General features: G+C 33.8%; 1 protein-coding gene across 3 annotated transcripts; it reads left to right on the top strand.

Annotated features, from left to right (window-relative positions):
- Positions 1-7,347: 7,347 nt before the first annotated feature.
- On the top strand, positions 7,348-86,408 carry LOC126830236 (dachshund homolog 2). 3 transcript variants are annotated; one of them, XM_050560587.2, is made up of 10 exons: positions 7,348-8,106; positions 41,552-41,673; positions 54,630-54,819; positions 58,343-58,476; positions 60,885-61,007; positions 67,218-67,433; positions 81,468-81,551; positions 81,867-82,019; positions 82,667-82,738; positions 83,706-86,384. In XM_050560587.2, exons 1-10 carry the CDS (start codon positions 7,658-7,660, stop codon positions 83,819-83,821), a joined length of 1,659 nt encoding a protein of 552 aa, XP_050416544.1. In that variant the 5' UTR covers positions 7,348-7,657; the 3' UTR covers positions 83,822-86,384. The 3 variants fall into 3 exon arrangements, with proteins under 3 accessions (XP_050416544.1, XP_050416545.1, XP_050416546.1); XM_050560588.2 differs by having other exon boundaries at positions 7,351-8,106; positions 58,343-58,446; XM_050560589.2 differs by lacking the exon at positions 7,348-8,106 and adding an exon at positions 31,095-31,198 and having other exon boundaries at positions 83,706-86,408.
- The last annotated feature ends 24,872 nt before the right edge of the window (positions 86,409-111,280 follow it).

The raw sequence follows: 111,280 nt of genomic DNA on the forward strand, positions 1-111,280 counted from the left end.
AACTACAAACTAGTGCTAGCCAGATCATCCGCCCTGCACCACTGACAAGGGGAAACCACATTGAAAACCATCTTAAAACAGTAATTTAATTATAGCATCGCCGATTTTTCAAAAAAAATATTTTTCACTAAATTAAATCATGATATGACTCATGTAGAACACTACCAGTGGTATTCATGAACTAAAGTGGTTATATTCTTAGACGGGGGGGGGGGGGGGGTAGATGGTTGAATGGTTAGCGCGTGCACGTTGTATCATAAGGTCTGTCATTGAGTCAATTGGTGTGGTTTCGATTCCTCGGTTGTACGTGACAAGGAGTAGGGTCACCTGTCCAACCTCGTGGTTTATTGAAATAAAATGACCTAGTTTGTGTCGAGTGGACGTTAATCCCCACCCCCTCTCTCTCTCTCTCTCTCTCTCTCTCTCTCTCGCTCTCTTCTTAGACATAACATATTTAATACAAGAGCTATATGAACCTTGCGATACACGAGAAGTCGTTTCCTCTTGTCTGTGGTGCAGGAGGGAGGGCCTGACAAGGACACGTAAAAGAACTCTTGACAGTTGGAATTCGATATAAGATTATGTCGTAGTGCCGCTGTCCAGGCAAAATTTTCCTCATAGCACACTGATGGCGTATGCCCGTCTTCATTAGCCCAGTCGGAGTAGAACACTAAGGTGTTAAACCCCATTTCATTTCATTTCATTTCATTTCATTTATATGTTAAGCTTACCATACCTAGTACATGACACCATTCACTACATCACTATAGTTATAAAGATAAAAGTACAAAAATATAACAGTATTGGCATACTCCGCCCCGTGCACGGTATAAATGTTTAAATTGGTCGTCTTTAAATTTGGAAAAAAGGCAATGAATGAACCGTTAATTGTCTAACGAGGGGCAAAATTGAGAAACCCTTTTTAATCCGAGACTGATTAAACATGCATTATGCAAGAGGTAAATCTGCCTATTGCAGGTCTTTCTTTAGGCCTGAAATGTTATCTACATTATTAATTAGACATTAATTAACTTATCCAGGCCATAATCAACTCTCGATGGTGGATTTCTCCGATACTAAATAGATTAGAACAGTTCAGCCATATTTTGATTTAAGCTAAAAATGGAGGAGCGAGACTTAGCTTCGGACAACCAGTACGGTGGTTGAAATTATTGCGCACGTCTTGTCAAACCTTCAAAGGCTAATATCGTCGCTCGCAATAGAGTAATTTGAATGAAATTTTCAAATTATTCATTTTACATTATCTTTTTTCGAACTATTATAGCAAGAATGGCTAGTTCTTTATCTAAATCTTACATAATGTATCTTTAATTCCATTGCGTAAACTTTTAAAGAAAAGAACTGGGATCAGTAAACTGTTGTGTTAAAGTTGACCGTTCGTTCTTTATGTGATTCATATTACATTAGGAAAATAATGTTTACCATATTTCAATTTCATTTCCTAAAAGAAAAAAAAATCATTTTATATAAATTTAAATCCAAATGCACCGTTGATGTGAAAAATATGTATCTAAATAAACAGGTCAAACGTAATTACATAAAAACATTGAATACATTTGGTGGATTCCACGCTCGTTTATATAAATATTATTTAGTTATGCTTTAAGAAATTTCTTCTTTGGTGTGTTGCGAGTTATTTATATGTAAACAAATTTCTTCTTCGGGCCATTGATGTTATCAATCATTATTTTTAATATAATATTATATACACTCTAAGCTGTGCTTATTCTTTATTATTTACAAATTAACTCTCTGTATTAAATTTATTATAATTAGAAAAACTTGACGGCTGTTTACATGGAGCGGAACACGACGAAATAAACATTTATAGTAGAAGATGTACACGATATAAGATATCTGTTACAGATGGATATATACTATCATCAAAACTTAAACAATCTCAAGTTTAGGCACTTTATTTATATCCTAAGTATATCTATATAATAAACCACAGTTAATATAACATATGTTCTGTCTTGTGTGTGTGTATTTTAAGTACACAATTAATATTCTATATATTTTACTCTTCGTTAATTTTACAAAACTATACGGTCTTTAGTCGGTGAGAAAGAGAATTGCTATTTTAATAGGACCAACATCTCGGTATAAAAACAAATTTGCCTAGGCTTTTAATTTGTCTAAAGACCCAATATTCCAGTGTGACGACAACTATACAGATTTGCACACTGTACACAATAAAAAAAAACCAGTCTTCCACGCAAAAAAAAAAAGTTTATTTTAATTTATACTGATATCACGTCGCCATATTTATTTCTCTTAGAATCATGAGTCAACGCCTAAATGATAAGTCATTTATATCGACGAACATCGAGGCCAAAATGGCATCTATTTAACCTACGTCTTTTGTTTTAATCGTTCAAATTATTATCTGAACAACATCTTTGAGCTCTCAATTTTGTCAGACTTACATTAGGATATATTTACGGGATTTTATCCACAGTGGCACTTTTAATTGAAATTTTGTTATCCCTGCTTATATATATAGTACCGGGAAAAACCGGGTTGCATTCTGAATCAAATTGTTTGAATGTTCGGTTGTAAAATAAGAGCAACGGATTGTTGATTTCATCTGATATCACGACCAGTTTTTACATTGTAAGACGTCAAAATTGAACAGTTTGATTGAGAAAGAATAAAACAACCATAATTTTTTTGTTTGTCTTTTGTCATACTTTTAAGTGGGCTATTGTCGTCAATGTATCCTTGTTATGGTAAATTCCGAGGGAGGGAGGGAGGGAGGTGTACATACCTAATAATATGTGCTCACATGGGCATAAGAGGCTTGACATCCTAGCCCCAACTATGGGGCAGCACTGACCGTATACATGGTCGTCAGGTATCTTCTGGGGAGCGAGGCGGGTCATTTTACACTAACGCAGTGAAGTACTATTAAAGTAGCTAAGTCTTTAACTCAATATCATCCAAAGTCTTTGACATTGAAAACACGAATTATTTGTCAATTTAAATCAACATTGATGTTGTGGTCTTACCGGGGAAAGATGGGCTTCTGATATCCAATATTTAAGACAAAAATAAACATTTTACCATTGGTACATGAATCGTGTACCATAATGCGTTTCAGCGCCATTTGTAACAAGGGGCTCAAAGAACGAGGCTAGACATATTCCACAAGTCATGTCAAACGGTGACCCCATATTATTATCTGGAGAGCATGCACAATAAATACTATCGGTGTAGACTGGAATAACCAAAAGCTAGAGACATTTATATACATTCATATTACATTATTATATGTGTTGCAACCCATTTGTGTCAATTTCTAGGTCCCAAATATTGGTGATTTAGCTCCTATAAAACATAAATATACCTCGATAATAATCGGATCAAGGGATATTGAACTACAGCCCTTACCCAACTGCTGCTGTCCACAGCTGTAGTATTACCCCAATGAACTTTGAAGTACGGTATTAATTACTGTCAAAAACTCTCATCAGAAGATGAAATGTACATGATGTCAATATTGTCAAAAACAGCTTACGATGTATGTGGCCATGGTAAGTCAATGTAAATAATATAAACTGGCGATAAACACAAAATAAACGCCAAGAAAATAACATATCATTAACTATTATTTATGATGATTCCATGTCTCGGGAATCTCGTGAGAATAAAGAAAGGATATTTATGATAAATTATTGGATATTATATGATATTTCTGTGTTATCATTTTACTGGTGTATGTCTGTTTTATCCATATTATCATCGGCTATAAATTCTTGTCTTCAGTATAAAAGTAATGAAATCAAAACTTATACATTCTTACGGTTGATGGTACATCTATTTGTTTATGTATGAATTTTTATCACACATGTCCGAGAAATATTATTTTTTATGAGCGTATTTTTATATCGATGTTTATGAGAAGGCTGAAATCTTTATATTTGGGTGTTCAGAAAAAAAATTATAGTTTTTGGCGTGCAGGGTTATTTTGACCATTATTTATTTGTTACTATAATGCTCTGAAGTTAAGGGGGGGGGGGGTGAATGTTTAGCGCGTGTGCGTTGTATCATAAGGTCTGTCATAGCGTCAACTGGTATGTTTTCGATTCCCCGGTTGTACGCGACAATTAGCCGGGTCGCCCGTCCAACCTCGTGGGTTTTATCCGGGTCCTCCGACTGCTAAAGACACCTACGCGCAACCGAAACCTTATTTTCTAAATCTATGTCTAAATTACTATCTAAAGAATACCACTTTTGGTCTGATATGCGTTTTTAATACTACGAAACCGAAACCTAACATGTAATGGACCCTTATTTTTTCACAGTTTAATACTACGAAACCGAAAGCTAAAATGTAATGGGCCCTTATTTTTCCGCAGTTTACTGAGCGGGGGAGGGGGGTGTAATGTTGTAATCCTTTCTTCTGCCGATTACGATTACTCACGTGTAGCATTATTAGATAAAACAGCCGTTAATTATTCTTAAATTATGACAATGATATGGGTAAATTGTTAAAGACTTTCCGTTCCATGCAGCAAACCGAAATTTAAACCAGGAACGAGAATAGATTTTTCATTCTTTAATTACAAAGTTACTCAATTACATCACAGTTACCGACTGAATTAGATAGACAAAGTTGGTTTCGATAATTACTGATTTATTTTAGAAACATATTACACGAGGCAGGATATGCTTAGTCTTTTAGAACACTAGATACCACTACTCATTTATCAGGTTCACATACCCATGCATATTCTTTAATGCATGTTTGTATTCAAAAGGATATGAACGTCAACTACTACCCATATAACAAACCTACAAAAAGCACGGTATAAGTAATAAATTATTAAAGAGATCTCCGGTCAATAATATTTCTAAACCTCCTGTAAAATATAACATATGTCGGATAAACAATACATATTGAGACACGCCTGTTTGAACAATTGTAACCAAATGCTAATAGAAATAATACACTACAATAGGCATAATAAACATCCTATTGCCAGTCTATTTATTTTAATAATAACCATATCGCCTGACACATCTTTCGCTATTCATCGGGCCATTATGGAATGAAGTGTTCGATATAGGCAATAGTCTGCAGAACACAACAAGGCACCCCATATTTCAGTCAGAATATTAAAAAAAACTAAGTCAGTTAAGATAAGAATCATCTAATATTGATAGCTAATCATTCTATTGCCATGAATTATCGGCTGAGTGATAAAAGTGGACGACCCGCCGTCCCGACCACATGACACGACCGTAATGCGATAAACGGACGTCGTTGACATTCTATTAAACTGTCTTTTGACAACATCGTGATGCTTCGCTTATTTTCCTTGTCTTCGCGAAGATGAATTGTATTCAGCAGCTAAAAAGATAAAGAATGGGGTGCACTTGATTCATGCAATTAAAAATTATTATGGTGCAGCTTTTTATTTGTATTCATAAGTGAATGACCTGGGAACTGCCCGTGTGTGCCGATCAGTTCCAAACATCCGGCTTGTGTATGCAAGAGAGAGAGAGAGAGAGAGAGAGAGAAATGGGGTGTAACGTCCACTCGAGAGAGAGAGAGAGAGAGAGAGAGAGAGATTAACGTCCAATTTTATTTCAATTATTCGCTTGTGCGTAATAAGGGTCTTTAGCAGTGGGAGGAAACCGGAGGACACTGAGAAAACCCATGAGTTTGGAGTTCGTGTATGCAGTGTGTGTGTGTGTGGGTGGGGGGGGGATTTGTCAATTTCTTCATTCTACAATAATGATGGAGAACCAACGGTACAAGTGTTATAAAAAATGAGAATAAGACGTCAACCAACTATTGTCCCTTTTATAATGAATTAAGAAACAAATATAAGAAAATCAACTTCAGCAATCCCTTGTTAATTGAGCCACTAATATTGTAAGAGTTTTAAAATCATTAGACGTTCAAGATTTAGAATCAAGAATTTATAGACGAAGGACCGTGTGAATCGGTATTTTTTTGTTGTTTATTTAGTTAATCGTTAAAACAATGTGCCGTTAATCAGGTAGGAAGGCACCTTCAACCTGACATCTAATCAAGTGTTTAATACCTATTAAAATGTCATTTACTTGATGCAATAGTAGGGCTCTTCTTATCTGTTCAAGTACAACTTCACTTCAATGATGGTGTCTTTAAACACCATTTCAAGTATATTTTGTGTTAAATGAAAAAGAAACGTTGATGTCCTTACTTGATTACAACATTACGACTCTTCCATTTCTCATCAAGCACAGGTTGTGGGGAAAACAAGACAAGAGTTAATATAAACGGATCGATTGATCTGACAGAAAAAAAAGTCGTATAAACAAGTGGATGTCAAAATCTTCACGTTTGTATAATGTTGCTTTAATTTCATGTACATGGGTTTTTACCATTATTGAAATAAGGGAAATTAACAAACCTACGTGAGGATTCGACTATTGAACTAACCGGAGTTGATGCGAATAGGCTCTTGTATATTTTAGTAGTGTTTTTTAATACAAAAATTATTGTGTCCAACTTGATTCTAAAGTGTAGACTAAAGCATAGCCCCCATGCCATTATATATAGATGGGTTGAAGGGAAATTCCGGATTGTTACAATTTCCGAAATCGAAATTGATAAATCTGTAACGGTATTATAGAATTTATTGCCTACACTCCAATGACAAATCTTGCGGCTTCTATACGCCTGGAAAATCACCATAAATAACAATCAAAAAGGTTAAATAATCTACCAAACATTTATACGTCCCACGGATGTGAGAAAATGCTCCAAAGAGTTAAACATTCAAATAGAATTTCGTGTCCTTTTCTGTTGAGTTCTTATATTTAGAAAGAAACGGCAATAAAAAAAAATCTTCCGCGAAAGCTTTTATTAACTTATAAAATCTTAATGTTTATAACATAAAACTAATTAAAGATATATTTTTTCGCTGTTTCACGTAATCTGACAATTACTTAATGTCTTGTCGGCTAAATGTGATTGTCATACGGTAAATAAAAAAATACCAACTCTAACTTGATCACGAAATACAAATTGAAATAGTAGAATCACGCGAAGCTAGCAAGGTGAGAAGAAAATACAATCAAAACCTATCTTATATTTATCATATTTTGAAATTGATTGAAGGAAACGAACAACGTGTTAAAATAACCAGATTTGTAACGGATTGAATCGAACGCTAACATTTATAAGCTGTAATTGGTTTAGAGCACGCCATTATTGATCATTCTCCCCACCCTTTCCCTTCACCTGCTGAGCTAACTAAAGCAAAAGAAATCTCTAAATAACTTGTCAAACAGTCAGACGGACTGACAGACAGTCAGTCACACGTTTATTCGGGGGACGGACAGGTCGCTACATTATTACTATCAACCATATCAAACTACAGTATACATGCGTAAACCGCGAATCCGTGTTATCTTCTAAAGTCAATGTGTTCGAGTTGTTAAGCCAGTCGCTGTGACTGGTTCGCTATTTACAATATTTGTGAGTAGCTTTAGAAAATAGTTCCGGTGCGGATTGGCTAAGCGCGTGAACGGCGCGAGCTCGGGCCCGGGAACAAGCATAAGTACGAGTGTATTTATCTTTGTGTGTAACCAGCATTGCTCATTCCAGTACGGTTGACAAGACATATATATCCGAGTTATGGAGTCACCCACAGGACAGCAGATGAGAGAGATGCACCACCCCAGCCCATCCCCCGGGCTGACACCCGCGACGCACCCTCTCAACCTAATGAATAAGCTACAGAAGCCGATGAGTTACAGTTCCCCGCCACCGGTGCCATGCAATCCAGAAAATAATGTGTGTAAATTAATTGAATATCGAGGTGCAAAAATTGCAGCTTTTGTTGTGGACTGTCGTGAGCTTATATGTTTACCCCAAGTTTTTGAACTATTTTTGAAACATCTTGTTGGAGGACTTCATACAGTGTATACTAAACTTAAACGACTTGATGTTACACCGACGGTTTGTAATGTGGAACAAGTGAGAATTTTACGAGGTTTGGGGGCAATTCAACCAGGGGTCAACAGATGTAAGCTCATCTCATGTAAAGAATTTGACCTCCTCTACGAAGATTGTACAAACTCGAGGTAAGAACTAATTACTTATATAGCATGTTATATATATATCTATGTATATCCGTGTTTACCTGTCTACAGTTTACTATAACAATATCTAACACATAGGTAAAATGGAAACTCACATTCATCTAGATATAGTATTGATGTGTAATGATTTCTTCATGCAGTATTTAACAGAATGGTGTGGTTCAGATATCTATCTATTCGTAAATGGGAATTGTATAATTAATACCGCCTAATGATAACGTTTCAAAATAATCACCACCATTTCCGTAGTTGAAAAAATAGGATGTCAAAGAGACATTACATTGAGATATTTTGTCTCAATTACCGCTCAGTGTTAATAAACATTAATGAATTGTAAAAATAATTTTGTTTTTTGTGTATATAAGTTTATAAATACTGATAAGGATGTAAACAGAAAAATACAACTTTAAACAAAAAACGCGTCTTTATAACAACATCAATATTTCGTTCGATGTAATGTCTCTTTGAAGAGATAATTCGGAAACTAATTTGTGTGCGGAATTTATTTAAGATATTCATTTAAGCTTATATTCATCAAAATATTTTTTCAATGTCATGGGATAAAATGTCAACTTCTCAAATTTATTGCATCAAAATCAGGGGGAATATATCATCTATTTTTTTAAAGTTTTCTGAACATATAATGTAGTTAATAATTTGTATTTGCGTGATGTATTTGTAATTTTGAAATTATTTAAACACGAGACTAAACATGAAGACACCATGTCATAGAAGTTTTACAGGGGTAATATATTAGGAGGATCCTTGATGCGTTATTATGTAAATGAATCATGTGATGTCATGCATATTCATATTGAAATTTACCCCAGTCTTCTTTAGACAAAGAAATTTATTATGAATATTCAATTAATTACATTCGAAACTGGGCATTAATTTCAAACTCAAATAAATGTTGTCTTTTTTATTATTACAACAAAGATAGGTCATTTTCTGATATGGTTTTTAGAAATATATAAATAAATCGCTGAAATTGATAAAATTAAAAATATATTGTAGTAAGTCACCCATGGGTAATATCACAAATTCACAGATATTGAAATTGATAAAACAATTACACCATTAAAAGTTTTGTTTGGATTTCTATCTGGAATTTTAAGAATATACTTCTCAGGTAGACAAGATCTCTCCAGACCACATCTTGAGTTATTGTTATACATCTTAGCATACTTACATATACTCAACTATTTATTTAAGAGATTGCGATCTTAAACATGCAAAGTGAAAGGAAACGAACACTTAATAAATGTTTAAAATGTTCAATAGAAAATATCCGTACAGAGGTCAGATATCACAGTCAACAGTGAATAAAATAGTTATAGAGACTAAATCCTTGTCTAACTAGATTCCCCCTTCACTAAAAAGCCACACTTGAGATTATTATACAATGTGCTATTTGCTCTAACTGTGGGCTTTTAAAGGGGAATATGGTGGGTGTAATTTCAATTATAGACCAGTTTTATTTTTTCTATCGAGTACAAATCAAAATTTGTAAAGAAGAGATAAATATGAGAATAATATGGCGAGTGTTTCAATGGAAAGCGGTGTTTTCAAATAAAAGGGCTTTAACCACTGCAGTTGTAAAAACAATATACCCATACACATTTTTTCACTCCATCCTTTAACGTAAAAATTTAAAATATGTGACAGATTTTAACCACGTCTTAATCCAAACATTGATAAATGGGTTTTAAAACCGAGAAAAATGATGTTCTCTCGAGCTTCCATCATATTTATTTATATATATTTATTCCTTATAATAATGAAATATTATATTTACCCATGATTCGATACTAAAAACAAGTTCCCCATAAATTATACCTTTATATCGTGACTACATTATTTTAAATCATAAATCAGCGAATAAGGTCATGACCTGTTTGTTTTGGCAAAGTTACATCACATTTGTGAACGCTAACATGTAGATAGTCGATCTTTTTTTAGGGAAATAAGGGACAATGTAGGAAAATCTACACATGTACTCCAAGACATGCGAAAACAATAACATGTAATTGACAATGGAAACAAATGCCTTATCTGGTTCTGTTGCCAAAGTGCTGTAAGGAAATTGTCCATTGCGGTATAATGAATAGCGGCTTGATGGAATACAATAATATTGCATAGTACGCATTACATTAATAAATATCCCGGCAAAAATTGACGTTGGTAATCTTGTAGATATCAAATCAATTGTCATGGGAAAAATATGACATCCTAAATGTATTACTGTTAGAATTATTTTATTGTTACCGGCTGTGTGATTAATGTGGATATAATACAAGATACTGAGGAATTCTTTTCACCAGAATAAATATATCACATTAAGAAAAATGAAGATTAAAATATTGTATTTATATGTATAGGTCTGTAGGTTTAGAATTTCAATAAAAGCTCAATAATAAAATAGAAACTTCTTTAGTATTCTTTCTAGCAAATATTTTTCTTATTCTTTTTGTATTGAATTTTCGATTTTCTGCTATCGTCTGCTACTGCGACACGACGTACCAACAGAAGGCTGTATTGACGCTTATCCTCCAAAACTAACAACATTCAAATTGTGTATGATGAACCCATGTTTTCATTTATGAAAATCAAAACAGTGAAAACACGCATAATATACTTTAAAAGAGATAGATCCCAAGACAATGTCACGAAAGGATGACGGCTATGTTGCGTCTACCTCAGCGTTCTGTGTCGCACATCTGCCGAAAGCCCCAAGCAATAAGTAAAATAAAGGGAACAGTGACGAGTTTTACAGGACATAAGCACGTAAATATAAGAATACAAAAACATCGTCAATTCTAAAAAGTGAAACTTGTTTGAATTGTCATGCGTGTTATTAGTTGTTTGTTATAACAATATTCGTTTGGACTTGGTGTATCTTTCTTCTATTCTCTTCGTTGGTCAACAGCGTGTTCCACTGTAAGACTATGAATGTGTGTTAGAAACATGTTAAATATTGACAGGTGGGGTGATGTAGATTACATAAACACTTGTATATTTATATCTATACTTACTGACTTCATGCCCAATGCCTTTAAAATATATTATATTCAACAATGCCATTTTCACGAGTTCAAAATTATCCTGAACAATTACTCAGAGACGGTTGACGTGCAAACTAAGGAATAACGTTGAAATATTATTTGTAATGCGTTAAAAACTAAGGAGTAGCTTCGTAATGTCATTTGTAATGCCTAAGGAAGGATGTAATGTTATTTGTAATGCGTTAGAAAACTAAGGAATGATGTAATGTTATTTGTTATGCGTTAGAAAACTAAGGAATGATATAATGTTATTTGTAATGTAGTGCGTTAGAAAACTAAGGAATGGTGTAATGTTATTTGTAATGCGTTAGAAAACTAAGGAATGGTGTAATGTTATTTGTAATGCGTTAGAAAACTAAGGAATAACATTGTAATATTTTGATGCGTTAGGAAATTAAGAAATAATGTTGAAATAATATTTGTAATGCGTTAGAAATCTAAGGAATAGCGTTGTAATGATATTTGTAATGCATTAGAAAAATTAGAAATTTGTTTATAATTTTGTTAAATTTCTGTTCAATATATAATCGCAAATGGAGTTCGTCTCCTGTATAAATTGTCACAATTTGAGATTTTTTCTTTTTACAATTTTAGCGCCATTATTGTGTAATCATGTTGACATTGCCAATTTATCTTAATTCGTAAATTTCGAAGATTTGAACGGGACGTGGAGGTTTGGTCAGATAGCTTTATGTCGTAATAAGCCCCTTATTATGGATAATTTTTTTTTGCTTCTGAAGATGTCAAAATGTCGATGTTGTGAAAGAAGAAAGATAACAATGAGCCTGATGTTATGAGTTAGCCTATTAAATATATTATCTTTCCTTGATGCCAATACCCCTAACTAATGTCAGTTATATCATTGAGCCCTTGAGTCAATCCACAGATGCGGGAGTTGATCATTTTGGGATTATCGGGGATTAACTGGGTCCTCGGAGTCAGGGGATAATGGAAGGGGATTAGCAGTAAACACGGGATGTAGATTAAACAGTAAAGCAGATACTTTGTTTTTTTGGTGTTATCGTATTTAGAAGGATAGAATTGCTACATATATAAATAAACCTTAGATATTACACGTGCATTTACGGGGATAAAACTATGGATCACCAAATATTAATAAAGCAGTTTTTATGATCTTAACAGATTACCTTATCCACTATTATACTTAATGTGATAAAAGGATGGGACTCAGCTTTTTATTTACAAACGATAACCGTTGCCGTTTACAGAACCGTTTGTTCCTTCGCCAACCAGTGTACAATGAAATTGTAAAGTGGCATCAGATGTTCTGGAATTAGTATCTATACACTGCATCCACTACCGTACCTTTAATCTGCAATATTAAATCTAAGATCACACAATTTCTTAAGGATAATACATTTCGATTCTTGGTCTTCGTTACTCCATTAATGTAATCTTTAATTTGTGTTACCTTAGGTCGCTAATTGAACGGAGTTTCCCTTTAAAAGATCCGTAAACACGATAAAAAATAATGTGTACATATAACGTAATTAGGATAAAAAGAAGTAATTGTTCGGTAATAGTGACATAAGACCTACTATTACAAGGTAATGCGATGCTACGTTTTACATTGTGCGTATATCATAATATTCCTTGTAAAATCTAATGCTTTCTTAAGATTATCTTTCACGATAAATACATTATCTACATGCTAACTAGATGTTAATTCTAAATAATGTTAACTTGTGGCTTATCTAGCCGCAACTCTCTTAAATATTGGTGATTTGTAGATGGCGCTAATGTGACAAAGAAGCAGTAGGCGATAATATGGGTTTTTGCGTTGAAATCTTCTGCATCTATGAAATGATTTGCGAATAGAAAACGTTGTGAATAATTATTACATGTGATTCTATAGGCATCGGTTTATAAAATATAAGTACAAAACATTTATGAATAATAAAAAAAATCAGGGCAATGACCAACAGGTACAAGAAAGTAGTTTGGCCCCGGGACTTGATTTTCTGTGGTAATTCGAGTTAATGCGATGGCGATCTCTAAAGCTTTCTGGTTCGCAACAGACAAAAATAAAACAATTTTCAGTTAGGAAACACAACAAAACATGAAGCTTGAATCACAAATTAGATTTCTAAGCATCCATTAGCCGATTTTTTTTTACCCATTCTAATGTATCCATTCTTCCGGATAGAGATTGTAGAATTAGCTCGAGTCGGTACACATCTTAGTATTTTTTAGGCGAAAATTCTTTTTTTATACCACCCCGATTACTAGCGATATTATTATATACCTTGATATCATAACGTATCCATATTCAATATTATTTTGTAATACTTACTGCATTTTTATCATTCATATTTTGAGTTACGTTTACTAACTATAAACTTATTAGAAACCTGACCAGTTGTTCCTATTTTTAGTTCCTGTCCCCGTATACATGTATAGAGACTGATTATTAGTCAGAGATCGTCCTGATATTAATAGTGTTGAATATGTGTACCCGTTTCTTGTTTACTAGCAGATTCTGGGCACAATGTCATGACATTTGTTCAAAACTTTGTCTTTATATAATTCCAAAGACCCATTTTGTAAATTCTATTCAATTTGACATCAAACTCACCCCATATATGAGCAGTATCTGTAATACGGCATATAGCGGACCTTGTGTGGGTGCTCTTCAAAATTAAGAGGTTGACGTTATTCATTAATATCAGGATTCCTATAGATTCAACACCAGTTCAACAACTGCGACAAGATTTCATGTATTTGAAGACGACAAGGGCCTTCTGTATACCCCATAAAGCAATTCTTGCGATCATTTTCTAGCGGCTAAATATTTAGAGCTGACACTTTATGCAAGTATACGTTCACGACGTCTTTATATTTAGGTGTTTGACTTGCATGTTTAAACCCAAGTGTATGAAAGGATCCCATGTGAAATCATTAAATAAACTTCTCGATGAGATTTTGTCAGCCCAATTTCGCTACCAATTTAAATCCTTTCACCCTAGATTTTTTAAAAACAGATATCTTTGAATTGTTTATGGTTTTTTTTCTCCCCGCACAGGTTGATATTTTGAAAAAAAAAGTCAATGAATAATTTGAATACTGTTGAATGATTCTTATCAAAATGTCGCACCGCTATCTTAAGACATTTCAAATGATCAGATTTCTCTGTATGTAAAATCTTGGTGTGGTATAAGTACTTATATAGATGGAGTCATATGATATTAAATTGTTATCTCGATATCTTCTGTAATATTAGATGAGAATTACATCAAAACATTTATATGACGAGTGAACTATGCATAATTTTCACATTAGCCAACTTTTTTTTTCTTATATAGATTTGTAATATACGTCTTTAAATACGACCAGCCTAATTTTTTAAAAATGAAATGAAATGGGTTTTAACGTCCTACTGTTCTGCTCCGACTGGGATAATGAAGACGGGCATACGCCATACATTGTGCTATGAGGGAAATTTTGCCCGGACAGCGGCACTACGGCCTACTCTTATATCGAATTCCAACTGTCAAGGGATCTTTTACGTGCACACCAATATGTACACTGCACCTCGGTTTTTCGTCGCATCCGAATGACTAGATAGCTGCTGTCCTTGTCAGTCCCTCCGTCACTGACAAGGGGGAACCACGTCGGAAAATCACGATGAACTTTCTCGGCCAATGCAGGGATGGAACATTTAGATATGTTAATGATTCATATGTCATATCCCAAGACGTATAGCCCGATCGGAATTTAATCATCAATCACATGGAGGCCTTTATTCCCAAAGAAAAGAAAATAACAAAAATGATTTAATTCAATTTGTAGAATAAAAGCGAAGGATAATCAGCTGAAAATATTTATATACTGAGCTTAACAACGATTTTCGTTTTTTAAAATATGTTGCAAAATATCAAAAAAATAAATTATACTTCCTTTTTCAATTTCCTTCGATAAAATTTGTCCCCAGGTAAAAATTGATCGCCGATTTATTTCAAATTTAAACAATTGTTCATATGGTGTTAGATCTATTTGTTGAAATATTGTTGAATCAAGCTGGGTTTTATTGCGTTTTAGTTTTATTAATTAAAAGTGCGTTGATGGTTCAAATATTGATTGTATAATAGAATCTTGAGTATATTTGTTTGTGTATATATTTACTTACCACTTACCTTGTTCAAATCGAGGAATTGACGTCTCTAGCGACATTGTCAATAAGACTCCATATATTACATAAGTATGTTATATAACGTCGGAATATAAATTTGATATAAATGTTAGATAATATATAAATTGACATATTTATAAAATTTATAATGCAAACTAACATTATGATAGGCTACACTGTATATTATATGATTTAATAACGAACACTGCATATATAATATATAAATTTACATATTATTAAATTTATAACGCAAACAAACATTATCGTAGGCTATACTTTATATTATATAATTTACTATGGAACACTGCATATATAATTAAGTATGTCTGGATACAATCTTCAATTATTGTATTTACAAATGGCGAATTCTAATTTAAATTATTTAATGCGCTAAACAAACTATATATACAAATATAATTTTAACTTTCACAATAAAAATAAATTGCATTTATTGTTTGCTATCAGGATTCTAAATAGGCGTCTGTATTCCTATATTTGAAAATTGAAACTCTATGTTATTACTGATGTCAATAAACCGGTTCTATAAATGTATGTTCTGAAATATTAAACTTTATTATAAATGATATTCTTAAGGTCAAAGATTGAAGTCTATTACTTTATCTACGAGCAAACACCATAAATAAACCTCACTTAATAATTGCTTTTCTTTCAGTTTTATGTGCCATCTTATCCCAATGTTAACGAAAGAAATCACCAATAGAAATGAATAAATATGTATGGATATAAAGGAGTTTTAACGGACATAAAAATGAAGTGTGTGTTCAAATAAATAAATATGTATCCTATATATTTACTGCTTATATGAACATTGATACTTCCATCCACTTGACTAAAGACAAACTCCCTTTGATGTGAATCTTTGAACTTTAACCCTGGACAATAAGAAAGCGGTAGATCTATTCATCAAGCTAGCACCTGAAATTGTCACCCGTACGCCCAACCATAGTAGTCAATTTCGCCTATTCATTGATTAGCTTGAACGTGCCAAAAGAATCTATTTTACGCTCTATTGGCGAGAAATTTGCACCATAGAGTCTCACTAAACCGTTTCAAATATTTCAAAAGAATCATGTAATTTTGTTTCCTTTTTTTTAAAAAAAAACAAAAAAAAACACCTTTAAACTAATCTGTAAATCTACAAAAAAAGAGAGAAAGATTTTTAATGAAAATCCACAAATCTAGGATTTATTTAACTGACAGAGAGGACTATATCAAATATTAACATATAAACGAGTTTTACATAAATACATTGTTTATTAGAAATAAATAACACCCGCTTATTTATTATTTATAATATCTAACGAAATTATATTTAATTTGACGTATATTAAATCTTATTCTGAAATCAAATCAATTTATAAATCCATAAATAAAATTCCTCACATCATCTGAAATCGGATTACACTTAATCCACTTGCATCCATTAGTGAAATTCTTACTTGGATCGATGTTGATAATTTAACGCTAGTATATGGTCACTTTCCCTCACCGTGCTGTCAACAGAAAACGGTTTTAATTGTACTAATTAACCTGGCGAAGTTAATTATCATATGCTTTTGTAATTATTTCATTAATCTGTCCACCAGGACTAAACATTTTGTCAAGAAGATGATGTGTTTTTCTCTCGCGGGTTGTTGAGATTTGACAGGTTACAGCCGTTATGGCCTCGGGTCTGGAAAGACCTAAAACGCTGGACAATTTTCATCGATCCGTTACACTTGATGACTACGTGAAATGTATTTCTAGCCCTGTCAATTATCTTTCTTTTCATTTTCTATTGGTTGATTAATTGATTTCTTTTGTTGTTCTTTTCACTTCACGGGATTCCGACCTCCAGTGTCCATTTCCATTAATACGTTCTTTTTTGCCACTAGTGTTCATTGTATTAAGAGACATGTCAACCATGTTCTAACTGACCACGTCTCCACAGTTTCTTCTATTTGTCATTGACACAAGAGACGTTAAAAAACATCATCTGCCTTAATCTGCAACCCTTTATAAAAGATTAAGGACTGCTGATTTCAATTTATTATTATCATTTTGTTCGGTTCGTCGTTGGTTTCTTTTTTGGCAGTAGATTATGATGAGGGATATAGCAAAAACATGGTCGAGGGGAGGCTGTGGCATTTCTTTGTTCCAGATGGGATGAATTCAATTTCCATTTATCATATCTTTCATCGCCTATTATACGTCTTTGGCTACCTCAATCATTTCGCTACACAATCTCATTTATTTCCTTTTTTCAATTATTAATTCAGCATGATGGAGTATAATTGTCATCTTTTATAGCTGCCGGTTTTCTCAGCCCATTTCACCTTTATATAGTTCTATTCTGCTGTGAGCTTTAATTCAATTCAAATATATTCATGAAATAAATGCTCGGTTGATTCCGGCGCATTATATTTAGATACAACTCCGTATCGCGAGTGTCAGCGATACGAAATAAGTCTATCTTTTCATATCTTTATAGTAAGGTACGGCCGTTTTGTACCTGTGGTCGGTGTCGCTGGTGAACGGTTTTATCATAACTTCACGGCGAATTAACCTTGTTTTTTGTAAACATCCTTTGCGCGATGAATAAGTCATTTGGCCATTTTTTGTCCAGTATACATAAAACTAAAGTGTCAAACCTCCATTGTTTGTAGTTTAATCGTCGAGGATGTAGGTCTTATAAGTAAAATATAGACATAGTGATTAGGAAATTGATAAATATCTGCCCACCTATCATATACTATAATGATCTATTGACATAGAAAACAACTATGTTTATTATTATATCTACTATTATATATGACGTTACCAGCGAACCCAACTATGCACGAGGGCTATTTTCTCCTAGCTCCCATTGATTCCGGATACATTCTTACTCTACCCATATACGGTGAAATGTTTAAGGCGATTATTGAAAGTCTCACCATTTACCCCACTGGTTAACTTACGATTAATTAAGCACTGAACAAATAATGGGAATTACGAATAAATTGATTTAAAATGAATGAATATACACATGCAGTTCTAATCTTATCAAGGATAAATAAATCAAATTTCAATCATACTATCTATCATACAGTTTTAAACATACCACAGTAGCTTATCTTTTTTAAATTTTAAACATATCTTTATTTAAAGTGGTAATTCATCTAAATGTTACATTCCAATTTCCCATAAATTAAAGGGGCATAATGGAACATGAGTTGACAGTTCTCACTATAATAGTTAAACATAAATAACGTAAATGGTATAATATGCTGAAAATTTCAGTCGAATTGCTCCACTCCGAACCGAGATATTAGCTTTTGAATTTTAGGCTAGCCTCGATCATCATTACTAAAGTAGGTACGATAAAAAAAACCCAATGTCTCGATTATCCATTTTTACGTTTAATCATCCTTCACAAAATGTATTCCAATCTTAGGCTAGCGATGACACCGAGAGTTGATTATGACCTGGATAAGTTAATAAATGTCTAATGAATAATTTAGATAACATTTCAGGCCCAAAGAAAGACCTGCAGTAGACAGATTTAGCTCTTGCATAATGTATGTTTAAGATGTTTGTCTATTATCAATCCGTTAATTAAATGGGGAATCCCTCATAAATGGGGAATCCTAGCAACGTGATCATGATGTTGTCACTGGCCATCACGGTCTACAATATTCTACCAAATAATCACAGGATCACTATTTGTATATTTGAAAAGTTTTGATTTTGATTAAACAGGTTAACTCAGCAAATGTGTATATTTCCTAAGGTTCGGCATGTAGCAATATTTTATTTACTTGGCTATGACAGGTCAGCATGTTTTTGAACAATCTGATTACAACTCAGATCCAATTTCGTTTCGTTTTTTATAGTTCAAAATTTCGTTTTACGTGTCTTTACTACACTAGGATACGGAAGAGTTGTTATATAATACGCGCTCTGGATGAGATGGGGGATTAGCCAATGACACGGCCTGTTACGGTGAGATTTTGGCGTGAGGTGCACGGAACTGTGGGTAACCTACTAGAAACATCAACACTGATTGGTTAATCAAATGTCTGACGTCATGTGGTCAAAAGCCGCTCGTATGATCTCTGATGCGACCTTCCACTACAACCGGCCAGATCTTCATGTAGTGTAGACAAGAAATAATTATAATCAAAGTCCGAAAGTGTCTTAACGCGTGTGCGTGTGCGTGAAATCACAAGATCTGTCATTGACTCAAATGGCGTGGTTTCGATTTCCCGCTTGAACGTGACAAGGAGTAGGGTCATCCGGTTTTCTCCCACTGCTAAAGACCCGTACGCGCAAGCGAATTATTGAAATAAAATTGAACTATATGTTAGTCCCGAAATGACCTAGTTTGTGTCGAGTGGACGTTAAACCCCATCTCTCTCTGTCTCTTGTCTGAAAGTGGCTTGTCTACCTTTCACGACTTTAATTTCTCGACAAAACCATGTTCCTCATACCTTTTTAAATGTATTTTTATGTGTTACATATTTGTGCTTATTGTCTATTAAAAGTCATGATCTCAATATACATGTGCATGTATTTCGATATTGTTGTGTGTGACTTGAAATCGTCCAGGGATTGTAGTTAGTGACATGTGAGCTGGTTGGTTTACACCTGCGATAGGCTTGTTCTTAATTCACCCTAAAACCTATCTCACAAACGTGATGAAACCTCTAGGATTTTCCAGCTTACGTTTCGTCAGCGTGTAATATGTAGCCAATTTCTTGTAATGACTGCTGTGGTAAAGAATGTCTTAAGACAGAATTTGGATAAGTTTGTTCATTTATTCAAATAAACTTTGAATAGACTTGTTGCAAAATACTTACACGATCTAACAAAGACATTATTTGTTCGGGACAACATAACTAGATATGTCATTCTTTTCTCCCCCACTGATTCGAGTGATTTTCGTACAAATAATTATATTTTAGTTGCGTATTCGGATATTACCTGCGGGGTTATATTTCAGAACAAACATGTTTATTTAATTGGATATTTACATTGGTATGAAACAAAGGAATTGGAATAGACATGTTATTGAATTTAACACTGGTAATACGACAATAAGCTTACTGTATTGTTTATATAAAGAGATAAGACGAAATACAAACCACATCCATTGAAACCAGGCTTAACGCTATGATAATAATATAAGAATTAATATCTTCATAAGTATTTTAACGACACGACACACTGAGAAATGATATTTTAGTAGTAACATCTTTGTATGGAGGATGTTTTTAAATATTTTTATGAATTAACCGAAAGTATCATACCAAGGCTATTTTACGAATCGAGATGTTTGTATAGTGTTTTCTTGCTGAAATATGGTACATTTACCCAGCTTGAGTAACATTATCCTTAATTTGAAATGAATAATATTTCAGAAAAACAAAATACACAAAAATTGATACTTATTGCGATACAGCAGACGCCACAACACTCACGGTATCTTAAATAGAGGCTTATCTAAGAAGGTCAATTCATTTATATTACCTGCCCTTAGCAAAACATGCAGTTGGTTATGACACCGAGGCGAGAATACAAACCAAGACAAAGGGCACAATATCCAAAAGTACAAAAAAGTTTGTTAGCAACCTGAACTCTTCAAATGATGTACAACATGTTGGAAAGGGTATGGTGCACATGTCAATCCAAACGGTACGGCCCTGGAAATTTAATACCCCGTTCTCATTGCAAAACTATAATAATTTGTTCTTTACACGGTGGTGATTAATATGATTGTGTCCATTTTCTAGTTGTACGTTGCTTAGTTGCTGTGAACTTGGTAACAGGGAAAAAAACCGGCTTAGTTCTCTATAAATATTTAGATTTCTATTCTTTTAAAACACAAATCGAAGAAAGATAAACAATACGATTGTTGGATCTGTGGTGTTTGTCCAGTCAAGTTCTCCAGAAAATTGTTCCGTTTAATGCTTGAATTGGAGAAACTATTTTTTATACAGAACATAAAAAAAAGATTTACATGCATTGTAATTATGCGGCAAAAAGAAGTATTATAAAACTTCTCACATTATTTAGTTTTGAACTTTGTTTTTGTGTGGGTTGCTTTATATAAACACCCGGAACCAAAACATGTAAATGGTAAAAAGTACATAAAATTTCCAAGCAATTTGAGGGTTTGTGCAGAGAAATAATTTTTTTTTTAAATCACGAAAAAGATGTCAGCCATCACCACTCTCACGGGGTGCCCTCTTTTTCCAACGACCCGGTCAGTGTTTCGCCTGTACCATTTAAGGTTGAGATTTTGCCGCTCTCAGAAATAATATTTTAACTTAATTACTCAAGAATTCCTGCCCATCGTTAAATGATTTAGCTGTTTATCCTTTGATAAAACAATAAATTAATTGATGGATATTGTCTTAAAATCAACAGTTGTACAGGGGATAGGAAAATCAGTTCTTTAGAGTATATATATATATCAACCATTTCATGAATGTGGGACACATCGCAACTTTTATTTGTTCGATTCACACCCTTATTCTATTTACCACCATTTAAAAAAGACTGCGAATTGATTTACCGATGCATATGACTTTTAAATGACTTTCAACAAATCCAGTCACTGCTAAAATGATTTCTATACTACTTTCACGTGCATTTATTTATTTTTTTAGTATTAGAAAAAAATAAATTCAACTGTGCCAAGAATATGGTGAATGGAATGAGCGAGCGATGGTAACCGTGACTAAATTGCAGTCTGGTCTGTTTCTCAATACTCGTTCCAGATTTATAGTTATAAATTGTACGTCTTTGGTAGTTGATTTATAATATTTAATTTCATCTTAAATGGGAATAAAAGATATGATATTATCAATATGTTATATTTGTATTTGAATAGAGTCATATATTTTGTTGTGCTTCGACCGTAAATCATTATTATCATAATCTTCGCCATAACATAAAGGTATGAATCGTTGTATACAACATGCTGCGATTCGTTTAATAAACCTTCGCACAATTCTGTATAATGAGAACTTAGCGCTCTGTCTGTCAAAATTGTTGACTATTACTTTATATATTTAATAAAAGAATGAATGCTGGGTTCTATAATGGCTAGAATAACCAACGCTCCTAAATATCACAAACTCAATGAAATAAATAATGAAGCCAGATCGACAATAGTTGCAAGATAAATACCTTCAACATCTTTTTAGAAACATAATTTGGCTATACTGGCTCGCGGTTCAGGTTACTTATTTTATGGACTTCCAAATAGACGGGATGCTAAGATTTCAATACGTGTGTATAAGAGACAGTAATAGGATAGGTATTCACTTGTAATAAATACAGCTCGATTATTTCTTAAGGGGAGGTGAAATCAAATTACAAAATAGTTGGAAACGCGGGAAGAAATAATTCCAGAGTCTAAGAGCGGTGAGGTATCCAGCTGCTTCAGGGAGCGATAATTATCGCCCATTGTTAGTTTTTACTTAATAAAATACTGCCCCAAGTTTTTCTACTTCTCGGCAGTAGGGCTAACCAAGGCTGTCAAAACCACTTTAATGAGACGACGGGGTGCGATAGAAAACAAAATCATCGTCCATGAATATAATTTAAAACACTAGACTGGTACACGAAAACCTCCCCGGTTCCTCCGGACCGTGGTTTCCGATTTCTAAATCAACTGGCTTGTGAGGTGTCGGTGACAGTTCATTATAGAGCGTATTATCGGTTCGTCCCCCTCACTCTTCATAACATCACCCCCCCAACAAAACATTTGTTAGACAGGCAATATAACAAAATGCTCCATTAAATCTGGAAACACAGTCTACATTTTCTTGTTCCTTCCATTTCAATTTCGACAGCTGTTTCGTTTCAAGCGTGAAAAAATATAGCTTTTGATTTCAAAAGATGAAGCCCGTAGGTGATTTCATTTTTTGGTCACTCGGCGTGATTTCAACTTGAATGGCAACGGACGGACTCGCTTCAAATTTGAATCGACGGAGAATGCCTTCAGATTATTCTGTCGTGATGTAGTCCTACTGTTACACACTGAGCCGTGTAACATTTCTTAAAGCCTCTAATCTACTCGCCTATTGTGCACCCCGATCTCATTTGTCAGTAATACCATTTAAAAGTGACAAGTTACCAATCTGGGTTTCTTTTTTTATTTTATCAAATATATATTTTATGTCAAAATATTTTACTTCACAATAGAAGAACAACTTAATGTCATTTGCCAAACTGAAATATGGTGACGATTTTCAATGGACCCGTATGAGAACCGCGTTTAATGGTTTCAATTATTATGATAAAGCCATTTTTTGCAAAGGTGAAAGAATGTGTAGAGCTATAAGTTTGTCGTGATTTATGCTGGTACACTGCGACACAGCAGGAAAAACACGTGTTTCATGCAATTAAATTTCTTCGTCAAAGTATAAAAGGAAAAAGTGGAAACGTATAATCCAAATGACACCATTAAGTTTTAGATCAGAAACTTAATTTGACTTTTTTTCCGAGGGTCAGCTGATGATTCCCTGAAGTTTTCAAACATGAGTTCTAACAGTGCAATTAATGCAAAAAATGATTCTTCCTAGATCTTTAAACATACATTATGCAAGAGCTAAATCTGCCTATTGCAGTTCTTTCTTTAGGCCTAAAATGTTATATAAACTATTAATTAGACATTTATTAACATGAAAAAACCTTAGTGAACACTCGATGTCATCTTATGTGTCGGATTTTCACTGGATTTGAATCTGATCTGCTGCTCAACGCTCTTTGATGATTAAATCAAAAATTGAATAATCGAGACTATGTTTTTTTTATCTGAAGGGCACGTAAATCCCCCCATACCACTAAATCATAATATAATTTTGTACGATACTATTTACAAATACAAAATATTGGTTAAATTTTTTGTTTCGCTCCGAAATCACATGACTGCGGTCCAGCCAGGCGCTTATGTTAAGCTGACTTCAAAAAACACCAAACCTGAATTGTGAGGCAAATAAACCAGTTTAAAATCAAAATACAGCTTGAAAGGACTATGTTAGAGCATGCACATTTCATTACATTCTGTTAAAATTTGCGGTTTCTAGTTGGGTATATACGCATGCGTAATTAACTATAACCTGCAGTTGTCGTTCGTGCGGCTTAACTTCCGGTTCTACCCGAGTGGCGGCCCGGGGTCTTTAATCTAGCTTATATGGCCGACTAAACGACATATTAGTCAACCCGATCTATCTTTATTATTGGACTCTTGATTTTGTTGACGTGAAATTCGATCATCACGAATGAATTGTATACTTTCTGTCACAATGGTGCACTAAATAGAAGATCACGTGACTCTTTGTTTAGTGGAGGACAAAATGGTTGCCCGTCTTCCCAGCTCACGTCTGACTCTATAGTAAAAGTTCTAGAACTAGAAGAGATCATTTCCTGAAACACAAGTGCTATAAAACACAGAGGTACTTGAGGCGAAATAAAACGAAATAATTCAATACTCGTGGTCAACGACATCGAACAATATCATATCGACATTGCAATCATCAACCATAGCGTTAATAGCTCCTTCACCATTAGTTCCTACAACTTCTATATCAGGAATGACCATTGTAAAAAGCAGACCTATAAATTCACGATTGGCTAAGAAACGAAACGAACTGTTGTTTAATAATGATTAGTTTTCATGATACACTAAACATAAAAATCAACCACAATACGAGATCGATATAGATATAATAATGGAATCGACAAGAAAGCATCAAAATCGAAATGTTGTCTTATACAGGAAAATAGGAAACAAAACGGATTCCGGCAAGAATCAATTAATGCTGTTACCTAGCCGGTCGAGTGGAGAGTTGATCAAGGTGTCATCAAAGGTGGTATTCTTGAAATGCAATTCAATAATCCCAGAGATTCTTTAAGCGTTTTATTTTTATACTTTTTCTTTATTTCTTTTGGCTTCTGAAAGCTTTTGAGAATGCATATGATGAAAACCAGAGTATTGCAATTATATAGTTTAATAGAATGTGGCTAGAGCGCCTCCGGGTAGAACACTACGTCAACAAGAAACGTAAAAGCTACCTTTTCAATAGAAAACAAAGCGTCCAGATTGCCATTAGAAAGTGTTTTATTATTTTTGAAATAAAATGTATCACCGTACAACCCTTTCGTCCTACAGAAACCAAGTTGTAACATAAAAGTGGAATGAGATCAGGACAAAAGGGTTATATTTTACTTTCATTTAGCACTGGATAATAAAACATAACACGGTCACCAAACGTATATTGGATTTGTAAATAAACAAAACTTGCGACTGCGCATACGTTCGCCTTTCAACCCTCTGTCAGTTGATTTTTTTAAATTTTTGTTTGAAGTTGTGTCTAAGCGTGTGTTGTATTTAAGCAAGAGAAATAGTACTTGAGAGGAATCGCAGAATAGATATTCCATGATAAATGGAAAAAGGATTAATAACATAGACACGGTCTGCGCGGATGTGTTTGATTCTTATGTTCGATACACACGACCGCGTTTCTTGTTCAAACATTTGGGTGATTCTTACAACATAGTTCCCTGTCTTGTCAAAGGGACACAAATCAATCCAGCGGGTCCTTTTAATCTTGTAATTATTTTGTGATCTCACATTTTATAATTTTATGGAATGGGAAATCAAACACGCTTATTGTTCAACTGTAACAGGAAATTTAATCATTTCTATTGCTTGAGTAAATGTTGTGTTTTTAATTTCAATTACCCGAATTTCGCGTAATTTCAAATATTCGAAAGGACATTCGTTCTTATTAAAGAAAAATTATTTCCACCGGGCAAGACACCAATACGGCTATATTTTTTTTTCTAAAAGACGAGTTATATTTTCAGATAGGTTGATTTTGTTCCCTCAAAACTTAAAGGTTACATTTCCAATTTCCGAAATTTTCAGATGGCAATTGGTTAACAAGGGCCGTAGTATGCCAATGTTATTGTGATGTTGTTATTTTAAAATTAAACATACATTATGTAAGATTTGGACAAAGAGCTAGCCATTCCTGCTATAACAGTTCGAAAATAGATAATGCAAAATGAATAATTTGAAAATTTCATTTGAATTACTCTATTGCGAGCGAAGATATTAGCCTTTGAAGGTTTGACAAGACGTGTGCAACAATTTCAACCACCATACTGGTTTTTCGAAGCTAAGTCTCCTCGATTTTTAGATTAAATCAAAATATGGCTGAACCTTTCTAATCTATTTAATATCGGAAAAATCCGATGCCATCGAGAGTTGATTATGGCCTGGATCAGTTAATTAATGTCTAATTAATAATTTAGAAAACATTTCAGGCCTAAAGAAAGACCCGCAATAGGCAGATTTAGCTCTTGCATATTGTATGTTTAAGACCTACTTCGAGTTTCTCACACTATACATATTGTTATTCTCTGTTCAAATACTCGAAATTAGTTGAAAAGGGCAAGATACTTTAGTTCGTAATTAATACGTATTTCTGTTGATCCTCTAACACTATACATGTACTGTAAATACTCGTCTTTATACGAAATCAAAACAAAAACAAATCACAAACAGGATTTTAGGGAAAATACAAGTAAACAAGTTAAACTATGAACTGATAAACAAAGCTTCGTGTGTATATTGTAATATAGTGATACATAGATTTGCACCTAGCAACCCCGTGGAAAAGTAATTCCTCTTTTTAATATATAAACGTCTTTAAATCTCTGTTCTCGGTCCAACCTGTCATTATAGTTGACAAGCAGTAGTCCAGCGACCGTGTACTGTCATTCGACAACAGTGTCAACCAAAGTCAGTTGTTTGGGTATGTATATAAGCTACCAATGATAACGTTAATCCGTCAGAATTGTAGATTGGAGATATAAACTACCAATGATAACGTTAATCCGTCAGAATTGTAGATAAACATACGAGGTTAATCCCTTTGGTGAAAACTCGTAGTATTAGCAAACGTATTCGCGCCTTGTCGGCTTATAGATGTCCCCATTCTAAATTCAAATTAATATACCGGATAGGATATGAATACCTCTATATAGTGGAATAACTTTAATTAAATTCATGTGATTCAAGCTCCTTTGTATGATTTGTAGTTGGTGGTGTAGTTAGGTTAGATAAGGTTTAATAACAATTGGTAACTTGCTAAATAAAGATATTCATTTTAAAAGTTGATAATGAGAGAGGTTCACTCACTTATTAATGTATCGCTTCTGATGATCCTTAGTTATTCTGTTATGAAGTCCCGTGTATACATTGGCGTGCACGTAAAAGATCCCTTGGCAGTTGGAATTCGATAAGAGTAGGCCGTAGTGCCGCTGCCCGGGCAAACTTACCTCCCCCATAAACCGAAACCCTTAGAATCCGGATTTTGGATGAATTCCAAATTAGCTTATCATGTAAATAGTTCATTATTTTCTCATTTTCGATATACGCTATAACATATAATTATTTTCCCGAACTATATTTAGACAAATATGTTAAACAAATTCATTGCATTCGTGACAGAAATATTTTTATTTCAACTCAAACTGAAGAACAGTGAACAGTATACATAAATGTCGAATGACAAAATATCGGTTTGATTTGTGACACTAACTGCGAAATAAATCATGAAATTCTGGATTTTTACAACTGGATTTTACGGTTATATCAGTTTTGATCGTGCAAAAAAGGTCTCAGATATGATCTAATTGCCTATATATAGTAATTTATTTCGAAACTGTGGCAATGTGTCGAAATAAAAAGGCACAATTAATATTAATAGACATTTCTTTGTTTCATAAATACTTGGACACTTACTTATTATAAGACCGACGTTCTCACTTCATATGACAAACTATGATTTTATGGAAATCCGTATATAGTATTCTAATTCTTATACAATCATATGATATTTTGTCGGTTATAGGGTTAGGCGTAACTCAACCCCTAACCCATACAATAATAAGTGACGGGGCCCATTCTACCAACAGAGCATTTCAAAAATGGAAACGAGAGAAGACCGAGTTTTTGGATAGTCGAAAATTATGAGATAATTTCAAATCCATCAATAACTGTAACGTTTGAAATTAATTTTGTTTATTAAAAAATTTTTGTTGTTGCTGATAATGTCCAAATTGGTACGAGCCTTCAATATTTATGTGATTGATAAAAGTAGAGTCTTTCGAGTCATATACGATAGAGTAACGTCCCTTGGTCACCACCATTAGAGAATTCTGTGCAGCTGCCCTTGTTAAGATTAGAATCCCAATAAATTAGATTTGACCCTCCATAAATCGTAATTATTTCACCGCGTCTGCGATAAACGGGATATCAATTCAATATTTACTTATGGTAACTATTTCAAATGAATTGGTTATCACAAAACTATAGTGACAACACGGGAACCAAATTTTAATTAAGGGATTTTATTTGGCATAGACATTTACTTTCTTATCTTTATGGTTTGTTGTTCCGTTTATTTTACTCGTTTAGTAAGTGGTGAATGTTTTATTTTATGGAGAACACCTCCATTCCAAGTATTTAACATTATTACTACAAACAAATCGGCAAATCACGGTTTTGTTGCCGTCAGGGGGCCTAGCAGACGAGTATAAACCACTCAGCGGTAATCCGTGCCTTGATCTGTCTGTCAGTCAATTAATGGTCGTGTAGTAATTCCCATAAGCTAATTTACACCATTTATCGCTACGCGAGTTCATAATAGTCCCCTTATCTCCATTTCCTTCCAGATTCTGTTAGAAAAGCATATGAAAGAATATTGGAAATGTTACCATGTCATGGAGAAAGCTTTAGAAAAATAAATAGCAATCAAAAAAAAAAAACCCGCCATTTGAGGGATTTTTAGTAGGCATATTTACAAAGATACGATGAATTGTAAATTTTTCAATATGTGGGCAAAACAATCCAGCTTCACCCATAATCTGTGCTAAAATCTTTTGACGGGCCTTTGTTTAATCCGATTGAGACGCGTGAGATTTTGTTTTCTTAATTTAGGTAATCAATCCGTGTGGATGAAGTATGCCAATGAAGATCTACGGCTTTAAGCAAAACAAAATGGTTTGCGAAGAGGTGCCAAATTCAAAAGTGACAAAAATGCATGATTTCCCCGCCCCCTCCAATTTTCTTATTTAAATTTCTTGTAGTGGAGTTCAGTTCAATCGTAGACAGAAACATCGCCAATTATATGTTTTTGTCTGCGATATATCATTATTCTGGAAGCGGACATTAAACCACCAAGAGAAAGCTAAACGATACAAAGGAATAAATCTAAGAAACGACGTGGAATGCGTTTGCATGCAATCTTACAAGTTTCGAATTTATTTTATTAAAATATTGTTTAATCCATTAAACCGTACGAGCGGCTCAATCTATTTGTTATGGCCAGCTCAATTTTTGTCGTAAATATGGTTAGGGTACGTGATTGTTGGCGAGATTGTAGGTTAGGGTAAGCATTGGGGCTAGATCCAGAGTTAGGGTTAAGGTTGGGATTAGCGCTAGCCCTGTTTACATCTCGTGATTTATGACGAAAACTTGAGCTGGCCTTATCATTTAGCACTATCCCTGCACGGGCCCATTTCAGGCTAGATGAATACAACGCTTTATATTGGTAAAAGCTTCACATGACAACTTAAAAAAAAATTGTTTATTGATATTATGAATGTTCAACTCGAATACTGTATTTGTTTTATCATATCTGATGTGGATATCACAACACAAAACATAAACCAAATCAATTTTATGAACATCAGCACCATTTTATCATTTTACGAACGCCATGAAACGAAACGAAATACAACCATTACATTTTCTCATTGTCAATTGAAAATTATACAATTTCTGCTGACACGTTATCAATAAAGGAAAAAGCGAACAGGGTTTTAATTTCTACTGCGAATCTAATTTTATATCGATTTTCGTTTATTTAAATATATGAAGACCTTTTTTTTTTTAGTTATTGGTTAAGTGGCCGCATATTTACGTTGCCATTCAATTCCATGTATCTATTTATTTCATTTTGATCTCGAGGCGGGGTCTTTAAAATAATATACTACTTTATTAGATTGATGTAGTTCAATTTGACGCTATATTATATGTGAATGGAATTATTCGGATAAGTCGACTATTTAAGATAATTGAATGAGAGTGTATAATAATACGTTAATATTGGCAGTTCTGTTTTGGCGCTTTGAGAGCATTTAATCTCGCTTAATTCGACTGTTGCTTCTAAATTTGTCACAAACAGTCGGCGGTATCAAAGACAAACAATGAAATGTTATCTAATTGTACTGAGGCCTTTTCACTTGACCAGCTGTTTAAAAACCCAAGCTTTCTCAAGCAAATTTTTCCTAAAAAGGATTTCATTTCATCTTGATTAGTTAGCACACACTGAGTTTGGATGGTTTTGGAATATTAATTTGTATTTCGATTGTTCCTGCGTCGTTTTCTCCAGATTTCAACAACTCCTCATCTTTTATTACTTCAACATGAAATCCCGCGGGTACAAATTTTCCTTAACTTGCGAACAAAAGGACGCGATTTGGCCAAAAGGCAAATACCCCGATTTTTTTTATTTCGTTAGTTTAATTCAACAGCAGGATTAATCGAACTGACATATTTCACCGCCTCTAATCTAAGGCTTGTCATATTCTAAGCGCTTCAACATAACACTTACACTTCATCAATCCATTTACTCTCGTTTAGCTTTCTGAATTAATTACATAAGCGGCCCAGCGTGTGTCACGTGATTTATAGAGCTCGCGCTAATTCCCGCCTTTACTTAGCTTGATGGAATCGGCTGTGGGCACGTGGATCCTGCAATTGACTGAAAGTCTTTAATGAGAGCACCAGGTAAACGTGGCACTTGTGTGGAATGGATACTGTTTGGGGATAAGGAAGGGTGATTTACATAACAAGCCTGAAATATTAGCCTACGGACAAAAGATTTCAACTCTTGTCAATTTAGAATCATTAATAGTCCTAATACACTTTCCCGCGTTTTTTTGTTGTTTTTTTTTTTTAAAAATGAAGACTCGATTGTAACGTGCGTTATTTGTTTTGTGATTCAACACACCAAAGTTCATAACTTCGACAAAGCCAATATTTAAATATTTGAAATTGAAATGAAATTTTATTTGTTTTTAATTAGAGCATTTGGATATTCACAGTTGCCATGAAACATTAGATTGTTTCATAATAAAAAATTAGATGTTAACACTAACATAGACCTAGCCCTAGAGAAGAAGTAGGCTGGCGCGTCGGGGAAAGAAATCAATTTGTATAGGATATGACACTTCAATAGACCTGTTTTACAAAATCAAATACTTAAATGACAATTCATTGTTTTCTCCAAATTCTATATGCTAGTAGCCAGCAGTAGTAGATCTAGGCCTACATCCAAGCACTTGTTGGAAAACTAACCATCTTGGACATTGAAACAATAAGTGTTTTTTTGTCTGACCTTCAGAATAGTTAATTACTTTAATCAATGTAAACAAATATTATGAAAGAAATAAATGGATTGAGTTAGTCTGAAATGAAAACTAAGTAAAATATTCTCAGGCACTTCAAAGCACTCTTGGTTTTCGCTGAACACTCAAATACCTGAAGATCTTGGCCAGTTCTATATATATAATATACTGCTTATTGAATACATATGTAATAATGGTTAAATTGTTTGACAGTTTGCCCCAGCCATAGTTACAATAGTTTATACAAAGCAAGAAATTCTACTTTCCTTAATTTGTCAATACTCATAGGTAAATAAAATCATCTCTCATTTGGTGGGTAACTAAAGGGCTTGATTGATCACAGTGACGGTAAATCAATCTTAAATGTTTGTATAATGAAAGTGGCAAGATGAACCATTTCATTTGGTAAAAGTTGGACAAATACGCCTCGATCCCATGTTTGTGTTTTTGCTTTAGTTGATTGTATTTTCATTTACACTTTATCAAACTTTGATCTAATGGTGTAGTGATCTTAATGTAAATAGAGCCCCAATAACAAAATGTCTCTTTATATGAGCCAATGTTGACTTTGTCAATTTTCATGGCTTTAGTTTAATAGTTATATAGTTTTTCACAGGGTTTCTTTAACTGCTTTTTCAATTATACTTGCCTAAACTTGTTAAAATAAAATGAACCTTCGTGTTCTTTTTTTCTTTATTTTGTAAACTAACAGAAGAAATTGACAGTAGGCTGAAATATACACCAATCTGCTTAATTAGTTGTCACTCAGAAATTAATGATGGCTACATTTCACTGTTCAGGTTAAATATTGGAATTGAGATCGAAGGTCTTGTAAACTGCCATAAATTTGGTTTTAAAAAAGTTGGTTTTAGTGCAAGGAGATATCTTTATTTGGTTAGGATAGAAAATGGATTAGCAGTTCTTTTTCTGTCAATATTTAAAAAAGATATCTATATTTAGTAAGATTGAGAAATAAATTAAAATTCATATCATTTTTTAGACACCCACATGGAAATGTGGTCGTATATTGTGTATCATTTTGATAAATTAAATTTTAGTTACTTTTTAAAAAATGAAATTTTCTGATATAGTGAAAAGTTGGTTTTTTTTAAATTAATCTTGTAAATTAAATGATTAGATAATTTGAATTTTATTAAATTTTAGATAATATTTTATTTAACATACTCATTAATCTTCTGAAAATTAATTAAACCCTTTCACTTTTCATCAGTAAAAATGAGTACTTCATTTTGAAATGAAAAATAAATTGGGTTTAAAAAATAATTTTAAAAATTTAGACGGCTCTAAAAGTGACATCATTATTTAAAGTTATTAATCTGTCTTTCTTTTTTCTATTAAATGGATTTTTTTGTCGAGAGAACACCCAATGTTTTTTAATATTGAAAACTGAATCGCAACACATTTCAAATGCCTTTTTAATAGCATTTATTCTTTTATCCCATTGTTGGGCTGCAATCTTTGTAAAAATGTCTTTTTGTTATTTTTTTCCAAAAGACATCCTCGTCTTTGAGGGAGGTATTATTCTCCCTAATATGGTCAATTTAAAACCATGCCCTTTTTACTACTGTTCCTAAATTGGAACATTTGTTCATGTAAATTTCGATTGTTTGCAGACACATTGTATAGAAACGCAAACAAAATGCACAACTTTACATGAAAATAGCCAATCACAACCATTGAAAAGACGTGAAACTTTATTTGTTTATTGAATGCAGTAACCAACTGTCGCAAGTTTCATTTATTTTATGCACAGTTTTGTTTTTGAGAGAGTTTTTAGGTGGTATTTCCTGTTAGCTTATTGTGGCTGTATCCATGGTTATATTGAACATGAATACACTACTTGATAAAAGAGCAGGGTATTATGGTGCAGTGGTCACACAAGTGTCTATATTTGATGCTTGTATGAACGGGAGCAGAGTTTAGACCAAGTCACACGAGTTGTAAATAATAACAAAGGTACGAAGGAGCTTTCCGTCAGGTATTGTAACCAGCTTTTGTGCTGTAAACAAACATGGCTATAAGATTAGAGGAGACCTGCTTCCACTCGGTATATTAACACACAATAAAACAGTCCAGACGCTTAATATATTCATAGTCGCCAGACGGGCAGAAGTTTTAGATCCAGGCCACTCCAAAAATATAACCTTCATTATAAATGAAGCCTTTCTATATTTAAAACACTGATGTTTTAATTTAGCTTTTTTTTTAAGGATTCTTTCTACTGTAATGAATATCAGATAAAAATGTACGTATTAAAATGTGGCAGGGAAATGCTTGATTACTTTTTCTAGACCACCTGGTACCACTTGTAATTTTGAGAGAAAATTCAGATTGCAAACCATTTTCGATGTACTTTTGTATTTAGATAGATTATCATGGCTTGAGAGAGAGAGAGAGAGAGAGAGAGAGAGGTTTAACCTCCACTCAACACAAATTAGGACATTTCGGGACTAACATATGGTTCAGTTTTCCATAAATCGCTTGCGCGTAGGTGTCTCATGGCTTAAGAGCAATTATATAATAACCCCTACTGTTCCCTATGACCTCTACTCCCAGTTATTTGATTGTGTCCTTTATATTGACGGAAAATATTCTAACCACCAATGAGTTATTGTCCTTGCCTTTACGTCTGTTTGTTGTTTGTCCAGCCTGTGAAGCCGGATAGAAAAATGATGTTATGAATATTTTTTCGATGGATATAAAATAAACAGATGTCTGGGTGTTTGTATTGTTAGTGTGACGTTCTTGAAGATGGAAAATGAAACACAATACCAAACGTCAATATAGAGTATGGAAGGCACTTATTGTTAGATATCTTTGTAACTAATATCCACCTATGTTGTCTTCTGACAGGCGGGGTAATGAAAAGGTGTAAATTACACTGGTTTTAAATGCGACCCTTTTTGATGTTATAAGCTACCTTGGTTATTTAGTTGTAGAAATTGACAAGACTGTGAATTAATCCACCTGTATGTCTGTTGCCGTCACAGTACAAGTAGCACATTTCATCTTTTTGTTGTTGCAAGCCATTGTTTTTCCCATGCCATTATGGCAGATGACAATAGAGGTATGAAGTTGTAATTAGTTTTGTGTCATATAGATTGTTTGCTGGCTGTGTAACAGTCTTTCAAACATTACAACATTTAGTGTTTGTTTTTGTTACATTGAATTAACATTCATTAATTATGCCTTGAGCTGTATTGATACAGTCATTGAATAAACTAATCCATATCAATATGCATATCATTATACATAGTTAATGTACTATGGTGTCCGAGGATCAGATGGACTCAAATACAAGTTTCAATACATCTAAAGCAGTTTTTTTTTAAAGATACATTATGTAAGATTTAGATAAAGAGCTGACCATTATGTAAGATTTAGATAAAGAGCTGACCATTCTTGCTATAATAGCTCAAACATAGATAATGTAAAATGAAAATATTGAAAATTTCATTCAAATTACTTCATTCTGGGCCACGTTATCACTGTTTGTAGTTTTGACAAGATGTGTGCATAGTGGTAACCAGGGCACTGGTATATTCGAAACTTGGCTTCGTTTTCCCATTTTTAAATTCAGTTTTTAAATTGCGAACCATTCTCATCTAGTTAAAATCTTGAGTATCCGATGCCATCAAGTGCTGATTATGGTCTTGTTTTGTTAATAAATGTCTAATTAATAGTTTATATAACATTTCAGGCCTAAAGAAAGACTTGCAATAGGCAGATTTAGCTCTTGCATAATGTATGTTTAATCTATACTACAAATTAATATTGAATACAGCAGAAGTTTTAAGTTAAACATTTGTCAGCTGATGTTATTAAATTTAATCTGATCATGTTTTAAGCCTAATTAACCATTTTCTAAAAATATAAAAAAAACTGATTGAATCTTCATATTATCTTGAAAATAAGACAAAATGATATTGGTATCCATCTTGAGTGGCTTTTTATTTGGTTTGAATATCCGAAAATGAGTTTATGAAGGATTCAAAATACCAGATTTGGTCATCTTTAATGATAAAAGTATTGATCAATTTTATCTCGGGGTAATCCCAGAAAGCCCTATTTCCCTTTTGTCACCCGACTTTTTAATCAATTACAAATAGAGACTGAAATAAACACGCTTGTCCACACCAACCCTCTAATCCCAACAACTGATTAAGGGATATCCTTAAACGACCCCGAACTAACGCGACAAAACTAATATTAAGGCCCTCTCAATTGACACCTTGCGTGTGAAAGCTGGTTGTTAAGTGATCATCTATTTTTTTCTATAGGAGACACCATCACAAAAACATTGGGAGCAGCCATTGTTAGCCAGAGGGTTCATAACCCTAGGACTACAGAGAGGTTGACCCTAACCACAGGTCATCTGACCCCTATATAAGATGAATAGAAGGGGCTGCCGCAGGCATTGAGTAGAATAAATGCCTCAATCAACCAAACAATAATATGATATAATTCACAATATTAAAAAAACTTGCATTTTTTTCAAACCTGATAATAGTTTTGTGACACCTTGTATATTGAAGCGGGTTGTTTAAGATTGGACGCCTCCCCCACGGACACAATGGCGGGAGTTTTAAAGGGCCTCGAGCATCTTAGTGGTGTGAGAACTATGTATGTTATTATCGTAAATTATAAGTTTTATTGTACCAGATAATATAATGTAATGCAGTGCTTGAACCCTTTTAATACAATTAAAATATATGCTTACACCTCTTTAAAAAATTCAATTTCTATTTCCATTATCTTTTATGACAATACATTGTATCTTATTATCATCTTTGAACATCTCCTTCTGATCAGGATTTCAAGACATTAAATAGCATTAAATCTCTAAATGTTTTTTATTGTTATGAAAGATTTTAATGTTTTTCCTGTTCGCGAGTAATAAATGTAGATATTAAAAAAGAAAGAGATTTGAATAGCTTTTTAGAACCTCAGCTTTATTTTTAAGCACGTGATTTATGAAACATTAATACCACTTATTATCAAATAAGAATTCCTAACAAATACATAAAATATTTAATAGAAATGAAATTGTATTTTATTGGGGAGACATATTATATTTCATGTTTCTAATGTCAATATTAATATCTGCTTATATCTGTTTCAATGTCCATTACAAATGTTTTGTCATTTAGAAATTGAGATATTAAAGTTTGAACAAGGGATAGGTTTGTTTTCTATCCTTGAGGTTTGAGATAAGTCATTCTGTTTAAGGCCTAGGAAATGATGATTTTATTCCAACACCCACGAGTGGCCTATTATCTACATGACAAATCTAATATGTTATGGTACTTTTCCATATTTTATTGAAATATTTTCAGTAAGTAGGAACGATTTGATAAAAACGTTTTTAGAATCAGCCTTATTGAAATTTTAGAGAATTACATTCCGTAAAAGAAATTTAAAATGAGGGATCAGGTGGACGGTCTGGTCTCGTTTCTTTTAGTCTTCAATACCTGAAAATCATCCAGAAGCAATAACTTACAAAATTAGCTCAAAGAATATTTCCTTCCTTTCCATCTTATTCATAACCTTTTATATTTGTTTTTCGTGTTGGGTTGAAAATATCATAGAACATGTGAAAGAAAAACAACCGAATATGTTAGACAATTTATTCAATTCTTTGTTGCTTATAATATGCTACAATTTTTCAAGCCTACAGACGATTAAGGCCTGACAGTTTCATGGTGTATTTTTTGTTGGAAATCATAAAATCATTGAATATGAATTGCTGGGTGAACAATGATCGAGCAAGCCATGCGAAACAAAACTGTAGATTCAGTTGTGAATTATTAAAATGGTATTCAATAAAATAAAGGGAAATGAAAACCTTGATGAGCGTAATATGATACATGAAACAAGTGGACCATGAACAAGTTTTTGTTCCTCCCGAAGGTACAAGTGATAAAAGATGCTGTTGATCAATTCCAAGTTACTCAAATTGTGTGAGAGCCAATAAAACGAACGCAGATATATAGTTCCAAATTTAAATTATGTGTTTTATTTCAGACAGATAAAGTTACATTTTGGGGGAAATAAAAAGCATCTTGATTTTTTCTGATATGATTGTCCTCGGAAATTTAATTCTCTCCAGCCTTTCACACGTTAAAGTCAATTTTCATTTTGTTTAAGATGTTTGTTTGAGCAAACACAAAAGTTGGCATTAACGTATCAAACAGTCATTCTTTTCTTAGACATCCATTATCAGATATGCTTGAAATAAATTAAATAAGAAAAGACCATTTGGGTATTTTAGTATGACAAGAACTTGTGATTTTTGGCCAATCAGGATATCATGTTTTATTTTATGCTAGTTATTTATTTCTATTTTTATTTCTATATGATTAACATCACATTGATAAATCACAAAGAGGATAGATGGGAAATGTCAAAATGGGGGGTCTGTCTCGGACCTTTTGCTTTATGAGTAAATAGCATGGCAGTATTTAAAATACATATATCATTTGTGACAATTGTATTCAGATTAAATTGAAAAGAATAAGAAATAGATTATAATTCCCATAAAGAGAAAATATTGTAAAATTTTATATATGTTAAGAATTTATGAACGGATATATTAAAATTTTTAAAGTTGAAAAAATTTGAATTAAACTTTTAAATGCAGTGGATAGATAGAAAAACAAATTTTAAATGACTGTATTTCTTGATTCGGTTCCTGCAGCTTATATATGCAAAGTAATCTGATTTGGTTGTTTCCTCCCATGAAAGTGAGTGTCACTTAAGAAAAGGAGAATATAAATGAAACCATGCTCCATGACACCATTTTTCAAAATATTTAGTGTTTATTTTTCTTATTAATTTAAATTTGTCTGGGTGAAAAGCTGACTGTAATAAAAACCATATGTTCAGCCAATACCTAGATGTCTTTTCCATTTATCTCCATGTTTCCCCCAACAATTGTAATTTGCATACAGGTTTTGTCCATTTATGTCACATTGTTGCAATAATAATCTCAGGCCTGTACTCCAACAAAAGAACAATTAAAAGGAAAAAGAAGCAATAAGAAAGGGCGTATTGAGAATAACTAATGGACCACCCTGGCTAATTTTACACCATTGTACCGTAAGGACAACATTATTATTGCCCGTTAAACTGGTTCTACACCACCAACCAATAAATGAAAGGAGGATAATGATTGACAAATAAACCTTTGTTAACTAACAACCTAAACTCTCCTTTTCTTTTGATGTGTGTTACTACACACAAAGAAAATAGTACCTTGTTGAAACTACATGACAAATCCGAGAAATGGCAACTGTCAATTTTTGTTGCTTGTCTGAACCCAGTGGCCTGTGTGCAGACGACTGACAAGTCGTAGTAATTTATGCAAGAAGGGAGAGAATTCAATTAAAATTGAACAGGACAAAGTTATTGTGCCACTTTTTCCTTTTGGCGATTCATTCAGTTTTTGTTGGATTAATGTTTGTTTTTTTTGTATTTTCTCTATCTTCACCTGCCCCCCAAACTAACCCGTTTCAGTCGGTAAAATTGAATTTGCCGATTTTATTAGCTTTATCCGCCATTGAGATAATAATGCCTCGGTTTTCATGTTATAATAGAGAAAAACAAATCAAAACATTACTTTGAAGGAGTTCATGAATTTTGGGAACGATTGAAAAAAAAAACGAGAAAGGTACGAAGTGTAACATAGTTATTCAATAAAGATTGTTAAAGGCCTAACACAACGAAGAACACCTGTAATTCTTTTAAATGTAAATGTTTACAAAGAAAAGTTTGTTCACGCAAAATTTGCCAATCTGCTGGACTTTCAATGTGTTGTTGCTTAAGCAAATACAAGGCAGATGCCGAAAGGATATTTAGAAACGTAAAACAGTCCTTGAGAAATATTACTTTTGTGTTTATTTTGTATTCAAGTAGTCTTAAGATTCACTTATGTCGGACTTGATGTATTATTGAAAAAGTTTGAAGAATTTTTTAGGGAGAGAAAGATACTGTAATTATACTGCCCCGTATTGATGTACACTTGTAGAAGTGTGAAAGAAAGTTAGAAAAGGCATTCATTTAAAAGATCTGGTGACGAAAATGGGAATAAGGGACTCAAAGCATATTTTTGATAAATGACAACCCTTTCATATGAGTTTCATTCACTGAAATTATTATGTAGCACTGATCTAAAAAAATTACTGAAAGTAAGAATTCCTTTTATGATATTGTTCTTATAATTGAATAAAAATTGGTTGAAGAAGTTTCTTGATTTGAAGGAAAGTGGTTTACAAATAACTCGGTATGTTGCCGGAGGGTATACTTTTCTACATTCCATATTTTGTCGTGTTCTTGACCAAGGTAATTTTTAGGTGTGATCCCCTTGACCTTGTGTTTTTATACATTTTATGATATTTACAAAGCTCAATTCAATTTTTGTTTTTTTTTCTTCTTTTACCTTGTCAGTTTGTTGAATAAATTTTTTTTTCACCGTTGTTTTGAATGATGAAAAGGGGAATTGTCATATACTCAAATGTACCTTTTTATTCAGAAGAATAGATTTATTGTGCCAAGGGGGATAATTCAATGGGGTTTTAATCATATGCAGTATTTGTACCCAACGACTTGAGAGCCAAGGCAACCTTCTTTCGTTACTTTCTCTTATAAAATATATTTTTCGTAAATAATTATTTTTAAAACCGGTTTTGAGATTTGAAGTTTATTTTAATTTTGGTTACCTATGTTATATGTGGTAGTGTATATTTGTATTTATTGTATATATGATATTACCCCTTTAAAATGTGTGGCATTGTCTCTTTAATGTTATATCTTTAAGCTGGTCAGAAATCTCTTTTCAATAGCAAGTCTAAGCTGTACTCCGTTAAAACAATGGTTGATGTAGGTCTGTAGGTCCGTCTACGATATCACATTGCTGGAAGTGGACGTAAAACTAAAGGAATGAACGAACGATGTAGGTCTGTGAAAATTACCCTGTAATAACCACTGCCCAGGTCAAAAGCAACTTGATAATCTTAATACGGACATTATGGGCTAATACCACTCTGGAGGTTAGGTTTATAGGTTCGAGCGGGTATAAGAGAGCATGAATCTGATTAAAACACGAATCCTATTTCGTTTCGTTTTTTTTATAGTTCAAAATTTACTACACTAGAATCTGGAAGAGTTGTTATATAACCCACGTTCTGGTGATGTGAGGGATTAGCCAATGAAACGGTCTGTTACAGCAGATTTTTGGCATGAGGTACACAGAACTTTGGGTAAACCACTAAAAACGTCAACGCTGATTGATTAATCAATGTCTGATGCCATAAGGTCAAAAGTCGCTCGTATGGCACCCGACATGACCTTCCACTACAGCTTGTCAGATTTTCATGTAGTGGAGACCATCCAAAGTAAAAAAAAAAGAAGTATAAAAGTATTTTAATGAGATTGAAGAGAGTATCTAATACCAATTACATATTTAATCTCTAGTGCAAAAGGGCGTTGTTACATAGGTGTCCGTCTGTCCATTCGTTAGCAAGAATTGGTTTTCATTCATAACTGAAGTTGGTTTTCATTCATAACTGAAGCTTGCTTTGACCAGTTCTTTCAAATTTTAGTATATTATTATAACTTTTGATGAGGGCATACATCTCTTTGAGAGTTTATTAAAATTTTAACACAGAAAGCGTTGTTTCATAATTGCTAATTGCTTTCCTTTTTTTCCCTTCAGTGCCAGACCTGGCCGACCACCCAAAAGAAGCCCATCAATACATGCGAGTCCAGAAACAATAGAAAAACTGAAGAAAAGTCGTCTAGATGGCAGTGATTACCAGTTTGATCCAAGACTCTATGGTGAGTTTATCATTTAGGCTAAAATATATCCACATTGTTTGTGTTTACTGTTGCCATCTAGTTGTTCGGATGGGATGAAAAACCGAGGTCTCGTGTATACATTGGCATGCATGTAAAAGATCACTTGGCAGTTGGAATTCGATATAAGAGTAGGCCATAGAGCCACTGCCCAGTCAAATTTTTCCTCATAGCACCCTGTATGGCATATGCCCTTCTTCATTAGCCCAGTCGGAGCAGAACAGTAGGACGTTAAACCCCATTTCATTTAATTCATTTCATTTATGTGTTAAGCTTACTATACCTAGTGCATGACACCATTCACTATAGTTATAAAAATAAACCCCAATTCATTTCATATCATTTATTGTTGTCAACTGAAACTGTTGACTGGTAAGTTTTGTTCGCATCAAGATCGATTTTAAAGAGGACGTCTGATATTTGCAATCGCTTTGAAACTATTGAATGTTCTTCAGATAGGCTTACATGCAGCCCATTACCAGTTTAAATAAAACACAGATCGTTAAAGGGCCAATCTCGATTATATTTTGGAGAATGAAACTGCTTAATTTTCTGTTAAAAGCCCTTAAAATACTCTACCTTAGGGCCGAGCAACTGGAAGATTGTTATGTAACCTGCGTTATGTTTGATGTGAGGGATTAGCCAATGAAATGGTCTGTTGCAGCGAGTTCTTGGTGTCGATGCACAGAACTGTGGGTAACCCACTAGAAACATCAATGCTGATTAGTTAATCAAATGTCTGACGTCATAGGGTCAAAAGCCGGTCGTATGACCCCTGATGCCACCCTCCACTACAACTGGTCAGATCTTCATGTAGTAGAGGCTATCGAAAGTATAAAAAATGAAACGAGATATAGATCTGTATTTTAATCAGATTTTTAAAAAAAAAAACAGCAATTTTCAAACAGTTTAGGTATAAGCACGGGCTGACTTGATATCTTTAAGCGATGTTAAACTGTATTCCATTTCCTTCCTTATGATGATCTGAAAGTTGTTTTAAGAAGATGCTTAATACGTAGAACAAATAAAAGACTTATTTAAATGTAAGTTAATTCTCTGACTCGATTCTGGAGGGATGACAAGGAATTCAACACATCAGATCTGAACTTAAACAAAAGAAAATAGATCAGACTGTCCCTGTATATATTCACAGTGAACTTTTCAGTCGAGATTCCATTTGAAAAATTATCACGGAATTAAAATCTAGACGAATGTTAATTAATTAAAATTCTTAAGCTTTGGAAGTTTTTCTCTTTAAAAATTTTCTTTTCAGTGCAAACAATACAATATTTGTTGTACTTCCGCACACTTGGCAAAAATAACTGAATTTGAGATACTCCAATATTTGTGTTTATTCTTAACCGATTATTTTGAAGAATTATTTTATTTCCAATTTCAAAAAAAAAATATTTTCATTTTTTATTATTAATGTCTAGGTAATACTTAAACAATGATATTTCTAATCTGTTGCAGTTTTATTTTCCATCACCACAAGTTTTAAGCTTAATTGATTATTGTTGTTTTGAATCTGGCTGCATGTACCAAGCACAATGTCCGTGTCCCTCGGCAAATAATATACTTTTTATTGTCGTATTTATATTAAACAATTACATTGTTTTGTATTTTACTTTTATATCGCTTGCCCGTCTGCTTTGTGAAAAGTTAGGTTCGTGAATGATAATGGTTTAATTTTGATAATGGATGGAACTTCAATAGATGTTTAAATTAACAAGAAAATTTGATTAAAAGACATAAATTGGAATAGAGTTTATTTTTACCATTCTTTAGAAGAGTTTGAACACGTTCATTAATAAAAAATCTATTAACAAATAGAAAACTATTGTCATTAATTGTCTAAAGAAATAATATTATTATATTTTTGCTAATCACTTCGATTTGGGAAGCTGAAGACAGGTTGGAAACAATAAGAGAAATTTTTAGATAAATGTCCCCTTAGGCCGACATGAAAATATTAAGAGAAAATAGTGAAAGATTTACATTAATTCATCTTTTGTACGAGACCTGAGAATATAAATCGCCATGAATAAGTTTGCTTTAAACCTGCGGCAATACAATTGAAGGAGCGTGCTAGATGACAATATGAAATAGATCGGGATATACTACCTATCAATCATAACGTCAATATCAATCCGGTGACAGGTCAATATAAATGTTGATGATTGATATATTGAAGAAAAAATCTTTATCAATCAGTTATTCAATGAAAACTACATGGAGAGGACATGTTACCATCACAAAGGAATTGTTCACTAACTTATTTGTAGTTGATGTAATCTAAATTCTATGGAAACAGACTCTATAATTGTGGTATCTAATTAAATGCTTTAAGATTATGGTGGAAGTCCTCCATACTGTATCTGAAAAAAAAAACCCAACCTAGTGTTACATCAAAGTGATGTTTTGGCCCTACTTCTTACTGATAAGCATCTCTTTCCCTTTCTCATTTAAACTTTTCTGAAACAAACAATGTATGTAAATCTGATATATTTAGTTTATGTAAGAAATGAGAAATTTTGTTGATTGTATCATCATTAAAGAGACATTATCCTCTTGGAGGTCTTTGTTGATTGTGTTTACCTAATATTGGTGTAAAATACTTTATGGGGGTATCAGGGGATCTAACATCCACAAAACACAACCCAGGCCATTTTGGGACTAACATATGGTATATATGGCTTTGCCATCGTAGGAGTCCGGGTTGGCGGAGTCAAAATTTGGGCTTAACTGGTTAACTAGTTAAAAATTAACGAGTTAACTATTTTAAAAAAAAGTTCAAAAGTCAAAATTACAATAGTACAAAAACACATAGCAAATACTTCTACTAATGAAAGATATTCATGGTTGTCCAACGTGACATTACAGAATTATCCAATATTGTTTAATCATCTTTACTATTTTAATGCGGGGGGGGGGGGGGGGAGGTTGGATGAGCGAATGGTTAGTATGTGCGCACTGTATCATAAGGTCTGTCACTGAGCAAACTGGTGTGGTTTCGAATCCCCTGTTGTACGTGACAAAGAGTAGGGTTTTCTCCAGGTCCTATGCGTAAGCAAATTATTGGAGTAAAATTGAACCATATGTTAGTCCCGAAATGACCTAGTTTGTGTCGAGTGGATGTTAAACGATTGTAGATGTGGTTCCTTTACATAAAACCATTGTCTCTGTTCATATACGAGTCCATATGACCTAAAGATGAGAAGTTTGACTACTCTGCCACCCAACCTCACTCTTATTAAAACTGATACACTCTGTTTAAATATGTCTGATAATACAATACTGTGTAATAATTCACCAATCTTGATAGTTATTTTTAAAATCAAGAAATTAAATAAATCAGGTGAAAATTGAGTAACAACGCAAGTTATGTGCCAGAACACAGCAGTGTAGTTAACAACAGACTGGGAGAGTTAAAGAAGGAATTCCTTTGAGTGAAGTATTCCGGTAATTGGAAAAAATATTAACAAATTGATCTCCACCGACTAGGTAGTAGTTAGCTTCCTTTAATCTTGTGATGAGCGCTCATAAAATTGCGGCCTCAAGTCATTGACAAGTTTGTTCTAAGCGTGTTATCATTCGGCCATTGATTTGTCTTGTAATGTGAACAAATCAAAGAAATAATGGCCAGAAAAAAAACAGATCTTTGAAGTGAATAATCACCTTTTTCCCCCCCACATTTACTAATAATTTCTAAATTAACACAAATGGTTTTCCATTCCTTGGCCACCAGAACCATCTTGGCTTCGTCTTTCAAGATTACAAAAAGTAATAGATCACCAGTTTTAATTAGAGATTCATTAAGAGAGGCATAGTAGTATAGAGTACTTAAAGATGAAATGAAATGAAATAAAATGGGGTTTAACATCCTACTTTTATGCTCCATGTGTGTTAGTGAAGATAGCCCGCAGGCCATGCAGTAAATGCTGTGAGGGAAATCTTGCCTGGACAGCAGCACTAGAGCCTACTCTTATTATGAACTCAAACTTTGAATTCCAAACGTGCAATTCCAATGTTTGCATGAAACCTCAGTTTTTCGTCTCATCCAAACAACTACATACTTTTCCTTGCCAGGCTCTCCATCCTGCACCACTGATATGGGCAAACCAAGCCATCATTTAGCCCAACTTTAGGTTAAGAATTAAAGATTTCTGTGTTTTTTGTAAAAATATATTAATCACTTTCAATCTGAGTAAATAGATGATAAGAAATACATGTACCATACTTTTAGTGGACAATAAGTTTTCTGCTTGCATTAGATGACCTTTAGTTTGAACAAACAATATCAAATTATGTTTGATGCACTGCTCTTTTAATACATAAAATTTAGCAAGTCGTTCTTGTAAGACATAAAATATAGCAGTCTGTGCTTGTAAGACATCAAATATAGCAAGCTGTTCTTGTAAGACATAAAATATAGCAGACTGTTCTTTTAAGACATAAAATATAGCAAGCTGTTCTTGTCAGACATAAAATGTAGAAGACTGTTCTTGTCAGACATAAAATATAGCAGAATGTTCTTGTAAGACACTGGTTGTACGTGGCAAGGAGTAGGGTCGCCTGTCCAACCTCGTGGGTTTTCTCCGGGGCCTCCGGTTTCCTCCCACTGCTAAAGACCCCTACGCGCAAGCGAATTATGTAAATAAAATTAAAAACCATATGTTAGTCCCGAAATGACCTAGTTTGTGTCGAGTGGATGTTAAACCCCATTTCTCTCTCTCTCTCTTGTAAGACACAAAATATAGCAAGCTGTTCTTGTAAGACATAAAATAGGGCAGACTGTTCTTTTAAGACATAAAATATAGCAGATTGTTCTTTTAAGACATAAAATATAGCAGATTGTTCTTTTAAACTTGAAATATAGCAGATTGTTCTTTTAAACATGAAATAGAGCAGATTGTTCTTATAAGACATAAAATATAGCAGATTGTTCTTTTAAGCATGAAATATAGCAAGCTGTTCTTTTAAACATGAAATATAGCAGATTGTTCTTATAAGACATAAAATATAGCAGTCTGTTCTTTAAAGACATAAAATATAGCAGGCTGCACTTTAGAACATAAGTTATAACAAACTGCTCTTTAAAGACATAAAATATAGCAAGCTGTTCTTTTAAGACATAAAATATAGCAGATTGTTCGTTTAAACATGAAATATAGCAGATTGTTCTTTAAGACATAAAATGTAGCAGATTGTTCTTGTAAGACATAAAATATAGCAGATTGTTCTTTAAACATGAAATATAGCAGATTGTTCTTTAAGACATAAAATGTAGCAGAGGTAGAAATGAGTGTTAAGCAGCTGGTAAAACAGAGATAAATCTTCATTCTATTTTACCTGAATATTGATGACTGTCGATCGCAAGGGTCAATCATATTCCTGGACTATAATTTCTTTCTTTATAATGGTCATAATGCCAAATGTAATATAGCGCTGAGACATGATTAGTAGTTTCTTTATCTTTAATCAATAGAGAGAATGAGACATCTCTTGTGTGCTTTCAACTAATATTTTACACAGGTATAATAAAAATCCATATTTTAGCGACAGGTAGAAATAAATTATAGTGGTGTTTGCCTCTAATAGGTTAATTGGAGGTAGAACCAAAGTGTTGTGCAAATTCCAGATATTCTAAATGTCAAACTGAGAAACTAAATAAATAGAATATTTTATTAATCCCCTCACTAGATTGATTGAATGACCTAGAAATGTCTTAGCTGTTAAAACAAATGTTAGTAGTATTCAGATTTTATTTAATTACTTGGTAAAAAAGTAAGGCTTTCTAATAGTGCAGGGAGACTGCACCACACACAATTACACAAAACAAATCTACAGACAAGACACAATACCAGAAAACACAAACAAATATCATTAAAGAGACAGAATTGAAAACAAGTATATGCAGACAGTATTGTTTAGGTTGTAATTTAGAAGAATAAAAGTAAATATTTAGGTTAGATAATTTCTTGGCATTGATGTTAATGGATTCAAATTAATTTTATTTCTAACCACTGTACAAACTGTGTATGCATAAAGATGGTGTTGTCAAGTCAATAGAAAGCTATGTAAACTTCAAATGGCCATAACTTATTTTCATATGACTTGATCTGAATAATATTTTGAACAATATGTTCTATTTTGATAGTGTATGATCTTAAACTCTATATTTGATAGTGTATGATCTAAACTCTATATTTGAGTGTATGGTCCTCAACTCTATATTTGTAGTGTATGATCTTAAACTCCATATTTGAGTGTATGATCCTAAACTCTGTATTTGATAGTGTATGATCTTAAACTCTATATTTGAGTGTATGACCTTAAACTCTATATTTGATAGTATATGATCCTAAACTCTATATTTGATAGTGTATGATCTTAAACTCTATATTTGCTAGTGTATGATCCTAAACTCTATATTTGCTAGTGTATGATCTTAAACTCTATATTTGATAGTGTATGATCCTGAACTCTATATTTGATAGTGTATGATCTTAAACTCTATATTTGATAGTATATGATCTTAAACTCTATATTTGCTAGTGTATGATCCTAAACTCTATATTTGCTAGTGTATTATCTTAAACTCTATATTTGATAGTGTATGATCTTAAACTCTATATTTGCTAGTGTATGATCCTAAACTCTATATTTGCTAGTGTATTATCTTAAACTCTATATTTGATAGTGTATGATCTTAAACTCTATATTTGCTAGTGTATTATCTTAAACTCTATATTTGCTAGTGTATTATCTTAAACTCTATATTTGCTAGTGTATTATCCTAAACTCTGTATTTGATAGTGTATGATCTTAAACTCTATATTTGCTAGTGTATTATCTTAAACTCTATATTTGATAGTGTATGATCTTAAACTCTGACTTTTATTCTGACTTATTGTCCCTTTATTAATTTGTTTGGCTAGGATTGAATTGTCCATTGATTTTTTATAGTCAATCCTGAATTGGGACAAAAATATAGCCTTAAACATTTTCAATCAATTAATCTATATTTCCTAAAATCTGATTAGATTTAAATTTCAGTTTTCTAAAGTCGGCTCTCTTTTTAAATTTTGAATCACATCATTACAAGTAGGTGTTCATCCCATTTCACAGAGTAAATTATCTAAAAATCTCTTTATATGGTTTGTATTAACTTACACAAATGTCCTTTATTAATATGTCATACATGTACGATGATATATGATATGGTACCAATAACAGATTCAATATTAATAGAACAATATCTCTATTTAAACATAAAAACATAATATGGAACATAATTACTATTTTAATTAAAGCGACATTTCGTTGATGGTTCCTCTCAACGTTTTCAAGCTAAATAAAGCAACGTTTCATTGATGGTTCTCGCAACATTTTCATGCTTATGATTTGCTTGAAAACGTTGAGAAGAACCATCAACGAAACGTTGCTTTAATTAAAATAGTAACTGTGTTCCATAAATGCCGCTCAAAGAAGAAGATCTCTATTTGTTGGTGATCTTGTAACATTATAGATACTGTTATTAATAAAATTTTCAATCGTTGTATTTTAGATAAATAAAACGTCAATAAATCGCTATACCAACATGCACCACTAACCCGTCTGCTTCAGCCATTATCAATTCATTCTATACCTACTCCAAGATCTGTTTATTCATGAGTAGCTAGCGGACATAAGACAAATATTAGATGGCATGTATGTTTTCGCCCACAGCACGGGAAACAAACGGATTAGATGATGAAATATTATTTAAAAATTTCATTCCGTTTCTTTCTTTTCTACTTGAAGACCAAGTAATATTTCATGTTTTCTCTTGGAGTGTTTGTGTTGGAAGCGAGGTATGACTCTTTATTCAAACCATTATTAATGGTTGATTGAAGGCTTGCCTTTTGTCTATACCCTACTAGTCTCGTTTTGTTTGCCCACAAATAGAAATGAAACCAAATACAATTCTATTGTTCTAGGTCTCTCTTCTCTTGTCTTGAGAAAAATGGTCTTGTCTTGAAAGCCGGAAAGTTATAATAGGTCCATGCCAATATGTAGGGCTTCGTTTTCTTATAATGTTGATTTAAATGGACATGAGTAGAGGAAACAACGTTTTCTATTTCTGATCAATCCCTCTCTTAAGATCGTGCAATTTGATTCAAGGACAGTATTCGCATAAAAATCAAACAATAGCTTTCCACACGACAGTCGCAAGTGCTCTCATCAGCCTCAAAACTCAATAATCATGCCCACTTGCTCGGTTGAGTTGCATACGTTCGTGAATTTATCAAACTTATATGGTAAAGTAGATTACCTTAATGTGTACAAACAGAAAGTTAATACATGTGTGGACAGTGATTGAAATGTAATGAGCATAGTGATTTGCTGCTTTAGCAAACAGGAAAGAAATGATTTATTGTATTCATCTACTGTAGTGGTCGTATTATCTCTATTTTCTCAGCTGCTATTATCACTGTATTAACTATACGTTTAGACTGTAAGCGCATTAATTAAGGTGTTGAATTCCATTTGTCTGTATAAACTAGATAATAACTAGTCCTAGAATAAAACACCTATTAAACCCTGCTACATCTATCTACCGCAGGATTACTTTCATTGTCAAATATAACCACACAAATGTCTGGAACTTAGGTTTAACTTTATTGCACCAAATGGGCTTGTGAAGACAGGTATCTTATTTGTACATTTGGGCTTCCAATTTTTAGATAATGATCACTAAGTTAATTAAACAAATGGGGTTAAACATCATACTCTTGATAAGGAGTCAGGTACCATATTTGTACATTTGGGCTTCCTATGTTTAGATAAGGATCGTTAATTTAATTAAACAAATGGGTTTTAACATCATACTTTTGATCAGGAGTCAATGGGATGCTCACTGATCCACTATGGCTCCAAATTTATAAAGATACAGAGAGAGAGAAATGGGGTTTAACATCCACTCGACACAAACTAGGTAATTTCGGGACTAAAATATGGTTCAATTTTATTTCATTAATTCGCTTGCGTGTGTGGGTCTTTAGCAGTGGGAGGAAACCGGAGGACCCAGAGAAAACCCTCGAGGTTGCACAGACGACCCTACTCCTTGTCATGTACAACCGGGAAATGGAAACCATGCCAGTTGACTCAGTGACAGACCTTATGATACAACGCCCACGTGCTAACCATTCGGCCATCCAACCCCCCAAGTAACCCCCCCCCCCACCAAAAAAAACCCTTCATAAAGAATTGTCTGGCTTGTACAAAAAAGATAGAATTGTTATTACTTATTTGTGTAAGACACATAAAGATGGCAGTGTGAAATGAATAGAAACTTTAGATAGCTGTGCCTTAAGTTAGAATTGATTAATTTGAATAATGTTTTTTCTGATGGACTTGATTATATCCTATCAAGTATATCAAATATTTCAAAGTCTGTAAATAAAAGATAGAAATAAATATATTTGTCTGTTATTAGAGTCGTAACCTTATTTATATATTCATACTAAACCTTGATTTATTTTTATGTTATTTGATAAATGAATATATATAAATAAAAACTTGCATAATATTAACGTCTCTCTGCCATACAATTTGTAATAAAATAAAAAAAAAAACATATTAGTGACAATTTGACAATTTTGTTATTTGGCTGAGTTTTATTTATGTATAAGTGTCAGGGTATTTAAGGTTTCTGGATATACAGTTGTCATACAAATGTTCTCGTATTTCTTTGAAGTTCGGTAAAATGGTGGACTCTATCTGTTATAAATGACACTATTTCATACGGCTAAGAGGTGACAGGGGAGTTAATATATTGACATACATTCACTTGTTAATTGTGGGCAAAAGCTTAACTCGGACATAAAGTAATATTTATTATTAGTATGATCTTGTCATTATCGGAACAAGGATGAATTATTTTTTTTTATTTTAAAATGTTTTATGTTATAAACATCTGTTTGACTGATGGGGGTACATCTGTATTCATCAAGGGATAAATATTTATATTGTTTATGCAATTTCAGGATTTAACCTAAGATAGTGTGTGTGTGTGATGGCCGAATGGTTAGCGCATGCATGTTGTATCATGAGATCTGTCGTTGAGTCAACTGGCGTGGTTTCGATTCCCCGTTTGTACGTGACAAGGAGTAGCGTCGCCTGTCCAACCTTGTCAGTTTTCTCTGGGTCCTCCGGTTTCCTCCCGCTGCTAAAAACCCTTACGCGCAAGCGAATTATTGAAATAAAATTGAACCATGTGTTAGTCCCGAAATGACCTAATTTGTGTCGAGTGGACGTTAAACCCCATTTCTCTGTCTTTCTCCTAAAGGCTAAGAGAGTGAAATAACACTATATTATTATTGCTAAACAATTATAATCAATTCACTTGCTTAGAAAAGAGAAAATTGATATTCACATGGGTTATCTTCATCTGGTAGAGACATCAACTTTGGGTTATCTTCTTGTGATAGAGGCCCCATTTAGATTATTATTTAGAATCCAACTGTCAAGGGTTCTTTTACATCATGCCAACGTGTATACTGGATATCAGTTTTTTATCCCATCCGAACGACTAGATACTCTTTCATGCTAGACCCTGCATCCTGCACCAACAAGGAACCATGCTGGAAAATCAACACCGGGATCGGACCAAGGACTTCCAAGAAATATACCATTCAGACGCTTGTTTTTAAACCAGTTCAAAATCACTGAGGTTTTTATGACAGCGTTGTGTTGCGCTCAGATGTACTATAAGTGAAACCAGTTTAACTATTATGACCTCTTTGGTCGGAGGTTTAGAGTCGACTACGCATGGGTAGCTTTATATTCTTTATTCGGTTCTCGCACGCTATTGATAGCACTGGCACTGCCTGACCCTGACATTTTCACAGGAATGTAACTTACTGCATACTGTGCATGTCCAAAGCAAGCTGGAGCGGGGGGGTTTTAAGCCAACCCGTTCAGACAACCAAGATGACCCAGTTCAAAACAAAAAACCTTCTTGAAGATAATTCTCAAGCTGGGGTTTTTAAATTGGTTTATTTGCTTTAACGATCCCCAGGGTTTTAAAACTAGTTCAACTTAAGGGTGTGAACAGGCTATTAGTGAGCCAGCATCACAGAGCCACCAATTACAAACCAGGGAATAAACTCAAAAGAAATAAAACATTTGACGTGATTGATTGTTCATGAAATTAATTCCGTTATATTTACATATTTTTAATATAAAAAAACAACATTTAGAGTTATATATTTTTTTTATTAAAGGTCTACATAAATTTAATTTGCTAATATTGTTTTTATTCGTTACAATATATCTTTATTCTTCTGTCAGGAGTGACTGTCAGTTGTCAGTCAATTCTGTCAAAGATGACAAGTACATGAATATGAAAATGTTCGGATTTTTTTAACTGCTTTTTAATACATGTGAATAAATGTATTCTAAAAATACATAAAATATCATTAATACAAGAATTTTATATTAAAGGAGCTAAATCACTAACATTTGGGACCTAGAAATTGACAAAAGTGGGTCGCAACGCATATAATACTGTAGTATGAATGTATATAAACTGATTTACATTCAATGGTTTCCGTTTTTACTCCAATTTCAAATCAGTTATGTTCGGCGAAAATAAGCCAGCAGTCTCAAGCCCATCTTTTCCCGGTAAGATCACAACATGAATGTTGATTTAATTTGACAAATAAATCGTGTTTTCAGTGTTGAAGATTTTGGATGATATTGGGTTAGAGACTTAGCTACTTTAACTTTAAAAAAAAATAAATTACGTGAATACAAGCTGTTTATTAGTAGTAGAAGCTATGATTTTTCTGAAAAGAAAACGTTTGACAACATTTTGTATTTCGATCGATTATCATATTTTACAGGGTATAAGTTGATGTGGATTATAACTCAATCTGATTAAAATACAGATTGTTTTAATTTTTTATACATTCAATGTCCCGTACTACATGAAGGTCTCCGTAACAGACCGTTTCGTTAGCACATCATCCAGATTCCAGAACCCAGGTTATATAACAACTCTTCCAGACCCTAGTGTAGTAAAGACAAGTAAAACGAAATTTTGACTTATAAAAAAATGAAACGAAATAAGATTTAATTGGATTTAGTATGATATAAGTTGAATCATCACATTTTACTGTTTTTCCTACCTCTATCCATAGATAATTGGAAGCGGTGTATAAGACAAATGTTGTTTAATTGGGTAGTAATCTTTCATCAAGTTACGGGAGTGTTATCCTAGATTAATACTTTACCAATGTACGTCAAAAAATGGCTCATAATATTAATTAAACATACAATATGCAAGAGCTAAATCTGCCTATTGTAGGACTTTCTTTAGGCCTGTAATGTTTTCTAAATTATTAATTAGACATTTATTAACACGACAAGACCATAATCAACTCTCGATGCCATCCAAAAATCTCCGATATTAAATAGATCAGAATGGTTTAGCCATATTTTGATTTAATTCAAAAATGGAGAAGCGAGACTTAGCTTTGAACAACCAGCACGGTGGTTACAGTTTATGCACACATCTGATCAAACCTGATCAAAGGCTATTATCTCCACTCGCAAGGGAGCAATTTGAATGAAATTTTTAATATATTCATTTTTCATTATCTATTTTTGAACTATTATAGCAAGAACGGACAGCTCTTTATCTAAATCTTACATAATGTATCTTTTATGTAAAATAATTAGTTGCTAATGTAGGATTAATTTGAAGATCATTCCAAGTTTTGTTTTGAACCAGTTTTTGAAAGAGAAAGTAGAAATCTAGCGAGAAATTACAAGAGATGGAAAAGTGTATAAATAAAAAGAATTCATCAAATGATGTAAAGAGGTATAGTTTTGTTGTCATGATTTAATTTTTTCATATTTTAATGTTGTCTGCTCTCTTTTTTTTTCAGACCGCAAAGCATTACTCAATGGTTTTCCACACCATCCATATGCCCTGGGACCACTGCCATTTATGCACCTGGGACACCCGATGATAGCGCCCCCTGTTTCCATTGCGATGGCTTCTCACCTCGGATTACGACCAGACGGTTCCATCATCAAAGATCGCTCAAGTTCAGAATCAGACTTAATGGCATCAAGGTAAATAAGATTTATTAAATTAATAGCATTAAAAAAAAGTTCTTTTGAGTATCTTTCGCTTTAAAACTGATTTATTGCCAAGAATGGATTCAGTTCCATTGGTCCAAACTATAATCAAAGCTCCAAATGCGAGTTGGTGATAAAGATAAAGAACATCTTTAGTTGTATGGTAAATTTCAAAAATTCAGTTATTTAATTAAACATACATTATGCAAGAGCTAAATCTGCCTATTACAGGTCTTTCTTTAGTCCTGAAATGTTATCTAAACTATTAATTAGACATTTATTCACATGAGAAAACCTTAATCAACTCTCGTGGCATCTTATGTGTCGAATTTTCACTGGATTTGAATCTGATTTGCTGCTCAACGCTCATTAATGATTTAATCCAAAAATTCAAATGCTAATATCTCAGTTCAGAGTGGAACAATTTGACTGAAATTTTCAACATATTCCCTTTTCATTATCTATTTTTATCTACCAGGTATTATAGGGAGAACTGTCAGCTCTTTATCTAATCTTCCATAATGTATCTTTAATCTATATCTGTTTCCATTTTGAGAAATGGCTGTTCACGTTTAATGTCAATGAAATGATTATTATTTTATTAATACAATATTATTGTATTTGTGACCTATGAAATTTAGTTCACAACACAGGTGTATGAAAAAAAGTCATATTTCATACATTATGTTTCTTTATTCCACCAAAATTTAGCATATGTACCAATTTTTTATTAAAATGAATAGAAGAATCTGGTGAACACATTGGAAATGCATACAAAAAATCAACATTTACATTACCTATAGAACGTAATTACATTTATCTTCATAGTTATTGGCATGTTTCATTCCGACACAGAGACTGATTGCACAACTTCCAAGATGGAACCCAGATTGTTTTCAAAACTCTCGAGCTAATCTCAAAACACGTGGACTCGAGTCTCTTTTATAAAGTCTCTCCTTGATGGCAAACATAAACAGATGTTAAGAATACAAAGTTTTGAAAACAAGGAATAACATAGAGTAAAGTGGAAAAGTAATTTTGTAAGCGCTGTCAGTAGAACAGGGGTTGATGAGCTTAAGAATTCAGGAATCGTGAAGGTAGAGCTAGCAGGCGTACTTAATAACCCATGGTTCCTCGGGTACACCACAGGCTCAAAATGTGCTTTACATATACAAGTAAGATAGAGTTCTCCAAGATGTTGTTTAGTTCAAGTAGTCTAAGATGAAATGAATTAAATGGGTGATTTGTGCGTAAGGATATCCTGCCTGTTCAAATACAACTTACTCTTGTCAGGTCATCGAGTAAATGAGCTCAATTCTGCTACTTTCGATTTAAGAATTATCAAAAAATAATAAACGAATGATTCTATTAAATTTGGGAAAATATTGGATAGTAGGAATGTGTGGTTTCCTTTAATGTTTTGGTGCACAATGGGTGTTTCACAGTCACTGATGTTCTACTTTGTCACACCAATTCTTATGTAAATGTTCGTAAATGCACACATTTGTTAATATAATTAGATGTAGTATGATTGACAGATCTTAACTCCTCCTCCCCTTTAGACACACCTTAATCTTTTAGTACTAAACGACGTCAACTCATAACCGGAAGGGAGCCCATGGACAAAAAAATTCTCCCAAAAGTTTAATTTTATTTATAGGAGGCTATGAAGGTAGTAAGCAATCAGTATGTAAGTGCACCTCGAAATGTCACGATTGTTTTAGGGACTCAGCGCCACCCACTGCGGCTAAATAATTATTTCTTTTATATTCTATTGTTTTGTAAACATATTTTATTTATATAACTTGGCTAACGTGCAAGTTATGTTTTTCATTTTCAAATCATTTATAATGTGAAAGTCATAAAACATTGGCGATATACTCCCATTTATAAATAGAGTCTTCAAGTTGAAAAGTTAATCGTCAATTGTTTCATTGCAAATCATTTTTACGCTTGTTTCTAATAAATGAGATTGACAAATGGAATCTATTGTACGGGCGACATATGGACATCATCAGGTGGAATAGAACGCAATAATTTCGTCTCAAATGCCTTAATGCAATACAGTGAACTCTTTGGAACATACGCTTAAAAAAGACCCGCTGAAAGAAATGCCTAATTCCTTTTAATATTGTTTAGCTTTTAAAGAGAACACATATTTTCCTAATAACATGAGGCCCAGGGAATTTGAAAACTTTTGGGATGCATTACATATTTTGATGTAGTTGGGAACAGGTGATGTTATGTTCACCAGTCATATAACACAGGGTGTGTACACATGCTTGTTTGAAATCTACACAAATGAATAGAACACCGGTTTGAAATCTTAGGTTGGGTGGGAAGCTACATCAACAACAAGTTTTTTGATTAAATTTACTTTGAAATCATTTTTTTATTTATAAGTTACTAGTTTGACTTATTTTCTTTTTTTTGTGTGTGTGTGCGCTTACATTGTACAGGTTTAGCGATAGTGTCAGCCGATTGTATAACACATGAAAGTTAGGCGTTTTTCTTTGAAGGTTTGAAACCGTGAAAATAAACAGTGATTTGAATTGTATGTACACATATATATGAATTCAGATCGGCTTCATTTAAAAAGGTATTGGATATATTTTCTGTAAAGAAACAAGTGAAATTGAGAATGATTCACTAAATAAAACAATTTAAAATACCAAACTTATGAATCATTTACGATGCATTCTGAATCTAAAATTTGAAACATATTTAATAGAGTATTTTATTATAACAACCTGATTAAAACACAGATCTATATTTCGTTTTTTATACGCCCCCATTGAAATGTGGTCGTATATTGTCGTCACCACCGTCCACAAACGAAGCGAAATAGGATCTGTGTTTTAATCACATTGTAATTATAATATTATACAAGAGTTAACTCTGTCTATTGCAATATTTTTTTCTGTCATCAAATATTATATAAAATTTTTCACACATATATTTAAGGGGTCAGTTTTTCCTTTCTAAGAAATAAAACCTGTAATGAAATATTGTTTCAATTTCTCAAAAAAGTTATTCTAAACTTTGAAATAATGATTAATGATACGATCACCTTACAGTCAGTTAACGATCTGTGGACCAAATGATACAATCATATCAATAATCCAACTGCATTTGAGACTAAAAACATTTAGAATTACCCCCCCCCCCCCTTAATATTTGAATATTACAAATTCATCAGAGAGAAAGAGAGATGGGGTTTAAGGTCCTCTCAACACAAACCAGGTCATTTTGGGACTAACATATGGTTCAATTTTATTTCAATAATTCGCTTGCCTGTAGGGATCTTTAGCAGTGGGAGGAAACCAGAGGACCTGGAGAAAACCCATGAGGTTGGACAGGCGACCCTACTCCTTGTCACATACAACTGGGGAATCGAAACCACACCAGTTAACTCAATGACAGACCTTATGATACAACGCGCACACTCAACCATTCGGCCCCCCAAATCCACCGGAAATATTTTTTTGAGATTGAATGTAATATTTTTGTTTTCCAGGACTCGTGATGATGTGATTGAAGGAAATCCAAGAACATACAACCCAAATTCACCGTACAATAACGACCATTCGTTACATAAAGGCCTAGGAAGTCTATATACCAGTATGTATCCTGCACTGCAACTCATGAAATGCAAGTTTTCTAGTTCATCCTTATTTCATTTTTCATTATTTAATGCTTTTTTTCCCAAATTCATTTTATTTGGTTCATAGTGCCTTCATTCTATTAGTACTTTTCTTTAACAAAAATTCTGTCTTTGATTCTATTTCTTAGTTCATGAATCTTACAATTAGTCAGGTCAAATTGCAGAATAATCTTTAAAAAAATTACAAGAAAACGTTTTATTGCATTTTCCTATAATATTTGGTCCAGAGAACAACATATCAAAATTTGGCCAAAATTGAGCCACCGCAAGGGGTAAAATTATGACGTAAAAAAATGGCTGCCATTTGGCCCAAATTCCTAATTAGACCGGGAATTTTAACTCAATTTCGCACCATACTGGGCAGTTGCTGCAATAGAAATGCCGGGCCACGGTTTATGGTCGGTTTACACATATATTATCACCCAAAAAAAGTCAGAAATCCGTGATGAATTACTAAGATATTGGTTTTATAACAGCATTGTTTTACACCTAAGCCTTTTAAAACAACAGCTTTGATAGAACATGAGCGGAAAAAAGGGATTTTGGTCAAATTGCAGCCATTTTTTTTGACGTCATAATTAGACCCTTTGCGGTAGCTCAATTTCAGACAACTTTTGATATGTTGTTGTCTGGACCTTATACTACAGAAATACACCATAATAATTTTATTACAATTTTTTTGATGTGTGTGTATTTTTTTCATATTTTGACCCTACTAAATGCTTACTGTTAACAGTGCATGACAACTTTGTTCATTTGGTATCATTAATTTGTGGTTGAAGATTTTTTTAGTTTTTCAAAGTCATTTATCCAACTGTTGACAGATAACGATAAATAGTAAAATATAAAGATTTGAGTATTTTTTGTTCCTTAATATCGTCATTTCTAATCTGTTGAGTGGATTAATCACCCTGATAGAGATCTCTTTGACATATTTTTACAGAATTAAAAAATTGAACCATACTAATTTGAAATTATAAATGTCATATTATACAAAATGAAAGGATTAATGTAAGACATTCTCCATTGGTCCCCACTTGTTGACTATTTTAGAATTAAGTTGATCAATATTTGTGGTGCTTGAAGTGATTGATTAAATGAAGTCAAGTTAAAGAACTTGTTAAATATTACAAGTTAAATATTGGTAATATAAGCCAACTTAAAATTATATTGTTTGTCACATTTATATTGTTCATTGCTATAACTTTAATATTGGCTATTTGTCTTCTAGGCTAATTTATTCTGTACTATTCAATAGTCTTTATTGTTTTATTTTTGTGTTGATCTGTTCTAGTTTTAGCTGTCTGCTAGGTTGATCTGTTCTATAACATGTTCTGGTTTTAGTTGTCTTCTAGGTTGATCTGTTCTAACATGTTTTAGCTGCCTTCTAAGTTGATCTGTTCTATAACATGTTCTGGTTTTAGCTGTCTGATAGGTTGATCTGTTCTATAACTTGTTCTGGTTTTAGCTGTCTTCTAGGTTGATCTGTTCTAACATGTTTTAGCTGTCTTCTAGGTTGATCTGTTCTATAACATGTTCTGGTTTTAGCTGTCTGCTAGGTTGATCTTTTCTATAACATGTTCTGGTTTTAGCTGTCTTCTAGGTTGATCTGTTCTAACATGTTTTAGCTGCCTTCTAAGTTGATCTGTTCTATAACATGTTCTGGTTTTAGCTACCTTCTAGGTTAATCTGTCCTATATACTGTGTTGTGTTCTAAGTTATCTTTTTGCTGTCTTTTTTTTATCATGTTCTGTTCAAAGCCATCTAGTCTAAGCACCACCTCTCTTGTTACTCAGAAATATCTGACCCTACCAGGCTTTTAATAGCCCCTTAGTTCTTGTTTACTGGGGTCAATTACTGGATGATGAAAAAAGCAAAACACAAAATAATTCATACACATCTGTAAAGAACAGTTCTTTAGCTTTTTAACTTTGTCGTGCTAGACAATGTCTCCAGTCAAATATGAATCCTGTGGCAGTTCTCATGATAAAATATACAAAATAACCTAGTGTTGATTCTAAAGAATTCAGTAGGCAGATTTCCCCCAGTAAACACAGCAAAAAGCTTCTCTCTCCTGGCTATCAGAAGCCCTGAAAAGGTCAGATACTTCAGACTATCAGAGGCCCTGAAGAGGTCAGATACTTCAGACTATCAGAGGCCCCGAAGAGGTCAGATATTTCAGACTATCAGGGGCCCTGAAGAGGTCAGATATTTCAGAATATCAGAGGCCCTGAAAAGGTCAGATATTTCAGACTATCAGGGGCCCTGAAGAGGTCAGATATTTCAGACTAGTAATCTGTATCTTTCTCTGCTTTCCTCAGTATCATTATCATTATGTTGATTATCATCTTCAGTATCGTTATTTACGTTATATTTTTAACATTATGGTTTTCAGATAATAAACCTCTCAATCTACATGTGAACGGCCATTATAAGGACCAGAAACCATCTTCACATCCAAGGAGTGATGAAGAAGAGATGGATGATGATAAATTATCAGATGAAGATCCTGATGATGGTAATTTTAATTTTTTTTTATTTTTCTTGACAAAATGGGAATATTCTCTGCCTACAAGACAATGTTTCAACGTTTCAAATCATGGTTAGAAATTTGGTTTGAAATCAGTCATGTACATGGATAATCTTGCAGGGTTGAGGAAAACATTGTTGACGTTCACCCATGTACAATTTGCTGTTCATGGTATTGGAAAAGTAAAGAGCATTGAAAATTAACATACATAGTCTCAAAAAGATATCCCCCTTGTCAGTGATGCAGGATGGAGGGCCTGACAAGGAACAAGGACAGCTGTTCAGTCATTCGAAAGGTACGAAAAACCCATGTACACATTGGCTTGCACGTTAAAGGTCCCTTCACCGTTGGAATTCGATATAAGAGTAGACCGTAGTGCTGCTGTCCAGGCAAAATTTCACTCATAGCACACTGTATGGCGTATGCCCGTTTCATTGGCCCAGTTCGGAGCAGAACAGTAGGACACTAAACCCCAGTTCATTTCATTTCTCAAAAAGATAGCAGTGTTAAACCGATTTCCATAACATTTCAAAATGTTGGTTTGTAGTGGTGAACTTTTGTTTCTATAAAAAAAATGAAAGAAAAGCTATAAATTTTATATACTAAAAAACAAATTGCATTTTATGTAAAAAAAAGCCCTGTTGAATAAGATTATTAGCATTTCTGTTTTTTATTTCAAAAAGAGAAAAGAAAAAAACAAAATATAATCCTGACTAAACTAAGATGTAGCCGAATACGGTTGATAAATCTTGACTGTAGACCTGTGATCTTATTACAGCTCACACTTAATAAACTGTGAGACTGTCACCTAATAATAAAAGAAATTAGTCCGAACAAAAACACTCCAAATGTATCAAAGTTGATTTTACCTTTTGTGTGATTCTTTAGAGTCCAATAAATTAAGATAAGAGGCCAGTGTTTTCGGATAGAATTACCTGCTGTACCATCTATCATCCCCACTTGCACAAAATAAAAGAAGTCTTTAATTAAAAAAGCAAACCACTCTTATTGCGGAATCAAGAAAATATATGGTGGTTTGTAAATGAATCCCTTTCCATTGCTTTCTTGTACCTGTAAATTCTTTTTATTTCATTAGCAGTAAATCATTGAGATAACAATACAGGTAAACCAAACGACATTGAATTAGGCGTCAGATTAGAACTAATTGAGTTCTGTGAATTTAAGAGATTTGAACTTAATTATCCACGTTTCGTATTCATTTTTTATTTTACAAGTTAATAATTAAGAAATCAAAGAAACTTGGGTTTTTTTTTATTCACAAGACATTATAACATGTTTTTCATTTAAGAAAATTCTTGAAGCTTTGAAAAATACTTTGTGTGAAAAGATTCTCTCGAGATATACTTGAGGTTTCTTAGATCACTGGAAGAGTTCTTTTTGATGAGATGCCTGCAAAACTTGAAAAACAAAAATCAAAAATATTCAAGTATGGTGAGACTAAAAATAATTAAGTTGTCATATTCCTCAAGAATTTCATGATTATTTTTTCACAAAAGTTTTATTTTTAGTCGTGATTATTGACTATTTTTGTAATCATTTTTTTTACACCCCACACCCACCCGGAAACAGCAAGTGAATTACAAGTTTAAAGATACATTATGTAAGATTTAGATAAAGAGCTGACCATTCTTGCTATAATAGCTCAAAAATAGATAATGTAAAATGAAAATATTGAAAATGTCATTCAGATTATTTCATTCTGAGCCAAGTTATCATTGTTTGTAGTTTTGACAAGATGTGTGCATTGTGGTAACCAGTGCAGGGGTATATTCAAGACTTAGCCTGGCTTTCCCCTTTTAAATTAAATTCTTAAATGGCGAACCGTTCTTATCTAGTTAAAATCTTGAGTATCCGATGCCATCAAGAGTTTATATAACATTTCAGGCCTAAAGAAAGACCTGCAACAGGCAGATTTAGCTCTTGCATAATGCAAGTTTAATTCATTACCAACTATATGAGTTATTTTCTGTACCTTTGTCTATTGAGTTATTGTCAATTCTTCTAATTTCCTATTTCAAGTTATAGGATTGTTGTTGATCAATTAATATAAATTGGTCTCTAATATATTTTCTTTTCTCAATCTGATTATCCTCTTGATGACCAAAAAAAAAAAGTTAAATTTTCTTCTCCAAATACAAAACCATAAAACAATTAGAAATAAATGTCAGCGGAAACCAATTCCATTATTTAAAACATTTTCCAGTGAATCGAGAGGAAAGCACTTAGTTTTCTTGCCGTCTACTTTGTTTCTGTTTTGTCGTCTGCTATTGTCAATCGCTGATCGTTATTGAATTTAGATATTGGAGAATAATATGTCGACATGCTACATAGATAATCTTATAGCCAAATCTTTAATTTGTCATATTTTTAGAACAGTTAATGTAACATACGGAAATAAACATTAAAAAACCAATAATAAACTTCTGTTTGTTGCAGTCTAGTGATGAGTGTCACTCAAGGTTTCTACGTTTGTCTTCATCTAATTACCTAAACTTGTTTTATTCTCAATGTATAGTAAAAGAAAAAAAAAACCTGATGTATGTAAAACTAGCATTTGTGAAATGGCAAAAATCAATGATTATTTTGAAAAATGACGAAAATAAAAATTGCCAGATATTTCCAACTTATCAATAAGTGTAGAGGATATCAGGGATGTCATAATCTAACATGCAAAACTTTTTGCGTAGAAATTCTTCGGCAGTGACATATTAATCTTTTTGGCAAAAAACTGAGAGTATCTGCCAAAATAATTTGTTTTAATAATTTTACTGGTCGCGTCATTTCCGATATCCATGAAGAATGTGTCAATCGCAGCCTTTCTGACATAACGTTCATTTCACATGCTGTCAATGCACACACTGGGGGTTATTGAGTAGAACGTGGTAATACAAACTGCCTTGTTTTTCTAACAGCCTCTGTTAGATATCTATGTTTATGTATTCAAGGAAATTAGCGTAAATTTCTTCGAGTGTGAATGAAATAGGCAGAGATAAAAGGGGATGGAGAAATTTGCACTGTGAGTTTTGTTTTATAAATAAACAAGAAGAAAGAAATATTGATCCTAATTAATACACGAGGAAAAGCATCCACCTTTCTGCTTATTTGCTTTTTTGCATACCTATATTTATGGAGTTTTTTGGCGGGGTTTCTAAGTAGACAATTAGATTTGAATTAGAATAAATATATCGACGGCAAATATAACAAGAGCAGAAACAATAAATAGGCTCTAGATGACTAATGGCAAAGTTCGAGAACTTCATAAAAGTTGAATTTACTTTTCGGTGCTTAAGGTCGAAATATGTCAATCTTGTCTGTATTGTGAGAAAATATTTGGACAACTCCAGCAAAAGAAATACAGACTATTTTTTAGGATAATATTCATAATGCGTGAAATAGTGTGTTTATTGAATTAGGACGGATAGGATAGCATTAATATTATTATGATTGATCTAACAGACAATCATATGCAATGGTTATTTTTTAATGTCCTGTGCTGTATTTAATGAACTTATGATGAACTTACTAAAACCCGTGAAATATGGTGTATATTTATATATCAGCTGCTGAATTATAGAATTTACATGTATCTTATGCTTTCCGTGGAAAATGTATATTAAGTAGGCCCAGATGGTATAATGAACGAAGAAAGAGAGGGAAAATTATGATTTAAAAGTAAATTAATCACGGTGTTTGTTTGGAAAGCTAAGCGATCTGCTTGTTTACATCTGTGGTAGTGTGAAAAGTTATCGCAACCAAAGGTGTGTGCGCACTGGGCAGATTTTCTCGATGTTGCAATTAGTAAAATGTATATCTATGAAAGAGATATTTCAAGTGCATTGGACAGACGAAACACAGAACATTCATCTAATGACTGTAACAGGTTGGGTGTAGGAATATGGAAAACCTATTTACATTCTATATTTAACGTAACTCATATACACTTAATATCACTTTTACACATGGTTTCATTTTTTAGGCTCAGTAATTGTGCAAATGATATCAAATTGGTGATAAAATGGCCGCGCCATAATTCCTGATAGCGATTCAGAAGTTTTGATTCAAGTGCACTAATTAATATGGGATGAAGTAGCTTTGATTTCTGCTGTTAGCTGTCTGCAGTTAAGATACAGACGTTTTGTAACCCGTCATGAAAAAAATCTCATCGCTTTTAACTGGTCACATGACCTGATAAAGTGATACGAGATTCGAGAAAATAAATCTTAGAAAATAATTTTGAAAGATGGAAGAAAAAGAGAATTTTAATGTTTGCAGATATCAAAGTTAAAGTTTATTTGCTTTGAAGTTTGCTCAATATCATGTATTCATTAAAACTTTGAAATCCAAGTACACGATTAATAAAGTAGACTACGTTAGCAGTTGATTATAAAGACAAACAGGAAAAAATTAACGTCGTTTTGCTAATTAGTTTTTATGTGTATATTACCCACCTTATTATAAGTTCTACCCTCATTATTGAAATCAAAGAGAAAGAAACGTATGTTTATTTCTTTGATGTAAGCAATTATACAACCTAATAATAAATAGACTCACTAGGTCCCGTGGAATACCAGAAAACATACGCTTGGAATTGGTCGGATCCACAGCCATGCCTATTATAATATGACAGTAGGCACTATTACATACTATGTAAGTTAAGTAAGTAATACAGGGCAAATCAGAAATGCTGTAAGCTCTTACACAGACCAGACTATCATCTCTGTTAATAATCATTACATATGTGTGCAACTAAGTGAAGCCATAATACGGCTTTCATCTCAATACTTGTGTTTTAATATTATCCCAAATGAAACATCAAACGAGAGTTGGCGTTTTAAAGACCAGTAATATGCCGATTCTGTAATTAATGTTAGTTTGAAAGGGAATACTTTACATGGGGTAATTTATTTTTGCTTATGTGCTTCAGAAGTGATGCAATTTAAAGATTTCTTTTAAATCAATACGCCACCTAATGATAGTCCCACATGTTGATTAGTGGTTAATGAATGCGTAAAAAAACGGAACAGAGTAAACTTAATATTTCTAATTTTTGTATGATTCCTTTGGCGTCTGCTGATGTTGATGAGTTGTTTTATAGTAAGAAAGGGTTAGTTTGGTATGTAGATGTAGTAGCTACTAATTCTTTTCTTTCTCCGCTCTTCGGTTATCTCATAATAATAGATCTAAATAGCAGACTGCAGACAGCATAATCACTACAGAAATGATATTTAGATGAGAGCTCACTAAAAAAAAGAATTGCACATAAAATGCAAACTTCTCTAATGAACAGATTACATATACCCTTCGCATAAATGATTGTAAATGCTTGGAATCATCGCAAAAAAATTGTCTAATAATATCACATGGTCTCAGAATCGTTTATCCATGTTTGATGATATGTTGACATTGGAAATGAATTTGGTTGAGTAGTTTGGTTGATTTTATTTATTTTGCAGTGGTTACAATGGGTACATATATGTAATAGGTTATTTTAAAGTACAAGAACTTGTTTTTAATCCCGTAATGAACAGATGCAATTTCATCCAGGAGACCATTTAAAGCTCATTTTTTAAAATAATGCAAGTAATTATGTCAACATATCCTTTCCATAATTATAACAAGAACCCGAATGTCGATATTACCTGCAACAGGTAAATTTCAACATTAGTAATTTCCCCCATTCTCCGTGGGTAGTCGTAACTTTCCGTAATTAAACAATCTGTGACGTCATTTTAGTCCCTCTGCTCATATTCTAGTCTATATTTCTATGTGCAGAAGGACTAAAATGACGTCACGGATTGCTTATTGACAGAAAGTTACGACTACCCACGGAGAACGGCGGAAATTACTAATGTTGAAATTTACCCTTTTCAGGTAATATTGACATTCGGGTTCGGCTTATACTTATGGAACGGATATGTTGACATAATTACTTGCATTATTTAAAAAAAAAATGAATACTTTTCCAGTGACCTTTAATTTCTGCCTAACTTTTAATATCCAAATTGTAACAGTTTGTAATATTCATATTCTATTGAATCTATACTAATATTTGTGACTGTCGTTTGTCTGTCTGTTTGTCTGTCTCTGTTCGGGGTTGGCGGCTACACTAGGTCTGCCCCAAGTGTCCCTTAGAAAAACAGTGACTTCTGACATCTATCTTGAATTTTATATTTTCAGATTTAGATGACAAATCAGATATCAACGACACATCATTTACACAAGAACCCACCGATAAATCAACAAATCAGAATCTGTCACATACCAGTCAACTTCTAAATGGAGAAACAACGGGAATATCTTCCATCGAAACACTGCTGCTCAACATACAGGGTCTACTTAAAGTGGCTGCGGAGAACGCAAGGCACTATGATCGACAGATTAACCTCGAAAAAGGTATTTTCAATTATAATTCTAATACAGTGGTTTTCAACCTTTTTTGCCAACGGCACACCTTGGAACATATGAAAAAATAGCGGCACACCTGGCTAAATATATATGAAGAATATTTGAATTTTGCAAAATAAAAACATGGCAAGTCATAGACGGCATACAACCGTAAACATAGACTAGTCATAGTCACAGAGAATGACTCAAACTAAATAAAGAAAAACTCAGCTATGAACTTATCAGTTGACACCATTGAATACTCAATTGGGATCACATCGTTTTTCGCATTTTCTTAGTGTGCCGTTCAAAATTTTGCGGCAGACTTATGAAGATCTCGCAGCACACTGGTTGAGAATCACTGTTATAATAAATCTCAAATTTCAGCGGTACAGCGAACATACACACACCATCATTAAATTTACAATAACTGAACAATTTAAACACTTACAGACACATCAACCAGAGAGGTTTGGTCGCTAAGTGGTCTGATCTACACACTGTAGATCATAAAGTCTGTGGTCTATGCAAGTCAAGGATTCAATTCCAGGCTCGTGCGCTTCCTCCCAATTCCAAAGTTTCTGTACATGAGATATAGAGAGAGAGAAATGGGGTTTAACATCCACTCTGACACAAACTAGGTCATTTCAGGACTAACATATGGTTCAATTCTATTTCAATAATTCGCTTGCACGTAGAGGTCTTTAGCAGTGAGAGGAAACCGGATGACCTGGAGAAATCCCATGATTACCCCACGATTTCTATCGCAGCATGAATTGTGATAGTTGGAACCTAGCATTAACAAGATAATTTATATCTAACCTGCAGCATTTACACATTAAAACAAATTGTTTAATTCACTGAATGAGTCAAGTATGCGTCTGCTCATGATATTTCAAACATCGTCTTATCTCCCTTTATAGTTTAAAAATAAAATGGAATAAAAACTCTTTTTTAAGAACAATAATATTCAATCAATGTTGGTAACAAAAAATGATTTTCAGCAGAACAATTTTTTCGTATAATCTTTTATTTCATTTTGTTGGTATTAAAGATAAAAGATTTGGATGCGATCCATTTCAATAGATCTTATGACTGGGAGGTAATGTCGCTATTAAGAAAAGTTATTCAGCTATGAAGAAAATTAACGATCACTTTGTGATGATTGAAAAGAATTTTTATCCCAACGACAAACAAATAGATACATTATTAGAATAATCAGAAACTAAAGAGTGATGCTCCGAACACTAATGGCCTCTGCTCAGCTAGATACAGAGAGAGAAACAGCTTTGCTATTACACACAATACATAAGCACCTCTACTCTTATAATACAGAAAGCCTTTGATTAGCCTTTGAATATGATAGCTTTGCTGGAATAAAAGGAATGGGAAAAAAACAATGTTTAATGTTTTGTATTTAATATTGATATGAATAATATAAATGTAAAGCCACACGTATTTGATGGACTTATTGGTAGTGAATGACGAAAGCTTTGTTTCGGGTAATTATCATGTTATAGCAATTATTTCTGTGATGGGAAGCAAATCCTAGTTTTATGCTTGGCCTCATTCAATATACTATTTGTAATGTGATTGTTTTTGCGCTGACATTTGTAGTGATTATCCATGCCCGAACATTGTTTATGTCTGGCTGAGTTGATCTGGGGGATTTCATATCCCATGGTGCATACATTGCCAATAATTTCTTCTCATTTGTGTTGTTGCATGCCACGGTGGTTTTACCGTATTATATTGTAGAAATTTACCAGGGTGAATGATTTCGTATTTTTGATCGAACCCCAGTGCTATCCAATTAAAACCTCTATAAAAATTCAGCAATCTGGATTTAAATTGATGTATTTGATTAGGTGTCTGTTGTTGCCAAAAATCTTTTGAAATATTTCAATCCCAATGTTTCATTTCACTACTCAACATGGCTGAAAGATTGTGTTTAATCTTGCTTAAAGTTTGGTTGTGTAGTTTTCATTCTAGTAGCGTAGAGATTATGTTTCTTATAATTTGATTGCCATTGGTTAATTATAAGTAGAAAATCATGAGACTGCTCAATCAATTTTTGCGAATTTTAAAATGGAACTTTAGGCCAGTTTTTTAATCTGAATTTCAAGAGAGAGAGAGGGAGAGGGAAAAATGAGGTTTAACCTCCACTTGACACAAACTTTTTGGGACTGACATATGGTTCAATTTTATTTCAAAAATTTGCTTGCACGTAGGCGTCTTGAGCTGTGGGAGAAAACCAGAAGGCCTTGAGAGAAAACCCACAAGGTTGGACAGGCGACCCTACTCCTTGTCACATACAACCGGGGAATCAAAACCACGCCAGTTGACTCAATGACAGACCTTATTATGCAGCATGCACGCGCTAACCATTCGCCATCCAACCAGACCTGAATTTCAAGTAATCAGTGGTGCAGGACAAAGGGCCTGACAAGGACAGCTGTCTAGTCGTTCGGATGGTATGAAAAACTGAGGTCCTGGCAGTTGAAATTCAATATAAGAGTAGGCCATAGTACCACTGCCTGGGCAAAATTTCCCTCATAGCACCTGTATGGCGTATATGCCCATCTTCATTAGCCCAGTCTGAGCAGAACAGTAGGACGTTAAAACCCATTTCATTTTATTTATAGTAAAGACTATGGTAATATGATGATTATTATAGGTTTTAGTTGTGTTGTGTAATTTATATAGCACGGTCAGCACGACCAAACAATTCATATTAATACACAGTCATTATAATTCTCTTACAATCTTCCTCTTATTAATAATTCACCATTTCCAATTCATCATCGACAAATCAGACATGATTCCATTTCATTTACGCGTTCGGTAATAGAAATAGATTTGGAATGGAGTTGTGCTTTTGGGTTTTGTTATGTATTTGCATGAGTGAATTTTATTGGCAAATCAAGCTAAAACAATGAATTGTATTTGCCAAGAGGGTTACTTTCCAAATGTCATTTTGTCTCAAGGTTATATAATTAGCCTTTAAAAAGCTTTTTCGTATTGTCGACTAGACTACTAAAAATAGTTAGACGAGAAGAAGTATATACACCAAGGTACTCAACTTGATTTTATTTCATGACGAACAATCCTCGTGGGACATCTGTAAAAAAACCAACTCCAAGAAAGAATTGTACATTCGATTATTTGATTTGATTTCTTTCGTCGTTGTTGTGGTCAGAGGTTTTTTTTTTCCTGATTAAGAACAGAAAGCTTTTAACTGTTAATAACCTAACATATTGTCAAAGTGAAAATATGGCCACCACCATTTGTTTTCTTTCTATGTTTTTAGCAGACTGTTTGTATTGACAGCTTTTCTTTTAATACTTCCCAATAAAATCATTGCCGGTAATGCGACTGCTGGCCGTTTTTTTTTTTGTCAGCCATTTATCTTTGTCAGTGTGATCAGCTCATTGGAATTAAGTAACCACCATATTGTTCCGACTGCACTTGGTTCTTAAAAAGTGAAATAAAAACAAAAGAAAAAAAGCTTAATAAAAAAATAAAATAAAAATTTGAACAGAATTTGATGCTCCGTTTCTAAACAGTCGACAAACCTTTTAAGAAAACAAATGGGATTGATTTTGTCTCTGTATACATATCACATAATGAAATTTGTTAATTAAATGACTTTTTGCAAAAATAATATTCTTTTGTTTAAAATGTTATGATATACGAGACAATTGTATTGTAAAAAAAATAAAAAAATGTTGAGTAATTCAATACGGTGTAATATTATTGGATTTTGTCTCTTGTATTTAATGCCTTTTAATTAATTAATATTTAGCTTTTAATACGTGTTATTCAATATGATCTACGACTTACCAGGGGCAAACAATAAATTTATCTGATTTATCTGTCAAATTCACACTAGCGGACTTTACTTTTAAATTGACAGTTTTCAGATCACAGGCCGAGATGAATATTATATACTGTTCAGATCACCAGGGTTTTTAAGACAGGGTCATATTGCGTTCACACGTACTATAACCCAAACCAGTTTAACTATTCTGTCCTGTTCGGTTGGAGGTTAGAGTTAACTACGCATGGGTAGCTTTATATTCTTTATTCAGTTCTCGCACACTTTTGATAACACTGGCACTGCATGACGCTGCCATTTTCCCAGGAATCTAACTTACTGTGTACTGCGCATGTCCAAAGCGAGCTGGAGCCAGAGTTTTTAAAGCGTCTGAACAGACTATTAGGTATTTGATTGGGTCACTATTCAGTAGATAATGGCTAGTTCTTTTCTAATAGTCCGTTCAAACACTTAAGTTAAACTGGTTTAAAAACCCTGGGGATCGTTAAACCAGTTTAACTTAAGCGTCTGAACGCACATGTGGGGCAAGTAAACCTGTCTTCAAGAAGGCTTTTTATTTTAAACTGGTTCATCTTAGTCGTCTGAACGGGTTGGTTTAAAAACCCCAGCTCCAGCTGTGCAGTATGCAGTAAGTTATGTTCTTGGGAAAATGGCGGTGTCACATGTTTTTCTTCATCTCAACCCATCTTTATAGGGAAAGGATCCATGATGGGAAATAAATATACTATTGAATTAAATGTTACATTCAGAACTATCCGAATAAAACTTGGGAGAGACCTAATTTCATTAACTTGAAACACAGTTTTCCCTAATTAAAGGAATTTAATTGAGTTCTTACTTAGTTAAACTGGTTTTTAAAGCAGATTAATTCAACACTAACATATTCAAATTCTGATAATTGAATATGGATATGAAATTATAACTGTATTAGACAGTGTTTGTTTCCTTTAAAGATACCTTATGGGAGATTGGATAATGAGTTGACTGTTCTCGCTATAATAGTTAAAAACTAGATAATGTAAAGAGAATGTGTTGAAAATTACAGTCAAATTGAACCATTTTGAATTTTAAGCCTAGCCTCAGTCATCATTACTGAAGTCTGTACGATAAAAAAAACATAGTTTTGATTATTCATTTTTGGATTTAATCATCAACGAATGTTAAGCAGCAGATTGGATTCAAGTCCAGTGAAAATCTGACACATAAGATGACATTGAGAGTTGATTATGGTATGGATATGTTAATTAATGTCTAATTAATAGTTTATATAAGATTTCAGGCCTGGAATAGGCAGATTTAGCTCTTGCATAATGTATGTTTAACAAAAAGCTACATGTGATAACATTGACACACACTAGTTATAATGTCACTGATGTTTAAATGGTGTAACCCAAATCTTTCAGTGTATAAATTACAATACAGTTATATATTGACAATTACATATATTATAAGTTGAATTAAGCTAGTAAAATAGTTCACTGTCGAGGTCTCTAGGAGGAGGAGCGTCAATAAAACATGACATGCTGTAATTGATGTATTACTTCCCTCTGACAACCGTCTATAAATCGTGAATAAGTATTTCACCAAATACTGTCTAATCCTTGCATCGCCTACAAATTTTATTTCAACAGAATATGAAAAGAAATTGTAATCAAACTAAAATAATTTCATTTCATAGAATTTTCCTCCCATTGCCATTAGCGACCTGCTGTGACATAAATGAATTGCCTTTTGATGTGTGTTTCAATTAAAGAATTTATCAGCAGAACAATTTTTCTGCACAAAAATGTAATGATAGTGAATACTGAATATTGCCCCAAAATATATTCTGCCCCAGACCCTGTCATCTCTGTTTGAACATGATTTAATTTAAGATGAAATGTCCCAACGTAACATGATAATATTGGTCTCATGTATTTTATAATGCAATGTAATGATGCATCCATCCCAACATGATTTTTGAAGCCAGGTTCCCAGCACGGAAATGCCACAGTCCAAACAGAAATGCTCCTCCCTAGCATCGAGAGAGAGAAATGGGGTTCAATAACCATTTGACACAAACTAAGTCATTATGTCAATAATTTGCTTGTGTTTAGGGGTTTTTAGCATTGGGAGGAAACCGGAGGATCCGTAGAAAACCCACAAGGGGTTGGACAGGTGACCGTACTCCTTGTTACGTACAACTGGGGAATTGAAACCACGCCACTTGTGTCGAGTGGATGTTAAACCCCATCTCTCTCTCTCTCTCTCTCCCTCTCTCTCTATGATTTTTATGGATATAAGTGAATTATCTTTCAGTTATTGACTCATGATTCTAAGATAATAAAGATAGACAAAGTAGTGTGAACTTTAGGCGTCCATAACTGATGTACTTTCATAACACTATTTAATGTGTTCATTCTCAAAGTCTACATTTGTAAAGTCTGGAAAATTGTAAATTTAAATATTTAGTTGCAAAAAATGCATGCTGCTTTCCATTGGTTTAAAGAATGAAACGTATGGGTTTAAAAGAATAGATTGATTTATGTGATTTTTGTTTATCATTTTGTTCCCCAAATCGACTAATGTGGTTTATTAATCTAATCAAAGAGACGAATCATAAATAATAAGACAGTTGATTAAGACAGCCTCGATATCAGAAGCAGACGTCTAAATCGGCATTGAAGCAAATCATTGAGGGAGAAAACTAGTCAGACCGACTGGAAGAAAGCGATAGCGACCAAGAGGATTGAAAGCTTCCCTCCCACTTCACACACTCCCCCCCCCCCTTCCGAACAGACACAAAATAAACTTATTTTTCCTATACATACCTGTTTTATTGTGTCCTATTCTCACCCCGACTACAATATATTTGAAAGATTTTATTTATTTCCAAACCTGTCAGTTGATGAAGAAAGGAGATATGAAAGCTTTAATATAGATCGATGTGAAAGTAAAGTTAATTGAGCGATAATACTGTATGAAACCAATAAACATTCTCCCAACATATCTTTTAAAAACAGTCAATTTTATACAATTTTTTGTATTTTGTGGGACACTCTTTTAAAATGGTGGGGAGGTTTAAAACTGATTCTAAGCACAGACAGACGTTAAATAATCTAAATAGGTTTTCTTTTTAATGGCTGAAAGATTTTTCTGTCGGTTGGATGATTCTGTTCACAATTACATGTGATTAAGTTGATTTTTTTGTAATATACATGGCTGTGAAACTTGACACTATATGTGAGAAAAGGTAGAGATAAAAAGATGTCATTATAGGATGATAGAGAAAGAGATAAACACATAGATGTATTTATTAAATAAATGTTTCCTTTTTAAGACACAGAAAGGAGAATTGATGACTCATCCTAAACACATAAAATCTATCTGAGATAGAAAATGGTGGAAATGTTATCTATTATGAATTTTGTAATTTAGTATATTGAAGTTATTGTAATTTATATAAATGAGAGAAAAATTAAATGGTGTGTTCGTGACAATTTGTCTTCACGCTAATAGGTCGTTTATGATGCATTATGTAAGGGCTAAATCTGCTTATCACGGGTCTTTCTGATATGTTATCTAAATTATTAGTTAAACATTAAACCTACATTATATACAATAGCTAAATCTGCCTATTGCGTGATTTTCTTTAGGCCTGAAATGATATATAAACTATTTATTAAACATTTATTAACATGAAAAGACCTTAATCAACTCTTGATGCCATCTTATGTGTTCGATTTTCATTGGATTTGAATCTGATCTGCTTGCCCTTAAATAACATCGTCTGCTAAATAGCACTTGCACAGCAAAGTGAAAGGACTTTGTATAACCTGTTTCCATCATTTAAAATTACTTACCAAATATGCCTCGACATTAGTAAATTTAAATAGCTTGCTTAATTTTAAAACATAACTACCATTCAAACTATAATGATAGTGGCTAGAAAAGACCCCCCCCCCCCTCCCAAACAAAAAGAACCTTTCTTCCAACATTATCCAGAGCAAATAATCATGTTTATCGCTACCCTAATTTCTCAGTTTACTTTCCCAAATTGAGGTTTCAATTCAATTAAATAAATTTTATTTCGGAAAAAAAAAGGACCAGTTAAAAACCAGTAGCTCTGGATGGACACCAGAAAAACTTATATTCCACATAGACTTGTACCCTGTAAAATATAATAACTCAGGTCTTTAGATCTGGTTTAAAACAAAATTGCTTTTAAAAGTCCAAAACACTTTTATTCTAAAATTTAAGCAAAAAATGTATTTGGCTTAATGTATAAATACTGATTTTTCTGAGAAAAAAAGAGCCAATTCTGACATTTTAAATTCAACAGATACGATAAAAAAACGAAATGATATATCGTTAAAAAAAATATATTCAGCGTGTATTTCTGGAGGCCAGGGTGGATGTTGAATCAGAAATCAAATAAAAATCATTAATGTTGGTAAGGTGTTGTAAATCAAACGGCCATCACATAATTAAATACTAGAACTGGAGGGATTGTTTACCATTTAGGTAGCTTGGCAATCTAAACTGTTGATTTGATATCAGTATAAACTGTCAGAGAGACACGGAACAGATGAAATATACACTTGTCATACACATGTAGAATATCTCTGCCATTTTCATCTCTTCTTCTTATCTTGTTTAAGTTTGTCAAAGAGATAAGAGGCAGCCAGTAGCTTATGTTTTAAGAATCACAAATAAAAGGAAATGTACAATTACTTATATTATTCTTGGCCTTCTTTTACATTTTATGTTCTTTTATTGAGAGAAAACACAGAACTCTTTTCAAAATAATGAAATAAACATTTGCCCGTTTGGTGCATACAGAAGCTTGACTATATAAGCTTGTCCAGGAGTTAATTTTAAATTGTAGAGTTTACATAGTTGCTAAGATATACACAAATTATTTTATAATGGCAAATGGATTTTATCAATTGAATTTTTCTCTCTTTTTTTTTTGTCTCTCTGAAAAGAACTTGTACTATGATGAAAAATAGAAGAACTTTTCTGGAAAGATAATTAATTTTGCGTTTGTACCATTATGTTTTGCACGATAGAGAAATGTTTCAATGCCATTAAGTTATGTTCAGTTGCCAGGAAGTTTTCCCCAAAAAAATATTACCAATTGCTTCACCAGACAAAGCTAGTTTCAGATAATTCTAAATGATTTTAAAATATTTATGTTTCCCTTGAGCTGTTTGTCTTGAAGTTTTATTGACCAGCTTTACAGAACATTATCATGTACATTATATGTTTTCTTATATTGAAGATACATTATGTAAGATTTAGATAAAGAGCTGGCAGTTCTTGCTATAATAGTTCAAAAATAGATAATGAAAAATGAATACATTGAAAATTTCAGTGAAATTACTTTATTCTAAGCAAAATTATGAATGATTGAAATTTTGACAAGATTTAGCCTAAATAGTCTCGACAGCCAAGTACCATTACCATGATAAGAAACTTTATTGATAATCGATATTAATGCACTGGTTTCTAATTCATTTAATATTGCAGCCATCCGATTGTCTAGAGAGAGTTGATTATATCCTTCATGTGAATAATTAATATAACATTTGAAACCAGAACAAAAGACCTGCAATAGTCAGGTTTAGCTCTTGCATACTGCATCTAGAAAAATGTTCATAAACTATTTATCAATAGAGAGAGAGAGAGAAATGGGGTTTAACGTCCATTCGACACAAACCAGGTCATTTCGGGACTAACATATGGTTCAGTTTTATTTCAATAATTTGCTTGCGCATAGGAGTCTTTAGCAGTGGGAGGAAACCGGAGGACCCATAGAAAACCCACGAGGTTGAACAGGCAACCCTACTCCTTGTCACGTACATCCGGGGAATCGAAACTACGCCAGTTAACGCAATGACAGGCCTTATGATACAACTCACACGCACTAACCATTCGGGAATTCACCCCTCTAACTATTAACCAAGATAGGATTATAAAATTCCTATTTTTCTCGTTTATTTGTAGAGATAAATGTATTGCAAAAAGCCGCTTTAATTTTCTCCATTTTGACGGCATAATTTGACAAAATGTCAAATGTTACACAAAATAATGTTGTCATCCGTAATAAATGTTTTACACTGCATTCTTTCTTTGTAATTTCAAATTTTATGTTTGTGTATTTCTGTCATTTATGGCCATTTTTACATTAATTTTATTTGATAGACATTTCAGTTTGTCGTTTAGTTCTGTATATGATTAGATAATTTTGTTTGTCTACCAATTTTCATCTGTTTCTTTCTTCTAATAATAGTGAGAGAAACGTAAAATGCCTTGATTTGTCTGTTTAATAATGGTTTTTGATCAGAGTGGAAAATTTCTAGAACTCATCAATTTGTCAGACATGACAGATGTACTGTTATTATTTTCCTTTAATAATGACAGACGACAATTTGAGCGAAAAAAATAGGAAAGAAAATTAAAAAATATTTCTCTATTTGACGTTGTTTTAAATGTGACATTACGGCTAGATGGACGTGAAAGCCTGATTTCTGTTTCTATCAAGACATAAAATAGGTTTAGGTAATGAATTTATGCGAAGATTGATATTAAAAAGCAATCCAATAAAAGCTGTAATAAATGATAATAGGGTGCCTCATTATCCAAACTGCTCAGTTGTCAAGGAAAAACAATTAAGGTGTTTATCCAAATGTTGAAAAACCAATACCCTGTTTCTTATTGCCAGCTTCAATTAGATTTATTGCATTGATATATAATTTGGCATTGATCTTCATTTTCCACCTGTCAACGCCATCTTTTGAAGTACTACCTGTCGTCTGACGTTAACGAGCCTAAATCTAAACAGTTCTCATTCACGTGTCTTAATATGGCGGCAGAAATCAGAAATATCCTCTACTGCATGAAGGGGATCATTTCCTGCGGCTATTGTATTGGTCCACTGAATTCAATCAACATTATTCTTCTAATACTCAAGGAATAGTGATGGGCCTTTTCATAAAGCAAATTATTGGAAATCTGTCAAGAAACACTCATTCATTTTGAACATTTTATTACATTTTTCCTGGCTATAGGGCCAACATTTTTGGTTTCCAGGAATGAAATTCAAGAAATTGGTCATTATTGGAAGAGATAATTCCCCTCATTATAAGGCAAACAGTTGTATGAGTGATTTACGTCTATTGGTTTCTGCTACCTTTCTTTCTTTTCGCGGCCGTTAATCTCGATATGTCTAGTGAAGCGTACAATATCGCCTGCCTCATTGCGACAATTTTCTAAATATCTCATTCTCTATAAGAGGAGAAGATTACTGTCCCCGAGGTGGTGTGTACCAGTTAAACTAGAAAAACCCAACTGACTTGATCGCAAAACTAAATGGAAAGGCAATAAATAAGAAAATGAGAGGATAATTCACTGAAGGGTGGGCTAAAGATAGGCTATCGGTCACAGTAAATCAAGCTCACTGTATTTGCAAGACGACAACATGAAACAATAATATTTCAGCATTTGTCAAATGATCCATTAGAAAAAGGCCAGATGGAATAATATGGCCATCGCTTGACTAGAAATGAAATCTGATTGTGTTCTCCAAGTAGCCGTCATAAAGTATTTTCATCAGAATCATCTTGGGGCTAATATGATTTGCCAGTCATATCGGCAATTTACAATCGACTAATAAGCTCTGTTACTCTAAGTGCAATTTTTATCAATGTATATTAGCAATGATATAGAACGGGACGGAATCTGGAGAACATGACCAGAAATTGTAAACTTGCGATAATCATGATTAAATGGGCGAATTTGTCTGTCAGGCGCTTGTATTACTAGTAAATATTCTCGCTTTTATTACATCAGACATCATAAATCATAATAATAATCACATCTCGATAAACACACTATTTGTGTGATATGTGATCGGTTTGACTAATATCTTTCACTTAATAGATATTCACATCTTGGCTCGGCTTTATTAAGATAGAATGGAAAACAAATGTAATAAAATACTTCTGTTTCGGACAATTTATTCTCATATTTTTTTTTCTCCTCGATTTTTTTTGTTTGTATTTGAAATATGTGTACAATTTATTCAGAGAATTCTTTTTCTTGGTTATGACATTTTTCTTTGGGTGTAAATTTTCTTTCATAAGGTTCAGAAAAGGAATTTTCCATGTTCTTATAAAAAGAGAAATTTGATATTAAGACTCATTAATATAGAGATTGTCAGTTTCTCAGTGATAATTATTATCTCTCGTTTCGTAGTTCATTCAAGTAGGTTTGTATTCATTCTATATCGTTGATGTAGCATGAAGTACTGTTTAAAATACAAGGCCCCCAAGTCATTCTCTGACAGGGTAACTATATCCCATATATTAAATTGTCGCCCACTATTTCTTAATAGATGTGTGTATATATACTTTAAAGGTAAAGAAAAAGTTTTCAGGAGAGTATCGCTATTATCAATTGGGGAATAAATACGCAAGTTTGCTGTGATCTAGTAATATTGTATAATAACGCCATATTTTTGAAACAGAAGGGGCGTTGACATTAATGGGACTTGAGGACACTTGGTTGTCAAGCAGAAAACAAAAAAAACAAAATACTGAAAGAAAAACATAGTTGTCATTGCCATTGTTTTGATTGACAGACGAAGTGTAACTGACAGCCATTTGTTCACATCCGTTGATAGAAGGAAAGAACATTGATGATAGTCCTGAAAAAGCAATATTATTAGGTTTTTTAACATACATTTGCCAATCTCTTTTATACACAATTCATTTCCCATCACTAGATCAATTTCTCGTTACAACAATACATTAAAAACCATTTTCAGTCCCATCATACCTTTGTTTGAAGACTCTTCGGCTAATGGTGATGTAAAATGGCTGAAACACTGGAAGCGAACAATTGATAGAGACAATCAATGGTCAAATCATTTTCAACTACTTAGCTGTTTATTACAATCAATGATAAATAAATATACAAAATGGCATGTTCTTTTGTATAAGTCTATTGACATTTCCGTATTTCCACATTTGCACTTCTTCACAATTGCGTGAGAAAATCAAAATGTTGCAGTGTCGAATGCTGAGAAAAATATGTATGCCTGCATCGTAAACCAAGGAAATCGCTTAGCAACATATTCAAACGATGCATTAGTGTAGTTATATGAATAAAAATGATGAAGAAAATAATTTGATTTATTCATTATATAAGATAAATGATCTAAAAATGATGCATAGGACATATAAAGTTGAATTTTTTTCTGATTTAAGCTGAATAAAGTTAGAGATTAGTTTGAAGTTGGTTGTTGATAGTGTTTAAAGAAGTGTATTAAAGTTAACTATTAAACCTAATCAACGAGGATAATAGGTGGCAACAACCCCCGACAACACATGCAACATTATACATAGCAACCTTAATTGATTGACACTAGCATGAGGTTCATTTCGACACACATCTCGGTGCAATAATTATTGGATAATTAAATTGCACTTGTAATTAAGGTGACAAATGTGCCATTAAGAAACATTAAGAGAGAACCATTACAGATATAATTGTGTTAGCCCCTCTCCATAATATCTAATACTGTAGGAGTTGTATTCTTTCACTGGTCCGAGATCTCGATGCTCTTTAACAATAGAAAGATCACAGTTCGCATTAAAAGAGAAGTTGACAAAGTCGAGACTTTTCTAAATACTATTATTTATTGCTAATGTTCACCCATTCTGTGTCTACTTATTATTGCCCCATTATAATAGATGGCTTTTGTCAGATGGAAATTCGTCTGCCTAATTGCTTCATAATAGAAAGTGATTTACTTGTCATATCTTTCGATACAGTTAATAATCATCCTCCAATTTAAATCTTTAGATTCTATATGGATTAATCACCATTATACATTTGTCTATCAAAGCAAGCCGTGTTATCACTGAGCATGAACATATTCAATGAAAGCGCTCAGTAATCTTTGAATTATGCTTTTAACAATGCTAAGTAAATGTACTTGTATGAGAGTAGTTGTCTAGTCGCCACTAATGTAAAATAGAATTAGAAAAAGAAAATCATACATTTATTGAAAAAAAATATGTAAGCATTGATTTATTCATTATTTTGAATAGAGGATGTTATGAATAATTAATACTTCGTCTACAATATCTATTTTCTACTTATATATATAAAGAAGTGGAATAATATACTATATTTCATACCTTTGATTATATTTTTAGCCGAGTTGAAAATGGAATTGAAGAAAGAAAGAGACATGAGAGAGACAATAGAAAAACAATTATTGGAAGAACAAAAAAACAGAGGTACATAGACATAATTATAAGTACATTTTATTGTAATCAACGTTTATTTGTTATTTTTACAATATTTTAATTGTTCTTTCTTCTATGATTAATACAAAGATTATTGTTATAATTCACTTCTTTATTTCTGTGTTAGTAATTGTTAAATAACAATTTGTCTTAAAAGATTTTTTTTATTTCTTTAATATCTGACAATTGACTTACTTTTATTTTCAATTTCTTTTTTATTTGTTTTTTCTTCTAGATCAATAAAAATGAAATCAATTTTTAATTTTTATTTAAGTTTAAATTCATTTTGCCCTTTTATTTATTTAGTGATTTTACAAAGAAGATTAAAAAAAGAGAAGAAAGTGAGAAGGAGAATGCAAGAAACTATGGAAACCAGTCCGGGTAATCTTGGTCTAAATTCTAGCAGTATTGATAATAATAAACTCAACTCTAGTCCTGACTGTAATCGTAATAACATAGGTAATAATCCATTATTTCACTTCTACCAAATAGAAATAGTTTTCAATGTAATAGCATTAAGTTCTACCAAATAGAAATAGTTTTCAGTTCTATGTAATAGCATTGAGTTTTATCAAATGAAGATAGATTTCAGTTCTATGTAATAGCATTCAGTTTTACCAAATAGAAATTGTTTTCAGTTCTATATAATAGCATTGAGTTCTACCAAATGGAAATAGTACTCCGTTCTATGTAATAGAATTGAACTCTACTTGATGGAGATATTTTTTAAAATTATCAGTTCCATATGCTGGGTTCCCACTATCACGATTCGCGCTACAATTGAAATCGTGGTTTTAATCATGGAGTAATCGTGGTGATCCTATCAGATCCTATCATATATTGAGGTCAGTCGTAGCAATTGGGTTGGTAGTATCGAAACATATCAGAACATATCTACACGTACCAGATTGTGGACTCAATAAGGGTAAACCTATCGAACGACAGTGGGAAGCTAGCATTAATAGAATTTTGCTTATTTAACTTGCTGTCAGATGACAGTGAGTACAATGGTACAAGATATTATGAAAGTAGCATTCCCTGTCTGTAAAAGCCAGATTCAGCTCTTGTATACTGTATGTTAAATGAATATATATCATATCTTTTAGATTCAGCTGATCCTGACTCAGAAGCAGATAATAAATCAGTCAATTTATCTGATTGTGACAGTAAAACAGAAGGTGGGTTGATCTATATGAGAATTATATCAATTATTCTTCAAACTAGAAACACTAAAAATATTTTATATATGCCCACTTCCATCCACTGTTCTCAAGGTGATTCTGAGCGGAGTTCTCTAAGAACCCAGGCCACTGACCTTATTTGGTTTTAAAAATTACAGAGAAATATATATTGAACAACTGAAATGAAATGAAATGGGGTTTAACGTCCTGCTGTTCTGCTCCGACTGGGCTAATGAAGACGCCATATGCCATACAGTGTGCTATGAGAGAAATTTTGTCCGGGCAGCAGCACTATGGCCCACTCTTATATCAAATTCCAACAGCCATTGGATCTATTACGTGCACACCAATGTATACACATGAACTCATTTTGTTGTCCCATCCAAACGACTAGACAACTGTGCTTATCAGGCGTTCCGCCCTGCACCACTAACAAGGGGAAACGATGTTGGAAAATCATGATGAACTTTCTCGGCCAGTATGCAGGGATCGAACACGTGACCTCCAGGCTAGCGAGCCAGCATCTTACCCACTTTGTCACTGTGGCTCCATTTATTAAACAGGGGGACATATCATAAAAAATTAGATGCACATAAATTCAGTAAGATTTGTATAGTTGAATGTGGTATTTATGTACATGTATATCTTAGCAACACCCTTTATATTTTGATTGCAAGTCAAGTGTCCTTATGACCTCTTGAATTCTGTAATAAAAACTGGCATTAGGATTACATGATGGCCAATGATAAAAAGCAAAAAAGCATGATCTGCAAATCACACAAAATTTTCAAAGAACATCAATAAGATTTTCTTACCATTATCTGGAATCGGTTTGAATTTCAGGGTGTGCTACCTATCAGTAGTACACTTGATTATTACCACTTTGGTATTATTTGAGAATTTTAAGTGGCCATTAAATTATCATTGCATGTGAAATTAAAAGTGTAAAATTGTATATTTTCAGGTACTCCTGAAAGACCATCGCATCGAGATGTCTATGATAGCTACACTGCATCATTGAATGGGAGTGGCCCTCCGCGTTTTCCATACATGCCCTTAATACATGGTGAAGTACAGTGAAGCAAAGGGACATGTCATACCTCACCCATTAATAAATTACTCTTAACACTAAAAGTTTTGAACTTATAAATCGATAAGTAAAACTGAGGACAACTTTACACATTGAATGAAAATAATTGTTACAAACGACTATACCAAGGAAAAGCCAAGGACAGTTTTCAACTGAAATAGAAATCATGTGAAATTGTGAAAAATGCTAACTTTTTGGTGAACAGGTAGTGAAAAAAAACAGTGACAGATTTTTCATGAAAGACTATTACAAACATGATATTTCTAAATAAATACTTATTATATTATTATTATTATTATGAATTATGATATGCCATTAATATGAGGGGTTTATTATTATAAATGTAGATATATCATATTTAATACCTGTTTAATGTCCACAAGGTTGTGCACCAAAATGCCTCTTAAAGTGTATTATTGTAGGTTTAACCCTTTGAACCCTAACATAAAGTGTAACTGCATTGGCCTCGACTCCCCAAAAACCCATTTATTTATCCTATAAGATGCCATAACACTCTTAGATCAATGCAATGCATAATCAAAAAATAAAGAAAATATATATGTAAACAATTGACCCTTATAAATGCTTAAAAAGATAGCACAAAAAAAAAACAGTATTAATAGGTTCAGAGGGTTAAATTAAATGAAGAGACAAAATTTTGAGTGAATTTTTCTCAACTAAAAAAAATCATGAGCACATTTAAATTTTGATTCATACGTGGTTCGATGAGGAGAAAGAAGGAAATAAAATGGATGTATTTGGTCCAGAGGAGAACTTTCGATATCCCACGACACTAACTTTAAATGTTCCTCTTTAAAAGAGTGCACTTTGCTCAACAATGCTCATTAGGTTAGAAATAACTTGAGCTTAATTTAATTGGTTGTGAAAATTATTAAAATAGATGGTATTAAATACTCAGTATTAAATACTGACATTTTGATCCACATAGTAAAATACTTCTATTAATCTGTTTCTTCAAGAATTTCTGGAAGCGGGGATGAAATTTTAAATTACTTAATACTTAAACTGATACTAATAGGGAGTAAGGGGTTGTAGAGTAAAATTCTTCGTGAATTTCTGAAAGTGGGGGATGAAATTTTAAATTACTTAAACTGATATGAGGAGTAAGGGGTTGTAGAAATAAATACCCTCAAAAAGTAATGATTTTGTTGATTAACTTCAATTATTGGGCATGTTTGATAATAACAAAATTGGATGGTCCAAAGGGAGGCTTTAACCCAATGCTCCCCTGTTGCAAATCTGGCCATGGTAAAAAATATTTTATTTTAAAAATTGAATTTAAAATATAGAATATAAGTGCAGAACATGCAAATTAGTTTAATGCGACTTGACCACGCAAAATACCACAAAATATTACATTTTGTTCTGTTGTGGTATTTCAGTTGTAATTGACAGATAGTCTTTTCTGAATTAATGAAATTCATTACAAGGCAGGCAAACCTAGCCATAATGAGGCATATAGCTGTAAATTTGTGAAGAACAAGGAATAGGGATATTGTTAAGATTTGAAATTTGAACCATTTATTCGACATACCACAAGTACATCCAAAGTCCTCAATAGTAGATATAAATACAATCAGATTAAAACACAGAACCTATTTCGTTTTGTTTTTTATAGTTCGAAATTTCATTTTACTTGTCTATACTACACTAGGATCAGAAAGAGTTGTTGATGTGAGGGATTAGCTAATGAAACGGCGAGTTCTTGATGTGCACGGAACTGTGTGTAAACCACTAGAAACATCAAAGTTGATTGATTAATCAATGTCTGACATCATAAGGTCAAAAGCCACTTGTATGACCCCCGACGCGACCTTTCAGTACAACCGGTCAGATCTTCATGTAGTGGAGGCCATCGAAAGTATAAAAAAACGAAACAAAATTTAGATGTATATTTGAATAAGATTGATATAAATGTAAATTAATCCTATAATATGTTTGCTGTAAAATAGAATAACTTCTTTAGAATAATAAAATATATTCATTTATTTCCATTGGAGCAAAATTAATAAGGTGATTAATTAAGTTTTGGTTTATAATATGTTGAATAAAGTTGTATTCACATTAGTTCATTCATCTTTCATATCAAAAACAAAAACCATGAATTTATTAACTCAAATAATCACCAATTAATGGCACAATTTGTTTACAATCATGTACTTGCCACAATCGTGAAAATAGAACTTCTATGGCACTACCATATCCTCGACCACCTAGTATATTCCGCCCCCAACCCACCTGTCTACCAATTATAAACCTTCTCTCTCCGATTTATTATTACTCACCAACCTCATTGTATATTTCATATATGTATTATACAATAAATGTGTAGTTATAAAATTAGTATATGTAGTAATATTGTAGATGTAGATGTTGTCATAGTTATAAAATGATGTTCATTGTATTTTGTATATTATGTGAATATTATATAATATGATGTGTAATGTACATATTGCTATAATGTTATATTATAATGTGTATGTTATAATGCTATAATGTTTATCTTAAAATGCTATTATTATGTATATGTTATTACATAATATTATGTTATATCCATGTAATAATGTATATATTACAATGCTGAATATTATATGTTATAATTCTGTAATATTGTTACAGCATTGTTATATTTTATAATGTATAATGTTATTTTATAATGTTATAACCATACTGTAATGGATTTGCTATAACACTTTAATATTATGTTATAACAATGCTGTATGTTATGACACTATAATATTATGTTATAACAATGCTGTAATGTTATAAAACTATAATATTATGTTATAACAAGGCTATAATGTTATAATACTATAATATTATATTATAACAATGCTGTAATATATATGTTATAACATAATAATATTATGTATAACAATGTTGTAATGTATTTGTTATAAAACTATAATATTATGCTATAACAATGCTGTAATATATATGTTATAGCATTATAATATTATGTATAACAGTGTTGTAATGTATTTGTTATAACACTATAATATTATGTTATAACAATGCTGTAATGTTATAACACTATAATATTATGTTACAACAATACTATAACACTATAATATTATGTTATAACACTATAATATTATGTATAACAATGCTGTCATGTTATAACACTATAATATTATGGTATAACAATGCTGTAATGTTATAACACTATAATATTATATTATAACAATGCTGTCGTGTATAATGTGTGTTCTAGTAGACTAGACGACAATATTATATTATATTTAGCGATTTGTATGAATGAAATTGGAATACATGTGTGTTTGAAAGTTTATGTTTATGTCAATAAATGATTCTATGTTTCACTGATATGTATGTAGTTGTGTAATTCCTCTTGTCCCCACCCCATTCTCTTTATGTGTAATGGTGATAAAAGAGACAAATCAAGAAAAAAATTAACAAACCATATCACTGGATTATGGTTATAAAGTATACCATGATTGCCCTAATGCAGTTATTCATTTTCGATTAAACAAATAGATCTTGTTTTTTGGTAGCTATATTGTAAATATTTGTGTCCATAACGTGTCCATTGTAACCCAGTTTGTCCATCCTGTCATGATGTTATATATTGACCAATGAAAATCCCTGTATTATTATCAAAGGCCCCCTTGTTGTGTAGAATTATAAATGGTTACATTAGTTTGTAAGGCCATTACATTATTTTGTGGAGACATTCCTATTTTGTCACCAATAAACGTTTTAAAATCACTCTCTAGTTTAATTGTTTGGTTCTATATTTATTGGGTCGAGGTGGATTTGGAAGTCCTTATATGTTAATTGGGTCTGGGTTGATTGGGAGGTGGTTATATGTTTATTGGGTCTGGGTGGATTGAGAGGTGGTTATATGTTAATTGGGTCTGGGTTGATTGGGAGGTGGTTATATGTTAAATGGGTCTGGGTTGATTGGGAGGTGGTTATATGTTTATTGGGGCTGGGTGGATTGGAAGGTGGTTATATGTTAATTTGGTCTGGTTGGATTGGGAGGGGGTTATATGTTAAATGGGTCTGGGTGGATTGGGAGGTGGTTATATGTTAATTGGGTCTATGGGGTTATATGTTAATTGGGTCTGGGAGGATTGGAAGGTGATTATATGTTAATTGGGTCTGGGTTGACTGGGAGATGGTTATATGTTAATTGGGTTTGGATTTGGAGGTGGTTATACGATCCCCTGGCAGTTGGAATTCGGAATAAGAGTATGCCATATTGCCGCTGTCTGGGAATAATGTCCCTCATTGCACACTGTATGGAATATGCCCGTATTCATTAGCCCAGTCGGAACAGGACAGTCCGACGTTAAACCCCATTTCATTTCATTTTTGAATTTCAACGTTTTGAAGTAGAAAAAATCCATGGGTAGCTTTGGACAGTGGTCATATGTTAAAGCATCTACAGATACAACAGGACAATCTCAAATATAACCAGAGGACCTTTAGTGCTAAATCATATGGCCAGATCAATGTGGCTCTCCCCCGAGAGTCTCAAATTTATTCTTTTTTCTTCAGAAACAAAAATACCAGAATACCAGAAGCACCATCCAAGGAAGACCATCAGCGCCATCAACATCTAAAAAAAAACCCTGTGAAATCACCTTTGTATATAAATCTAATGTATTATATGTATTTTTAATAAAACTAGGAAATATCACGAACTAATTTTTCATCATCCTAGGTCAGTGCTTATGTGAAGACTTAACCTCTCCCTCAAATTTTTAAACCTAACCTACTATCTCGACAACAATCACTTGCCCTAACCTTATTTACATCTCAGCGACCTTGACAAAAATTGAGCTGTCCTTAACAAATAGATTTAGCCCCAGACGACCTCAAATAAGCTGGAGTAAAATTTCCCCTGAAAGCCCCCATCCCACGTCCCTGTAGGTTATTATAAAATCAACTTTATGAACCAATTTTAGGACAACCTTAACACTACATTTGTCAACACCTGAATTGGGATGGAAACTGGGGGGGGGGGGGGGTGCTAAGGATATGAGCTGGACTTTTATTGCTACTTTTTTTTTTGATGGTCCAAACTAGACGCGGGACTTTCAGCTACATAAATTCGGATGCTCGTCAAAGCTAATTCATGTAGTTAAGAAACAGAACCTATACAATAGGTTGAAATTGGGTGGGACAAGGGTGATTTTTTTCTAGTTGCTAAGAATGTTATCTAAACTAGTAATAAGAAGAAGTGATGAGAGAGGTGCGTTTTTAATAGTATCAAATTAAATAGTCACCTTTAGCTGAGCGACATGCATGACATCTGATATAATCAAATATGGTAATACAGGTGTCAGACCGAAATCAAATCCTGAAAATAAAGTTGACTTTAAAGACGGAGTTTCTTTTATACATGTAGATGTTACACAACAACAAAACATGTCCTGTGGTTTTCTTTCAGTTGTACAGGACAGGTTACTGAAGCTGTACAGGAGAAGTAGCTGTACAGAAGTAACTGAAATTGGCACGTACAATAATTTAAATTACATATCTTTCAAACCACCTTTCACTTACATTAATCGCATGGTAAATCTGTATATACATACTGTTTGTCCTATTTCAGGTAAATATGTGTATATATACACACAGTTTGTCCTGTTTCAGGTAAATCTGTATATACATACCTGTTAGTGAATGTACGTGTAAGGAATAGGTTAGTTCATTGTATTGCTACACTTCAGTAAACGATAATCCAACCTCTTTGGTTTCTTGTAATCGTCAATCAATGGCTGAACGATAACTGTCCTGCCCCGACTGGGCTAATGAAGACGGGCATACGCCATACAGTGTGCTATTATAAAGGGAAATTTTTCCCTGGACTGCGCCACAAGTGCCGACTCTTATATCGAATTACAACTGTCAGGGGTTCTTTAACGTACACGCCAATGTGTAGACGGGACCTCGGGTTAACGTCCCGACAAGGGGGGGGGGTGTCACTCCAGCATCTTACTCACTGAGCCACCCCGGCTGCCGAACTATGTTGTTTTAATTGTCTAAACTACTGTCCAAAGAACACCTTTTAGCATTTAACTTTTGTACATGTTTAGGGGAAACCGGGGCTAATTCGTCCCTAACACATGTCTAACCATTGGCGATATCATGCCACTGGGGTTAAGTTCTATCATATCAATACATTTCTTTGGGAAACTCGCTGTGTTGGTGGTTTACGAAAAGATAACTATATTCTCTTAAAATGGGAGAAATCTCAAAAAAATAATCTTCCCTAATTTTTAAAGGGACAATAACACTCTTGCTGGCTTGACAGCTCCAGAAAATATAAAATAGCCTTATTCTAAGTATTAGATGTTTATGTGTCCTACCTGTTGTGTAAATTGTCCATTACATCGTATTTTACTTGTCCAGAGGGTTCGAAAATATTTTTAAATCCAAGTCTCATTTGAAAAGGTTTACGTTAGGCTTTTCAAATCATGTATTGAGCCTTTAATCAATGCCAATTTTTAGCAAACATGGTAGAACTAGCCCCAGTCTCCCCTATATACATAGCCTTCTGTCACAATGCACTTGTCTGCGATATCATTTCGGTGGAAGCGGATGTTAAATAAAGCTATTTCATCCACACAAACACAATGCACTTTTTATTTTAATTTTAATATTTGGGAATTGCATGTGCAAGATGTGTTGTAATTTGTAACAACAAAAGAACAAATAACGATAGTGAACTGGGTGACTTATTTCTGGGTGGCTGTTTTCTTTTTATTTTCATGTTAAAAATATCACTCAAATTGTGACATTTTTTATGAATACCGCCCGTGTGTTATTCTTGTAACTTGCGCATGTTTATATCAGGGGTTCAATTATAAATAAATAAAAGAAATACTAAAATTGTTTTCTCGCTACATTTATTTTGATAAACACTTAACTATCATTCGTAACAATACTTGCTTATTTTGTAATCCTATATTTACGAAAAAGGATTGGAAATATGCGAGTGTATTTTTGAATAGTTTTTAAAACAAGACAATATTTGAGGGGAGATATAATAACATATTAGGCCTTGTTATTATTATATTACTTATCACCATAATCAAATTGTGAAACTTGTTATCTTTTTAAAAGATATGGCTTTTGTGCATCTAACTCGCTTTTATAAAGGAACAGACTTATGGCGCCTGTTGAAATCAGTTCTGATAATGACCCCAATTCAGTGATTTGGAGCATGAAAAATCCCTTTCTCTATAAGTGGAAATTGTCCATTATGATGAACGACAGATAAAAAATGACATTGTTTTGTATCGCAGATTCCCTTTACAGCAGGGGTCTATATATTTCAATGGATATCGAATGCTGGCTTAGTCTGTAATTGGCAATAAGTTGAGATATCTTGTAAAATTTATTTTCATAAAGACATTCATACTGTCAACAGACAAAGTAGCTTTTTAAATGGGTAAAATAGACTGAAAGCATGAATTAATGCATGATGAACTCCCAAATGGTATTAACTGTGAAACAACTAAAAGATGAATGTAGCATCGCTGAGTATATTGTAACTGTTTAAATGGATGCTGAAAGGCGATAAATTATGAATGGATGCATTCGAAAGAATGAAAAAGAGAAAAAATGATCAAGAATAAATTATACAATTTCTAGTGTTAATGAAGTGAAAAAAAAGGCTTATCACACAAAATTATTTGCTTAGTTTTTAAAATGATACAATGTAAAGGGGACGGTATACACAATGTAGCTGGAGAGACAGAGAGAGATAGAGAGAGAGAGAGAGAGAGAGAGAGAGAGAGAGAGAGAGAGAGATGGGGTTTAACGTCCACTCGACACAAACCAGGTTATTTCGGGACTAATATATGGTTCAATTTTATTTCAATAATTCGCTTGCGTGTAGGAACCTGAGAAAACCCATGAGGTTGAACAGGCGACCTTACTCCTTGTCTCGTACATCCGGGGAATCAAAACCACACCATGCAGTTGACTCAATGACAGACCTTACGATATAACGCGCACACTCTAAACATTCGCCCCCCCCCCTCCCCCGCCAACCGTAGCACAAAATATAAAATCAAGAGTACATGGATATAGCCTAGACATTGCAATTTTAAACTGTGTTCTCAGGTCCTTTAATGTGGATGACTCTGTAGATATGTATTAAATTCTTTAAGTGGCATTGAGTAATTGGTTGGTAAATAAACTATAACACATACTTATGGAAGAATGGAAGAACAGTTACTGATTTATTTAGGCGACGTTGCGAAAAGTATTCTCTCAACGTTATCTGTAGAGCCATTTAGAGCCATTACTTTTGATAGTAGAGGAAGAATCGATGGCGTAACAACATCATTTTAAATTCACTACCTGTTTATTATATTTTAAACTTGTGGGTAGTTTTCAGTTTCAACATATAAATTGTTTACTTTCGATTTTGTCTAAGTAGGACATTAAACAGTCCCGTAGCTAGCGGGGGTTGGGGATGGGAGGCGTCCCGCCAATGTCACTCGATTTTATGGGGCGCCAATACTGATATGGATACGTTGGTCGTTGGCTTCGCAATAGAAAGGGTGCCGAGTGCCGCCGAGGGGCGCGGGCGCTCATTGGGGGCGCCGATTTTTTCCCGGGAGGTGCAGCTGCCCCCCTTGCCCCCCGGCTAACTACGGGCCTGTTAAACTACATTTCATTCATTCATTCGATTTTGTCAGATTCGCTCATTGTATTTCAATTGGAGTCTAGCGTTTATCACACCCGTCCAAGTAGAAAATCCCAAACAGTCTCCGCCCAAGTAGGTAATAACAAAACTCACAAAATAAAGATCTTAATTTCAAATTTATGCGTGTTTAGTCCGTCATTTGTTTCACCAGTAGATGATATGATAATAATATGTAGTGTATCTCCCATTCTATCGAGCGTAATGCAAATTTCAATCTGTCTGCAGAGTATTCTATATTAACATGAATGTGCAGGGTATAAAAGGCTCTCCTTGGTGAACACTCACGTCATATTGTCTAACATAATCTTCAACTGATAACGTATAATAAAACGTTAAAAATTACATATCATTATATCGCCGTATTTCTATTAAGGAGACAAATTCATTATTTTACAACATAATATCCTGGTTTCGCTCGGTTACATTTACTGTAACAATAATAAAAGTTACCACCCACAGCTCTGTGATCAAAGTAAATACCAACTAAGTTTTTATATGTTATCATACAGTTGAACAATTTTTAGGGGGGAAAAGGGTAATTTCTTGTAACTATTGTGTAGAATGCACGGCAGGCTTGATTTCGTTATTTTTGTGCTCGTTGTGGTTCAGTAATGTGTTCGTCTCAGCCCGATGGTGGCGAATCTGAATCCGACTCGATGGTGGTGAATCTGAATCCGACTCGATGGTGGCGAATTTGAAACCGACTCGATGGTGGTGAATCTGAATCCGACTCGATGGTGGCGAATCTGAATCCGACTCGATGGTGGTGAATCTGAACCCGACCCGATGATGGCGAATCTGAATCCGACTCGATGGTGGTGAATCTGAATTAGACCTGATGGTGGCGAATCTAAATCAGACCCCATGGTGGCAACTCTGAATCAGACCCGACGCTGGGGTTTATTAGAGAGAGAAAGATTCTAAGGTTTATTAGAGAGAGAGAGTGAGAGAGAGAGAAGGAGGGAGAGAGAGAGAGAGAGAGAGAGAGTCTTAAGCAGTGGGAGGAAACCATTCGGCCATCCAAACCCACATTTATTAAAGAAGAAAGGGTAGATAAAACAGATAGATCTGACACAAGTGGTTCCCAAGAACAAAATTATTCATTGAATATATCTGACCATATTCAGAGAGAAAAATACTTGTTTTTACAAAATGGAATGCTATGACGAGTTCAATGTTGCATATGTCAAGTAAACTCCTTTTTTCTAACGCCTTTGAAAATGTAAATTGTTGAAAATATTATTACAAATGTAACCAGGAAAGTAGTTTTAAACATGCGCAGATAAACACAGTTGAAGATTAGATGGAAGCCACGTGGTCCTGTCAAATTTACAAAATACATTATGTTCGTTCCGCTAAACTTCCAATACATTCTGATAACGTCGTAATAGAATTCCAGAAACGTCTCGGTAATCCGATCTCACATTTCTTCTACATCTAGTTTAAATTAAACTGATTACATAACTGAAATGAACTCTGACTAGTAGCGACATCTGGTGGAAGGGGTATCGGACATTTTTCATTTTTATTGTCATTGAGATATTAGCGTTAAGGCATCTGTTTTGCGCTCGACTTCCACTTGAGCTTTTCTGTTAAAACTGCACTCGGAAACTCATAATTAGTTGCCCCGCACTGCGTGTGTGTGATTTCTCTTTCTAGTTTTCATCATATATAGAAGATTGTGGATTATACGCAGCACTAAGCAGACGATTTGGACAAAAAAGCAGTTAAAGTATCCCACCATCTATCATATGTTTCCACTTTGTTCATTAACTTTAAAGAAGTAAAAGTTGGTGAACTAGTGCCATTGGGGTGAAATACATTTAATTTCATAGTTTGTCTTTCCGTACAAGTATCACCATGAGGTCATGGTTCAAACTTAAGATAGCCACCGAGGGCCACTTAATAGTAATCGTTTTTAAAAGTGTTATACCCGACACTAGTTTTATACATTTATAGCGTGCTGTTTTACAGCTTATGATAAGCTTCAACACTAATTTCTATTCAAATGAGAATTTTCATAAAATTTATTTCAATTTGAACCAATTACGGAATAAACGAAACCAGATTAAACGACCTACTTTTCTGTACCGACCGGGATAATGAAGACGGGAGAAGGGAGGGGGCATATACAAAAAAGATTTAAAAAACAAAACAATCCAATTTGAATAACGTGATTTACCCCATACGTCATGTATGGTTTAATTATCTAAGCAAGTGGTTTAGTACACCGCTTCAAAATGTGAGAGAAATATGTCCGAAATAAAATGAAATGAAATGAAATGAAATTAAACGGGGTTTAACGTCCTACTGTTTTGCTCCGAACTGGGCTAATGAAGACGGGCATACGCCATACAGTGTGCTATGAGGGAAATTTTGCCCAGACAATGGCACTACGGCCTACTCTTATATCGAATTCCAACTGCCAAGGGATCTTTTACGTGCACGCCAATGTGTACACGGGACCTCGGTTTTTCGTCCCATCCGAACGACTAGACAGCTTTCCTTTTCAGCCCCTCCGTCTTGCATCACTGACAAGGTAGAACCACGCCGGAAAATCTGAATGAAATTTCCTTGTCAATGCAGGGATCGAACACCCGACCCCCAGGCTAGCGAGCCAGCGTCTTACCCATTTAGCCACGTGACCCCCAAATATGTCCGAGAAACCCAGCTTGAGTATTAGGTATACGAAAAGGCTACTTAGAATCCTAAAATTCGTTGAATTCTGATGAATTTTGTACGAATTTTAATTTCTTCATCTTTATGTTTGATGGAACCTTATGTCGAATAGAAACCGAACGACACCAGAGTTGTTTTGTGTCTCGTTTAATCGTCTGTTCATAAAAGCCATAGCTATTCGTTTCGTATTTTCGGAATCTCCGCTTGAAATGCGAGACGTTGTTTTTACTGTAAATAGTTTTACTGCTGGTTAACGATATTTTCATGTTTTAAATGCCGTATGGAATTCGTGATATATTTTCTTGGCATTTGTAGATAAACAAAGACAGAAACTGTGTGTAAATCACACTCCATAATATTAACAATGCTATGTTTATAATATCTATTTAATAAACAAAGATTTCTATATTGTTATCGTATTTTGTAGAGCTTCAGGAAGACAGCCATCGTCTATAGCCAGGAATTCATAAAGAAATTTTAAAAATACGACAGTCATCAGAAAAACCTAGAAATATGGTCGTCATTTGTTTAATGCCAATGTCAATCTGATTAAAAGGCAGATCCTATTTCGTTTCGATTTTTATAGTTTAAAATTTCGTTTTACTATAAAAAAAAAAAGAAACGAAATATAGGTCTGTATTTTAAACAGACTAGCTCTGAAAGTTCACTATAAGCTGGTCCTTTGAAAAGGTGCATGAAACAACTAGAGGGCTGTAAATGAAATAAAATGAAATGAAATGGGGTTTAACGTCCTATTGTTCTGCTCCGAACTGGGCTATGGGGACAATTTTGCTCGGAAAGTGGCACTACGGCATACTCTTATATCGAATTCCAACTGTCAAGGGATCTTTTACGTGCACCCTAATGTGTACAAGGGACCTCGGTTTTCGTCCCATCCGAACGACTAGACAGCTGTCCTTGTCAGGCCCTCCGTTCTGAATGGCTGACAAGGGGATCTGGATGAATTTTGTCGACCAATGTAGGGATAGAACACCCGACCTCCAGGCTAGCGAGACATCTTACCCACTTATCTATCGTGACCACAACTAGAGGGCTGTGTCATCATTTATAAGTATCGGAGTTAATGGACAGAGCCGAGCACCGCAGGTGCGAGCTTTCTAGGGGGACCGGGGGGGGCATGCTCTTCCAGAGAAATTTTTGAATCTAGAATTCCTGAAATGCCATATCCTGGACTTTGGGGGAAGATTTTGCAGAATTCTGATGGTCTGAAAACACTTATATCATGAGGAAAATTGAATACCACGCATGGGAATTCATATTATTTATTAAGAATTTTGCAAGAACGTACAAAGTACTTTGACTCTGTGACAAATTCTGAAAGTGATAATTGCATCATTTACATGGACCTATATCTTTGACATATTGTTGTGGTGAATATACATAAATTAAAAAAGATATGACAATGTCCTCATATTTTATTTTATTAATTTGAGCATTGAAAAACTTGCTCGTATTGTGATATCCAGTCAAAGTAATCATACGTATACACAGATATATTCATTCATTTAGTCACCAATGAATAATCTTGAGACCGACTGCAGTGACTGCACTTATTTTGAGACCGAATGTTTTTTCTTATGTGGTGGAGCCCCCCCCCCCCCCACACACACACATTTACGCCCCTGTTAATGGGTCTATAATGCCTAGGATACAATACCATCCCCACCGTTAGTTTAATGGGAGGATAACGCAGATTTTCAGAAATTGGGGCCATTAGGCAGAAAATATCACCAAAGGAGTTAACTCTGAGTTAACATTGATTAGACCTAACCAATTTGATTAAAACACAGATCCTATTTCGTTTCGTTTTTTATTGTTCAAAATTTCGCTTTCTTTGTCTGTACTACACTAGGAACTGGAAGAGTTGTTATATAACCTGCATTCTGGATGGCGTGAAACCATCTGTTACGACGACTTCTTGGTGTGTGATGCACGGAACTGTGGGTAAACCACTAGAAACGCCAACGCTAGCTAACTGATTAATCAATTCTGAGATCATAGGGTCAAAAGCCTCTCGTATGACCTTTGACGCGGCCTTCCACTATAACTGGTCAGATCTTCGTGTAATAGTGGCCATCGATAGTATAAAAAAACGAAACGAAATGTAGATCTATGTATTTTAACCAGATTGCCGTTCACATAGCCAACAAACTTTCATTGTCGTATTGTATGGGACTTTTTTGTATTTAGATTTGAATTTCGAGATAACGTTTATGGCGAACAAATGATTTATGATGGGTCTGTTTATGATTTGATTCTGGAATCATTCACCAAAACTACGCCGATTGGTCAGTACAATGGAAAATAATTCTCACGAGACATTGTGCCAAAAGCAACCTTGTGCATTTAATAATCATAATGTAAATTGTAATTCATACAAATCATTATCTCGACTAACATCATTAACGACGATGATGGACAAACATCAAATCTTATTACATTTGCCACGTCTGCTGACAGACACATTCCAGTATCGCTCTGCACGCGCTTCATGTCTACACTTGGTGCATGGAGCTACTTGGCCAATTGACATCTGCTCAAATAATAGCGAAACAAATGGAGTGGAAATAATTTCTAGATGTAGATGACATAAATGTACATAAAACAACAAAATAACAGTAGGCTATAGATATTAAAGAGACTCTCTCGCCGAGAGAATAAATGTAATGAGAGAGAGAGAGGGGGGGAGAGAGAGAGAGAGAGAGAGAGAGAGAGAGAGAGGGGGGAGAGAGAGAGAGAGAGAGAGAGAGGGGGGAGAGAGAGAGAGAGAGAGAGATGGTCACCAACCGCCATATTAGTCAGGAACAATCATTGTGGAACTGCTTTGCGAAAGCGTTCTGAAACTAAACGGGTCGTATTTATTTAGCCCAATATACTGTCACCGAGAGAGAGAGAGAGTGAGAGAGAGAGAGAGAGAGAGGGGAGAGAGAGAGAGAGAGAGAGAGAGAGATGGTTACCAACCGCCATATTAGTCAGGAACAATCATTGTGGAACTGCTTTGCGAAAGCGTTCTGAAACTAAACGGGTCGTATTTATTTAGCCCAATATACTGTCACCGAGAGAGAGAGAGAGTGAGAGAGAGAGAGAGAGAGAGAGAGAGGGAGAGAGGCAACATATTCCGGGTTTGTCTCATTAATCATAAAATGGTGTGTATATATAATTGTATATGATATAGGATTTATTTCTTGTTATTATAGCCTGCCAAATGTCCATTTCTGAAATAAAACATGCGCTTACGAATAACAGTTTACATAAAACCCATACGCGTGGTGCTTAATTCAAAAGAAGGAAATGAAATACACTCAGATATTGTATTTGTGTTATGATTATGTTCTCTTTGATTCTACACCAAAAAGTCAACAAAAATTCGCCATGCAAAGGGTTGAGGGGGGGGGGGCGGAAGAGAAAAGAAAAATAACTTTGGCACTAACTTCACGTAGGAATTGTTGGTAAGCTGTGTCCATGTAGAAAGAGTTTGGTTCAGCTATCTGGACAGGGACATCGATGAGCACATACTAGGTCAGGAATGCTTTTTGTGTTGAAAGTACCCAGGCCATAACTCGTGATAGCGGACATCTATATTATATAGATATGATCAGACGACCACTGACGTATGTAATATGGGAACTTGCATGGGGACTCATGAGAAGCCATACATAAAAAGTATCACGGGGCTTCAGATTGTACTAAAATATAATTTGAGTCTTTGAAAGGTGGGGAAGCGATACCTACTGTGGAAGTAACAGTTGCACTTTTTAGTCCGAATGGTTTTCATGTACCACATAATGAAGAAGAAGAAACTTTATTGCATAAAAAACCTTACAAGGCTATGTGCATATACACATAAAATTATAATAAAAATATACATGAGCCAGACAAAGGAGAGGTGGAGAAGCGATACATACTAGGTGGAAGTTAACAGGTGCACTTTTTAGTCCGAATGGTTTTTATATACCATAAAGAAACTGCCCTATGCCTGAATGTCTCGAATACGTCTTTATAAACCGCCGTCGGGTTTTCTCCCTAACGATTACTCATCACCACTCGACAGATTGATAAATAAAATACAAGAACTAGGCGTATTAAAGTATTAAACACAAACCTGGTGAGAAATACAGTGGCACCCACGGGAAATGGCACTCAGTGGAAGAAATATATCTCCTTAATTTAACTTTCTAATCAGGTATAAACTCATTCTTACAGACTAAAAACACTACACGTGAAATAAAAAAAATCCGAATTGATAGATTTAATTCATTTGGGGTATGTTTGTTTAAGTATGAAAGTTGGCTTTAACATGTCAAGTGAGAAGAGTTTTTTTGGTTTTGCTGGTGTATTTTTTGGTTGAGTTATTTGTGTTTAATATGAACAGCTAGTCAATTTAGCGGATTGCGAGAAGGGATAAATCACTCGACGTAATCCCGCAGCGGAACATCAAAGTTTTTATTATCAAATTGAATCGTCGGAACTACGAGCGACAAATGAATACTTGGTTTCCTGCCTGACCAAATACAATTTGTCTCGACTGGTTGAAGAGGCTATTTACGATCACATGATATGTAACGCGGTTAGCAGGTCTCATAAACTACCTCCTCTGGCTTAAAAACACCCCGTACACGTCTTCGTCGTTTAAGTCTTTTCCTTTACTCTTAGTGTTATACAGTGCACCTCTCTAAAAATGTGCCCCCCCCCCCCCTGCTGACTCCAGGACCGCCTGATGCCAACTAGAACCACATGACGTGCACACCATAAAGACCTATTAACCAATAAGGTATGAGCTCGGGGTATAGAAATCAAGCTGATTTCATTTCAAGATAGAATTTACTTCACCTCGCATCGCTAATGTAAAGTTAATACTCTTGTTCGACATTAAGCAATCAAATTTATCCCTTGGTGCCACGATGATTTTTTTTTTATTCATGAGACATTCATCCAAATTAATACCTTTTTTTTCTATTTAGTGTATAAGCAGTTTTCCATTTTACTATTCTACTGAAGTGAAAATCAATTTTAGCAACAATAAAAAAAAAGAATTTTAATGAAAAACAGTATATTGGTATGGCTATACGGATTGCACTCGACACCATGGTGACTTTTATCACCGAAACCCTTCGGCTTACACTCATAAAATTGTATGTGTTGTGAAAAATGTGTTGTGAAAAGTTAATTTGTTTTGGGTTATCTATTTGAAAGCATCCGTTTGTTTCAAATAAACTGATTTGACCGTAAAACATAGATTATGATGGGGCACCCCAACATTATGCAAGAGCTAAATCTGCCTATTGCAGGCCTTTCTTTAGGTCTGAAATGTTATCTAAATTATTAATTAGACATTAATTAACTTATCCAGACCATAATCAACTCTCGATGTCATCGCTAGCCTGCGATATTTACTGGATTGGAATCCGATCTGCTGCTCAACGCTAATTGATGATTAAATTAAAAAATCGATAATCGAGACTATGCTTTTTTTTTATCGTACCGACTTTAGTAATGATGATCGAGTCTAGCCTAAAAGTCAATCGCTAAATTATCGGTTCAGAGTGGATCAATTTGACTGAAATTTTCAGCAAATTCCCTTTACATTATCTAGTTTTTAGCTATTATAGTGAGAACTGCCAATTCCTTATCTAATCTCCCATAATGTATCTTTAGTCAAAGACTGCGGCTGCCGGTAAACCACGAAAATGTGTTCGGAAATTTAGTTTTAAAATTTGTTGATGGTCTAAATTAAAGCATTTGTCTCCTGGTTTTAAGTGACGAGTTTACGAAGACCTCAGTCTTAAAAGTAACCTCGTGGCATTAAATTTCAGGTGAGACGTTGAAGAATGCTCTGTTCTGGTCCATGGGATTGTGATAAAGGATAACTCTACATGGACATACAACATTAAAGATATATACATTATGTAAGATTTAGATAAAGAACTAGCCATTCTTGCTACAATAGTTCGAAAGTAGATGATGTAAAATGAATAATTTGAAAATTTCATTCCAATTAATCTATTGCAAGCGAAGATATTAGCCTTTGAAGGTTTGATAGACGTGTGCAATAATTTCAACCACCGTACTGAACCATTCTAATCTATTTAATATCGGAGAAATCTGATGCCATCGAGAGTTGATTAAGGCCTGGATCGGTTAATTAATGTTTAATTAATACTTTAGAAAACATTTCAGGCCTAAAGAAAGATCTGCAATAGGCAGATTTAGCTGTTGCATAATGCATGTTTAATTGTGAAATATCATGTATTTAAAGTTTTGTATATATTTTATAATAAATACACATTAATTCATTATAGACGTTAATCAACCCTCGGGCTTGATAGATTATTTGTAAATTTGGATGTTTATCATATCAAAAAGTACAAACTAAGGTTGATCCAGTTAAGACAACACGATGATGACAACAATTACGAGGCAGTATCGTGATGCCCGGTTATGAATTGGGCGAGATTGATTTTGAGGCAATAACACGATGTTACAACAATTACGAAGCAGTATAGTCATGTCCGATTATGAAACGAGCCACATAAAACATGCCCACTATTCACCGCCTATAATTCTAGACCGGTAATGTAAAATAATTTTATAAACAGCGCAATTCGTTACCGTAATGAGAGAATTTTGTTGTTTTCAATGCGTCTTCAAACATTTGCAAATTGTTTACCAAACAAAACAGCTAGAGTATCATCTAATTTGATATAAAAAGAATCGGCTTTGACTTAAAAGTCCTAATGGAAATAGAACAAAATACAAATTCAAACTTATAAATCATATAAATTAGCATTACCGTGGCATGCAATGAAGTATGCACTTTAGGAGAAACTTTACTAGGTTAAGAGTAAGAATTATGTCGTGAGAGAGACCTACAACAGTCATTCGGCCATCCAACCCCGCCAGAATTATGCCGTGAATTCTGCTCCATAATATTGGTTTACTGTTCTGACGGTATACGCCACTATTTTGCTCGGGTAATATTAAGATGGCGTGCGTCCACCATCACGACATGATGGTGGACATGCTACAAGATTGACCAATTACATTTGAGCTTTTTAACATCTACTTAATGCTAGGTTCCCACTACCACGATTCGTGCTATGAATGAAATCGTGGTTTTAATCGCGGAATAATCGTGGTGATCCTATCACACATTGAGGTCAGTCGTAGCAGTCGTGTTGATCGAATCAAAACCTATCCGAACGTATCTGCACGTACCAGATCGTGGACTCAAAAGGGAAAATCCTATCATAACGCATAGCACGACAGTGGGAACATATCCTTAGATAAAGTATCTGTTTTGGGGTTTTTTTTAGGGTTTTTTTGCAGCACCATAACTAACTCTAAATCGACTGTTTCGTTTTCCGTTAAGTGTGTAGGTGAAATCGTTTGATTTATTTTCTAAGACGCCTGAAGAAGGTATCTCTGTTTAGTCATGAAATAATAAATGGTTTTTAATACACTAATAAACTCAGTGTGAAGTTCCTGCAAATATCAAAGAGAGAGACATCTTTAACTTGCATAACTGAATTTTAATTCTTATTTTGATGGAACTTTTTTATTAGCTTGCCTTTTCTTCCGATATCTTTTACGAGGGAAACTATATCCCTACAGGGGGCACGAACATCAAACGATTAGGCAAAGTTTCGTAACCATATTTATTTAAAACACAGAAGTCTAACCAAGTACACGGTTCAGAGTTTTAAACTTTTTCTTTTTTATCGGGGTGTTTTACAAATTTAGTTTTATAAACTAAGTGCTTTCATCTGAATTTATTGGCGCGAATAATATTTGTTACAGATGTGTTCTGACTACGAAACCAAAAGCATTACATGACTTCTGCTGAAAAACATCGATGCCATAAAATCATTATTTTCGTACTTTGGGTGAAAAAAATACAATGAATTGTTTTCACAGATCTTGTAAATGATTGTAGATAGGAAGAAAAAACTCTCACCAGGAATCTGTTTACTCAAAAAAAAAGAAACACAAATTTGACAACCTTCAATGTAACTGGTGCATTCTATTGCAAGAAGGTCCGGGTATCATAGAGAAGGGAAAATGCTGTGTTTTGATTTGGAAATTGCAATCGTAAGCTACTCTAAAGATAGGTTGTCAGGCAACAAAACATGCGGTCACATCAGCTAAGTCGTCCGTGCAGTCAACAAAAGTTACTGCATATATATTCTTTTGTGGGTAATTAGAGAAATTGAAATGAATTGGATTTTAACGTCCTACTGTTCTGCTCCGACTGGGCTAATGAAGAAGGGCACACGCCATGCTATGGGGAACATTTTGCCCGGACAGTGGCACTATGGCCTACTCTTATATCGAAATCCATCTGCCAAGAGATCTTTTACGTGCATGCCAATGTATACACGATTTTTCGTCCCATCCGATCGACTAGACAGCTGTTCTAGGCAGGCCCTCCGTCCTGCACTACTGACGAGGGGAACCAACGTCGGAAAATCCAGATGAACTTTCTCGGCCAAAGCAGGGATCGAATACGCGACCTCCAGACTAGCGAGCCAGCGTCTTGCCCACTTAGCCACCGCGATCCCCTACTGGGCTAATTTACAAGACACTAAAATCTGATCAAGAGTAACAAACCATTAAGTCATCATCATAAATACTTATAATATAATTCGCTTCTAATTCTTCCAATTCGCTTCTAATTATATAAAATACCTAACGGGGCGAAAAACGGGCCCCGTGTACACATTGGCGTGCATGTAAAAAAAACTCTTGGCAGTTGAAACTCAATTCAATATAAGATTATGCGATAGCGCCGCTGTCTGGGCAAAATTTCCCTCATAGCACAGTGATGGTGTATGCCCGTCTTCATTAGCCTAGTCAGAGCCGAAAGGTAGGATTTCCAATTGACCAAAGGTCATAACTACATATCCAAAAGTAGTAATCGGAAATCGTTGAAGATAAATAGACTTCAATAAACTTCAAGCCAGTTGGATGATAATTTTAATCTCTAGAGAGTACACAAGCAATTATTGAAGTCGGTGCGACGGGCCGGTGAACATGGGTGACGACAAAATACGACCATATTTTAATGTGGGCGTATAAAAAGGCCAAAGCAGCTCCACAATGTGAAGTTTCGTCATTTAGCATGTGCGTGTATTGTCGTTATTCTGTAGGGTAAACTATTTGAATGGAAGAAAACAATCTTCGTGTATGCAGATACCATGTGATGTAGCTTACATATCTGGAATTCGCCCAAATACCATTAGACTGGTAGAGAGGACTATGCATGACGACTGAATCTTTCCACAATATTTGAATCTAGATCATTTTGTTGGGAGTGACGTCACTTTTGTATCCATTCGAATTCCATCGTACACAACATGGCGGTATAAAAATGGCGTCAATCTTCAAAAACACAAATGCTATCAATAATGCAACACGGCAAATTTATTAGTGGATAAAGAATAATCATACAATCTTCTTTAATTAGACCGTAACTTGGTATTGTTATTATTGCATTTAATACACTCCGACAATAAAAAGATCACGTAACCCGATTTCCATATGCTTCTCTGTGTCTTAATAAGACGAATATAATGTCTTCTGTTGGAGTAAAATAACATATAAAAAACAGCAATATCATTTTTAACACACATCAAAAGAGCGCGCCAACAATCTCATTTGATCACATGACACGGAGAGCGACATTTTGTTATTTCCGACAAACTGCCCTCGGCTATTTCTATTACCAGCGGTAAGCCAGCGATAATATTTCAATTCCTTTTATTGCAATTGGGATGTCAGACAATGGATAATTCATAATACAGCCAGAAAAAGATATTAGTCATTATATCAGCGGCTAACACGTAGGGTATTATAGCTCCAAGCAGCTTCATAATTTGCCATACATTTTATGCGTTATAACTATTTGCCTTTGAAGGGAATTGAGGCAAGGAATTGTTTTTGAAATTGTGATTTAATAAGAAAAGGAAGGCCGCGTCGCAAAGCACCTAATACATCTCGCCACCAGCTAAACGAAACTGGTAACATGAGTTTGTTAGTGATAAGATTTAGTCGACCATATAAATGACAAAATGGTAATATTCTCATCTAATATATAGCATCATCATCTCATGTGTGGCTTTAAACTTTGATTATTCTACGATTAAATTTGAAGCCTAAAAAAAACCCTTAAGAACCACACATGTAATTTGAACTGAAGTTTACTTCTAACTGTGATTCGAATTGACCAAATATGCTTTTCATTTGATTTTCAAGGCCGCTGAACAGATGAGTGGCAATTTTCAAAATAATGAATCTGAAGGGTTATTTTACCGAATTCCTTGCTTGATATGCATTTAGGGAATGGGGTGAGGACATTTTTAGCCTTAGGCTAGCCCTCGATCCACGTGAAGGGACTATTTCTTGTGAATTAGAGGGGGGGGGGGTGTTCAAGATGGACATTGGTCTGAGTCTACTTTAGCATAAACTGGACGTTAACACCATTTATCACAAATTACATTAAAGGAACCAGCCGATGGACTTACAGGGACATCAAACCGCCAGAAGGATTTCTTTACCCAAGTCCAAGCAACTACCTTGGCGTCAGTAGTCCAGACATTACGTATTCCGTGGGTCCTCGGAGATCTAAAGAAGGTGCTTGTGGGACACGTCTTCATATCTATTGATACACAATCTGATTAAAACACAGATCCTATTTCGTTTCGTTTTTTATAGTTCAAAACTTAGTTTTACTTGTCTTTACTACACTAGGAACTGGAAGAGTTGTTGTATAGCCCGAGTTCTGGATGATGTGAGGGATAAGCCAATGAAACGGTCTGTTACGGCGATTCTTTGGCGGAACTGGGGATAACCCACTAGAAACATCAACGCTGATTGGGTAACCAAATGTCTGACGTCATATGGTCAAAAGTCGCTCGTATAACCTCTGACACGAACTTCCACTACATCTGATCAGATCTTCATGTAGTGTAAGGCCATCGAAAGTATAAAAAACGAAACGAAATATAGATCTGTATTTTAATCAAATTGATTGATAAGTTAATTCAATTGATCTATGACAGTTTGTGTTTGTAATTTGGGTTGGGTTTTTTTTGTTTTTTGGGTTTTTTTTTTCTTTTGTTTTCTTTTTTTTAAATTACATCCGACAATGTTTTGTGTACATTTATATTTAATTGGAAATGAACAGATTAACTGTATAAAAGAGTTCCCAACAGAATAGTTCGTTCATAATTACGGACAATAAAAACAAGATATCCGTATTAACTATTGATTAAATGTTTGGAAATGAAATGAAATTAGAAGAAGGTGAATAAAGATCGTTTTATTTTGATCTTGTTCAGTCTATTTCGCCATTATTAAAGGCGTTTGTATAACCGGTTTATTGAAATGGAATTGTTTGTTTGTGTTTTTGTTTTCTCTACTGATGTATAACATGTCAATTTGCCTCCCATAATACGCCATTACAGTTTATTACCAATCGAATTAAGACGTGAATGCACCTTAGAGTGTATAAGATTGTTTAAATCGACAATCTCATTCCAACCCTCATCATCTCGCCGTCCTAAATGTTACCTTTCAAAATTATTGAAATGAATTTATTTTCACTTCGTCAACATGTATAATTAAGAAAGTTGAAAGCTTTTCATAAACTACAAGCATTGGTAATAAACTCAAAGAGAGATTGGATTTCTCAAAAATTGTTTTTCAAAACTAATTTGTTTGGGTGTAATGTCTCGTAAATGTAATATAAGTTCTCACAAAACACTTTACTTTTTGCTTTAGAATAGAATCAAAGATGGCGACCAATGTCTCGGTGAATCGCTCACTCCCACATGATAAAGCGATGACAAATATATTATAGTGGTTACACAATTTCTTCGTAAATACAACTTGATTCGCTCTTCACAAATTGTTTTCTATAGACAGGTTGTTACTTGTGAATAAATCATTCGCCCCATTTCACAACTCATCAGAGTTCTATGAGGCTGACTATAATCTTGATTCAACTGCTATTCTCAAATAACCAACCTCCAGCTAAACACATGAACTCCACTTTAACTACGACCAGCTCTTTTACTTTGTTATTGGAAAAAAAAACCTAAAAGAAATCTCCCGATGGAAGACAGAACCCTCTCCCATCCTAACTTATTACTCTTTATATTCCACGCTAAATGAATACAAGTAAATTCTCGTATTTTTCCGAGCGACTTGTTTCATTTTCCCAACGAGTGCTCGCGGCTAATACCGACGGATTCCCGATGGGGTGATAGACTATGCTTAGACGATTTTGGCTTCGGTGATTTCTACCATTAAACCAGTAAATCCCCCATCTGACACCAGTTCGTAACAAAAACACAAATTATGTCCGTATTGCTGTCATATTGTGGTTATAGATAATCATGCCAGTCAAATAGAGTGGCGATTTACAACTCGAAGCAAATATGGTTTGGAAGGATTTATCATAATGGCGAATTACCACTATCATTAATTCTCGGTAACACCCGTTACTTTCTAAGTTTGGTTTCAACTTTAATAGAGTTGGGGTTGTTAATGTTATGGGTTAATGAATTCGATTGAAATACGAAATAAACTAATACCAATGCATTTCTATGATATTTTATGGCCTTTGATCTGAAGAGTGAAGAAAAATAATTGGTTTATTATCAAGGGAGTTTTTATACGGTAAAGACGATTATCAAGATAGATCCACAGTTACACAAGCAGAAAAACTCCATTAAACCTCGAAAATCTCAATCTGTGCATTTTTATCAAGGGATTGCTTTAGATACTAAAGAACAACTTTCTTATTAGCACTGTCAACACATCATGGAGAAGTGTTATCGGATGTTCTATGTTTTAGGGGAATGGATATCTTTAAAGGCTCATTGAGGGAGATTAGATAAAGAGTTGATAGTTCCCACTATAATAGTTAAATCAAAATAGATAACGTAAATAGAATATGCTGAAAATTTCACATTTCTCCACTCTGAACCGAGATATTAGTTTTTGAATTTTAGGCTAGCCTCGATCATCATTACTAAAGTCGGTACAATAAAAAAAAAAGTCTCTATTATCCACTTTTACGTTTAATTATTTCTCAAAAAATGTATTCCAATCCGCTAAATATCGCAGGCTGGCGATGGCATAGAAAGATGATGATGGTCTGGATAAGTTAATTAATGTCTAATTAATAATTTAGATAACATTTCAGGCTTAAAGAAAGACTTGCCATAGGCTTATTTAGCTCTGGTATAATGTATGTTTAATTTTAAAGTTTCTGCTGTTTTCGTGTATCACTCGTGTCTGTGTTTTATTGTGTAGCTATCCTGAATTGTCTGATAGCTAAAATTTCTATTGGCACAATTTGTGTAAATAAAAGGCAGTCTGTTGTACAACCGAATGGACAATCAGAAACCTACAAAACAATTCACAAATTTCAAATGGACACCCCCTTCCAATCTGTTGAATATATATTTTACCATTATAATATCTAAATCCTCGTCAAAGAAATGAAAATGAAGAAAAGTTATCAAAAAGTCGTTGTCCCACGATTAAAATATATAGACTGTTTCATGTTTGTTGCCTTTGGAATAGAGTACAGTTACGAAATAACATCAGACGACATTTTTAGTATTAACAGACTGGCACTGTGGGTGTGTTGTGTCTTTTATCATTCAAATTATAAAATTAACAAAACATTGGCCATCATAAAAACATGCTATTAGCACTAAATGTATTTGTACACGTGGCATTTACTATAATTAGATAAGTCAAATGAACGTAGTTAAGTCATCTAAGGCAGACGCTGCTGTGCCTTTGTGAGAGAAAAAAATTCAACAAATATGAAAGAAAGCTTTTTGTGGAATATAACGTCTGCAACGGCCACTAAACGGCGTAATTTGACAGAAATCTATTAATATTGGTGATCTGGTGTTCTTTTTAATCGACATGTTGTGGCTAATTAACAGCAAATCGTAGAGTGATCTAGGGGATCGTAACTTGTTTTAACTCACTAGGGGAGCAATAACATCGATCTCTACAAACACCAGCAAACTGCGCAACGGGCAAATCATCTGCGCAGAATGAACATTCATTTCAAAAGCTAGGTAATCGGATTCCATTTTGTGAAATTTGTTATTTTGTTTTGTTTTTTTGTTGTTTTTTTGTGGTTTTTTGGGGTTTTTTGGAGGGGGGGGGGCATTTTATACAATTAACGCCAGTAATTGTGTTTTTTTAGGAGACTGTTTAATTTATTCATTGTGACGGCTAACTTTGACCACATTATGGCACATTAGTTCCAAAAGGTATATTAAGTAAGTTTGAAACTTCATCGAAAGTTTGGGAAACGAACTAATCATTAAATAAATTGCAACAGTTTAATTTTTAAAAATCCGAAGGTTCCAAAGATGTTAGCTATGTGAAATTGGGGCCTTAGAAAATGGTACGTGTACCCTGTCTCGTGCACGGCAGACAATCCCATCTAACGTTCAAGACAGAGCTAATTAAATGGAGACGACTTTCATGTTTATTCAATATGGAGTTTATTATCTGTTTAGGTGTAAGTCAAATTGACTGGGGAACATTAAATCATCTACATAGTGAACATACCATAGTCTTAATCAACTTATTAAACATCATTTTACATCATCATTATCATCAACATTTTAATTACTATAAACTTCCTGGTCTTCGTGTTTTATCATCAAAACATTATCTCAGTGAGCAAGGTGCTGGCTCGGATCCGCGTCTCTTGTCAGTGGTGCAGGCCGAAGGATTTGACAAGGGACGGAAAACCATGGCCGGGCAAATTTTTACCCCACTGTATACTGTATTGTGTAAGTCCGTCTTCATTAGTGTTGCAGGACGGGGGGCCTGACAAGGACACCTGTCTAGTCGTTCGGATGGACGAAAAACCGAGGTCCCGTGTATACATTGTCCTACACGTAAGAGATCCCTTGGCAGTTGAAATTCGATATAAGAGTAGACCATAGTGCCGCTGTCCGGGCAAAATGGCCCTCATAGTCATAGCACACTGTATGGTCTTCATTATCCCAGTTGGAGCAGAAGATTAGGACGTTAAACCCCATTTCATTTCTGTCTTTTTTAACCCGGTTGGAGCAGAAAGAGTAAGACGTTAAATCCCATTTCGTTGAATCATTAAGTCTTCACCGTTGTCATGAATGGTAAATCTTCTAAAACATACATTATGCAAGAGCTAAATCTGCCTATTGCAGGCCTTTCTTTAGGCCTGAAATGTTTTGTAAATTATTAATTAGACATTAATTAACTTATCCAGGCTATAATCAACTCTCGATGGCATCGGGTTTCTCCGATATTAAATAGATTGGAACAGTTCAGTCATATTTTGATTTAAGCTAAAAAATGGAGGAGCGAGACTTAGCTTCGAACAACCAGTACAGTGGTTGAAACGTCTTGTCAAACCTTCAAAGGCTAATATCTTCGCTCGCAATAGAGTACTTTGAATGAAATTTTCAAATTATTAATTTTCCATTATCTATTTTTCGAATTATTATAGCAAGAATGGCTAGCTCTTTACCTAAATCTAACAAAATGTATCTTTAAATATTCTGATCATTATCATCTTCACTTTCGTCAATTAAGGTATTATTCATCATCAAGGCTGTAAATATGGATTACTACCAAACGGACATTGGTTTTTATGATGGTGTCCATTAATCTGATTATTCCTAGGATGATTGTGGTGTACGTTGAACAGAAAGAATAATATGAACATAGTCCAACTCACAAGTTTGAAAAGTTTCTCAAAATGATTTTCAGAATAGTCTGTATACGACCATCATCACAGCCTTGCTATTGTAGCTATTATTTATAATACATGATCTTAGACCCAATCGAAATCAGTCTTAATTTTAGAAGTTTACAAACTTGAAATATCAAATTTCTAAGTTAAGTGGGTGTCTTTAAGTTACTATTAATAACTGTTGATGACAGTTGAAAATAAACACTTTATATATAAAATGTGCATATATAAAGTGATTTACATTCATTTTCAATTTTTTAA

This window comes from Patella vulgata, chromosome 8, assembly GCF_932274485.2.
Source record: "Patella vulgata chromosome 8, xgPatVulg1.2, whole genome shotgun sequence".
In the NCBI taxonomy this organism is placed as follows: domain Eukaryota; kingdom Metazoa; phylum Mollusca; class Gastropoda; family Patellidae; genus Patella; species Patella vulgata.

Bases quoted from the DNA above. Each gene is read 5' to 3' on its own strand.
- LOC126830236 (XM_050560587.2), top strand. From the start codon at position 7,658: ATGGAGTCACCCACAGGACAGCAGATGAGAGAGATGCACCACCCCAGC. The intron at 81,552-81,866 runs GTACATAGACAT...TTATTTATTTAG, and splicing joins GGAAGAACAAAAAAACAGAG to TGATTTTACAAAGAAGATTA. The intron at 82,020-82,666 runs GTAATAATCCAT...CATATCTTTTAG, and splicing joins CTGTAATCGTAATAACATAG to ATTCAGCTGATCCTGACTCA.